This window comes from Diabrotica undecimpunctata, chromosome 3, assembly GCF_040954645.1.
Source record: "Diabrotica undecimpunctata isolate CICGRU chromosome 3, icDiaUnde3, whole genome shotgun sequence".
Classification (NCBI taxonomy): Eukaryota; Metazoa; Arthropoda; class Insecta; order Coleoptera; family Chrysomelidae; genus Diabrotica; species Diabrotica undecimpunctata.
The window spans coordinates 60,639,071-60,760,966 of NC_092805.1; the positions used below are offsets into that span (position 1 = coordinate 60,639,071).

A 121,896-nucleotide genomic window follows, 5' to 3' on the forward strand; every position below is an offset into this window, starting at 1 on the left:
TGCGCACCCAGAACTTGAGTCTCTTCACTATCTTGGGTTAGTGGAATTAAAATGATTTTGTATATCCTTGTATATCCTGTTACTTTAAAAAATGTTCTAGGCAACAAGTATTGTAACTGTAAGTAATGTTCTACTAATTATTTTACATACTTTAAAATTTAAAATTTAAAATTTAAAATTTAAAATTTAAAATTTAAAATTTAAAATTTAAAATTTAAAATTTAAAATTTAAAATTTAAAATTTAAAATTTAAAATTTAAAATTTAAAATTTAAAATTTAAAATTTAAAATTTAAAATTTAAAATTTAAAATTTAAAATTTAAAATTTAAAATTTAAAATTTAAAATTTAAAATTTAAAATTTAAAATTTAAAATTTAAAATTTAAAATTTAAAATTTAAAATTTAAAATTTAAAATTTAAAATTTAAAATTTAAAATTTAAAATTTAAAATTTAAAATTTAAAATTTAAAATTTAAAATTTAAAATTTAAAATTTAAAATTTAAAATTTAAAATTTAAAATTTAAAATTTAAAATTTAAAATTTAAAATTTAAATTTAAAATTTAAAATTTAAAATTTAAAATTTAAAATTTAAAATTTAAAATTTAAAATTTTAAATTTAAAATTTTAAATTTTAAATTTTAAATTTAAAATTTAAAATTTAAAATTTAAAATTTAAAATTTAAAATTTAAAATTTAAAATTTAAAATTTAAAATTTAAAATTTAAAATTTAAAATTTAAAATTTTAAATTTTAAATTTTAAATTTTAAATTTTAAATTTTAAATTTTAAATTTTAAATTTTAAATTTTAAATTTTAAATTTTAAATTTTAAATTTTAAATTTTAAATTTTAAATTTTAAATTTTAAATAAACTTGATCTAGTTATCGTAGATTTTAAATTTAATATGGAAGTATACAAAAGAACTTATAGTTAATAGAAATAGGCTATGATAATATAAAAATAAAAAAAAGCAGAATAATTCTTATTCTTAGGGTGCCTGTCAGTTCCGAACGTTGGCGATCATTCTGACTATGATGACTTTGTTAGTTGCTATATGGAATAGCTGTGTTGAGGTCTTTCTATATCATGCTCTCAGGTTAGAAAGCCAGGATATTCTTCTTCGTCCTGGGGCCCTTTTTCGTTCAATTTTACCTTGCAAAATGCATTGGAGTAGCTCGTATCTGCCTTGATTTCTCATTATATGTCCCAAGTACTGCAGTTTACGGCCCTTCACGATGTTGACTAAATCCGCGGATTTGTTCATCCTTCGCAGTACTTCTTCATTGGTGACTTTGTCTGTCCATGGTATCTTCAGGATCCTTCTGTATATCCATACCTCAAAAGCCTGAAGGTTTTATAGAGTTTCCGCCTTTAATGTCCACGTTTCTACTCCTTACAGAAGCATTGAGTATACGTAACATTTAAGGAGCCTTATTTTTGTTTCTAAGGTGAGGTCATGGCTCTTAAACATAGAGCTTATAGTCAATAATGCACTTTTTGCCTTTCTGATGCGACCTTTAATCTCTTATGCGTGGGTATTGTCCCACGACTCGATGATTATAGTTCCCAAGTAGTTGTTCTGTGAAAAATGTTCAATTCTCATTTGGTTCACATACATATTTGCTCCAGTTATGTTTTTCTTGCTAATGATCATTAGCTTGGTTTTGCTGGTATTTATATCCAGTCCATATGTTCTACTTGTTTCCGTTATTTTGTTCATTAAGTTTTGCAGTCCTTCTATGGTATTGGAAAACACTATTGTATCATCTGCATACCGCAAGTTATTGAGCTTGACTCCATTTATTGAGATACCTTCATCAATATCTTTTAGAGCCTCTCCAAAAATGTGCTCCAAGTACAGATTGAATATCAGTGGTGAAATTATGCAGCCTTATCTCACTCCCCTTAAGAATTTGACCTTATCTGTATATTCTCACAACATTACAGTTGACATCTCTATATTTCTGAAGCAATACCTCTACGCTAAATAAAGCTTCCCTTGTACCAACGGCAGTAACAAATCCAAACGTATTGGGCGCAATTTGTTCCTCGCATTTCCGGTAAATTCTTTTCTGGATGACTTTTAAAAACAGCTTCAGCTGATGGCTAATCAAGCTTATGGTCCTATAGTCTTCACAAACTTTTGCTCCTGGTTTTTGGGCAATGGTACGAACTTCGATTTGAGCCACTCTAATGGTATTTTTCCTGCCTGGTATATTTCATTAAATATTTTTATTTGTTCTGCATCTAATAGCTTCAGCTGTTCTGCAGAAATTTCATCAAGTCCCGATGCCTTTCCATTCTTCATTTGTCTGACGGCTGCCGTTATTTCTTCTGGTCGGATTTCGGGACCTGAATTTTCTTCAATGGTGGGCGCTTGTATTGTTCTAAGGTCATGGAAAAGTTTGTCCAAGTATTCTTCCCATACTTTCTTTCTATCTTCTTTGGTTATGACATCATCTGTTATTTTTGCGCTGTTGCGTTTTCGAAACTTTCCAGCTATTGCCTTCACCTTTCGATGAACATTGAAGTTATCATATCGACTCTGATACTCCTCTATTTCTTGACATTGTTCTGTTTTTTGTTTCTCTTTGGCTTCTCTTATTTTTCCTATAACGATGGTATGTATTCTCTTATATTCTCAAAGATTTTTTTTATTATCTGATCCATAAGTTCAAGTATTTTATCGGTCATCCACGATTTCCGTTTCTCTGTATCTTTCTTCGGGTGTTGTTCTTTAATCTCTCACTATTTCTTGTATAATGGTCAGACTTTCCTCTATAGTTCCTGCATTTCTGAATTTTAGCACCTTTGTATTGGGGTTTTCACTCACCTTCAGTCGAACATTGGGATCTTTCAGTTTTCTAACATCATACTTCTTCATCGACTTACTTGTAACCTTCTTCATTCTGACTTTAAAATTACCTACAATTGGTACATGATCAAAATAATTAATAAACTTTTAATAATACAATAACCAGCTGATTTTTATATCATTCTCTTATCCGATTGGTATCAATGTATGTAAAATAAAAATTGAAATTTACAAAATACGGATCTGCTGATCTGTTGGTCGAAGCATGAACAAGAGTAATCTACAGATTGAAAACAAATTAATAATAGAATCCAGATATCCTTCTGTGAAAATAACACGAAAATACATACATCTAGTTGAAATATTATTGCTAGCTGAATCTCTGTGATTTATGAACATCTTTTGTTGGATATATTAGAAGATAAAGTTCTGTATATAGTTAGAAAATACCTGTGAGGTGGTTTCTAATCCAAAAGCTTAATGTCTAGTCTAATTCAATATGAGTTAAGCTAAAATGTTTTTATTAAAAAGTTTTCTAGGTTGTTTTTCAAGAGGAGCGTACACCATGTTTATATTATGTTCAGTATACTATACAGTGCGCGTCTAAAGCATACATATTTTCTGAACGATAAAACTTAAGGCCCATCCTCTAAAATCCTAACGGTGAATATCAGTGGGCTATCTAACGGTGAATTTCAGTGGGGTATCTCTATTTTACAAATTTATCTGTTTCTCGAAGTAATATTCTAAGCGTCGTTCAGATATCTCTCTCAAGCCTGGGTCAAAAATGCTTTCATCTCTTACTGGAGCCGATTATAATTAAAATTGATAAAATGAAATTAAATAAATATAGAATTATGTGTAACGTTTCTTTAGAAGGTGCTTTAAAAAAAAATTAATAAAAATCTTACAATTTTGGTAGCATATTGTCCCACAGCTCTATATCTGTATCAATCTTTTCGAATAAAATACCCTTTGGGATCCACAGCGCAAACTAAAAATATCGTCTATTCGATATAAATAACTGTCCTTACAGTTGAGAGAAATAGGAATCAGTTACTTTCAAATGCAATTGACCGTCCATTAGTTGGCAAAACTTATTATTTTTTTTTTTTGCTCAAGAGCTTCTTTAGGCGTAAGTTCTCTTGCATTATATGGACATTTAATTTCGGCTACTCCTTAGTCACCTATTAAACAATTAGGACTAGCACCAATAAGGGGATATTATTTATCATATACAAAAAGTCCTGATAGTTTAATATTAATATTTAAAATTGTTTCTATGATTTTTTTGCTTTGGGTTCGTTCACAATTCCAGATTCTATAAATCTATTTCCACAAAATGTTTTTCTCGTAATTTACATATTTTACCTAAATTGCTGGACGTTGATCGTTGTTTATGTTCTATATACCAAGCAGTACTGTATTTTGAGCCATTGTATCATTAAAAATCTTTTCTTTCTGAGACATTTTTTTGTAGATTTTTTAAAAATTCCTGTTTTTTGCTTCGAAGTTTTATCCCACAACTGAACTAACCCTTCTGCATTTAAGTTATCTTGTTATGTCTTCATTAGGTTTATTATTACTTGTTTGTTTTTTAATATATTTGTTTTGTCTTTTTGTTTCTTGTACCCATTTTTACATTTTTTTGAGCAAATAATTTGTGGTAATAACTAGTTGTAATTTTATAGCCACCTCTTTTAAGGCCGTATGACACTAGGCATTTTCTTGTATCATTTCTTATATCGTTTCTGATATAACAAAAAAATGGATAGTGTCATACAAGCGTGTAGTTCTTATATCAGAAACGATACAAGAATTTGTGTCCGCCGTTTCTTGTACAGGAAATGCGCCAATTTGTGCGCAAAAACCATCAACGTAAAACTTCTGTCATAATGGCGGCTGGAGGAGAACTTTTAATGTATTGTGGATATACAATTAGACCAAGCAGACATCAGAGAAGTGCCCACCAACAATAACCAAGATTAGAACAGCAGTAGCCAAATTGAAAAACAATAAATCACAGGGATTGGATCAAATAGCAACGGAACTACTGAAAGTAGGAGAAGATGTATTACTAAAAACAATACATAACCGCTTTAACAATTCGTGATGAGTTTAAAGATTATTTTATATCTCCAAATAAGAGAGTAGAATTTCAAGAGCATGCCATTCAAACACATAATTTGTATAAAAAAACAAATAAATTATTACAACCAAATTATTTATTATTTCTGTCTTCCATTACAGCCTGTTGAATATCTTCAAACATTGTGGTTTCCAATTTAGTTTTAATTATGGGACATTTTATTTCTTTCATTTTTGAACCACAGTATTATAAAAAATAATCAGTAGCATCTGGCTTGGGGTCGTAAGGTACTGCAATTCTATTTTTATATGTGTCAAAATTTCGACCAATTATGTGCCGAATCACATACAATTTCCGATAAAAGAACTTGTATAGTATCATAGAGAGCACAAAAATGTACGTGCAAGGAACGATACAAGAAAACATAAATAACTTTCTATATCAGAAACGATATAAGAAATGATACAAGAAAATGCATAGTGTCATACGGCCTTTAGTGTAATTTACACGTTTACCTCCAAAAAATTTTTTGGAGTATTGAAGCTTTCGGTGTTATTATTGGTGGCGCTTTTTATTAAACTTATTGCATGATATTAAGGCCTATTGTTGAATAATGTAATATCGGAAAACAAACCACACTCCTGTATTTTAGGAATATAATTAATTTGCTGCTCCAAATTTTGTTTTTTACCAAAATAAGCAGCACAATATTTGTGATCCCGAACACGTGCTACGCATTGTTTTCAATATTTTATTTTAAACCAAGTATGTATATTTATATTGTCACTGGAATTGTTTTCGCGGCGATATTTGACTGCAAAGGATTTGACATCTTAATTGCAAGTACCGTTATAATTTTTGTAACGTATACGTATTAAGTAATAACATTTTTACGCACACGCATAACAATACTTGTTTTTTACGCCTAAGTACAAATCTTACCAGTTTTTTCCCTATACTACAAGCCACGCCCAAATTGGCCGAAAACTTTACCCCATTCTCATGCTAGACGTTCTGTTTCAACAGCTTAGATTAATTCCATACCTGTATTATAAAAATTGTCCATGAGCTTCTCTTCTATTTACTGCAAAAGATTTGAGTGCTACACTGAGCTCATATAAAGAAGAAATGAGAAGAATTCTGATTAAAATACAAAAAAAATATACTGACTGATGGGACGAAATTCTACGCTATTTCTACATAATACATTATTGTTATATATAGTTCTTCAAAGAATTTTAGATAAGGTTGTTACAGCGAGTGAAGAATTTGGTCTGTCACTCAACATAAAGAAAACAAAATTAAAGGTTATATCAAAGAAAAATATTAGATACATCAATCTACACGTAAATAATAAGACGATAGAACGAGTTCAGAATATTTAGGGGCAAACATTAGCGAAACAAACGATTATACCAAAGAAATTAGAGTTAGAATAGAAAAGGCTAGAAGTGCATTTAATAATATGAAACAAATATTATGTTGTAGAGACCTCAGCCTAAATCTTAGAAAACGAGTACTAAAATGTTATGTATTTTCTGTTGTTTTGTATGGTGTGGAGACATCGACTTTAAATAAATAATGTCTCAATAAATTGGAAGCATTTGAAATGTGGACATATCGAAGAATGCTGAGAATCTCCTGGACAGACAGAATAACCAATGAAGAAGTACTAAGGAGAATAAAGAACAGCAGGGAGATAGTGAATTATATCAAAATAAGAAAACTACAATATCTGGGTCATATAACACGTGGTGACAGATATAAATTCCTAAAACTAATAATGCAGGTAAAGATTCAAGGAAAGCTCAGCATAGGTAGACGAAGAATGTCCTGGCTGAGAAACCTCAGAGACGGTTTGGATGCAGCTCAACTTAACTCTTTCGGGGTGTAGTGTCAAAAGTTAGTTAGTTAGGCAATCTTCGTCGCGAAGATGGCACATAAATAAGAAGTATTGTTTTAAAAGCAGTAATAAAAATTTAGAAGGAAAATGCTACAAATCAACAAAAAATATTTCTGTTTAAACAAAAAATTAAATTAAATTAAATAATAGATTCTTACCACGGGATCTACATACAATTTTGCCAATTGTCGTCAACTTTTTCGTGGGGCACATAAACGTCTTCTTGAACTACACATCGAAAAAACTATAAACATTCTGGTTTGTCAATAGTCTGAATATGAATAAACTTTGTCCATTGAATAAGCACGAAATTTTCGTTCTCGTTTCAACATTATTTATAACCCTACCAAGAGAGTGTGAGGTATATACCTTGTAGCTAGATATCGACAAAAAGAAAAGCCTGTGTTGACCGAGAGTGATAACTATTAGCAGAGCTTCGAGCTTTTCTTAAAAAAGTTTAAACAAAATAGCTACTTTGTATTACACTTTATGTTAAAGGTAAAAACAGATTCGGAAAGTAGGAAAAATTCTATAATGGCTGAACTTTTTAATTTTATTTAACGTTAATTTTAAACAAACAAAAAATAGAGAAAAAATTGTTTAAACAATTTATTAATTTATAAAAAGTTAGTGTACTAGAATTTCTTAACACCTATCATATAAAAAAATAATTATACCAATATCTGCCACAGTTTGTGCGTTACTTTATTTAAACTTTTACATTGGAAATAAGCTATGCCCAGAATAGAGAGGAACGACCTTAAATTAATAATATTTTTGGTAACTAAACTAAGGCTCCCATTTATATTTTATATTTTTTAGGAAATTTTAATAACGTAATTATTTAAAATAGACGACGTAAACTTTTTTAAGTAATTTATATAGATATCGGCAAGTAGTACCTCATTTGAAAGCCCGTTTCAAGTGCCTTTAACGATACTTACACAATAAGTTTCGGCCAAAAAATATATATTTCAATTATTATAAACAATAATTGCCCCATATTATTTTCCGAACAATAACAATCAAATTAATAATTTTTGCCTAAACTAAGGAACCTGTTTATTATTTTTGAAGGGAGTCAGTACGGCAATCATTAAAAATGGCCGACAGGCATTATTTAGTATGATAATTTAAAAGGAAATCAAACATTTATAACTAGACTTCAGCAAATATGCATATTGCATATTTTGCATATTGTGCATATTTTATGCAAATATTTCATATTTTGGCATATTTGTATAAAAGTTTGCATAAAGTGCATAAAAGTTCAGATTTTTATACTGTATTTGAAAATTTTTAAACATACCAATTTATTTCAATTCTTGTATAAAATTTTGTAGTCATTTTAATCAAGAAATGATCTAAGTACGTAATCTCTACAGGTACAAAACATTTACAATTTCAAAGAAGATCAATTTAAGTAACCCTCAACATTCTTAGAAAGTCTCGGTCACTGAGGCATTCAGTTATTGGATAATCGCTAAGGGTTCGCTCATTTGCATTTTATAATCTAATCCCCAAATCTATCTACAAGTTATTGTATCTTAACAGCAGGTAAACGGCTAATAGTTTTGTTCCTAATTTAGGGATTTTCCAAAATCTCCCAGTTTATTGAATTAGGTACCTAAACATTTCTAATTTGATGCTCAGATTTGTAAATCATTTTTGTTTTGATATTCAAAGCGTAAACACTCGTTGTGCGTAACAAAAAGGAAGATTGTGATTTTATAATGCCTAAAACAACCAGTGCTTCAACTTGGATTAAACCTTATAAAGACCTGTCTATGGATATGGGAAAAATCTACTGTTCAGTCTGTGGCAAAATTGTAAGTATCTAATATTTTCTATTAAATATCTAATATTTCATACATACAGGGTGTTTCCAAATGACACTTACAACGTTTGACTGTAGATACTTCTCGAAAAATTGAACAAAACGATATAGTTAATGAGGGGTCAAACTTATTTACTTTTCGAGATACAGGGTGTTAAAATTAAAAAAAATTAAATTCTTTTAGTTAATAACAACAATAACTTTAAAACCAATAAACGTATTTACTTGAAATTTAGTACTCGTAGGTTGTTTTTAAATGAAAAATAGCTTCCTTTAGTGAGAAAAAATTGTCCATGGTACAATACAATGGTGTGTATTTAGAAAAATTTTTCACCTTTACTTTTTTTTTTGAAGTCAGCTATTCTAAAAAACAATTATTTTTATTGTAATTGAATTAATAAAAAAAAAAACTTTTGTTGAATTTTAAAATAAGTTATATGATGTACTAATGGTTAGTAACAAAAACTAATTCGTGGATTAATACTGCATTTAAAACACTTAGCGAGTGTTTTTTTTTTTCAAACCAGTTATTTGATTAACCAAAAACACCTTGTATATTTTTATATTTTAAAGGTTGGGTTAAAATAAAGGTTTTTATTTTTATTTATAGATAGCATGTGAGAAGAAATTTCAGATAGACCAACATGTGAGAACTGCTTCACACATTGCAAAAAAAGGAAAAATAGGAGGAAAACATCAAACTTCAATGGCTAAATGTTTCCAATCTACTTCAAAAAAATTAGATGAGCAAGAAACTTTTAATGAAGACTTGTGTCGCGCATTAGTGTCTGCAAACATACCGGTTTCAAAATTAGCAAATGTAAATTTTAGTTCGTTTCTAAAAAAATATTGCAAACTTAATGTTCCAAGTGATCGGTCTCTAAGAAGAAATAATGTGAACGGGCTATACTCGTCGGTGTTAATTAATATTAAGGAAGAAATTGCAGATAATTATTTTTACATATCTGTAGACGAAACCACTGATTCCTCAGGAAAGTATATTGCTCATTTATTGATTGGTGTTCTTAAAGAAGATACCTTACCAAAATCTCATCTTATTTCATGCCAGCAACTTGAGAAAACAAATGCTTTAACAATTTCGCGTTTTATACAAGAAACATTAGCAACTTTTTTTCTTCCGACAACTATTCCTTCTGATAAATTACTGCTTATTTTATCGGATGCTGCTCCTTATATGGTAAAAGCAGGACAAAATTTAAAAATATTTTTCCCAGATTTAATACATGTTACTTGTGTAGCGCATGGATTAAACAGAGTTGCAGAGGAAATACGAAAAAAGTTTCCTCTTGTAAATACCATGATATCCAGTGTCAAAAAAGTATTTCTTAAATCTCCTATAAGAATTCAACTTTATAAAGAAATGCTACCTAACATTCCTCTTCCACCACAACCTATTTTAACGCGATGGGGAACATGGTTAGAAGCAGCTAATTTTTATGCAGATCATTTTGTTAAAATAAAGAACATAATTGATACGTTAACAGATGAAAGTTCCCAATCTCTTTTGGATTCTTTTCAGAGTAACTTGCTTCAACAAGAACTTTCATTTATAAAATCAAATTTTAGTTTTGTTCAAAAAACAATTACTCAGTTAGAATCACCAAAACTGTCATTGTTCGAAAGTACAGCATTAATAAAAGAATTTGCGTCATGTTGTCGGAACGTTAGAGGTAATATTGGAAAAGATATTTTAAAAAAATTTGAAGCTACTATGGAAAAAAATAAAGGTTACCATATTCTTTCTGAAGTAGTCAGTCTTCTAGCTGGAAATATTTCGGAAACAATTAATTTAGAAACAAATGTTTTGGTTAGTTTGAAAAATGCTCCCGTTACATCAGTTGATGTTGAACGAAGTTTTTCCATATATATATATATGTACTCAGACAGAAGCCACAAGTTTTTGTTAGAAAATTTTGAACACCACTTGGTCATTTATTGTTACCATAATTCTAAATAAGTTTATTCATACTTAAAAATGATGTAGTTACTTAAAATAAATGTAAATCTTAATGAATAGTAGGAAATATTTAGTTATGTACACTTTTTTTTTAAATAAAATTGTTACTATTTTACGATTTTTTTATTTATCTGTATGCATATTTTGTAAAATATTTGCATATTTTCGGGTAAACACGTGCATATTTATGCGCATATTTTCTAAATTTTTATTTGCATATTTGCCGAAGTCTATTTATAACCATGTAGGTATCATTAAAAAGAACAAAATTTACTTTCAAATGGGGTATTACTTGCCATATAAGTCTGTTTATTTAAAATTATTTGGAGTCTATAAAAAACTTTGAACAGGTTCAGATACATTCAACTTCAGATACATTAGTTAAGTTATTTAAAAATTATGAATTTAAGTTTTAGTTTCAAAAATTTAAGGTGCAGCAATTGTTTAAATATGTAATGATAATAATAGACGTATTCAATAATTTTGGTGTTTTGAACTATAATTAATAATTATGTAAATATCGTTGAAAATACTGGACAGGACATTTCTTCTTCTTTTCGTTCCAACAGTCTCACTTTATCTTTATTTGTATTATCTTTATTTAATTACATTTATTAAAAATTGCATTTAATAAAGTTATGTGTCTTAAGATTTTCAACTTTCTTGTAACTTTTATCTCAAATTGGAGACCTCGGTGCAAGAACCGGGCAACTCCATTTTTAACCGAAATTGAGTTGTTATTGCTGAATTTTATTAAGTTAGCAAAAGATCTATCTGATCAATTATTACGCTGCAAGAAACAGGCAAGTTCAGGATTATCAGATTTTAGCACCGAAATGGCCGTGTGAAGTGGGAGAAGTTGGAGTACGAACAATGCTGACTGGTCCGGTGGTAGAGTGGTACTGGTGTTTAGCTATTTTGTTTTCATTTTGAGATTTTGTTAATAGAAACACGTTGTAATTTATGTTTAATATTACACGTTTTAGAATGTCGTCGACATCGGAAGTCGAGAGAGATCCTTTTCAATATACGGGTAGTGAATATGCTCGGAGTGATTTCGATCAACCTAGTTGCACGATATGTACGACTTGTACTTGGACCAAAGACAAGTCGTGCATCGAATAGAAGGAAAAATTAAAACAAAAAATGCGAGTTCGCCGACATTTGGATCGGACAAGATTAACAGAGAAGAGAGGTAGAAAACAAGTAAGAAACGAAAGTGAATGGCAAAGAAATGTAAGGAAATTGTTAAAAGCCTGTAGAGAGGAGCATCTTAATTCGGTTAAAAAGGTTATACTGAAAAAACCAGTGGGAATATGATGCACTGAAACACAAGGAATATCTATTTTCTCCTCTTCTCACGAATTAGCAAATAAAGAGAAGCAAGACTTATATTTGGGCGAATTTATTTCTTCTAAGCTAGTGCAAAGAAACAGCCAACATCAGAACAAATATATCCAAAAGAAGTTTCATTTTTAAACAGGGTATGTTTTTGTAGTTGTTTTTTTTGCGACGCCGGTGGGAGGGCCGAGTAACTGGTCTTGGTCACTAATATTGTGAGGGGAGCACGACCGGTGAAACCAAGAACAGTCCAGCGTCCGATGTCGTCGCACCGGGTGGTCGCCGGACTTCGCCACCGGATGCTAAAAGGCGCCGCAACTACTCCCAAATTGCGACGCCTCCCACACCTCTTTTTTTTGCAGCAACTGCGCGAAAATTCCAGGTAGCCATATCAACTACCAATATCAAGAAACGTCAAACGGTCAACGCCAACCTTCATTTTAAACTTTTTTAGATTTATTTTTATTTAGTACAGTTGATGCAATGTATTATTATTTGACATAAAATTTTATTCATTTACAATCAACAAAATCTAACACATACAAGAGGTTTGACTTTTTAATCAATTTAATTTATTATTTATCGAAAATAATGCCCCAATACGATCTATGAGTAAAAATTTAAAATAGAAAAACAATTGATTCTATCGTAGAGATAATACAAAGTGACAGTAAAGATGTTAATTTTCTACGTATTAGATTATGTTGTAGGAACTCATTTTAATTAAAATGTTTGAAATTTATAACATTTGTTTAAATTAATTGCCTTATAATTTGATACTTCATTATGGTTGTTCTATTTTTGGTAAGATTTGATTGTTCACTAAAAATTTAATAAAAGTGCGACAACATTGTCGCATATGTCGTTTTCATTGGCTATTTATGTAGTTTGAAAATCACTTATTGCATTTTAAAAAATATATATATACAGGGTGTAATATTTAATACGATTCCCTAAATTAATTTTTCCAAAGCCAGTCCTGGAATTTTTTAGTTTAGCTAATACCAGTCGAATGCTTGATAGTAGTGTACTGTATCATGCAAAAATTGAAAAAATCAAATGAGCCGTATAAACACTACAGTAAAATGAAATAAATGGTCAATTACACAAATCACCCTGTTAATTAATAAAGAAGAGGAGTTGACATTTTTTAGTGGCCACATGATATGCTCCCTGAGGGACTCTACATATGGTAGAAGTATGTAAAGTTCCTCATGGCTCACCCTGTATACAGTGCCATACTGGTGGAATGATGAGATCCAGAGCAAGAGAGCCGAATGTTTTAGACTCAGGCGTACGGCACAAAGGTATAGGACTCCACAAAACACTGAAAATTACAAGCGAGCTAAAAAAGAATTCGGTAGAGAAATTAAACGGGCGAAGCACTCTTGTAAGACTAATACCCTATTTCCTGCTAAGCCCCCACAGCAGTTCACTCAAAATAATGTCAACGTTCGACGTGTTGATTTTTCGGCTGAAGAAATAGCAATAGCGACAAAAAGTATTAAATTAGGAAAAGCAGCTGGTCCTGATGGTGTGCCTCCTGAGGCGATAAAGATCATCATAGAGAAAAATCCTGAGATGGTTCGGAGGATCTTCAATAAACTCCTCCAGAAGCAAATGTTTCCCATAATGATTAAACAGGCAAGACTGACGTTAATACTTAAACCGGACAGGGATCCCGAGATTGCCAACTCATACAGGCCGATCTGCCTTCTAGACAGCCTGGGGAAACTTGAAAATCTTATTAAAAATCGCCTAGAAGACGAATTACAGATAAATGGAAGTATATCTGACAAACAGTACTGATTCAGGAAATCTAGATCATCCATCGATGCGGTAAAAGAAATAGTTGACACTGTAAAAAGGACGAGGAAGAAATGGGCCGCCCTCGTGATGTTTGATGTGAGAAAGGCTTTTAACTCAGCCAACTGGGGTCACATTATCACCTTACTGGAAAAAGCAAATGTGTCAGATTATTTGATTAATATAATTAAGGACTACCTCAATGAAAGGTATGTCCAAGTGGCAAAACCTAAAGACCTGAAAACATCAGCAGGTGTACCGCAAGGGTCCGTACTAGGACCAATGCTTTGGAACATTTTATATAATGAAATCCTAGAAATCGACTATGCAGCAGAGACCAAAGCTCTTGCATACGCAGACGATTTAACTCTACTCATTCAGTGTAACAATAACTTGGAGTTAGAAATGTTAGTCAACAGAAGCTGTAGAAAAGTCAAAAGATGGATGGTGAAACGAGATCTAGAGTTGGCAACAGAAAAAACAGAGATTCTGATCTTGAAAGGCCCTAGAGCCCGCACAAACCTGGCTTTTGTAGTAGGTAGTACAAGTATAGAGCCTACGTACTGTGCTAAATATCTGGGCATCCAACTAGACACAGGTCTAAGATTTACAAAGCACCTGATGAAAGTAGTCCAAAGAGCAGAAGAGAGAACCGCGGCATTAATAAAAATTATGCCAAATATCGGCGGTCCAAGTGCCCTCAAAAGAAGAATGTACCTTTAGATTGTGCATTCTACCCTCTTATACGGCGCGCCCGTATGGTACGAAGCCTTGAGAATGGCTAAGTATAAAGAACTACTTGCAAAGGCACAAAGGAAGCCTCTACTAAAGGTAGCAAGCGCATACCGGACTACTTCTACGATTGCCGTACAGGTCATAACAGGTACGCTCCCCATTCACCTCCTAGCTAAAGAAAGAGACACTTTATATAACAGAAAAAACGGTCATTTACCGGAAATAAAATCCGAAGTAAGATCACATATGCTCTAAATATGGCAAAATGAATGGGAGGCACAAACGGAGAAGGCACAATGGACCAAAATGTTAATCCCTGATGTGGTAACTTGGTCTAAATGTAGGTTCAGAAGGTTAAATTATTTTTTTACACAATTTCTCACCGGCCATGGCTCCTCTAGGTCGTACACGTATAGAATAAAGAAGACAACAAATGATTTGTGCATAGATTGTGGTGTCAGAGACGACGCAGAACACTGCATTTTTGCTTGCACTACTTTCCAAAGAGAACGGAATAATCTAATATCAAGGCTAGGAGCGATAACGCCCAACAATCTGATACAGAAAGCGACGCAAAACAAAGAATCCTACGATGTTACTGTCGACATAATTACGCAAATTATAAAGAAAAACAGGAACAGGGTGGTTGAGGTAACAAATTGCATAATACGCTGTCATGAGTTCTTTACAGCTCGGCTGCACGACGGAATAGACGGCACCTTTACAGCCAGATCTGTAATTATATTACGTACGTAGTTTTCACGACATCATGCCTCTTTTAATTCACATTCCTTCCTTGTCAGGCTGAACACACCTGCACTTTTATGAACCCATATTTTGTTTCCCCACAATACCGTCTCTGCATATCATTTTAAGTGGTTCTTATCGTTTTTAGGCAAGAACCCTTTTACAATTTTCTCCCAAATTTTCAGACTGCACAAGGCATCTCAATGTTTCGTTCACCGATTGAACTCGTCCGAAGAAGGGGTGGTTTTTAGTTGGTAGGCGACTGGTCAGGGGTGCATGTGGCGCATATAATCCATACTTTGGATGCTATGTCCTAGCATGTGCTCCTTTCCGGATCGAATCCAACAGTACTAGGGACATCTTCCCTAGTCGGTTTAGAACCTTTCCACCTCAGTCCAAAAAAAAAAAAGTTGTTTTTTTTTACTCTGCTTTATTTTAATTAGCGTTTTTTAATCATTTCAATAAGAATTTTATTACATCAGGACATAATAAGTTTATTGTAACATTTTTTTGTGATTAAAATATTAAATTATTGTTAATTCTTTTACCCCCGTGCTGATACGCTGATGGTCGGTTTAACAGAGGCAAAATTTTTATTGAAACTATCGACTACCTCAAAATACGGAATAACAGACTTATTAAAAACGACGGTTTAGGTAATCCTCGGTTAATTCCTTCCGGCTTCAAGGCCGGGTTTCTTTATGATAAATTTGATAAATATCGTCGGGGCACGTTGTAATGTTTTCTTTCTATAAAAACCTAATCCAAAGGATTTTAATTTTCTCATGTCCAATTGCTGGTACCGTTGTTTAACTAGAAACTTTCGGAATTTTTACCTTCTTAGAAATGGATACTATCGTATCATTTTTAAGTAGGAGATACCCTCACCTTTTTTTGTGTAGTTTGGTAAAATTTTAGAGGAACCAACCACTTCTGAGTGGGCACTCGTTGAGAAGACTTACTTTTGGTCGTGCGATCTATGAGTAAAGACGTTCGCTCATATTATCGTCTCTATGTTACCTTGTCTGTGCATTTTCTTTCTAAGTGTGTATACACTTGTATATTTGAGTTTTTTGATCTAATATCATATTAGACTAAATATTGGTATAAAGTACCTTAATTTTAATTAACTTCGGGGCTGGATACAAGTGAAGTATTATAGAAAAGTAAATTAACTTCAGTGAATTAGTGCAGCAGTCATCAGGAATTACTGTAAGTTACCATAATCTTAGTATCTCCACTTATCTGGGCAAATAATATGGTATGGTATCATGTTTTTTTAATCATCTGGACGAATCTAAGTTCATCCATGTCTTCACCTGTAGTTGAGAGTAACTACTGATTTTTGCATTCAATTTAAAGAACATTTAATATTTTCTTACGAACTTTCCATCAGCTACTAAGAACTTTTAATAAATAATAATTACGAACATTTAGTTTTCAATCATTAAATAACAGCGCGAGATAGATAATCAACTTAACCAAGTGCGGTTTGGTTAAATTTTTATTTCGGTAACCTTTTTGTATTCTTATAAATTTAGATTTGATTAATTTTTGTTATTTGCTATAATTGTTATACATTTTTAACCCAGTGTCTCGAGATATGCCCATTAAACAGCAAAGAGAGCTTCTTTAATCAACTTTGGTTGAATTTTTTTCTTACTCACTATCAGGCTCTCTTCGCTGATAATTGAACCTGTGCATTATTATATTGTTGTATTCGTAAAGATACTTATTATTCATATTACTGTTTATTTTTATGTGTACACCACCATTTCATAATTGATGGTGTATTTTTATTACTTGTATGCACATTCAGCTACCGACATCATTGTGTTGTTGAATATATTGTTTTTGTTTTATGTATGTATTTTATTTGTCGACTCCTAATAAGTTTCCTGATATAATAATAACTGAATATTTGCTTATTATATTAAATTAATATTATACATCTTTGGTAATTTTACCCATCTATCTTTTTGTTTATTTCTGTATCTTTTCTAATATCTCTTATCCTATCTTTACTTATTTCCTCCGTAGGACCCATTCCCGGTTCCAAAAGCTAGTTTCGAACCCACGACTCGCTCTCCACCAACCATCTGGCTGCCGTCCGCAGTGTCTCCATTGGTGACCTTTCTAGCACCATCCAAAAAAGGTTTCCGATGTTACATTATATTAGTACTAGTTTACAACTAAACAATTAGTCAACTTTTACAGCTTTATTACACGGTTAATAGTTTTTTTGTGATAAACATAAATTTGATTCGAGTAAATACAATCCACCATTAATGTAATATTATGTTACGAATGTATTACAGTATACTTTTATACTAATAATATACAGTTTGGTTACAGTGTTTACCAGATAAAAAGGAGTTTTATGGTATTCATGACGTGACCAAACATCGGGTTGATCGTCTTGCTTTATCCCTGAATACTTGTATATTCGCGCCACCTGATGTGAGAGAAAAACACGCGAATCGACCTAACAGGCTGCCAGAGGAAATATTACTAACGATAAAAAATCATATAAACAGCTTTCCAATGCGGAGTTTTCATTATAACCGGAAAGCATAAGCTGTATTTAGAGAAATATAAAAATAAAGTTTTCTAGGTATTGAAAAGGGGAAAAGAAGCCCATTCAAAAGTTACCAACGACTTCTACAATCGCAGTTTTGTATTAAATAGTAATATTATTTTCGAAATTTCAAAGTCTGAAACTTGCGACAGATTACAAAATCTTATACTCTCCGAGATTCGTATATCTGAGATCTTCCTCTTATTCCTTCTCTTTATAAGCAATTCTGCTTGTCTATTGGCGGATTAATACCTCTATTAAAGGTTCACTCCATTTTTTGCGCGGTCGTCCGATATTTTTTCTGCTGATTGGTAAATTATCTCTTGCTATTTCAACGACAGGGGTCTCTTCCACTCTGCTTATGTGGTTATTCTATTCTTTTTTTCTATTTTGCATTCATTCATTTATACATTGTACGTTACACTATACGTTAAAACTGAGATGTTTTACAAAAAATTAAAAGAAGTCACCATTCTCAGTAAAGAAGAGTCCATCGAAGTATTATGTCTCGACTTTCAGCAGAACTTGCCTTTACCCTATGTTCCAGCAGAAGATGTGTTTTACAAAAGGTAACTTTGGAAATATAATTTTTGTAGTCATTCGGGAAAATTAGGCACGTCAACTTTTTACATATATGATGAGCAGACCGCTAAGAAAGGAAGTAACGAAGTCATATCATGTCTTGAGAATTATATACTTACATATTTGCCTGGTTCGGTAAATAAGCTATACATTTTTTCGGACAATGCATTCACGAAGAATAAAAATCAAACATGTGAAATATTTTTTTTTGGTAAATGAAAACGAAAAAAATAGTCAAATACGTCACCAATACCCCGAACCAGGACACACTTTTCTACCATATGATGGTTCAGACAAAAAGAAAAGGAAGAAGGAAAGAATATATCTACCGTCAGAATGGATAAAGTTAGTTCAACAAACTTCGAAAATAAGGTTGTTCCTGTAGAACAAGAGATGATCCTAAAGTTTTCGAACCATCTTAAACAACTTTTTAAATGAACCCCCAAAGGAACAAAAGAAAAGTTTGCTATATCAACTTATAGATTAATGAGGTATACAAAAAATTATCAGTTTATTACATGCTCTGTAAGTTCGGGATTTGTTGTTTCCACAAAGTTTTTTATGAACCAAAAAGAGGATAGAGCAATCTCAATGCCTAATAATAAGGCATACTCACAGCATTTAAATATAAACCCTAAAAAAATTAGGAATTTAATCGACTTACAAAAATATGTACTTTTAAATGACCAAGGTTATTACAACCGCATGTTTGAAAATATTAGTGATAATGCGGAATGACCCAAATTCTGAAGATGTAAACGAAAATCACGATAAAGGTAGTGATAGTGACTCTTCTTATGTTGAAAATAATTATTTAATTTTTATATTTTTACTGGCGTATTTCATTTGCAATAAAAAATCCAAAAACAGTGCATTATTTCATTTTTTTTTTAACATGTGGGATTTTTGGAACAAAAAAGAGACAACTCCATTTTTTCAAAACAAAATTTTTGCGTCTACAATATGAATGGTAAGTAATGGTTGAATAAACAACACTTGTCTAATGTTGCTCTAGAAGGATTAATTTCATTGAGCATAATTTATTCACATTCTCTAAAAATGTTATTTTTTTCTATTTCCCAACACTGCAGAAAAGTGGAGTTTCTTGGTTCTTGCACCAAGATCTTCAACTGTTCTTAACGCTGTATTTATCTGTAAATAATTGCTATGACTTGTGTTGATAAACCTTTTATACAGAACTTGTCATTAAAAAAATATTATTTCTTCCCTAAATTTATTAATAAATTAATACAAAAGTATCCTACAAATGTCCGTCGTTTTTTTTTTCAAAAATGTGAAAAGCTGTTGTGACATATATTCTTATAGAAGTCATTACAATTTCCTGAATCTTTAAATCAGCCGTTTTTTATTGAAAGCGATTTTTTCTTAAGAAACGGACATCTTAAAAAATATTATTGACTTCGTCCTCTTTCTATCGTTCCTTTATTTCTTTAAACCTAACTCCAAGTAATCCAGTGACATCCACTGCATGAAGCTGTCAAAAGAAAATAAATATCACAAGTTTTATTTTATTCAGAAGGAAAATATAGGAGGGACATTTGGGCACTTCATTCAGAAATATCCAATTTCAGTTCTGCTTGACGCTTTAGAAAGTGTGCATGTTGGCTGATAGCGTATTCAGAATATCGACATGTGTGCTTGACATCGCTATGTCCTTGCTTCATGTCCCTTAACAGAGGCGGAGAATGTCTTAAAGATATTTGTTGACTTAAAACAAATTTAAGATTCACTTTCTAGGTATTAAGTAACATTAACAATTTTAATTATATAACAAATGTTTCCTAAATTTATCCTAAATTTGTTATATAATTAACTTAACAAACTATAAGTAGAAAACAATAATAGAATAATACTTTGATATATACTCTAAAAAGGTCAACGCTACCTCTAATCCATTCTTATATATAGTTGAGTCCATGGTTCTTTAGCCGGGCGTCATTAATACCTAGCGAGATAAAACACATACTTTTTATCTAGCAGCATTGTCTTCCACGCATGAAACTAAAGACAAACAACTGCCGCCTGTTATTAAGTAAAGACACATGTTATTTTTATAAACGCTCTAGACCCAGTAGACCAGGGAAATAAGAAAAAAAAATTCCCTGTTTGTGACACTCGTCCGGCCAGGCAACCGACAGTTGTTTTGAATAGTATGGACCTCTATAACAAGAACACATATATGTTTCTTGCAGTCGATTTTTTGGACTGAATTAATGATTAACCAATTAAGGTTAAAAAATGCTAAATGTTTGCTTGTTTCGTCAATCAGCAAAAAGTAAAGCGTTTAAAACAAATTTGAAAACAGAAGAAACTTATAAGTCATTTAACATGGCGTTTTCTAAACGTTCCTATCCTTATTAATTGCTTAGAAAGTTGCAAAATAAGTCCAAAATTTCGGTTTTTTATAAATGTTAATAACTTTGTTAATTTTAATAACTTTATATTACACATAATATTGGATCTTATGGTGCTTAAAATATAGTATTATATATATATATATATATATATATATATATATATATATATATATATATATATATATATATATAGAGTTTAATAGTTATTTATTGTACAAGACGATAAAATTGTACTTTATCTTCGAGAGCGTTTTTTAGCGTCGAGACGTCAGTCGAGACGCTAATTATGCTCGAGAAGATAATGCGATTTTATCGTCGTATGCAATACAACATTTTTTTCTATAGCAAGACTTCAAGTTCAGGTGAAAAATAGAATTTCAAAGAAAATTGTAATTTTTAGCACAAAAATCGCAATTGTGTTGCTTTGTTGCTAGGGATATGAATTACTCTGTCAACAAATGTCAAACAAATGTTACGTTTTGGTTTTTACGGAGAATATTGTTGCGTTTTGTGTACAAAGTACACAAAACGGAACAAGCGGAAAAGAATTGACACAAGAAAAGGAAAACCTGCCATCAGATGTAGAAAATGCAGCGTTGGAAGCAGAAAGTTTATTGTTGCCACAAAAATCTAGGATGATGTATGAGAAAGAATACCAGTCTTTTAAAAAGTGGAAAAGCATTAAGAATATCAATGGCGTAAGTGAAAAAATAGTTCTGGCGTAATTTTCTGAAAAGTCGAAGAAAGCGATGCCATCGTCATTATGGTCGTATTATTCGATGCTGAAGCGTACGTTGTTTGTGAATGAAAATTGTGACATTTCTAAATTCAGCAAGTTAACCACCTTACTAAAAAACCTATGTAGATGATACAAAGCTAAAAAGTCCAAAATCCTGGAGTCAGTTGACATTATTAAATTTCTGACAGAAGCTCCTGATGACGTCTATTTGTTGATGAAGGTTATTGCTATTTTTGGTGTGCATGGAGCGACTAGGTCCGATGAATTATACAAGTTAGAAGTGTTTAACGTGGACGACAGAAAATCGGTGATAATCGTTTCATTATCTGATACTAAAACCAAGCAGTAAAGGTCGTTTTGTAGTACTGACAAGAAAATTGGACTGAGTTTCTTGGAAATTGTGAGAAAGTATATTGCCTTGCGCCCCAAAAACGTGCCTCACAGTAAGTTTTTTTGTAAATTACCGACAGCAAAAGTGTACTACTCAACCGGTGGGAATTAACACTATATATTATATGCCCAAGAGGATTGCAGATTTTTTGAAACTTGCAAATTCAGAAATGTACACGGGGCATTGTTTCCGTCGTTCTTCAGCTACTATGTTCGCAAATTCTGGAGCTGATCTAGTAAAAGTTAAACGTTTAGATGGATAGAAATCGTCATCTGTTGCAGAATCTTACATTGAAGAGTCAATAAGCAATAAGATTGCTGTATCCAAGTGTATACTTGGCGGACCAGAAAATCAATCCAGTACCTCGAATCAAGTGTTTAAGCAAACGAGTACAAGTTGTGATACTCCAAAATAGATATTTCTAATAATGTTAATTGTAAAATTTCAGTTGTTTTTAATCCTTAATGTGTTTGAATTTGTAAATTTTATTGAAAAAAAAAAGTTAAAACATTTTATCTACTCTTGCTGTTAAAGTGTCACTTTATCTTCCCTTGCGGTTAAAGTGATACTTTATCTACTCAAAACAGTTGTTATAGCAACACTTTAACATTAGCTATGGAAAAAAAGTTATTTAATTGGTTTATCCCAAATTAATTTTTTTTGCAACAATATAAGTCAGAAAATTAAATAGGTATATTAGATATACGGATAGATTCTAAAAGAATTATTAATTATTATTATTAATAATATTATTAAAAAAAATGAGGATAAATAATTTTAAATATTGCAAAATAAGTTGGCAAAAACATGTCAATTTTTTGCTTATAAACAATTAGAATAGCTTCTTGTTACCCATTAACTGCAAAAAAAATGATCTAATTTGTTTAATCAATTTTTTTTTCAATTTTTTTTTTAGGAATATTGGAGGTAATTTTTATTGTCAATAATAAATATTTATGATGTAGCATTTCGATTTTCCTTCGTATGAATTAAAACACCGAAAAATATTTTCAATCCCTTTGCGTCGCTGGGATTGATAATATAAACTTTTTTGGACTGTATATAATAATTTTAATTGCATTCTTTTGATCATTATTTCGCTTAATATTGCGCGTCAAATAAATATCCACGTAGGGTGGTGGGAAAGTGATGCGGGGAGATTATGATGTCACTCTACGATGGAACGCCAAAGTGTTTGGTTTCATTGTTTAGTCCGGATTTTCTTCAAATTCGTTATTGTTTTTCGATATTCGTTTTTTGTTATCGGGAATTCAGTAATATAAAGTGTAGTAATTTGAAAGACATAGCTTTCGGCGTGTAGTCTTCAAAGCCGGCAATTTTTTTAAGTTGAGATGTGAATTTGAGTTCAAAATGCTATTTGGCAGTTTTTGTTGAGTTAATCACCGATTGTTTATGCTCTACCCTGTCTGAGGAATTTGTAACACGGCGTTTCCAACCATTTGAGAGGTCCACATGGTTTTAAGAAGGAATTGAGTGGTCAAATTTTGAAGATTGCAGTTTATTGTCATCCAGGATAATCCGAAGCCCGAATCAGTGTCTAACTTCCAAAGATCTGTCCATTTTTATGTTTCATGGTCTACCCAGACTATTTGCAGTTTGTGTGAGGACACACTTATCTGTTGTTTGCAGTGTTTTTGATTAAATTCCAATCCCAAAAACTATCTTAAAGGAAATACACCAGCCAGTGATACCAAGTACTTTGTATTAAAATTATTCAAAGTAACAATAAACAATTTTTCATTATTAAAAAAAAATTTGCTTTCATGACTAACTAAAAAATTATACATAAATAAAATTATAAGTTTTATGGATTAGCTAATTGTCCTATTAGTCTTCTTTTAAATAAAGTTAACAATAATACATAATTTTAAACTGTTGTGTTTAAAGGTTAACCTCAATGTAAGCTCCGTTGAGAAATTTAGATATTTTTCATTTTTCATTTTCATTTCATTTTTAATAATTTAGATTCCTATAAGTGTCCCAACGTCTGAAGCTTGTTGTAAATAGTTACAAATGTCGCATAACCTGTAAGGTTTGTTGATAAATTTAGTTAATATTATTTGTAATAACTGATGATGTGAAGTAATAATAAATATGTAATGTTTCTCTCTAAACCAGGAGTAGCAAAATTATTTCCTTTAAAAATATTTTCACCCTTTAATATTTTTTTAGAAAACAAAAGCCTTTCTTTTCATCCAGCAAGAGGATTCTTTTGAACGGCGTGCATTTCAAATAGTTTAGGAATCTTCTTGTGTTTGTTGCCCAGAAAATCTATGTATGTATTTTTTCAAACATTTCGATTTGTTTACTTACCCTATCTCTAGCCAAGTCCCCACTTTCAACCTCCTATAAGTGATAACCATCGTAGGCAAATTAAGTCGTTAAAATGATTAATATATCTACTTCTTTAATAAACTTCGTAAATATTTTATTTATAATAGATTTTATGAAAAAAACAAATTATCCTTTCTTTCAATTATTTATAATAATCAATATACAATTATTTCTAAAAATATTGGTTTATATAATGCTTGTAAAATAAATAATCCCAGATAAACTAGGTTTTATTTCTTGCTAAGCATGCTCGGCGTGTAACTTTTGTCAAAAAAGTTCGATTTCATATCCACATGCTGAAATTTGTTTTAATCGATGCCAATATGCTATGCTCAAAAGTTTTCCGAAAATTTTCTATGACAACCTACTTATGTATAACAATTTTTTTTAATAATGTGAGAGTTATTTCAAAATGAAAATAATTCTTATGATTTTTATGTAAAACGCTTACTTTAAACGTAAAGTGCAAATAAACTAGTAAAATAGCCGAAAAAACAATTTTAGCGTTTTTCAAAGACATTTTTAAATACTTTGAACATCAGATGTAAAAAAAATACAAGATGAAAGCTTAAGTCAATTCGTTTAAAAATACTCAATATAATTTTGATGTTATAATGCAAAAGTCATTTTAAAATATAGGTACATAAACAAATTGATATACCGTTGCGTTTTGGAATATGTATATAGACCTGATGAATTTTAACGTTTGAAACAGATGGTTTATTTCTTACACAATCTTAATCTTATTTTAATCGGAAGAATATGATGCTGCAATATTACAGTAAAAAGTTTACTTAAAGTATACCACGGGTACTTGCTTAATATATAAAAAAAAAAGAATAAATAGTTCAAACACAAATGAAATTTTTTATTTGTTGAAAAATTGTTATAAATAAACAGCTTTCCGTGGTAAACTTTGGGTTAACTTTGTACTGTAATGTTGTAACATAATATTTATTCTTTCGATTAAAATAAGATTTAGCTTATGGATAAAAAATAAACAATGTGTTTTGAACATTAAAGTTTAGATGTTTGTCAAGTCTATATATCCCGAAACGCAACGGTATATTAATTTGTTCATGAATATTTTAAACTGACTTATGCTATATCAATTCAAAATGGACTTAAGTGTTTTGAACCTATTTTGTAAACTTTTACCTCATATTTTTTGGTTTTTAAATTCGATGTATAACCTATAAAAATGGCCTCGAAAACGTTAAAATCGGCATTTTTCGGCATTTTTAATACAAGTAAAAAGAATACAAGTAAAATACGCCTAAAGGGTAAATTTCATAATATTACAATAATGCTCCAACAGAAACAGCGGATGAACTAGAGTAGTTAGTACGTGTTTCCCCCACAAAAATATAGTATTAATATCTAAGCGGAAGCGAATTTTCAGAAGAAATAATTGGGGAATACCAGGGTGGTTTCAGATCACAGAGGTCCACTATAGACCAAATACATATGTTAAGACGTATACATGAAAAATGTTCTGAATATAAAATACCAATTTACAACGTGTACATTAATTTCAAACAGGTGCTTGATGGAGTAGACGGACAAATCATGTTTAAACAACTATCCATGTTAGGAGTGGCGAAAAAGTTAGTCAAACTTAAAGAAATTATTTTGGAAGATTCTAATGCCCTCTAAAAAAAGGCATTTAATATTTAAAATGGAGTTGGGTAGTTAGGAGATGAATGGGCAAGGTGATGTCTTATCAACAAAACTTTTTAATCTAACTTTGGAAGCTATTATCGGAAAACTAGATATTAACGGCTGTATTAATACAAAATCTACTCAAATATGCGCATATGCGGATGATGTTGCCATAATAAGCTGCAATAGAAGGGTATTAAGCGAAAAAGCTGTAGTGATTTGAAAGAAGAAGTCGGTGCATTTGGTATAAATATAAATGACAGCAAAATATATGGAGTGTACAAAGTCGAATCGACATGAGAATCTGAAGTGGACAACCCTACCCACGAATTTGTCTCCAACTGTCCCTACCTGGACTCAATAATAAATGACAGCAACAATGTCATTCAAGAAATACAAGCACGGATTCTTAGCGATAATAAGTGCTTTTATGCATACAAAGAATAAAGTTTAGAATCTGCAAAACAGTAATTCGAGCAGTGGTCACATATGGGTGTGAAACGTAAAATCTTTTAAGTACTGATGAAAATAAATGAAAAATATTTCAGCGCAAAACATTAAGGAAGATATTTGAGCCAATCCATTGTAGCAATGGTTCGTGGAGAATAAAAATGAACTATGAGCTGGGTTAATTATTGCAGAGCGCAGATAAAGTTAGATTTGTAAAGTCACAAAGACTAAACTGGCTTAGCCACTTAGAAAGAATGCCAGATAATCGAGATGCAAAATTAATCCAGAGATGGAAACCTCAAATAAATAAAACAATAAGAAGGCCTTGTAAAAGGTGGATAGACGATATAGAAAAAGATCTTAAAATTATGAACATCAGGTAGTGGCGAAGGAAAGTCTCCGAGAGGACAGAATGGAAGAAGGTTGTTAAGCAGGCCAAGACCCGCAAAGGGTTGTAGTGTGATTAGAAGAAGAAGAAAAGATATCATCTAAAAATAAAAATAGAAAGTTTAGTAATCAGTGAGACAAAAATTAATGATAATTAAATGATAAGGATCTACCTATATAAAAGGCAATGATAACAGGTCACACTGTAATTCCAGCCACCTAACGGCGCCATCTAAGAAAGAAATATGAACTACCATATTTATATCATATTTTGTTCTTGAAACGGTACGTTTAATAAATAATAGTGAATTAATTATATATTAATATATTTAATAATTAATTTTAATAATGTTTTTAAGGTAAAATTTATTATAAAATATTTTAAACCTTTACGTTATTTTAGATTTAAAACCTATCGACATCTAGAAAAGAAAATCTGAACTACTCACTATTTTGTTCTTGAAATGATACGTTCAATTAAGAATACTAACAATATTCATTACATATATTAATACATATTAATTACACAGATAATAATACGAATATTTATTATGAATTTTTTCGAAAATTGCTAAAAATATAGGTTATTGTAATTGTAAGGTAAGATCAATGACGTATAATATATATCTATTATATGTCTCTGGGTAAGATAAACACATTTACTATAAAAATAAAATGACTTTTAACCAACTTCACCGCTTTACCAAAATAACAAAATAAAAACGTAAAAAAGATTAAATAAAATTAAATAAAGATGTGTGAAATCACCTAAGATGGGCCTTTAGTATTTCTTAAAAAGAAATATAATATTAAGTACACCTATTCATAGATATGAGAAATATGGAAATACGTGCTTGGCGGAGGAAGGCGATGGATAGGGACGACTGGAGAAAAATTCTTGGGGAGGCTAGGACCCACACAGGGTTGTAAAGCCAAAATGATGATGATGACACCTATTCATAGGGTTTTTTCTTTCTGTTCTCTATGTATCAGAGTTAAAACACATCAGCAAAAGATGCCATAAACAAAGTTTTATTATCTTTACCTAAATTTTAAAAATTTTAGAATGTATTTTATCCGTTATTTTATATTTTATATGTGTGTTATTAATGTTGAGTGTCAATGCTTTTATAAATAATCTCAACGACTAGTAAGTTGCACTGAAGAATTGTGATATTTTATAAATATTTACATATTTTTCTTATTACAGTGTCTTGAAAAAGGAATAAAACCATTCCGAAAGCTAGACAAAAAGTTAAAAGAGTGTTTCATTAACATCCCAGCCAATTTTCTGAGTGTAACCCTAATAAACTGTGTTGTTTGTTTATATTGACAGTCACTAATATCCAGTATTTCTTGTATATATATATATATATATATATATATATATACATATATATATATATATATATATATATATATATATATATATATATATATATATATATATAGGGTATAGTAAAAAACCATGATATCAGATGTCAGGTCAGAAGTGCACTAGATCATAATTTATATTTACTTGGATTATATGCAAAAAGTTTATTATTTTAAAAATTTAATGACTGACTTTAGATGACAATTGATTGGATCCCCCGTCGCATGCAACGGGCAAATTTACTAGTATTTAAATATTTTTGTTCGAGTGCTTTCTTCTGTCGAAGATGGGCAACAGTTGTGGCCATTTTTTTTTCTGTCTTGGGTCTTCGTCAGCAAATCATTTGAGCTTAAGCCTATGCAGTCTCATATGTTCTGTCAGGAGTACTGTCTAATCCTGGTTTGTATCTACCTTCGATCTTACCTGTATCTATCATATTTTATTACATTCAGTTTATCGCTTTTTAATGATTTCGATCAGCTGACATTCCCTGCCTATTCGAGGCACAATTTTCAAGTTGAAACTATGGGCAATTGAAGGTATTCGTATCCAATATATCCATATTTTAAATTTTAAGTCTATGCAAGCTGTTACCTTTTTTACGAATAAAATAATACAAATAAAGTTGTAGAAAATTTCATTTCCTACAAGTTATTTTATATAAAGTTTTATGTAGGGATGCTAATTTACGAGATACCTACAGCGCGAAAACCCTTTGCCCCCCTTTTTCCAAGATGGGGAAGGGGAAAGGGTGACGACCCCACAAACTTGAACTTAAGCTTATACTAACTATCCCCACACATCAAAAAATAAAATTCCGTTCTCTCAAAAATTTAACTTTTCAATAGACTATTAGCATAGTATAGTATAGTACACAGAATGATTACTACACTGAACGGCAAAAAAGTGGCCACCTTATAAATTTCCAAAAATAAAAAGTCATTGGAAGATTTATGCACTATTTCATATTGTATCTTAATTTAAATATATATATATATATATATATATATATATATATATATATATATATATATATATATATATATATATATATATATATATATATATATCAGAGATTGGACCCACACAAAAGGAAATTCACCATACAGCAGAAGAACTAATTGAGCAACCAACATTGGAAGAAACGATAAACGTCATAAAACATCTAAAAAATAATAAAGCACCTGGCACAGATGGAATAACTGCAGAACTGATAAAGAATAGTGGACATGCGCTATAGAGGCGTATCCATAAACTAATCGACCGCATATGGACACTAGAAGTCATCTCATAAAATTGGAAAGTAGGAATCATACTTCATATGTACAAATGGAGAGACAACCGACTCTGCAAAAATTATAGCGGCATAACAGTTTTAAATATCGTCTACAAGATATATATATATACATCGGTTTAGAACGTCTTTCGACGTTGTCCGATACCTAAACACCATCTCTTCCTATCTACGCAGTCGTTTGTTGTAATCTGGGTCTTCCTCTTTTCCGTCGATCTATCGGTCTACAAGATATTATCAGGAATTATATACAGCCGCCTGGAATCGTTTTCGGAGGAGATGATTGGTGAATACCAATGTGGCTTTAGACCAAAGAGGTCAACTATAGACCAAATACATATGTTAAGAGGTACACATGAAAAATGTGTTGAATATAACATACCTATTTACAACTTGTATATCGATTTCAAACAGGCGTTTGATGGAGTAGATCGACAAAAGATGTTTAAGCAACTATATATCTTAGAGATACCCAATAAGTTGGTTAAACTTATACGAATGACTCTGGAGGGTTCCAAAGCTATGGTGAGAATAGATGAGTTAGACAAGGTGATGCCTTATCAACAACACTTTTTAATCTAACTTTAGAAGTTGTTGTTAGAAAACTGGATATAAACTGCTGTCTTAATACACGATCAATGCAAATATGCGTATATGCGAATAATGTTGCCATAATAAACCGCAACAAAAGGGTATTAAGCGAAAAAGTTATAGAACTGAAACGAGAAACTCTTATGTTTGGTCTGTATATAAATGAAGGCAAAACAAAATATATGGAGTGCACAAAATCGAATCAACATGAGAATCTGAAGGTATTTTCACTTTCACTTTCACTTTCACTTTTCCCTACCTAGGCTCAATAATAAATGACAACAACATCAGTCAAGAAATACAAGCACCGATTCTTAGCGGTAATAGGTGCTTTTATGCATACAGAGACTTAATAAAAAGTAGGTAAGTTACTGAATCGTGAGTCTAAACTTAGAATCTACAGAACAGTAATTAGAACAGTGGTCACATATGGATGTGAAACGTGGGCCCTCTCAACCACTGATGAAAATCAACTGAGAATATTTGAGCGCAAAATACTAAGGAAAATATTTGGACCAACCCAATGTAGCGATGGTTCGTGGAGAATTAAAATGAACTACGAGCTGGAAATGAATGCAGAGCGCAGATATTGTTAGGTTTGTAAAGTCACAAAGAATAAACTGGCTTGGTCACCTAGAAAGAATGCCAGATAATAGAGCTGTAAAAGTATTCCAGAGATGGAAGCCACAAGGAAACAGAACAAGAGGAAGGCTTCGTAAAAGATGGATAGACGACGTAGAGAGGGATCTTAAAACCTTAAACATCAGGCAGTGGCAAAAAAAAGTATCCGACAGGGCAGGATCGAAGAACACTGTTAAGCAGGTCAAGACTCACAAAGGGTTGTAGTTAGAAGAAGAAGAACAGATGACGAATAATTAAGGAATGGTGTTATATACAATACATGTTGCTCTAATTATTGGTCGTATAAGAGTTACCTCGTAAGAGATGATCATTTTATTTTGATAAAACATTTTGACGAAATCGCCATTCCACTGCAATTGCTGCAAGAAATCGTCGTGAAGAAGGTTCGAAATGTGAATATAAGTGAGAGAACGGTTAAAAAACGCCGCAATGTAAGAGGACTAATGGCAATAAGGCCGGCTATTGTTCTCGAATTACAACCTAGACACTGTAAGAATCGATTTTTTGCTCGCTTGATGGATAGCGGTTCTGTTTGAAGTCTGGCGACGGCCGATAGAAGGTTTAGACACGGAGAAATGAAAGATATGCCCAATCTTGTATGTCCCAGAGAAGAAAGTTTAGCGGTGGTGGTGTCATAGTTTGGGCTGGAATCTCATTTGAAGCTCGAACTGAACTTATTTTCATCAATGGCCCCCTGAATGCTCGCCGTTATATAGAGGATGTTTTGACAGAAGCAGTAGTTCAATTTGGTCAGATTATTGGTGACAATTTCATGTTTATGCATTATAATGCACAGCCGCATATTGCAAGAATCGTGACAAATTACTTGGGAAAGTAGAAATTAATACTCTAGAACGGCCAGCCTACAGCCCTGGGTTATAGAACATTTTTGGGATGAACTTCATCGTAAGGTTAGAAGTCAACCTGGCCAGCCAGAAAGTCTTGCAGAACTTCAGAAGATGCTTTGTGAAGAATATGAATGGATTCCTCAAGTTTTTATTAAACATGTGTTCCGTTTTTATTAAAACAGTTGTTGATGTTTTAGGGCATAATACCCGGTATTAGACAATTTTGTTTAAGTTCACTCGTAATTTTTATTGTTTGTAATTCGTTTCGAAATAACCTATTTTCTTTTGCAGCCTTCTAATTAAATAATTTATGCTAAGGAATTCAGCCATTTTTTGTTTTAAAAATAAAAGATGTCGAGAATACAATATAAAACAGTGCATAAAACTTCCAATGAATTTTTATTTTCGGAAATTTATGGGGTGGCCACTTTTTTTGCCGGTCGGTGTATATTTAAAATGTCACTAATAAAATAAATTTTATTGTGTGTAATAAATTATATATAAATATTATATTCAGTTAATTTGCCTTTAATAGAACATTTTTAATGAACATAAAATTAAATCATTTACTTTTCAAGTGATTGGAATTATGAAATTTTAAAGTCACTGTTTGAGGCCCACTTAGTTATCGGTCTTCATAGGCCTATAGGAGAATCCATAGGATTTTAGTTTATCTGATCCAACCCTAATGGATTATACTTGACGCAATACACGATGTTCAATATAATTTCTTATGGCGTATATTGTAACGTATTGGTCCAATTATAGAAATCAAAATACTAATTTATTATATTTAAATGTGACCTTATTTTTTTAAGTCCTTAGACTCAGCAATAAGCTAATTTGGTTTAATTATGTTTTATATAACCAAGCACCGATGAAAATGATCCCCAAACATTAAACTTGGGAACAATAAACTCAAACCCTCGTACCAATCACGGCTTTCGACGATCAGCCACTAGTACAAAGAATCATAATTGAAAATCTAAGTCTGGTATTAAGATAAAATTTAGCCGAAAAGTAAAAAAAGGAAAATAGTCTAAAAGAAATACGTTTTCTGCTGCTAGAAAGACACTTTTGTTAAAAGTATCTGCACTCTGTCGATAAGTTTGAGCATTATAGGTAGATTTAGATAGATTAAAGGAGAAAAAGACTTAGTCGTAGTTCTTGAGAGGATTGTTCTATTTTTCCTAGTTTCAAAAAATAATCAGTTTAAAAATAACAATTGGTTGTTTTATCTTATTAAATAAAATATGTTTACTATTTACTATGTACTTAGTTACTTCAATAATACCACGGAAAATAATACATAGTAGGTAGTAGAACAGATAAACATATTTTCTCTTTTATTTATATTTTTTTAAGATATCGATTTATTAGTTCCGCTTCCGGCTTTGTATCTGCTTTTCTATATCTGACTAAAATGTTTATTTGATTTTTGATTAAAAAATTTAATAAAATGATAATCGCTCTTCGTGATAAACAAATTAAATAACTTATAAACTATTTGGTCGATGCATTTGAAATTTAGCACATTTTAATTGCTTATAACTGCCACAATTTTAAGTAGTTATATTACATGTCATTATGAAAAAAACAAAGTTAAGGGTCTCTTGCAACTATCTTTGTGTATTCTTTATGTATTTAGATTGTATTTAGATTCGATACACGCAGTTATCAAAAGGTTTATCAAAAATAGAATTATATGGTCTTTTTCAGAATGAAGCAGTATTATAGGAAATTGCAGAGTCAACTCAAGGCTATATACCTACAGTTATAAAGCTTGAATTCTTGAAGTTCAAAAATTTGAACAAGCTAGGGCTTACAAAATCACGTTAAAAATAAATACAATAAGAGTGGTAACTTGGTCCATTAAAGACTTTATTAAATATAGTTTTTTTACAGTGTATACATAGATTTAGTGTCGGTAAGGTAGGTATAAATGACAAAAAAATTCCAATTACATTTTGATATTCTTGGAATCGCTCCTACTTGGTTTGAAACTGAGATTTTGAAAACATTACGCAAATTATTTATTGAAGTTAGGTGGTTTAGAATGATTCGATCCTGAGTTTTAACCTTGTTTAAGCTTATGCTTTTTCAAGGAAGGGGTACTCCTCTTTTTTTTTAGGAGTAGTGGTAGAGATAAAACGTGTTGAATGATGTTCGAGTGGAGAAGTAGCGGACTACTAAGGAGCTGGGGGTCAGAAGATGGGGTGTTTGTGTAGGCGATGTTTCTCAAGCGCACAAGAAAAATTTGGTTGAACTTTGCCAAACATGCCAAGGAGGTACTTTCAGGGGTTACCAGCCATACAATGGAACGGCTCTCGATCAGCGTTTTTGGTGTGCAGTGTTAACTGCGATAATTGATAGGGGCTGATTCTAAAATTTCAAAATACTCATCAGGGACTTCCTGTCCAGTGTTGTGAAGAAGTTTGGCTGGAGGCAACGGAACTTTTCTTTGAGGAAGTCTGGTGAGTATTTGCCCTCGGCGATTGCATGAAGTCTTTAATATTCCTTTGGCTCTGTTGTTCCAGTCGGCAATGGTTCTAAGGACATACCGCCTGCTGAGGGATAGGATTCCTTTCGTGATTGGTGTTATATTAGCTAGTGTATGTATGTGCGCTGATGGGTAATGCCTGCTCACCCTCATACATAATCTAAGGATTTTTCGTCGGTAGCTATGATGGTGTTGATTTCATATGGTTTGAGAGAGGCGTAGATGCATGCCCTGTATTCGATGATGGGATTTATAAATGTCTTGTAGTTGTGCAATAGTGTTTTAGGTGCCGTCCTGCTCCATTTGCCGGATAGCACTGCCAAGAGATTAAACCTCTTTCTTATCCTGTTAAGGCTATTTTGAATGTTAGTTTTCCAGTTGACAGTCCTAGTAAAATGAACTCCCAAGTAGGAAACCACTACAGTAGAATAAGGTCCTCTCCTGACAGAGTTATTCGGCCAAGGACATCGCGGCAATTTGAGGATTTAAAGAGAATTATTTGAGTTTTGAAGTGATTTATAGTCACTCTCCATTTATTGCACCACCTAATAACTCTGTCTAAGAAATTTTGGCCTCTTAGAATACGGACAATTGACCACGCTCTATGTATGGTCCCGATATGAAGAGAGCAGTGTCATCAGCGTACAGGAGTATTGTCTCCGATCTATGCTGTGTGCGGGGGATGTCACTGTTGTAGACTGTGCATAATACTGGTGCAATTTTTGAGTCCTGGAGTACTCCAGCTTGTTGAGTAAAGGGGGTGGATAGATGGTTAGCTACTTCGATCCTTATCGTCCGATTAGAGAGATAGGAATTAATTAGTTTAACGAGGGAGTGAGCAGTCCAGCAAGGTGGAGTTTTTCAATCAGACCTGTGTGCCAGATCTGATCGAATTCCTTCTGGACGTCTAGGAATATGCCTATGACGTGGTTCATAGGCATGTGCACAGGCACGTGGATTTAATAAAAATTATTCAAAGTAAAGTGTATTTATTATAGAAGATATCAGAAAAGTTTATTAAGAAAAGATGTTAAGAATTGAATTGTATTTATCATTTATACCTTACCGACATTCGATCAGTGGACACACTGAAGATATTTTTAAGCGAAACTACTGTGTATGAACTACAAAAAAATATAATTTGCAAATTATCCCAAAGTGTTTCTTTCTTTGTGAAGCTGAAAAAATTTATAAGCAACTGTTTCCAATATCCGAGTTGAAAAAAGTCATACCTTTCAGGTTTTACGCTGAATTTTTTAAATTAAAATGTAAGTCTTCTCTTTAAGATAAGTTAGCAGAGACTGATGCAGAGGACGACACTAATGATGAAAACTCCAAAACTTATTAAAAAATATTACTTATGTATTTTTTACGAGTAATAATTGAATTTTCTTTCATTTTTAAAACTAAAAATTTGTATTTTAAAACAGTTTTAAATTGGTATTGGCATTAAAAATATAAACAAAAAATACAAATAATTTTTAGTTTATTAATTATGCATTTTTTTAAACAGTATTTAATAATTTTGGGTCTAAAATTTGACCGGTAGACGTAAAAAAATATATTGACGCCACCTCTGGCCTTAAGTTATTGGAGGGAATTTTCTTTTCTCCTTCTGTCCAGATATAATCTTCACTAGTCTTAATTAAGCCTTTTACTGAGTAGCTAGTAGACTTTTGTCTTTCAGTGTATTTCCTTATTCTTCACTAATTTAAATTTATTACATGGAAAACGTCTGGTTTCTTCTAATTAAAAATAAATTAAAATCAAGTACTGATGTATTACCGCTAGATAAGGAACTGAAAGAAATATATCTCGTAAGATTGAGGCGGACTTTGTAATGCAGATGTTCAATAAACAAAAATCACATTCTAAACTTAATGATATAGTATTTTTACTAAACCAATAAATAAAGAAGAACTAAGAATTTTACAAACCAATGCAGCATTTTTCTTTATACAATTACCCTAACCTCAAAACCCGAAACTTAACACGATAAGTGCCATAATTTATGATGCAAGCTTGTCACTTCATTTGGATCTTTAGGCTCTGTGTCACACATATTAGTCTGTTCTGTTAGACGGTTTATCAACAGTATGTATGGCGCATAATTATGTTTTTTGATGTTGGTATTATTTTTTTACCTTCTTTTGGAGGTTTGGTATAAGATATGCAAATACTAAAATCCGATAAATTAAGAATTCTCACTTAAATAATTATTAACCAAATTATGTTCAGTCAATTAAAATAGAACAGCAACAACGCATTACGTGAACAAATATTAATGTTACTTAGAACATTTATCAGAAATGTAGTAAGTTTAAACTCGACCATGCTAGTTTTGTAATCGACCATAGCTCGATCTTGTAATAATACGATTTGTCATTGAATGGATCTATCAAAAGTAGGGCAGACATGCGAAAGGGGTCAATCATTGTAAATCATGATTAATCATCGTTCATCGTCGTTTATCTTAGTTAAGCACAGTTAATACAATTACCAAATAAGTATTTCATCGTTCGATTACAATGTATCTCTGATTATAGTGAATTGTAGAAAAATAAATTATGTAATTCAGTTTACTATATATTTCCGAACCCCCGCACAACCCAGATAAGATCAACAGAGATGTAACCACGTGTTTATATTAGAAGAACATTTTTACTTTGTTATAAAGGCAACTCTTTTAGAATATTGAATGCACTAGGACCAAAATAAAACATACTCCAGCATTAAATCAAAATTAGGTATAGCACAATAAGAACCAGAATGCAATCTGTATAACAGAGTGCAATCTGTATAACAGAGTGCATTCTACGTCATCACTGGTGAAAGCTACCTCCAAAGCTCAATGTCATAAATAATTTTATTTTAATAAAATGGTATACAGGCTTATCTTGAAAAAAACGGGTGTGGAAGTCCAGTGGGACTGCCAGTAGAAGTTACACTTCTATACGCGCATTCGCCGTTACAAATTTATTTGGGAGTCAATCTGCACAATCATTACATATGTAATGCTATAGGTAAGACATAGCATAAAGAGAAAAAGAATTAATAACAACTTACTAACAATTAATAAACAACATTTGACCTGTAATAGGAGTATAGTAAATGAAGGATTGAATCAATATTTTGATGAAAATGTATATTTTTATTTTCATATATGTATGAAAGGAGTTGAATGCAAAAATTTTTTTACACATACTCTGGAGTAAAATTCATTGTTTATTTTGTTATTAATATAAAAATACAATACAATACACTGCAACATAATTCAATATAATAATGAAATACAAATTAAAATGCAATATTTATAATTTATAATTATTTAAAAATGACAATAATATACATAAAAAAATACACTACAATACAGTGCAACATAATTCAATATAATAATACAATACAAATTAAAATGCAATATTCATAAGTATTTAAAAATCACAATAATATACATAACTTTTCTACTTACGCATAATATTTTTAATTTACCATGTAATAATATTAATAAAAAGTCCTCCCCGACTGGGAATCGAACCTCGGTCTCCCGCGTGACAGGCGGGGATACTGACTACTATACTACCGAGGACATGACACAAACGTATTTCAAAATTGACAATTCTGGGTCATACAGTGATTTATTGAGATTATTATTTTGAAATACAAAAGACTAATATAATTATGAACATTTAATGAATAATACAAAACATATCACATAAATAATAATATTAATAAATATTTTATTGTATATATAATATTGTATGTATATATATAATATATATAATATATAATATTATATGTATATATATATAATATAAAATATTATATGTATATATATAATATATGTAATATTAAATATATATACAAATGGAACATTTTTATATTCGAGAAAGGAAGAGAGAGAAAATATATCTTCTGTCTCTCTCTTACTCATTATCTTACATATGTAATGGTTTCACAGATTCACTCCCATACAAATTTCCAACGTGGAGCGCGCGTATAGAAGTATAACTTCAATAACTTCAAAAACAATAAATGATTAGAATTTCAGCCGTGCTGGTTTTAGTTTTCGTTTTTTATTCATTTTTTTAATTTGCTATCTCCGCATACTGACAAACTCGCTAAACTGAACGAGTTTGTCAGTATGCGGATAGTTGGCTTAAGAGAAGAAAGACTTTTTTTTCGTAAAATTACGAACAGGAGTCACAGAAATTTAGCTACTGTTTTAAGATGTTATCGGGCATGGCGTCAAGAAGGGATCAACACGAAGATCAAAGGGCACAGGGTAACGCCGAAAAACATCAAAGCGTCAAGATCGTCGCCTGAGGTTGTGGGTTCTAAGAGACCGCTTCTCCACTACCAGTTCTATTGCAAATCTTTATTTTGCAGAACATGGAAGACCATAGAATGCGCACAATTTATCGTCGAACTCGCAGTTTTGGCTTTTTTTGGCATAATATCTGAGCCAAAGGAAGACAACGTCATGAAAGACGAAATCCATAGTTTTTTGTCGAAGAGCACGTGCACCGCACTGTTATCGTTATAGCGTGGGGTGCCATCATTTGTAGTTTTATATTATCATCTTTTGACGAGGGAACTTGGCAGCTCAGCAATACGTAGAATAAATTCTGGAACCTCATCTACTCTACCTTCTGACGCTCCAACATCAAATTTTTTAACAGGGTAATGCAAGGTCACACAGAGCAAGAGTCACTATGGACTTCTTTGAGTGGATCATTTTCCCTGGCCTTAGAGATCCCTTGATTTCCCCAAAATTATCTTCTTCTTTTTTGTTTTCTAAGGAACAATTTAGTATTTTCCTATTTATTGGTTGGTACAAAATAATTACTGTTTAGTTTTTTTTTTTTTTTCTATATCATATAAGAATTGTTTCATAGGTTTTTAGCTATTGTAAAGAGTACTCTAGTGCTTAAACCTTTCAATGTTAATTTTTTATATATTTTTTATATCTATTTAACTTTGTGTAAAACTACCTTATCGTTTATAAGGAATTAAAATTTAATAATTATGTACCATATTGATTCAATATCCCATTCTTAGGTGAGGTGGATTATTCCTCTATGTTATTTATAGCTTGCTGTGTCTTTTCTGTTGTCGTAACTCTTTTCTATTTCCAGTCGCTCTATTACGTTGGGGCCCAGTATCGTTCTCATTATTTTTTTTTTTTTAATTCAGAAGGATATCTTCCTCTTTCTTATTAATCATCGTTGTTTCCATCAGTCGCAGATTTCTATTCATTCCATATGTCGTTTGGCCTTTCAGAATTCTTTACTCTTTTCTGGTTTTCCCTATTGTTATTCCCAATTAGCTAATAGTTAATACATTTTCAAATTTTTTCTTCTTCTTTTCTTCTCTTCTTCAAAGGTTCTCTGTTACTATTTATTTCTGAGATGTTGTGTCATTATTTCCTATGCTCATGTATTTAGTTAATCGTAATATTGTGTTGGTTTATCTTTAGCCCTATTCTCTTTGCTTTATTATGTAATTTTTTAATTGCTCTTATAAGTGTCATCTTCGTCTTTGCTATGATGACTAGATCGTCTGCATATGCTATTACTTAAAGTCGCTCTGTAATAATGTTTTTGTTTACGAAGTTTATCCTTCTTATTATTGTTTTTAATATCAGGTTAAACAGTTTCGGGGAAATAGAGTCACCTAATTTATTTAACTACTCAATAATACATAATTTATTTTATACGAACGCTACAATTAAAATCGCGGGCGCGAGTCTTCAGATTTAACTGTCCCCTCCAAATAAAATGTCCTGTTAATATATGCCAGTGCCGTTAGCTAGAACCATCGACAGCCTTCTCGACTAGCGGCGAAATTATAACGGTAAAGGCAAACGGGTATTTTCACATCGGTTTGACCGTTTTCTGGAAGGTCCCTTCAGGTAAATAGAAGCCTCTCGTAAAATCTAAAACATAAACAAGTGAATAAAAACATGTTTACAGGTTAAAACTATGACTCATATTTTTACGTAACATTGCCCCCCTCTCAAAAGATGGTTCCTCCTGGAACCTTGTCGGGACTAGAACTGGAACGGTATGCTGGTATCGGCAACTGGACCCTCTTTTACAACTTCCAGTTGTATAAAAATGGCAAGGGACGGTTTTCTCTCCGCACCAGTAACTATGCGGATTGCAACAGACTAACACCTGGACTTGTCTTTAAAGATTTCCTCGACCATACTTCGGATAACTCTCCAATCTAATTGGCGCCACTCCAACTTTGGCATGGCTAACTTTTGCACGTCGGACTCTAGTACGTGCTCTCTCAATTGAAGTAAGGCTTCCCATACATCTCGGTAGGTAGGTTGGTCACGGGCAGTGTCTTTTGTTACCAGGTAGAAAATGTAACGTGATGCATCTTGGAGTTTCAAGGTTTTACCGGGAGCTGGCACCTGGCATTGAAGTTCTGCAATTCGACCAAACTTCCTTCGAAAGACGGATGCCAACCCTGGTGCGTCTTTAATACTGGCCGGGATGGTAAGCGCCAGCGAGTAGTCATCGGGGAGCGCGAGTAGATCTTGCTTTTCTTCAGTGGTAACACCATGTCTCGCTTTACCGGTACCTCCATAGGCACCCATGAATTCCTCAAACGTGACGTCAGACACATCTTGGACTTGGTTTACTTCCACTTCTTCATCTACGTCGTGGTCACCTTCGAAAGACGCCAGCCGGTTATGGTGTACTATCATCGGCTTTCCCCTCGGAATCTTGCTTATTCGGTAGATGACATCGTTGATCTTCTCCATGATGAGGTATGGACCTTCCCAAAACTGCTGCAATTTGGGAGAACAACCTTTTCGCTGCTTGGGATTATACAGCCAGACTTTGTCGTTCTTCTTAAAGCAACCCTTTTCGGCTTGTGTATCGTACCGTTTCTTCATTCGGTCGCTAGCGATCTGAAGGTGGGAACGGACCAACTCATGTACATCGTCCATTCTTCTTCGTAATTCGATAACATAATCTTCACCTGCTACATCTTCTCCAGGTCGACACCCAAACTCTAGATCACAAGGTAGTCGCATTTCGCGTCCGAATAGGACTTTGACTGGTGTCTGGCCTGTTGATTTGTTAACAGCAGATCTGTAGGCCATTGTGAAGAACGGAAGGTATTGGTCCCAGTCTCACTGATGATCGGACACCATATTTGTCAAATACTTGCCAACTGTCCTATTCATTCGTTCTACCATACCATCCGATTGCGGATGATACGCGGTAGTTCTTGTTTTCTTCATGCCTAGTCTATCACATATTCCTTGAAATAGATCACTTTCGAAGTTCCTGCCTTGGTCACTATGGATCTCCAAAGGCACTCCAAATCGGCTGATATATTCTTGGATCAACTTATCTGCAACGGTGGCGGCCTTCTGGTCTGGAAGTGCGTAAATCTAGACCCACTTAGTGAAGTAATCCATTACTACCAGCATGTACTTGCCTCCATTTTCACTTTCTCGAAATGGCCCAGCGATGTCCAAAGCTATTCTTTCAAACGGGCTTCCAACATTATATTGTCTCATAGGAGCTCTCCTTTTTCGGTAAGGCCCGTTACTCGTGGCACAAATAGTACATTTCTTACACCAGTCTTTTAAATCGTCGGAACTGTTCATCCAATAAAACCGTTCCCGAATTCGCTGAAGGGTTTTCCTTACACCAAAATGCCCTCCCGATGGACTGTCGTGTAACTGACGAAGTACTTCGGCTATTCTGCTCTTTGGGATCACCAACTGTCTTCTCTTCTCTGAACCGTCATCATTTTCCAGGACTCGTTTGAGCAAGCCATCTTCGATGATAAATGAGTCCCACTGGGCCCAATACGTCTTAACTACTGAGCATAGGTTTGATATTTCCTGCCAAGGTGGTCGACGGTTTTCCTCTTTCCATTTTCGGATTTTCTGTATAACTGGATCTCTCTCTTGTTCTTCCCTTATCTTAGTAGGCGTCCAGTCGTCGTTGACAATCGTCGTTCTTAGCACTGCTGCTTCCTTGGATTCCGTTTTGTTGCAGTAGGAACACTCTGCTGGGCATGGCCTTCTGGGAAGAGAATCAGCGTTTCTGTGGCTAACTCCGGCCCGGTGCTCAATCTTAAAATCGTATTCTTGGAGTCGTTCGATCCACCTGGCTATCTGACCCTCTGGATTCTTAAACTGCATCAACCACTTAAGGGCGGCATGGTCGGTTCGGATTAGAAACTTTCTGCCATAGAGGTATTGATAGAAGTGCTCTACTGATTTAACTACTGCTAGAAGTTCTCTTCTCGTGACGCAATAATTCCGCTCAGGTTTTGAAAGAACTTTACTAAAATATCCGAGGACTCGTTCCTGTCCTCCTTGAATCTGAGACAGCACTCCTCCAATTCCCACATTACTTGCATCCATATCTAAGATGAACTCTCCTTCTGGAAGTGGATACCCTAAAATTGGTGCTGTTATTAGATGTTTTTTTAAGGTCTCAAAGGCATTTTGGCAGTCTGTATCCCAGCGGTATTCTCTTGCTTCCTCTGTAAGTCGCGTTAATGGCTTAGCGATATCTGCAAACTTCTTAATAAACCTCCGGTAGTAAGTACATAGTCCAAGAAAACTTCTCACTTGATGTTTGTCAGTTGGTTTTGGCCATTCCTTAATGGAATCGATTTTTCCCTTATCCACGGCCACTCCTTCTTTACTGACTATATGACCCAGATAATTGACTTTACCTTAAAATAGCTGGCACTTCTTGGGGTTTAGCATCAATTGGGCAGCTTTAAGTCGAATAAAAACGTTTTCTAAATTCCTCAAATGATCTTCGAATGGTTCTCCCAAGACGATTATGTCATCTAAATAAACCAGGCATGTTTTCCAAGATAACCCTCTCAACACATTTTCCATAAGCCTCTCAAATGTCGCAGGAGCATTACAAAGTCCAAATGGCATAACGTTGAATTGCCACAATCCAGATCCTGTGGTGAAGGCTGTCTTTTCTTTATCTACTGGGTCCATTTCTACCTGCCAGTATCCAGACTTCAAATCTAAAGTAGAAAACAATTTACTTCCAGCCAATGTGTCCAATGTGTCATCGATCCGAGGCAGAGGATAACTATCTTTCTTGGTAACGTTGTTCAGCAAACGGTAATCCACACAGAACCTCGTCGTTCCGTCTTTCTTCTTAACCAGGACCACCGGAGAGACCCATGGGCTCGTAGAAGGTTCTATCACCTTGTCTTTCTTCATTTCCTGAACAATCGTGTCAGCTTCCTCTCTCTTCGCCTGTGGTAATCGTCGAGCTGTTTGACGAATTGGCTTAGCATTACCAGTATCAATTTTATGCTTAACAGCGGTAGTTCTTCCCGTCTTTCCTCCTTTCGGTACGAAAATATCACGATACTGCCGAAGAAATTCCCTTAATTTCCTTTTCTCCATCTGATTTAGAGACTGTCCTGCAACTGCAACCATTTGGTCGAATTTGTCGTTGGAATTATCAGATGTTGTCGCCTGACAGATTATGGATGTCACAGGTACACAAGTTCCTACTTTTGTCTCTTTCTTGATGGTCACTGGGTAGTCGTTGACATTGATAAGTCTCACAGGAATTTCTTTGGCCGAAGTCACCAATTCCTTTCCAATTATGATTCCACGGCCAACCTCATCGTCGTGGTTCCAAGGCTCCATCATAACAGGTGTCCCTTCGTCTACAATTCCCTGTAGTCGCGCTACTATGATCGTTTCGCTTCTCGCAGGCACGACTGTATCTTCTGTAATGGCTGCTTGCACAGTGTTGTCATTATGTGGATGAAGAAATACCTCCTCGTTGCCAACTTTGATTACCTTATTCTTAAAATCCAATTGGAATCCATGCATATTCATTACGTCCATTCCTAATATAACATCCTTTTCGATGTCAGCAACTATAACAGTATGGACGAACTTTTGTGCTCCAATTCCCAATTGTACCTGGATTTCTCCATGAATGTTGGCATTTTCACCTGTAGCGGTCCGAAGTCGCAACCTCGTTGGTAACAGTTTTTTACGGCTGTTTATAACTGTTGGGCGTATAATGGTTCTGGTCGCTCCGGTATCCACCAACAACGTATGTCTTTTACCATTTATTTCTCCATCTACATATACACTATCTTCACGACATTTCAAAGAAGCTATTAGTATGAGAGGGTCTTTGGAATAGTTCCGGGTCAAAGCTGCCCCCCTAAGGCTGACCTGTTCTAGTTTTCCTGGTGGTGAGTTTCTTGATTTGCGTCGTACCTAGGGTGCTTACAGGAGCTTCGTACGTGTCCTATTTCGCCACAATTCCAGCATCTGATGGTCTTCGTTTTCTTGTATGTCATACTCTTAATCATATTAACGAGCTGGTCAAGTTTATCTTTATCTCCTTCCTCTTTTACAGTCCTAACTTTACTGTACCTTGCAGAGGCCTGCGTAGCTGACTCGTATTCGAGGGCGGCGGATAAGACATCAACTAGCGTCTTGTGACGAGGTAATCGTAGTGTTCTCTGCATTTTATGATCACGAAGACCATCAATAAACGTTTGAACGGCCAATTTTTCCATCATGTCTTCGGGAGCTGTTGGATAAGCATATCGTACTAATCTGGCAATATCTACCTCATATTCTTGAAGAGCCTTCTCTTTCTTCTGTCTACGATTTTTAAGCTGCGACTGATATACATGCTCCAAATGTTCGTGGCCATATCGCATATTTAACCTCTTCTTGAGTTGTTCGAAATCATCGGTCTCCTCTACGGCTATGGTCTGAAGCACATCTAAGGCATCTCCTCGAAGAGCTATAGTCAGGTTTACAGCCTTTTCTTTTTCAGACCATCCATTCGCTCTTGCGGCTGATTCGAACTGTTTCATGTAGTTGTGCCATGACGATTTTCCATCGAAAGTTGGGACTTTCACATGGACAGAACCTCCACTTCCTTCAAATTTTGGCCGTGTTTCCAACTTACATTTCGTCTCTTCTTCTTTTGTCTCTACTGTAATTGGATTGTTTCCTCTCTCTGCTGTCCCTGTTTCCTCCATCTTCCTTTCCATCTCCTTAATCTTTTCTTCGAAGGCCGACATATCGGCAGCAACTTGGTTTTTTAACGAAGACATTCTATCGTCGAGGGCAGACATCTCAGAAGTTACTTTAGAGATTTCAAAAGAGATATTAGCAGAGACTTTGCTTTCCAGCGAAGAAATCTCGTTAGAAACTTTGTCTTCCAAAGAAGCGATGTCGCCGAAAACTTTGTTCTCTAATGATGCGATATCACCAGAAACTTTCGAAATATCGCCAGAAACTTTGTTCTCTAATGATGCGATGTCACCAGAAACTTTCGAAATCGACGAGAGGAGAGCATCTTCAAATATATAAGTCTCTGGATCTAGTCCTTCTTCTAGCAAAGCGTTCTTTAGTCGTTGGACTAACTCAGCCTTTTTTCCGGTAGAAGCTAATTCTCTGTCTTCGAGATGTCTTCTTAAATTCGTCACTGTGAGCTCATAAATCGTCGTCATTTTCACAATTTATTTTATATTCACTTGTATTATTATTATAAGTCTAATTTATGTTCGATCCCACTTCTAACACCATTGAAATGATATTTATTTAACTGTTGTCTTTATTCAATTTATAATGTCTTTATTAAAAGGTTCTTATTTTATTTTATTAAAAAGCACGATAACTTATATTAATTTATTTAACTACTCAATAATACATAATTTATTTTATACGAACGCTACAATTAAAATCGCGGGCGCGAGTCTTCAGATTTAACTGTCCCCTCCAAATAAAATGTCCTGTTAATATATGCCAGTGCCGTTAGCTAGAACCATCGACAGCCTTCTCGACTAGCGGCGAAATTATAACGGTAAAGGCAAACGGGTATTTTCACATCGGTTCGACCGTTTTCTGGAAGGTCCCTTCAGGTAAATAGAAGCCTCTCGTAAAATCTAAAACATAAACATGTGAATAAAAACATGTTTACAGGTTAAAACTATGACTCATATTTTTACGTAACAATATCCATATGTAATGATCGATGTATCCATAGTAATGAATGAATTTTTCATTTCCTTCGTAATGAATAATATTTTTTTGTAATATTCTTCCCCTATTCTGCTGTATTTATCTTTAAATAAGGTTTCTTCTGTTTGGTTTTTTAGTCCTTTTGTTTTACTGTTGGGTGTATTTTTTGTTCCTTTGACTTATTGTAATTTTTTTTTATTGAATGATTGTTTCTGTTTTTTTTTTATATATACACTCTAGATTTTCATTCAACCAGTCATTATTCTTTTATTTATTTGTTGCGTTGGCTTTGTTTCTCACTATTTTTTTATTCTTCCCTGTTTTGTTCTGACGGGTTGTTGATCCATGTCATTCTAGCGGAGTTTTTAGTGTTCTCCCCGCTTCGCACTCTTGATCGTACCAGTGTTTATGTATTTATGTTATTTTTTCTTTCCTATTACTTTATTTGTTGTTTCATTTGTTTTGCTTTTTAATTATTTCCATCTCTCGTTTACGTTTATGGGTTCACTCATAAGGTTATAATTCCTCCATATATATATATATATATATATATATATATATATATATATATATATATATATATATATATATATATATATATATATATATATATATCCTCCAAGAAATATTAGAACACGTTCAGAAAATTGAATTACACATTTGACAGGTGACAAAGAAGTTACCCATAATTTAAAAGGTGAACTAGACATTTAGAAATAGTTTTTAACGACGCCATGATAAGTGTCGAGTAACTATTTAATATGTTTATTATAAAAATTCCCTAATCAGCGCATCACGCCCCTAGCCGAGGGCAGGTAAGGCAATTAAATTGTATGACTTTTTTTTCTGGGAATGTATCGTAATATTGAATATCGTAATATTATTATTTGGGTTAATATGGTCAGTCGAATTGTAGCACCGAAGCAAACTGAATTAAATAAATCTTTAAAGTCACATTTGTGTATCTTAATACAGAAGTAATTTTTTGTAATAGAAATTTAATTTTGTATTTTTTCGAACCAGAAGTCTCTTGCGAAAATTAACTGTATGACATTCCTAACGTAACATTTGGCGACCATGACAGGACTTATATACGGGTGTGCTTAAAAATTAGTTATTTTCGCTTATTTTAGTGCAAACTTTTTTAAGGCGAATAATTTTGTTGTTGTCGTGAGGCTCGGCCAAAGTTAACCTTTTTAAGCGAAAAATGTAATGGGATGGAAAAAAACGCAAAAAGGTACTTCGTAGTGCATTTACGAAAATTGCTACTGTTCTGGACAGTTCGTTAGCTGAATCGGTGGACACTCGACCAGGGCAGAAAATTAGCGTTCGGTGGAAATTTTAACAAGTAAAGTACAATGAGCTTTATAAAGTGGAAAGTGCGGTACTTGAAAGTATATTGAAAGAAGCTTCCGAAGAAGAGTTAATCAGTGAGATGGAGGCAAAAGATAAATATAGTGCAAGCTACTTTGAACTTAAGTATAAACATGATGACAGACCAGGTTTAGTAAGTTCAGAGTCATCAAGTATAAAAGGTAAGCGCAAATTTAAATTACCTCCAATCGAGTTCAAGAAATCTAATGGAGACTTGTAAGATCGGCTTTCTTTTTGGTCACAGTTCAAAGTAGTGCATGAAGATCCATCAATTGATTTGACTGATAAGATAGCTTATTTGAGACAATCTACTGTAAAGGCTAGTAAGGCCAGACGACTAGTGGAGAGTTTTCGTGCAGTAGCCGACAATTACTCAAAAATTATGCAGACTTTGCAGTCTAGGTCTGACAGGATCTCCAGATTGTAGTTTACATTAGAGAGCTCGTAAAATTAATTTTGAGTCGAGTTTCTAGTAGTTCCTGTAATATTTCTGTTCTTTATGATATGATTGAGAGTCAACTTTGTTCACTTGAGACCTTAGGCTTAACTGCTGACAAGTATGCGGCGATATTATATCCTTTTATTGAGTCAGTGCAGTGAGTCAATGCAGCATGTTTGCCAGAAGATATGATTCGACTATGGCATAGATCTTCACAGTTTTTAAGGCCTTATGTTTCCGTGTCCATGGAAAATATCGGAGAAACTGCAGAAGTTACAACTTTAGAAACAAGATTGAGTGGGTTAATGAGCTTTTTACAGAGTGAAGTTCAAAATGGACAAAAAATTGATTTAGCAACGGAAGGTTTTGGTTTACCGACTGAAAATAAATATAAATTCAATAGCATCGTTGCCAAGAAAATGTAAAATTACCTAAGCAAGGAACTGATCAGCCCTTAGTGACCGCTGCTGGATTAGTAAATTATGAGGTTTACAGGTATGTATTTTGTGAAGGGCAGCATGACAGTACAAATTATTTTAAAGCACAAAAATTTACTATGGAGCAGTAACGTCGAACATTGTCAGAAAAGAAAGCCTGTTTTCGATGTCTGAACGTAGGACATTCTTCAGGTGAAGAGGACGTTTGAACTGTATATTATGTTGTAAATCACATGCTGTTTTGATGTGCCCTAATTTGCCTGTTAATAAAATTGATACATCGACCTCATGTACTACCCGTTTGGAAGAAAATATAACTGAGGATCAGACGCTTGCTAATTTGAATAATACACGGGTTGTTTACAAACTCTGCGAATAAACATAAGAAGTGCACATGGTACTAAACAAGTAAGGGCACTTATTGACACTGGATCGCAGAGGACATATATTTTAGAAAGTACCGCGCAAGAAATGGGTTTTTCTGCTAAGGGAACGGAAAATATTGTACATGCATTATTTGGCGGTAGAAGCACTTCTAAAAACGACATTAATTGTACGAGTTCACTGCGTGTGAAGGAACCTACGCTTGTTTATTTGATGCCTTAGATCAACCAAAAATTTGTGCAGATGTCTTTTCTATTTATGACGGCCCTTGGATTGAGGAACTCAGTGACATGAATATTTCACTCAGCGATGTTGGAAAGACAGCATCAATTGAGATTTTGTTTAAAGCTGATATTGTAGGCAAATTGTACAGGGAGGAAATATCAGCTACAGTGTAGTCTTGTAGTAGTTTAAACTTTGTTAGGTTTTACTCTTATGGGCAAGGTGCCGGCAGTTGCTTCTAATTTTAGTACAAGTATGATTACATTTTCGTTGTTTGTTGATAATTCTTCTGTAGCGAAACTCTGGGAGCTTGATGTTATTGGGATAACCGACCCTGTAGAAAAAATGACACGAGAGATGGCGGCCAAAGAGGCTAAGAATTTTTTCTATGAGTGATATGAAAGTTAGATAATACTTTAAATAAGTTGAAAAGGTCTAATTTGTTTGAATCGTATAACTTTATATTCAATGAGTGGTTGAACGAGGGTGTGATTAAAATAGTGAATAATCCCGAAGAGAATAATTGCGTGCATTATTTACCTCACAGGCCCATTATTAAAAATAATAGTGAAACCACAAAAATTAGGCCAGTCTTTGACGCATCATCTCATGAACAGGGTTGTCCTTCTTTAAATCAGTGTTTAGAGGTAGGTCCTAATCTTATTGAACTTATTCCTTTTGTTCTATTGCGATTCAGACAACAAAAGGTAGGAGTTGTGTTGGATATTCGAAAGGCTTTTCTTCAAAGTTCCATACATTCAAAGGACAGATATTTTTTAAGGTTCCTATGGGGGTACGATGAAGGAAAGGAATTTGTATTTCGACAGAAGAGGGTTGTTTTTGGAGTAAATTGTAGTCCATTTCTTCTGGATGTCACTATAGAGATACATTTAACAAAGGCGTTGGAGAAATGTTGTAAGGATAATCCGTATTCTAAAAACACACTTAAAACGCGTATGACTGGGTTTTATGTAGATAATTGCGTGACCAGTATTACTGATGAAAATGAGTTGAGAGTGTTTGTATCAGAAGCAACCGCCCTTATGGAGGAATAGATGAACTTAAGAGGGTGGGAGGTCTATGGTAATGTAAAGTCTAAAACAGTTGTCCCTGTTCTTAGTCTTCTCTGGAACTCTTCAAGACACTGTGAAAATCAATAGTGAAACTTTTCAAGGAATGGAATTGAAACGTCCCATAACTAAGAGACTGATCTAGTATCCCTATTCCCCAAACTTTAGCTACAGAAACTGTGGGAGAAGCGCCATGTATGGGATGCTCCAGTCGAGAATGATATGGCGAAGAATTTTGTAATTGTGTTACTCATCTTCCTGAACTGTCGAGTCTTAAGATTCCACGCTGGATTCAGGCTGGATTCATGGAAACTAATCATTGGAGCTTGCACATATTTTCAGATGCAAGTAAGAAAGCTTATGCGGCTGTAATATTTTTAAGAGTTGTTAGGAATGATGTTGTCTCAATTTTCCTTGTAGCAGCTAAGAGTCGTGTGGCCCCTTTGAAAAAAATTTCTATACCCAGATTGGAACTGTTGGCAGCCACTATTGGTGTTAGACTTTATCAGTCAGTAAAAAGACAATTTTCTCAATATGTTGAGTCTTATTTTTAGAGTGATTCCACTACTGTTCTTTCTTGGATTTAACGTAAGGATGACTGGTCTGTTTTTGTTTTTAATAGAGTTCAGGAGATTAGAAATTTAGCCAATCCTGAGTGTTGGAAATATGTACCTGGTTCTCTCAATCCTGCCAATCTTCCATCAAGAGGCTGTGGTGTTCGGCAATTGTTCGACTCTCGATGGTGGGAGGGCCCGGAATGGCTATACAAAAACTAAAATGATTCCCCAACAAAAATTAGAAGTTGATGAAGAAGTTTGTACCGAGAAAAAGAAAAAAAGCCGATTCGTCACTATTGAATATGACATCTGACGATTGGCATCTGCATTACTTTTCTCAGTACATAAAACTTTTAAGAATGATAGCTTGGGCGCTACGATTTTGTTATAATGCAAGAAATTCAAACGAAAAACGTACAGGTGAATTGGTGGCTGAGGAAATCGATAAAACCAAAATATTTGTATTGAAGCTAGTGCAGAACGAAGCATTCGGTTCAGATACGAAACGAATTTCCCCGCTAAACACGTTCGTCGATGAATTTGGACTTATACGTTTAAAAACTCGCGTTACTGAAAGACACGGAAGATTTTCTTCTGCCTATCTTACTTCCGAGTGAACATTTTATAGTGCGTAAGTTAATTTTAAGCCTACACAAAAGCTCTTGTCATGTCTTGTCATATAGGCACACAATGACTACTTAGTTTGCTTCGCGAAAAATATTGGACTTTAGGGGGTAGACGGATTATGAGGTCCATTTTAAAAAAATATGGTGTGTGCAAGAGACAAGAAGGGAAATCGTTCGAAGTACAAAGGCCTTCGTTTGTACTTCGAAGGTTCTTTTGTTTTTAGTAATTATCCATCAGAATATGTAAAGAGATTATGTTGGCCTTTAAGAGGATAAGAGGAACAAACCGGAACATTACTCCTACAATAAAATTGGTTTTCAAGCATAGCATTAATCCAAACCTTGCTTCATGATTACAAACTTACATTTCTAGGAACGTGTAGCAAAAATAAGAACGAATCACTCCATGAATTTGGAAAACCAAAAGAAATGATTCTTGACTACAATTCTACAAAGGAGCAGTTAATACTCTAGATAAGTTAGGTTGCGCTAGGAATACTCGACGATGGCCAATGGTAATTTTTTATTCGATGCTAAATGTAGCTGGTATAAACTATATGGTCTTTTTCTATTATAATAATAACGAGATTCGTTTACCTCGAAGACAGTTTTTTCACAATTTAGTATTTGTTCTGATCGAACCGCAGCTTAATATTCGTGCTTGTCAAGGAAATATACCACGTATCATGAAAGCGAGAATGGAAGAAATCACTAAGGTAGATCCTGTAGATTACCCTTGACATATTACAGAAGGTAGTAGAGGTAGATGTGGCTTTTGCGACAGAATAAAAAACAGGTCCACCAGTCGCAAATCCGAAAAATGTGGAAAATTTATGTGTGGTGAACACACTGTCTATGCTTACCCAGATTGTTTTAAGGATATTTTTTAAATAGATTTAAAAGATGTACATATATGTATTTTCTTAGTAAATATTAAAACTTTTATATTCTAATTAGTTGTTTTGATTTTCAATAAATTTTTTCTCGATGTATTTCTGATATTATCTATTTTGAGATTTTATAACATTTTACCCAGAATAAATGCTATATTTTATCATTTTTAAATAGTTGGTTTCAAACATCTACTTAAATTATTTCCGAAGTTAGTAAATACAATAAATTTAAGCCAGCAGACAAAAATATACGCGGACAAATACTCCGCGCGCCAGCCGCAGTGACCAGAATATAACGGCCAGCCGCGGACGATTAACAATAACCTGACAATAAGATTCGTCAAACATTACATCTTCTTAAAATTATTGTATGGAGTTGAAATCTGGACGCTCACCAATTCGCCACTAAATAAACTTCAAGATTTCGAAATGTGCGTATATCGAAGGCTGCTATGCATACGCTGAGTTGAAAAAGTGACAAATGAAGGCGTACCTATTACAACGATTAAAAAACAACCTGAAGTAGTAAAAATGCGAAACTTTGAATATTTTGTCCATATCATTCGACACCCAGAACGTTATGGAGTCCTCGACTTTATTATTAAGGGCAAAATATATTGAAAGAGGGGTTCCGGTCGAAGAAGAACATCATGATTTCGTATCCTACGTGAGTGGTTTAATCAGTCTTCATCGTCCCTCTTCAGAGCTGCGGTAAATAAAATTATGATAACCAACGTTCAGTAATGGAAATGGTACGGAAAGAAGAAGAAATGATATATTTCTGACTTTCTATTAATCCATTAATGTTGATGACTTCGTCTTCAAATACCTACTGGATACCAGAGCTTGCTATATTCTGCTGATGGGTTTGCTAGATACAATTTTTTCTTTATTAAGTAAGATGAGAGCTGCTTCTTTGGTTTTTCTCTTTTTCATGCTGTTTCTTTTATGACTTTTTAAGCATCTTTCCCTAGTACTGTTTTTATCTTCCCAGGTAGATTAGATTCCCAGGAAGGTTCAAAGTCCCTGTTTTTGATGTTTTCAAGAGATCCCAGGTATGCAAACATGCCTGTGGCAATGACTACAGAGTACAATACAATTTATATAACAACAGCGTGTAACAACCTACTTATTTTAATTTAAAATTCTTTCTTTTTTAAAAACCGTTTCCGGAGTGGAAGTCGGAACGTCAAAACCAAAATGAAATTTTCTTAACCCCTACTTAGAAATGGCACGAGAAACACTTTTAGATGAAAAACCCACAGATCATTTTTGTTACTATCTGTAATAAGTATTGTCAAACACAATTCGATTCGATATCTCGATTATATAATCTCGATGTTACCTGAGAATCTAATCGATTAGAAAAATTTAATTGAACCATAGTGGAATGGATCAAATAATGTAAGGTTAGATAGGAGGTCAACAATTTAAGGATATTTTATTACTATCAAGGTCAAAGGTGTATCTTAGTTATCTTTTAATCTTTTACCAACAAATTCCTTCTTTTATAAACAAACCGAATAGGGTGTGTACTTGTAGTTTAAAGTAAGAAAAGATTTTAGTTCATATTTTCTAATTTTTGATTAGTTACTTTAAGTTCTTAATAAACTATTCTTTTAGCTGAACAGTCTCGGTAAAAATGGCTCACTGCAAAATATGGTTAGATAACTACCACACTGGTCAATATTATCCTGGCAGCCAAATTCAAGGGAAAGTTGTCTTGAATTTCAGTAGTGAAACCACATTCAGGAGTAAGATACCTACTTGACTACCTACTACTAGATACCTAATGAATTAAACCAAATTTATTAATAATAATACAACATTACTTATTTACAATTTTGTGGTGCAAAATAGACAAGAAATCGCTGGTGTATGATTTAAACTGCTCTCAATAAGTTACCTCATAAACTATACATCTTTCTTTCTGGTTTAAAGAAAAACTATATTGTTCCAGAAAAAGGTAGAGAATAAAACAAATGAATGAATAAAAGAACTTTAAGCTTAAATTATTTAGCAGTCAACATAGCTCACTCAAAGATCTTTATAGAGCACCTTATCCTGGATGTACCAGGGACTGCATTCATCCTTAGTGAAATTTAAATATTCTAAATATTTATTTATTTAAGCTCCTAATATGTACTTAAGATGTAGGCTGTTATTAGGAGAAAAAGATTAATTTTTGATTTGTAATGGCAAAGTAAGAATTTATGTAATATACCTACTTAATAATGTACTAAAAAACATATAAGACTATCTTTCGTTGGTTTGCATTCCATATGCATGATGTTATGTGTGATCTTAATTGATGGGATATGAAAGTAAATTTAATTACAAAGTTGAGACCTATGGCATATGGGCTTAGTAAAACTAACTTAGACTTACAGAATTACAATAGTGAAATACCAAAAATAATGAACAATAATAGAAAACTATTCAATAACAAAGACTATGTACTCTACTAGTAGTTATATTATTACGAGTTTGAGTGAATCATACGAAATTATTTATATTTATTTTTAGCAGAGAAAACAAAATCAGTAATAGACCATAAAAGTCAATGAATAGTAGTCAGTATCTAGAAAACACAAATTAATAATATTTTTTCTAGTGTTATCATTAATTGCTATTGAAAGTGTTATAGAGTATTGATAGGTTATTCCTAGATATACAGATGGTAGATAGTTGATTTGTGCTATACTAGGTTTACTGATTCCAATCTCAACTGTCTAGTTTTAGTAACTATTGTTTGGTAAGTTGGATACATTTTTACATACTGGCAGTAGTTTGACATTACTATACAACCAAGCACACATTACCAATATACACTTCCATTATTTATGATTATTCTTGTTTCTCAATTAAAAAAGTCTGCAACAGTTAGTTTATTTGGGCTATTAATAGTGAGAAGTAGCATAAGAATGTTTGTGTTGTATGTTTCTGACAATGAATCTGTCGAAATATTCCCAAGCTGAGCAAATGGACTATATTATACAAATCATATACTGACAATGCTTAAATATAACAAATAAATCATTTTACATTAAAACTTGTCAGTCTGTGTATATGATAGCTTAAATGTAAGTACTAAAAAACATATAATGCAAAAACTAATAACAATGAACAATAGGCAAGATTAATGTTTAGTTTTAAAATTTCATCTGCACTATACATACACTAGATTTTTCACCAAAATCTATTTAAGTAATATTTTTTTAAAACTTAAAATGGTAAATCTGTGATTGTATGTGGTATCCTGATATAGAAAGCAATTCCCATTTATCCAGTACCATTTCTCCATATGTCTAATCAGGTATAACCAGGAACTAAACTATTTTTTCCACAAGTATTATATGGATGGACGTCATCAAACTCTGCATTTTGTTTTATATATTTTAAGTTTTTGCAGCTCGTATAGTTAAATACCAAATCTGGAAAAGTTCTTTGGTAGTCCTCTCTATAACTCTGAACTTCTTAAAGATTTCCTTAGCAGAACAAATATTCTGATTATCTGAGATACATGGTCCCAAATAACAATGCATGTCATAACAGTGTAAAAGAGGGCAAAATATGCTGTTCTTAATGTTCCTAAAGAGACAGATTCTTATATAGTTGTGTAACATTTATTTTGTCAAATTTTATGTCATATACCATCATCATTGTCCAACCTTCTGCATCCTAAATTAAACATAGGCCTCCCCTAATTTCTTCCACTACTGTTGGTCTTGAGCTTCCTGCAGCCAATTCCCATCAATTTTTTTGACATTGTCTGTGTGTCCATCTGTAGGTGGTCTACCTCTGCTTCTTTTGTCTGCTCATGGTCTCCACACTGTAATTTTTTCTTTTCGCCACCCATCATTCATTCTGATCACATGGCCTGCCCAGTTCCGGTTCTGCCAAGCTTTGCTCTCTATGACATCTGTGACACATGTCCTTATTTCCTTGTTTCTAACCCCATCCCTGAGAGTTAGTCCAAGTAATGACGATGGTTAGGGTTAGATACATAGGAGATGGCTTTCAAAGAAAAAGAAAAATAGCTTCATTAATCAATCTTTAAATAATTTACAATATAGTGTGGAGAAAGGGCATAATATACAACTTCTCCTGGAAGTCCCCTACAGAACAACAGCATACCTGATATATAGCATGCTCAATGGTGAGATGTGTTATGTAGTTATCTTCTTCTTCAAGTGCCACTTCTGCAACAGACTGGCGATGATTATAACTAGACAACTGCTCTGAAATGTTCATTTGATGTACATCTGTACCAATTCTCTCAGGTTTCACAGCGATCATATTCTATGTCTCCCTATGCTTATATTTCCTTGGTGCATAATCAGTTGTAGCAAGTTGTATCTCTCTTAACATGTAATATGTCTGAGATATTCCAATTTTTTTTGTCCAATTTGTCTGCAATTTCATGTCTTCTTATTCCAGTATGTCTTGGAATTCAGGCAACTGAATTATAAGTGCTTAGTTGATTTAATTTCTTTATGAGTTCACATACCACTTCATAGTTGATCACATGTGATTTCAGTGATTTGATGCTTAACTATTGGACATCATTACAATCTTTTTTATGATATTTTTTGTTCCAAGTTCGACTTGGCGCATTTTTTAATAGCGTGAGTTTCTGCTTGCAAGATATTTGGCATTTTGCTCAAGCTTTCTGAAGGTTTAGTTCTAGGTCCATATACCCACATACCAGTTCTTTCTCGTGTTTTAGCGTCGTCTGTGTACTACTTGCTGGCATTCTTGAAGAAACAGTGTCTTTCTCCATTTGTTTTGCAACTTAAGTTTGATACAAAGTTTTTCTTTGACGTTTCATCTTGGGGAGATACTGACTTTTATTGAAGTTAAATTGAAAGTTGGGTCTAATAGTTTTCTTGTTGGCCATCCTATATTATGGTCTTTATTTTCACACTCTCGACTAGGATGTTATGAGATCAAGGATTACTTTCATAGCAGTTGTTGGACATGTTTTCATTGCTCCTGTAATACATTCTCAAACTAGTCTTTGAATTTCCGCAAGGATGTTTCTCCTGTTGCTTGGACGGGCTCTACCTTCCCCTGATACTGTCACGTAAGTGATGATTGTCTCACTATTACATTCACCTCAAGATTTTTGGGTAAAATCCTTGGTTTTTCCCTGCAAAGCTTTTGTGGCCTTGCTGATCATTCCTTTTTGTGATCTATTCTGATAACTTAACCTTAAAACTATGAGTCTTATTTGTAAAGATAGTGCAAACACACTGACCATGGAGCTGCGCAAAGGCGGAGTCAAAATTCATCGAAAGGCAGAAAGGTTCTATTGTAAGTGGAATTATACAGTGCATAGTAGAGTGCGTTTCGAATGGAAGTGGGGACTAAACCAAATGTCGTCTACTGCGCCAGGGTCAGGAGTGCTTGCACTATCTCTAAATGATATTGAGGTGGTTTTAGTGGCGTTTATCTTAGATCCCCATCTTTTTGCACTATATTTTTGTATAGTTCAGTCCTCTAGATTATGTCGCAGTGGATATTTTCAAACTATCCATTCACATTTAAGACAATGTATCCTTGGGAGGATAGCCCGAGGTTTGTCAAATTGCAATGAAGTTGGTCTAGTACTAGGCTTTACATAAATGGGGATGCTACTCCTCCTTGTGAATATAAGATGTAGGATACTAAAAATAATTGAAAACAGTCTAATGGTAGACTGTTGTTAAAAATTGTGTTTCAGTCTATCTAAATAGTTTATATGTAAAAACGAGGTGACATCTTTATACGCGAATACAAAAAGATTAAGGACAACACAAAACTGTCAATAAAAACAGAAAATATCAGGTTTTGATCTTCCATGCAAGACATGGTCCAAAATTAATAGGTTTTGAACTTGATATGGCAGATGTGTGTGCATGTTGTACAAGTGACGCAAGTGCTCCTCTCCTCAATGTGACTATGAAGAGGATCAAATCATTGACAGTATTGAAAGGTCTCCCTATCTTCTTCTGGTGCACTCCATTACTAGAAGTTTGCAATCACTACACTCTTACTGATATTGCGAAGCCATGACATTGTTCTTCTGCCTGCTCCTCTTCAGCCCCCTATCTTCTCTTTAATTATTATTCGTAGCAGGTTATATTTGTCACTTCTCATTATGTTATAATCATTCTTATAAGTTCTAACTCTTTATTTATGGTGTTTAATACTATTTGATTCATAATGTGTTCATGATATTCTGAGCATTCTATGATAAAGACACATTTCAAAGGCTTCTAGCTGTCTCATGGTATTTAATTTTAATCTCCAGGCTTCAACTCTATATAGAAGGACTAACCAAACGTAACATTGAATAACTCTAATTTGGATTTCTAAGCTTAGTTTTCGGTTATAAATAATTTGCTTCCATTTATTGTACCTATTTCTAGCCTGTTTTATTTGTGTTGTTATTTCTATACCTGGAACCCACTTAACATTTAATACTACTCCTAAGTATCTGAGTTTGTGAACTTATTCTAATTTAGTGTTATTTAGTTCAATGCGACAATTTTCATCAGTTTTGCTAATCAACATTACTTATTTATTTATTTATATACGGCATCCATTTACTTACAATTTTTACAAAGTTACATCTTACAATCAATAAATTATTAAAATAATCACAAGTTTTACAAAGTTACACCTTAACAACAATAACTTATTAAAATAACAAACACCTCAGAATAATACAAACATATAAGAATAATATAGATGTACAACAAACTTATTGTAAGATACTTTTTAGTTGTTTTTTAAACAAACTAATTTTTGAGTCAAAAATATCCATTTGTCTTGGTAGGCTATTAGCACTCCGGACCAATCGTGTAGTTGGTTCATTGATACCATAATTAGTGTGGTGAAATGGCACTGAAAAGATTTCTGATTGTCTGTTGCTTCTACTAGGAACTTTAAGACTAACAAGCGATAAGAGTTGAGGACAATCTATAAAAGCATTGATAACTTTGTGTAAGAAACATAAATCTAACAATGTCCTCCTTGACTCAAGTGTTGGTAAGTTAAGACTATCTCTTACCCACTGATAGTTGTATTCCTCTCTCCTGTATCCACTCTTATAGGCTGCTACCCTCAGAAATTTATTCTGGACTCTTTCAATCTGTTGAATGTAACAGTGGTATGATGGGGACCATACAACTGATCCAAACTCCAGAATGGGTCTAACGAGACCACAATAAAGTTTTCTAAATGTAAACAAAGACAGGTCCACTGATGTGCGTTGGATAAATCCCAGCACTTTCATCGCTCTATTTGTTACTTGGTTGATGTGGCTTGAGAATGACAGTTTGGTGTCTAACCAGATTCCCAAATCTAATACTTCATTTTTCGAGGCTAATGGCAAGTTATTTATGTAGTAAACAAATTCAATTGGATTTCTTTGCCTTGAGAATGTCATTTTATGACATTTGTTTATATTGAGTGACATTTTGTTTAAAGTGTACCAATCATAAAACGATTTAAGATCTTCCTGTAATATAGCAGCATCATTCCAGGATTGAATTTTTCTAAACAGTTTTACATCGTCAGCAAACATAAGAACACTACAATTTTTGATTTGTTGTACTAAATCAACCAGAAACAAACAAAACAAAACAGGGCCACAATGGGAGCCTTGTGGCACGCCCGATGGAACTATTATTTCAATTGAAGTGTCACTTCCCAAGTTAACTGCCTGCGTACGGCCACTAACAAATTCTGTAATCCACTGAAGAAGGGGATCCAAAATACCCAAAGCTCTTAGTTTTTGTAAGAGAACCCCATGGTTTACCCGATCAAATGCTTTGGAAAAGTCAGTATAGATTGAGTCAACCTGGACTCCCTCTTCAAAGCTGTTGTATATATGATTCACATACAAAACTAGGTTGGCATCTGTTGACCTCCCTCTCATAAAGCCAAATTGTTCAGGATTAAAAATGCTTCTAAAACTCCATGTCAGTTTCTTACTAACCAAACAATCAAGCGACTTGGGCAGCTCTAACTGATTACAGACAGCTCGATAGTTTGATATATCGTTCCTTGCACCCGATTTAAAAATCGGCTTTAAAAAACTTTTCTTCCAGAGACTGGGAAAGCTACCAGTACCAAGTGATCTGTTAAAAATAAACAAAATTGGTTTTGTAAGTACACATATACATTTTTTCAGAAAATAGGCTGGGATTCCATCCGGCCCTGCACATTATCGGTTTTTACAATTTGCAATAGTATCATAGACCTCAGTTGCTGTAAGTATTATAGAACTCAAACAAATCGAACTGTCAAAATTAAAAAAGGTAAAGTATCTTTTTGTTCATCTGAGTAGACAGATGAGAAATATTCTGCGAACATATTGGCAGAGTCCTTGATATTTAAGCTAACCCTATCATTATAGACCATTCTGGATGGTATATTATACCCATTTCTTTTGCTTTTAATATAAGACCAAAAATATTTTGGATTATCAGAAATGTTATTTTGTATCCCATCTAAATACTGTTTCTGACAGTCTGCTCTTAAAATTTCACACTGGTTTCTTAAAGCCACAAAACGGTCATAATCATCTTGCCTACCACTAATTTTAAATTGTTTGTGGGCCTGTTTTTTACATATAATTAGATTACGCAGCTCTGACGAGAACCAAGAGGGAAAGGTAGAGGTTTTATATTTCTTTAGTGGAACAAAGTGTTCTATCAGTGAGTAAATTATATCATAAAAAATGACCACCATACTATCAACTGTACCATTAAGAAACACTCCCTCCCAATTTATACTTGCTAAATAATTATTTATTGAAAAGTAGTCACCATTTTTGAAATCATAAAAGTATTCCTCGTAATTCATAACATCAAAATTTTCTTCACACACTAGTTCAAAACTGATAGCTGTGTGATTTAAACTATTCTCAAAAATTTTATCTACTGCTGGAGTAACATTAATAGATTCCAAATTACTAAAAACCAGGTCCAATGGGACTCCTTTGCTGTTCAAAATATCATTCTTTTGAAAAAAGTTATAGAAACTAAAGCAATTTGCTACAATACTTACAGAGTCATTTCCAGTGCCTGTCACTGTCAATCCCAACTCATCATTCCCCATTTAGCTTGTGGCAGGTTGTAATCACCTGCCAAGACAAACAGACTATCTGAAAAATTAGTGTAAACATATTCAACAGTTTCACAATGTCTTAAATAAGACTGAGAAAGTGATGGAGAAGGTATATATACACAGCCAATAACAAAATTTTGAGTTTTGATTTTAAATGTTAGGTATAACTGATATATGTCAGAGTCAACAAGAGGAACTATGATTTTTTGAGTAGAAAGGCTCTTTTTAGCTGCGATTAATATACCACCTCCACGTGTCTTTAGAGTGTTTAACCCCACTTCACGATCACATCTATAAATTTCATACTCTGGAACTCCCAATTCAGCATCAGAATAATCTGAATTCAACCAAGTCTCTGCAATCATTACTATATTGTTACGTAAAAATATGAGTCATAGTTTTAACCTTTAAAACATGTTTTTAATCTAATATGTTGTAGAGTTTACGAGAGGCCTCGATTTACCTGAGCGACCTTCCAGAACCGATATGAGGGAAATCCAGTTTGCCTTTACCGTTTCGCCATCGAAGGTTTTAGACTATTCGAGATAACGGCACTGGTATATAATAACGGAACTTTATTTGGAAGGGACAGTTAATAAAGAAGATTCGCGCTCGCGATATTATTATTGTTACGCTCGCCTACTAAATTATTGTATATTTAGTGATAAATAAACTTATATAAATTATCGTGCCTTTTAATAAATTAAAGTAGGAACAATATAATAAATTAGTAAAGACATTATAAATTAAAGACATAACAATTAATAAATTCCTAACAGTGGTGCAGAAGTGTGATATAAAATAAATTGTGAAAATGGCTACGATTTATGAGCTGACAGTGACTAATTTAAGAAGACATCTTGAAGACAGAGAATTAGCTTCTACCGGAAAAAAGGCTGAGTTAGTCCAACGACTAAAGAACGCTTTGCTAGAAGAAGGACTAGATCCAGAGACTTATATATTTGAAGATGCTGTCCTCTCGTCGATTTCGAAAGTTTCTGGTGACATCGCATCATTAGAGAACAAAGTTTCTGACGATATTTCGAAAGTTTCTTCTGATGTAGCCAAAGTTTCTGGTGACATCGCGTCATTAGAAAACAAAGTTTCTAACGAGATTTCGTCCCTGGAAAGCAAAGTTTCTGCTAACATCTCTTCGGAAATCTCTAAAGTCACTTCTGAGATGTCTGCCCTCGACGATAGAATATCTTCGTTAAAAAACCAAGTTGCTGCCGATATGTCGGCCTTCGAAGAAAAGATGAAAGAGATGGAAAAGAAGCTGGAGGAAACAGGGACAGCAGAGAGAGGAAACAATCCAATTACAGCAGAGATAAAAGAAGACGAGACGAAATGTAAGTTGGAAACACGGCCGAAATTTGAAGGAAGTGGAAGTTCTGTGCATGTCAAAGTCCCAACTTTCGACGGAAAATCGTCATGGAACAACTACATGAAACAGTTCGAATCAGCTGCAAGAGCGAATGGATGGTCTGAAAAAGAAAAGGCTGTAAACCTGACTATCGCTCTTCGAGGAGATGCCTTAGATGTGCTTCAGACCATAGCCGTAGAGGAGACCGATGATTTCGAACAACTGAAGAAGAGGTTAAATATGCGATATGGCCACGAACATTTGGAGCATGTATATCAGTCGCAGCTTAAAAATCGTAGACAGAAGAAAGATGAGGCTCTTCAAGAATATGAAGTAGATATTGCCAGATTAGTACGATATGCTTATCCAACAGCTCCCGAAGACATGATGGAAAAGTTGGCCGTTCAAACGTTTATTGATGGTCTTCGTGATCATGAAATGCAGAGAACACTACGATTAGCTCGTCACAAGACGCTGGTTGATGTCTTATCCGCCGCACTCGAATATGAGTCAGCTACGCAGGCCTCTGGCGGTTACAGTAAAGTTAGGACTGTAAAAGAGGAAGAAGATGAAGATAAACTTGACCAGCTCGTTAATATGATAAAAAGCATGACATACAAGAAAACGAAGACCATCAGATGCTGGAATTGTGGCGAAATAGGACACGTACGAAGCTCCTGTAAGCACCCTAGGTACGACGCAAATCAAGAAACTCACCATCAGGAAAACTAGAACGGGTCAGCCTTAGGGGGGCAGCTTCGACCCAGAACTTTTCCAAAGACCCTCTCATACTAATAGCTTCTTTGAAATGTCGTGAAGATAGTGTATATGTAGATGGAGACATAAATGGTAAAAAGCATACGTTGTTGGTGGATACCGGAGCGACCAGAACCATTATACGCCCGACAGTTATAAACAGCCGAAAGAAACTGTTACCAACGAGGTTACGACTTCGGACCGCTACAGGTGAAAATGCCAACATTCATGGAGAAATCCAGGTACAATTGGGAATTGGGGCAGAAAAGTTTGTCCATACTGTTATAGTTGCTGACATCGAAGAGGATGTTATATTAGGAATGGACGTAATGAATATGCATGGATTCCAATTGGATTTTAAGAATAAGGTAATCAAAGTTGGCAACGAGGAGGTATTTCTCCATCCACATAATGACAACACTGTGCAAGCAGCCATTACAGAAGATACAGTCGTGCCTGCGAGAAGCGAAACGATCATAGTAGCGCGACTACAGGGAATTGTAGACGAAGGGAGACCTGTTATGATGGAGCCTTGGAACCACGACGATGAGGTTGGCCGTGGAATCATAATTGGAAAGGAATTGGTGATTTCGGCTAAAGAAATTCCTGTGAGACTTATCAATGTCAACGACTACCCAGTGACCATAAAGAAAGAGACAAAAGTAGGAACTTGTGTACCTGTGACATCCATAATTCGTCAGGCGACAACATCTGATAATTCCAACGACAAATTCGACCAAATGGTTGCAGTTGCAGGACAGTCTCTAAATCAGATGGAGAAAAGGAAATTAAGGGAATTTCTTCGGCAGTATCGTGATATTTTCGTACCGAAAGGAGGAAAGACGGGAAGAACTACCGTTGTTAAGCATAAAATTGATACTGGTAATGCTAAGCCAATTCGTCAAACAGCTCGACGATTACCACAGGCGAAGAGAGAGGAAGCTGAAACGATTGTTCAGGAAATGAAGAAAGACGGGGTGATAGAACCTTCTACGAGTCCATGGGTCTCTCCGGTGGTCCTGGTTAAGAAGAAAGACGGAACGACGAGGTTCTGTGTGGATTACCGTTTGTTGAACAACGTTACCAAGAAAGATAGTTATCCTCTGCCTCGGATCGATGACACATTGGACACATTGGCTGGAAGTAAATTGTTTTCTACTTTGGATTTGAAGTCTGGATACTGGCAGGTAGAAATGGACCCAGTAGATAAAGAAAAGACAGCCTTCACCACAGGATCTGGATTGTGGCAATTCAACGTTATGCCATTTGGACTCTGTAATGCTCCTGCGACATTTGAGAGGCTTATGGAAAATGTGTTGAGAGGGTTATCTTGGAAAACATGCCTGGTTTATTTAGATGACATAATCGTCTTGGGGGAGACATTCGAAGATCATTTGAGGAATTTAGAAAACGTTTTTAATCGACTTAAAGCTGCCCAATTGATGCTAAACCCCAAGAAGTGCCAGCTATTTCAAGGTAAAGTCAATTATCTGGGTCATATAGTCAGTAAAGAAGGAGTGGCCGTGGATAAGGGAAAAATCGATTCCATTAAGGAATGGCCAAAACCAACTGACAAACATCAAGTGAGAAGTTTTCTTGGACTATGTACTTACTACCGGAGGTTTATTAAGAAGTTTGCAGATATCGCTAAGCCATTAACGCGACTTACAGAGGAAGCAAGAGAATACCGCTGGGATATAGACTGCCAAAATGCCTTTGAAACGTTGAAAAAGCATTTAATAACAGCACCAATTTTAGGGTATCCACTGCCAGAAGGAGAGTTCATCTTAGATACGGATGCAAGTAATGTGGGAATTGGAGGAGTGCTGTCTCAGATTCAAGGAGGACAGGAACGAGTCCTCGGATATTTTAGTAAAGTTCTTTCAAAACCTGAGCGGAATTATTGCGTCACGAGAAGAGAACTTCTAGCAGTAGTTAAATCAGTAGAGCACTTCTATCAATACCTCTATGGCAGAAAGTTTCTAATCCGAACCGACCATGCCGCTCTTAAGTGGTTGATGCAGTTCAAGAATCCAGAGGGTCAGATAGCCAGGTGGATCGAACGACTCCAAGAATACGATTTTAAGATTGAGCACCGGGCCGGAGTTAGCCACAGAAACGCTGATTCTCTTTCCAGAAGGCCATGCCCAGCAGAGTGTTCCCACTGCAACAAGACGGAATCCAAGGAAGCAGCAGTGCTAAGAACGACGATTGTCAACGACGACTGGACGCCTACTAAAATCAGGGAGGAACAAGAGAGAGATCCAGTTATACAGAAAATCCGAAAATGGAAAGAGGAAAACCGTCGACCACCTTGGCAGGAAATATCAAACCTATGCTCAGTAGTTAAGACGTATTGGGCCCAGTGGGACTCATTTATCATCGAAGATGGCTTGCTCAAACGAGTCCTGGAAAATGATGACGGTTCAGAGAAGAGAAGACAGTTGGTGATCCCAAAGAGCAGAATAGCCGAAGTACTTCGTCAGTTACACGACAGTCCATCGGGAGGGCATTTTGGTGTAAGAAAAACCCTTCAGCGAATTCGGGAACGGTTTTATTGGATGAACAGTTCCGACGACGTAAAAGACTGGTGTAAGAAATGTACTATTTGTGCTACGAGTAACGGGCCTCACCGAAAAAGGAGAGCTCCTATGAGACAATATAATGTTGGAAGCCCGTTTGAAAGAATAGCTTTGGACATCGCTGGGCCATTTCCAGAAAGTGAAAATGGAGGCAAGTACATGCTGGTAGTAATGGATTACTTTACTAAGTGGGTCGAGATTTACGCACTTCCCGACCAGAAGGCCGCCACCGTTGCAGATAAGTTGATCCAAGAATATATCAGCCGATTTGGAGTGCCTTTGGAGATACATAGTGACCAAGGCAGGAACTTCGAAAGCGATCTATTCCAAGGAATATGTGATAGACTAGGCATGAAGAAAACAAGAACTACCGCGTATCATCCGCAATCGGATGGTATGGTAGAACGAATGAATAGGACAGTTGGCAAGTATTTGACAAAGATGGTGTCCGATCATCAGCGAGACTGGGACCAATACCTTCCGTTCTTCACAATGGCCTACAGATCTGCTGTTAATGAATCAACAGGCCAGACACCAGCCAGAGTCCTATTCGGACGCGAAATGCGACTACCTTGTGATCTCGAGTTTGGATGTAAACCTGGAGAAGATGTAGCAGGTGAAGATTATGTGATCGAATTACGAAGAAGAATGGACGATGTACATGAGTTGGTCCGTTCCCACCTTCAGATCGCTAGCGACAGAATGAAGAAACGGTACGATACACAAGCCGAAAAGGGTTGCTTTAAGAAGAACGACAAAGTATGGCTGTATAATCCCAAGAAGCGAAAAGGTTGTTCTCCCAAATTGCAGCAGTTTTGGGAAGGTCCATACCTCATTATGGAGAAGATCAACGATGTCATCTACCGAATAAGCAAGATTCCGAGGGGAAAGCCGATGATAGTACACCATAACCGGTTGGCGTCTTTCGAAGGTGACCACAACGTAGATGAAGAAGTGGAAGTAAACCAAATCCACGATGTGTCTGACCTCACGTTTGAGGAATTCATGGGTGCCTATGGAGGTACCGGTAAAGCGAGACATGGTGTTACCACTGAAGAAAAGCAAGATCTACTCGAGCTCCCCGATGACTACTCGCTGGCCCTTACCATCCCGGCCAGTATCAAAGACGCACCAGGGTTGGCATCCGTCTTTCGAAGGAAGTTTGGTCGAGTTGCAGAACTTCAATGCCAAGTGCCAGCTCCCGGTAAAACCTTGAAACTCCAAGATGCATCACGTTACCTTTTCTACCTGGTAACAAAAGACACTGCCCGTGACCAACCTACCTACCGAGATGTATGGGAAGCCTTACTTCAATTGAGAGGGCACGTACTAGAGTCCGACGTGCAAAAGTTAGCCATGCCAAAGTTGGAGTGCCGCCAATTAGATTGGAGGGTTATCCGAAATATGGTGGAGGAGATCTTTAAAGACACCGAAGTCCAGGTGTTAGTCTGTTGCAATCCGCATAGTTACTGGTGCGGAGAGAAAACCGTCCCTTGTCATTTTTATACAACTGGAAGTTGTAAAAGAGGGTCCAGTTGCCGATACCAGCATACCGTTCCAGTTCTAGTCCCAACAAGGTTCCAGGAGGAACCATCTTTTGAGAGGGGGGCAATGTTACGTAAAAATATGAGTCATAGTTTTAACCTTTAAAACATGTTTTTAATCTAATATGTTGTAGAGTTTACGAGAGGCCTCGATTTACCTGAGCGACCTTCCAGAACCGATATGAGGGAAATCCAGTTTGCCTTTACCGTTTCGCCATCGAAGGTTTTAGACTATTCGAGATAACGGCACTGGTATATAATAACGGAACTTTATTTGGAAGGGACAGTTAATAAAGAAGATTCGCGCTCGCGATATTATTATTGTTACGCTCGCCTACTAATAAATTATTGTATATTTAGTGATAAATAAACTTATATAAATTATCGTGCCTTTTAATAAATTAAAGTAGGAACAATATAATAAATTAGTAAAGACATTATAAATTAAAGACATAACAATTAATAAATTCCTAACAATATCATAGCAGGAACAACTCAAAGCTTGCTGGAAACTCTGTATTTTTGTTCGCATGCCCCCAGTGTTGAGATAGTAAACACATACATTTGATTTTAATTTCAAGGAGTCATTTTTACTTATATCACGGTCTGATCTCCTCGATCTTGCTGAAAATTTTCAGACTGGCGTTTATTGCTAATCCAAAACTTTCTTAAAATGATGCCTTTAGGCCAAATATCCGGCCTCGAAAAATCTTCCTTGTCATCTGGATGGATGCTTATTTTGAAAGAAATATTTTCACCTTTAACTGGTAACGGTTCAACCTTAAAATCCCTAATATTTGGACAATGCTTCTTAACATGTTGTTCAATAAAGGTGGGCGTAATACCCATTTTTACGCGACCAAGATAAAAATAAACTTTATGAAAAGAACTAGCAAAATTTTCATCTCCTTGGAAATTCGCTTTACCCAAAACAAAGTTTTGGTCATTTCCCCTGGCCTTTCTTCTCTGTACCAGGGTAAATTCTTGGTCATTATCAGCAGAATGTTTATTTCCAAAGTTGTTTATTTTGTTTTTGTTTACAATTTCTTCTTTTTCTCGATGTTTGCTTTGGCCTGAGGTTACATTTTCTTCTTTTTCTAGATGTTCGCTGTGGACCAAGGTCTTCTGGTCTTTTGGCAAGTGGGAATTAGAAGAAGAAGAGCTAGCAACGTTGACTTTCTCTGCTTGGCCACCTGATTTCGATCTGTCATTGTCCTCTGTCATTGAAGGACGGGAGGTTGGAGTTGCCACGTTTACCCGGCTTTCTGAAGAGCTCTGATTTAGTTTCGAAGTATCACTCAAAAGTTTCACTTGATTTAGTTTCGAAGTATCACTCAAAAGTTTCACTAACTCCTTGTTGCTGTCGATCACCATTTTAGATGTTATTACAAGCTTTTCCTGAAGATTCTGTTCCAAAATCTTCATACCCTCACTAAGTTCACATTTTACCATTTCTTTTATGGCATCTGATAATTGTGGAATGGTTAGTTCAGAATTTCCTAGGTTCCTAATCGGACCATCAATATTAGATAATTGACTTATGCAATCTTTGCTCCATATTATAATGGTTCTGGTTTTAGCAATTGCACATCTTATTTCTTGAGAGGAAATCTTGCTACACTCCTTACATGATACTTTCTCGCAGTTATCACAAGCACATCCAAACAACAGAGTTTTACTCTCTTTAAAATAACAGGTCTGATCACAAAATCCACACTTTAGCTCCTCCATAACTATAAAGAAACAACGGAGCGAATAACTGGCAACGCTGTAGATTATTGGATCCTTAATAAACTCAAATATCAGGGCGAATTTTACTATTTTCACTGGTATTTCACTAAAATTAATAGCACAAAACTATGTTAACAACAATTAACATTTAGTTAGTTATTAATTGTAAGTATACATGTCTCAAATACACATTTTTATAGGCGATCTTTACCGCGTGCTTTTTGACATAAACTTTTGAAGATTTGTTGTCAGTCCAATTTAGCCCAGGGAAATAAGCTTTTTTTCGTGATACTCGTCCGGCCAGACAAACGACAGTTGTTTTGAGTAGTATGGACCTCTATAACATGTATATGTTTCCTGCAATCGATTTTTTGGACTTAATTAGTTATTAACAAATTAAGGTCAAAAAACGGTAATTTTTCGCTTTTTTCGTCGATCTGCAAAAAGTTAAGCATTTGAAAGAATTTTGAGGGTGACCTTTTTTAAATGTTCCTATCCTTATTTGTTGCTTAGAAAATTGCAAAATGAGTCAAAAATTTGTGTTTTTTATAAATATTATTAACTTTTTTAAAAATAAACTTATAACCATTATATTACATATACAATGTTGGGTCTTGTAGTGCTTAAAATGTGATCAAAATTTCAAGTCGATTGGTCTAATAGTTTAAAAATTATTTAATTTGTTTATCCCAAATTTAATTTTTTGCCACAATATAAGTCAGAAAATTATGTAGTTATAGTAATTATACGGCTAACTTTTAAAAGAAGAAGATTTATTCTTTAATTATTATTTTAAAAAAATTAGGAAAAATAATTTTAAATATTGCAAATTAATTTTGCAAAAACGTGTCGATTTTTTGCTTATAAACAATTTGAATAACTTTTTAACCATTGCCTGTAAAAAAAATTTTTTCATATTTAGAAAGTTTGCATTTCTTTAGAAATTTAAAAAAAAATTAATCTAGGTGACTTTGGGACGAAGTTAGTGCCTTTTTTTAAATTGATGGCAGCTTTGTTTATAATAATTAGAGATCTTAGTAGTCATCTGAAAGAACATACTTTAGAGTTTTAATGTGCGAAATTCGAAAAAGATTGCATTTTATTGGTATCGTTCAAAAAGCTTCAAGAATGTTGTCCCCAAAATCGGCTGGCTTTGAAACTCTGTGAAAACCGAAACAGAGCGGTGGAGAGGGAAGGAGCTGTTAACTGTATCTCTTGTTCTGGTTTATGGATCGCGACTTTATTTTTTTGAATTTGTATGTACTTTTTGTGTATATTACGATTAAGTATTACTTAAATAATTATACTGTTAAATAAACCATCTTATTTTGTTTAAACAATTTTTCACCTTTTAATTTTTTTTATTATTTGAGGTAATTTTTGTGTTGTAAAACATAAATATTTATGATTAATATATAATTCGTCAATAAACTTCGTAAATAATTTATTTTTAATAGATTTTATGAAAAAAACAAATTATCCTATTCAATTCTTTCTACTTTCAACTACTTACTAATATTTCTTTAAAAATTAAACATCTCAAATTAAAATTTAAGATTTTGCTCAATGGAAAAATTATCGCAATAAAAAATTTTTCATATCCACATATTTATTTATTTAACACTTTTAACAAATTATAAAAATTTTTTTTTGTTCAAAATTATTCTCTTTTATTAATTTGAGTTATTCTAAGACGAAAGTTATTCTTGTATTTTTTCATAAAATACTTACTTTAAACGTAAAATGCAAATAAATGATTTAAAATGACGATTTTATCGTTTTTGAGGTCGTTTTTCGATAGGTTGGACGTCGAATTTAAAAAACAAAAAATATGATGTGAAAGTTTACAAAATGGGTTTAAAATGCGCAAGTCCATTTTGGTTGTATACCTATAGCATAAGGCAGTTTAAAATATCCATAAACAAATTGATATACCGTTGAGTTTCGGGATTATAGACTTGACAAACATCTAAACTTTAACGTTCAAAACACATTGTTTATTTTTTGTATATACAAATTAAAAAAGAAACGTCGAAATCCATAAACAAGAAACAGATACGGTTCACAGCTCCTTCTCTCTCCATGTCGTACGGCCGTAGCGTCCTCCTGGTTTTCAGGGGTTTCTGGACGATCTACGACCGCCGCTCTCGAAGAGAATCTCAAGTTTCGAGATTCCATCTTCGTATTTAAGGAGTTGATTGAGATACCGGTCGCTACGGCCAAGAAGTTCCGCCGAGCCTTTGTGGTAGGTGAGGAGACACCGGCAATTAGAATTCTCTAACAGTTCGAGCTTTCTTACAATGACTTAATATGTGTTAGAATTCTGATGCGTGGTGTATACCTCAAGTCCCGCAGAGATGTCGGCCTTCTCCCTTCGTGTAGCCGCGTTCCCTCTCCTTGAGAGAGGTACAAGAATGCCGGCAATGTCGACTCTTCCTGTTGCCAGTCGCTTCATATAGCTACCTTTTTGTTAACAGTAATTCTTATAGTTACTATTTACATGAGGTTTTGGAGACGAAGTGTTATTGCAGCTCAACCTGATCGGAAAAGCAATTACAAGTCCCCGTCGGAGCTTTCATTCGCTCTTTACCGTGACAGACCCAAATAACGCTGTGGTCAGTTCGACACGGTTTGAAATAGTTCTAAGACCAATGTCTTTTCGATCTCAGAAAGTCGTGTTCTACTGTCAGGAAGTGTTTTGTAGTCGACACGCCGGTTCTTGTACACTGGATGATTTAGCTTCTAAATTGGATAACCATTATAGGATAACTATTCTTCAATTTTAACGTCTTCGACGATAGCAGGATATTGGTTAATTAATAAAACTCAAAGGTAGCTTGGTAGCACACCGAACCAACAAGGTCTTACGGGGCTAGTAGTGTATGACGACTGTATCCCGATCGGAAAATGTGCTGCTCTTTTATACACATCGTGTTTAAGCATTTGCAGCACATTTCCGCCGTGAGGCCAATGACGGCGCAGTTAATAACATGCGCTGTGGTTGGCCGGCCAAAGTAACAATCTTTGTCGTGATTGGTTACCTTGGCGACATCCACCACTCTCACTAGTTTTAAAGCCGACCGAATTTTGGACCATATTTTTGAATCTTTGTGAACGAGTCTATTAAAATACAAATCTTTTTAGAATTTTTCACATTAAAACTTTAAAGTATGTTCTTTCAGATGACCCTAATAAGATCTCTTATTTGTTATAAACAAAGCAAAGCAAACAAAGGCAATGTTTAAAAGGTTATTCTAATTGTTTATAAGCAAAACAAAAAATCGACATGTTTTTGCAAAATTAATTTGCAATATTTAAAATTATTTTTCCTCATTTTTTTAATAATATTAACAGAATAAATCTTTTTCTTTCAAAAGCTACCTGTATAATTACTATAACTACATAATTTTCTTACTTGTTGCCAAAAAAACTTAATTTGGAACAAACAAATTAAATAGCTTTTAAACTATTTGACCGATCGACTTGAAATTTTAAGCACCATAAGAGACAACATGTAATATAAAGGTAATAAGTTTATTTAAAATAATTTTATTAACATTTATAAAAAACCGAAATTTTTGACTTATTTTTAACTTTCTAAGCAACAAGTAAGGATAGGAACATTTAGAAAACGCCATTTTAACGGTTTTTATATGACTTATAAGTTTCTTATTCCCAAATTTGTTTCAAATGTTTTACTTTAGGCTGATAGACGAAAAAAGCGAATATTTACAGTTTTTGACCTTACTTTGTTAATAATTAATTAAGTCAAAAAAATCGACTGCAGAAAACATAGATTTTTGTTACAGATGTCCATACTACTCAAAACAACTGTCCTTTGCCTGGCCGATTCAGTGTCACACACAGGGTACTTTTTTTTTGGTTATTTACCTGGTCTAATTGCTTCACTTGCGTTATTAACTCTGTCTAGTATGTTTTGTAAGTCTTCCATTTTTTCTGCTATCAGAACGGTATCGTCTGCATACTTAATATTGTTAATATCTTCTTCCTTTGCCCTATCCGTTTCGGACGTTGGCTATTAACAAGGCTATTTTGACTTTGTTTACGGCACCTCTGAACAGTTCGGTCGATGTTAGTCCGAACCATTGTCGCAGGTTATGCATCCATGAGTGTCGTCTTCTTCCCGGCCCCCTCCTACTGTCGATTCTTCCTTGGACTATTAACTGTAGCAGCCGGTACTTAATATGCCTCATGACATGTCCGAAGTACTCAAGCTTCCGTTTCTTTACGGTGAAGATTATTTCTTTGCTTTTGCCTATTCTCTGCATTACTTCCTTCGTTAGTGATGTGGTATGTCCAGGATATCCGAAGAATACGGCGATATATCCACAGCTCAAAGGATTCTAGTTTCTTCAGGGTGGCTTCCGTTGTGGTCCATGCCTCTGCTCCCTAGAACAAGACCGGGAAGACATAACCCTTGACCAGTCTTAATTTTAGTTCCATTGAAATTTTGCTTGTGAACCACTTTTTCATATTGTTGAACGCGTTTCGCGCTTTTTCAATTAGTGATCTTATTTCTGTTGACTGGTCCCATTTTGTGTTGACTGTGGTTCCAAGGTATGTGTATGTCTCCACTTGTTCTATTTTTCGGTTGTTTAATGTCAATTGCATCGGAGGTTGTTGTGTTCTGCTGATGAGCATGCATTTAGTTTTGGTTGTATTGAGTTCTAAACCATATTCTTGACTTGCTGTGTGTATGCTTTGCATGAGTCTTTGAAGCTCGTTGCAGTCATTTGCGATAATAACTGTGTCGTCAGCATATCTAATATTATTGATTACCTCTCCGTTTACTTTGATACCCTCCGAAACTTCTCCCAGTGCTTCTCTGAAGATTTGTTCAGAGTATATATTGAACAGAAGCGGCGAGAGGACGCATCCTTGTCGTGCACCCTTTTTAATATCTATCTTCCCACTGTGTAAGTTGCCCATCTTTATCTCAGCACTTTGGTTCCAATAGAGACTGGTTATTATTGTTAATATATTTACCGTTTATTTTTATACCAAGTTTGGCACCCTCTAGTTCATTTATGCATTCAAAGTACAAGTTAAAGAGCAATGCAGACATGACAGCCTTGTCAGACAGCTCTTTGTATACTGACGCTTTTAGTAGTGTGGTTGGAACATTTTAAGGTTGCTCCTTGGTTCCAATAAGGTTTTGAATTATGCGGAAATTTTTCTAGTTTCATTTTCTGTAGTTCATACATTTTTTCTGGTAATATACGGAGATATACGTTTTTCTGGTAATCAAGGCATTTTTGAATGTGTGTTTGAGTCGCAAACAGCGCCTCTCTTGCTCCCAAGACTTTTCTAAATCAGAACTGATAGTCACTTATGTCTATTTAACATTTTTTATAAATTCAGTTCTGTATGATACTTAAGAATATTTGTTGAAAGTGACTCATTAAGCTAATGAGCCTAAGTTCGTCGCAGTTGCGGGAACTAGATCTCTATGGTATAGAAAATGCTAAGTTAAGCCATTCCTTTAAAATTACGCCACATATCGAGCACAGTTCTTTTATTAAATCTTGTCGCCTTCAGGGCCATTTCGTCAAAATTTTGCTATCCAGCACATCATCGAATCTCATAAACATTTAAATACATTTACACAAAAACTAATAATAGACAAAGGACAAAAAGTTTTTGAATGCTACATTATTGGCAATGGCAGGAGACAGAATGATTCTGATTACTATTATTACATATATTTCTATTTCGTCTGGTCCACAAGCTTTCTAATTATTTGCACATTGTGTCGCATGTTTACATCTACGTCTAGGATTGACGCTCCTTCCATCTCCCACATCAACGTCTGTTGCAATTATTCAGGTCTCATCCGCAAGAAATTTTTCGATAAATACCTCCCATACTTGAATTTGATATCAGCTAGAGTGGGTATATTAGGTTTCTTGTTATTATTGGAGGCTTCTTTTAATTTTTTGTAGAGGTTGAATGTATCATGTTGGTTGTCTAGGTTTTCTATTTAGTGACATATTTTATTTATCCACTTTTCTTTTGCTTGTTTGATTTTTGAATCTATGGTTCTTTGGATTTGTTTATATAAATTTGGGTTGTTTTTGTGTTTTCTTCTCTCTTCCATGAGATACAAAATAACTTCCGTCATCCATTTTTTCCATTTCATACTTTTCGTATTCTTAAGTTCGTCTCTATGTACACCTTGTATGGTTTGCCATGTATTTTCTATTTCTTCGTTTTCTGTTATAATTTTTTTTCAGGTCTTCAAGTTTGGTTGTTACTTTTTCTTTATTAGCTTCGCTTCGTTGTATTTCAATATTGCACTTATTTGGTTTGTTTCGGCGTATTGATTTTAGTTTTTGTCTGAGATTTATAACGACTGAATTGTGGTCTGATCCTACGTCCATACGTTCGTAGTTTTTTGCTCTCTGGATTTTTATTCTATTCTTGGCTTAAACCCTTTATTCATTTTGTTTACATTTCTGTAGAACTTTCGAGTTTCGTTTTGATTTCTTAACCAGTCTATGTTGTCTAACTGTTTTTCGTCAAATTGACTTTTTTCTTCTATGTAATCTTTTTTTTTCCTCTTGAATTAAGTACCATATTGTAAATAAAAAAATAATCAGTCAAACTGTTAATATAAGTATGAAAAAGGAAAAGACTGATATGTTTTTGTACACACTTATGACAAATTAAAGAATGCAAAAGAAAAGTATTTTTGAAGTGAAAAGTATTTTCTTATCTATTTCTTAGCTGATCGCTTTCGGCTTACAAAGCGATCTTCAGAGTTATGGTCAAGTTTTAAAAGTATCGCTACTAGGAGTGATCTTATTTGGTAGAAGCAGCTTTAAAAAGAAAATTTCTATCTATCTCTATCTATACAAGGATTTTTACAGCTGTCGCCACCTTCCTTCTTTCAGCCAACGTCTTCAGTCCTTTCTGTTCTGCCATTATCCATCTCTAAGGTCTCGTCTTTCCTTGGCCTCGTCCACTTCATCCCTCCATGATCTTCGGGGTCTACCTCTTTTCCTCCTTCCTATTGGGCTCCAATCCGAAATCTTTGCTATCCACCTTGTATGATCTGTTCTTCTCACATGTCCATACCAAATTAAACGTTTTTCTTCGATGTATCTAAGTATGTCTTGTTCTACTGCCATTCTTCGTTTTATCTCCTCATTTCTGATGCGATCCATTTATGTCACTCTCATGGAGTTCATGAGAAGAAGCTACAGAGTGACAAGAAAATTTCTGTATTTTTTTTTTACCAAATGAGATCTCTCCTAGTAGTGATACTTTAAAAACTTGACCATATATCTGAAGATGGCTTTGTAAGCTGAAAGCGCTGAACTAAAACTAAATGTTTACACACTTTAAAAATACTTTTCTTTTCCATTCTTTGATTTCTAATATAAATATGGGTTGAGTTTACCGAAAGTACAAGCTGAATATAGCTGCAAATGTCAACCATGAAATAAAATATTTTGTTTTGGCAGTGTTGGGATGTTTTGTAATGAATATGTTGTATGCTTCAAATATAAAAAGAGAAAGCTTTTAAAAAGTACATTTTGATTATACCATTTTATGAATTCTGCAATTCTTATTTTATATGAAACAATAACGAGTAAATATTTGTCTCTTTCGAGATTAATTGCAAACTTCTGTTGCAATCTGCTAAGCACTGCTAAACCGAAGTTTTTTGTTTCATGGTTGACATGTGCGGCTATAATCAGCTTCTACTTACGGTAAACAACCTAAATAATATGTTAATAATGAAACAGTACCAATAAGTAAATACATTAATTAATGAAATTAAATTAATCAGTATGTTAAAAAGGAACACTATCTGATTAAAAAATATAATCATCAATTTTATGTATTATGACAGTACGAATGGCAATATAATATATTTGTAAATAAGTCTGATTAAATAAGTGACAATTGTTGCAAAAATGTATTTTTCAAGCATATGTATCGCTCTTATACACCACTTGTGTACAAACACAAATTTACGAGGTTTATTTGTTATTAGATGTCAAAGTGCGCATGATTGGTCATGAGCACACAGAATGGACAACTACAGAAAGTTATACAGAACCTGGCAGTAATGAATCAAAAACAAGAGATGTAACAGTACAATCAGATAATTATGTTGTCTCTACGGAAGTAATTTTGCATGGAGGACGTAAGTTGAAATTTTATGGCTGTATATTAATTTGTTCTTAACATGTTTAAAATATTTGCAGATTCTGGAACAACTAAACTGCCGACTGGTCAGCACATGTATCCATTTAGTTTGATACTACCCAATAATATTCCTTCTACATATAATTGTCCATATGGAAGCATCACTTACAAAGTTATTGCTCTTGTTGATCGACCAATGGCTTTTGACTATGAAGATACATTCATTTTCATTGTTGTCTCGTTAGTAGATCTGAATTACCTTCAAAAACCTGACTTGCTGGTAATGTGTATTTTAAATATTTTTATTTAATAAACGTTATTGTTGATAAAATAAATTTAAATTTAATGTTTTTGTAAAAGTTGCCTTATACAAATCGTTTGCTTTCTTAGTATCTTCTTAAAAAATAGAAAAATAGTGGCAAATAAAAAAAATATATAATATATATATATATATATATATATATATATATATATATAATACATAACTTAAAATAGTATACTACGATCTGATTTTAAAGACTAATAGGGCTCAAAGATGATACGATCTGTCGTCCGACTGGTTGTTCAACCCGAGCAGTGTTGGCAACAATGGATAGTGAAATTATTGCGGCCAGAGCCGCAAAATCATCATCATCATTCAATCTTCGCTTATCCACTGCTGGACATAGATCTCCCTCATAATTTTCCATCTATTTCGATCTTGTGCCTCTTGCATCCAATTCCTATGACAACGTTTTAGATCGTCAGTCCAACGTGTTGGTGGACGACCTCTGCTTCGGTAGGCATCATCTCTTGGTCTCCATTCCAGTATCCGCTTTGTCCATCTATTATCTGTCGCAAAATCATAGTAAATTAGAAAAAGTAGATGAGAAAAGTAATCTTTAAACTCAATTTTATCGCAATAAATAATGTATTGTAAATAAATAATATCCAACATTCGCTAATTGTGAATCGTCGGTTGTACTATCAACATCCAAATTGCCACGGTGTTTTGCTCCATCATGAGCATCATCGGACTCATCTGCTATTATTGCTTCTAAATCTTCTTCGCTTCTAATTTCAGTTAAAGTACCAGCAGGTAAGAATGTTTTTAATCCTACTTTAGCCTTACAACCGAATAGTACTTCGTATGGACTACAGCTAATGCTGGAATGGTAAGCTTTGTTTTTCATAAATTGGATGAACTTTATGCCCTCCGACCACTGACTCGTTTTGTTTGTTTCCAGCCATGTGGCCAACATTTTTTCGATATCTTGGTTCGCTCTCTCCACCGAACCTTGCGACTGGCTGTGTCTGGGTTTTCCGTGGACAATTTTCAGTTCGTCCCACATACTGCAGACTTCTTCAATAATCTTATTTGCAAATTCTCGACCATTATCACTGTGTAAAATGTGTGAAGCTCCAAATATGGTAAACACTTCCAACAAATGGTACGCAACTTCTTCGTCACGCTTGGTTTTTAATGCTCTGAGCTGGACAAATTTGGTAGGATGGTCTTAATAGACCATAATAAATTTATAGTCACGGTCCGCTTGTGACTGCATGTCAATAAGATCGACTTGATATCTCGAATTAAATGCACTACTTAAAATTTAACTTATTTAAATTTTCTTTTGACACGGTACACAAAGATTTAAGTAAACCTTGACAAACTCCACAGTGATGTTCTTATATTTCGTCTTAAGTTCTTTCACCATTCTGTTGCGGCCCCCATGTCCATTTGAAATATGAGTCTCGTGAATGATATCAAAAGTTTCCTCCATAAATACATAATATTCAATAGGATCTCTGTCGTTTTTTACTGACACAACGAGTTTTGTTGTGCCAACAATTCGTACTTCAGACGTTTTATCATTATATAACAACGGTGGATACTGCATAAGTATAGTTAATGTCTACTTTTATTTCTTGTTATAGTTTGTGGTTCCGCCTACTTACACTGCCTATAAAAGACCACATTTTTCTTCTAGATACGTGGTATGGTAGCCCCTTAAACGTAACATTTTGTGGGTGTTAAAGCTGAACATAGGGATATTGCAGTTCGAATCATGATACACTAAAAAAATAATCGGTAAACAACTTTATATTCTGATTTTTTCGCAATTCTCTATTGTTTCCGATTTCCTATTATCCAGATAGAGACTCCTCGACCATTTTTTTTTGTTTTAAAATTATTACTGTCATATTTACAAAATAGCATAGATCATTACTCTGTCTCAGGTTTATCATAATTTACCTCCCACTTCTGGTTTAACTGTGTTTCGCTTTGTACGTTATACACCTTCCATAACGTTAAATAAAGTCCATTTGTATATTTAGATTTACAACCAATGTTCTAAGTGATGAAAGTTTATCTAAATAGTTATTTTCTGAAACTTAGTCTAAGAAAAATACACAAATTAAAGAAAAAAATTTTAAATACAAATTGAAATGTTTTTAGCAACCCACAAACTACTCAGATGAAAAAACAATATGCTGCTTTTGTTGTGCAGAGGGTCCAATCAGCATGGATGTTTCTATTCCAAAAAGGACACTTGTACTGGGTGAGGTTATAAATATTGCAGTTAGAATTTCTAATATGTCCAATACTAATGTAGAAGGCTTGGAATTGAAATTAAAACAGGTAATTACGTTCTTTAAAAGGTGTTTTGTATGTTAGTATTTTTGTTTTTCGATAACTATTTTATATGCGATTTTTGAGTAACAGTATAAACCAAAAATACGAAGCTAAAACCCGTGTAATTTATATCTTTAATCGTGTGTATATGATTGATAGTTACTATATTGTCCAATCACTAACATACTGCCAGTATTTTTGCAATGAAAACGTAAGAGTTAAATTGGTAGTTAATACAATAGTTCCAGTTTTGGTTGTTGGCATCCATATCAGCATTTATCGGTTTGCACCTATTGCTTTTTGAAGATATATTTCAGGTAATTTTTGGTTTTTCCTGAATGGCAAGTAGAAAAATCTGTTTCGAGAAACATCTTTCAAGGTGTGTCAAGTTGGACACTATTGTTGAGTCTTCCTGAAGTTCATTCGGATGAGCTCATTTGGTGCCGTCAATTTACTAACCAAACGATGAAATCAGACATTGCTGAAAACGTTTAATTCTTTTCAGTGTTTTCAGAATCTTCTGTTTGCGGGTGCAGTTTTAAAAAGAAAATATCTTATGAACAGCGACCGGTATCTAATAATTTTTCGTCTAAAATCCTTACTACAGCATTACTGACAATATAAAACCACAGAAGTATCTGCACTTTAAAGTGTTGACCAGATTTGCAGAATCATCTGGCGTCTACAGGTTTCTTTTAGACCATTTAAAGTTATAATTGCAAATATTGAATGTGGAATTCGTGAATTACCGCAGTATATGCCAGACGAAATCCGGATAATAAAATTGCCACTATAGTACTAAAACTGAGGACAGTAATAATAAAATTAAATAAGTACTGGACACAACATTTAAAAAAAAGTGAAACGCAAATCTGTTGATTAACTTGTCCAGTAGTGTTGTGTCAATCGTTCGTTTTACAAGGATCGAATCAATCAGTGACCGACTTGGAATACGATCGAATCATTTCAATCATTCGTTCGTTTCAATACTTTTCGTTGCCGTTTAAAAGAAATCCGATTGATTGAGCTGAATCGACTGAAAACCGAGAGCATTGCTTACGGTATTTCATATGTGTATTCACCTTCGCCTAAATTATTGGAATATTACGTTTATTTTTATCACCTAAATATACGAGGCGTGTTTTTTAAGTAAGTACCGTTTTGGAATTAAAAAAAGACTTGCAAAGATATGGCAATAATTTTATTTTTACATGAAAGCCTGTACCTTAATCTACTTTGCTACATAATTTCCGTGAATATTGAGGCACTTGTCATAACGTGGCACCAGTTTTTGAATACCCTCCTGATAAAATTCTGCCGCCTGACTTGTTAACCACTGCATCACAAATGTTTTGACTTCGTTATCGTCTTGAAGACGCTGACCGCCCAGGTGTTTCTTCAAGTGCTGGAACAAATGGTAGTCGCTGGGCGCCAGATCAGGGCTGTATGGAGGATGATCTAGAGTTTCCCATTTAAATGATTTGATGAGATCTTTGGTCTGATTAGCCACATGTGGACGGGCATTGTCATGCAGCAAAACGATACCCTTACTCAACTTGTCACGTCTTTTGTTCTGGATTGCACGACGCAGATTTTTCAATGTCTCACAATGCATTGATGCATTGATTGTCTCATTACGAGGCAGAAACTCCACTAGCAATACTCCTTTTCTTTCCCAAAAAACTGTGCACATGATTTTCCGGGCAGAAATTGTTTGCTTAAACTTCACTCTTTTTGGTGATGATGAATGTCGCCATTCCATGGATTGTTGTTTCGATTCTGGTGTGACGTAGGCCACCCACGTTTCTTCACCAGTAACAATTTGGTCTAAAAAATCTTCACCTTCACTATGGTACCGCTCAAGGAAAGTCAATGCACTGCCTAAACGTTGGGTTTTGTGCAAATCCGTCAACATTTTTGGAACCCAACGTGAACACAATTTCCGGTAATTCAAGTTCTCGGTAACAATGCAATACAAAACACTACGAGAATACTGAGGAAAGCAGTCGGACAATGATGAAATTGTAAAGCGTCTGTTTTCTCTCACCTTTTCGACCACTTTCTGCACCAAATTTTCATTAACGACCGAAGGACGCCCACTCCGTTCTTCATCATGCGCATTTGTGCGGCCATCTTTAAATGCTCTCACCCATTTCCTTACCATTCCATCACTCATAATGTTTTGTCCGTAAACTTCAACGATCTCAACAGCCCGTACTTCACAATCAGCGTGACTCACGATTGTTGGAGGCATCTTAAACACTGGAGTAAACAAGTATACAATGAAGAATCAGACTGTAATGGCGTCAGTGCGTAGACAAGAGATGTAGGTAACCAGCGCTCATGCGCGGAACGCCGACCGTAGCGCTGCGGCGGCGGAATCGCAAAACGGTACTTACTTAAAAAACATGCCTCGTATATTTTTTAACATTTAAGTTCGTACAGATTCTCAACAGATTATTCGAGAAGCTAGAATTTATTATGTTTTTAAACTTTTGGTCTCGCTCTAGCTTTGTTTAAAAGGCGTGCAAATAGATATTTTATGATTTTAACCACCTACTAACTATTAACAACATAAGCGAAAGCAATCACTGGGACCCGAAAGAATATTTTCCAATTCGAATACTCCCAAGTTCCTGCCTTGCACGCAATTCTTAACTCAATATTTAGTATTTTAATGTTTCAATCATTCAAACGAACGCATTCAGCTGATTGTCGTATCGGAACTAGTAACTCAGTGGAATTTATATAGTTACCAGTTGTTATCTAACATTGCACAATATTACGCAATATAGCGCAATTTTAGTCCGAACGCTCTTTGTTTGGATCTCGTCTTGAAAAAGACGAGATCTGTTGTATATTCTTATAGGATGAAGAAATAAAATAACAAACTGTGGTAAAAAAAAAACTCAGCTACAGAGTCTTAAGAAAATATCGCAGAGCCCTTAGAGCAAAGTGCTCTAGGGGCGCCCGTGAGGGGCTGACCTCGACTAGGCAACTACTGACCCGAGTTCCGAAAATGTCCCATATTTAAAGGTGTTTTAACTTTTATATGAGATTTTTGGATCTCTCGTCCAATCGAATTTAATAAAAGTTCCAGAAGGAAGGGCAATGCTCATCAGGGTGCGTACATGTTGCACCAGGATGACATGATCGGTCTTCGTCACAAGTGAGGAACGACCGAGAACCGAAAGTATAAAAGTAATAAGGGTATTGGCTGTGGGATTTTGTTTTGGTTCGGTCGGTGCCGTCGGCTGTCGATCAATCGATTTTTGTTACCGCACGATCGGATCGTTATGAGCTAAAGAGATTCGGTAGTTCAATACTTTAAAGTGATTGATTCAAAACGAACGAATCAATCGAGATTGATACAACACTATTGTCCAAGCTTATTCTAGTAACAACAAATTAAGAAAATTGTACGGAAAACAGAAACGCGAATGTACAACCTTATAATTTACAAAAAAAATGATACATAATCACAAAAATTTCTCAAACCACCCATTGGCCAGTCTGAAATTTGTTATTTTGCACACTATTGTCGAGAAAATAAAAAAAATTATATGAAGACCGAATGATATATTAGTGATTTTCGACCTAGTTTCATTGTTTACTATGGTGCCGGGTGGTGAGACATTAGAATACATTAGTCAGTAGTTCCCAGAAGACATTATTAACATTTTTCATAACTGCTTTGCCACAACATATTTTCAGCGGTATGGGGCATTTTAAAAACATACTAATGAAATAGAGAAGAACCACCAAATTGCATTTTTAGATGTTTTAATCGAACGAACAGCGAACGGAAAACTTCGGCGCAGGTATAACGAAAACCAACAAAGCGGACAGTTATTGGAACAACGACATACCCGAATATGTGAATCTGAATATTTAGGAGAAAAAGCGTTGAGACAGAACGGTTATACTCTAAAGAGACATCAAGCGATCTATATGTCCAAGTAGTGTCAACTACAATAGGCGAGTGGTTTACCCCAATAAGCAGAGCGTAAACCGACTAATTTTTGTTGCATTTCTACCGCACAAATCCTTTTTTATTCGATTTTATATTTTTTTCGAGTTCAAATGTATTTTAATTTTTTTTAATGGGCCGGAAATTGTTAACAAATAACTTATAACAAAAAAACAATTTCCCTAATCGCTTCGAGCAAAATTTTTTTAAGCGTATTTCATTGAAATAAATACTTTTTCTATCTTGATAATTTTTCGAAAAATGCTTCGTTTTCGAGTTATTTGCTAGTTTTTGTTGAAAAAAGGCCTTAATTAGCGATTGTTGGTATTTTTTTTTTCTAAACAACTACTAAATGAATTACAATTTTATAAAGAGATTTATAATCTTTAAACCTTCAAGTACAAGTAAGAATATTTTGACAAAGATAAATGGATTCTATTTTGCTGAAAACATGGAACCAAATATTTCGAATATGCATTTCAAGCAATCTATTGCTGTATACGATAATAAGCGTGTACGGTTACGGCGATACCGTACCGTAACCACTTATCCTTGTCAAAATATTCTTACTTGTACGTGAAGCTTTAAAAATTATAAAGCTGTAGAATTTTAATTCATTTAGTATTTTTTAGAAAAAAAATCCCAAAAATCACTAATTAAGGCATTTTTTTAATAAAAAAATTACAAATAACTCGAAAATGAAGTATTTTTCGAAAAATTACCAAGAGAGAAAAAGTATTTACTTTAATGAGATACGCTTAAAAAAAATTTACTCGAAGTGATTCGGAAAATTGTTTTTTTGCTGTAAGTTATTTGTTAATGGAAATTGTTTCCATCAGACTGGTTATAACCATTGCCACTGATGTCTCGATATATTTTATATTGTACCAATTCTCTTATAAATGAAATTTACATTTACATAGTCATTCTTCATTTCTGCCCACGATTCACGATTGTCTAAAATTCGCTCTTCTGCGTGATGTTGTATTGGCTTGTTTCCTTATGTCCCATCTTAAATTTGGACGCCTTCTTGGTCTCTTCACGTCTCTTGGATACCACAGTGTCATTCTAGTAGACCACCTATTGTCTCAGTTCTTTTCGCTATATGTTCCGCCCACATTATACTATATATATATATATATATATATATATATATATATATATATATATATATATATATATATATATATATATATATATATATATATATATATATATATATATATATATATATATATATATATATATATATATATATATATATATATATATATATATATATATATATATATATATATATATATATATATATATATATATATATATATATATATATATATATATATATATATATATATATATATATATATATATATATATATATATATATATATATATATATATATATATATATATATATATATATATATATATATATATATATATATATATATATATATATATATATATATATATATATATATATATATATATATATATATATATATATATATATATATATATATATATATATATATATATATATATATATATATATATATATATATATATATATATATATATATATATATATATATATATATATATATATATATATATATATATATATATATATATATATATATATATATATATATATATATATATATATATATATATATATATATATATATATATATATATATATATATATATATATATATATATATATATATATATATATATATATATATATATCTACGGCATAAAGTGGACTCCGCCCATGTTAAAATTCAGGTTCAAGTGAGCTCCGTGGTCAAGTCGACACCGATATACGGAGCTCACTTGACCATTCCATAATATTGGCTCTGTCGATTCGTCAACATGTATAGTTTCATAATTTTTAAAAATTTTGTGGAGCCCTTAAGTACCCCTGTATCATGAATGTATATTGCTTAGTTCACGTGTATATCTTATAGGGGTCGTTCAGATCTTTTTCATTGTATATTGGAACCATAGGTATATCGGTTTAAGTAAGCTCTGATAGTTTGGCAACTCTGCCATTAAGCTGTATACTTCTCGCGTATAGTCTGAACGGTTTATATGGACTCCTTATTTTTGATATCATTCAAACGCATTACATTGTGTAACAGATATGAATACTATTAACTACCTGTTTTTGGTAGGTACGTGCTTTTCTAAAAATAGCTTTATAGATACAAAAGGATTTTGTTACCAAATTGGATTTTTTTCACATGCGGAAATTTCCTAATGTATTTTGTTAACGTGAGTATGTCTTCATACGTTTTATTTAAGAATTCGATAGATAAGAACTTCTTTTATTTTATCCATTGTTTTATGATATCTTTTATACAGATTTTTTATTATTTTATTTCTTGTTTTATCTGTGTACTACAGATAGTAGTGCACAAAAAAAGAAGAATGCTAAATTTATCTAACAACAATTATACCACTTCACCCATATTACATACTTACACCCATATTACATACTGAATGTTTTATCTCCTATTTAGGGGTAATATGTAGTCAATATAAGTGTAGTTAGTGTCAAATTTGCAATGATCAATATAAGTAATAGCTTACTGACTGTACTTTACATGTTTAGTTCAAATAAATAAACCTTGTCCCTTCAGAAAAGAGCGATTGGAATGGCAAAGTCAACTAAGAAAGTGTAATGAATCTTGTATCACCCCAGATTCACACAGGTTAACCGGTGTTTGAAGGCAAGAGTCCTCATTGCAGATTTAAGGAAGATAACTCCCATAAGGAAGTTCCTTTCAAGAGTTCAGATGGCGAGAAGCAGCTTATTTTTTTTTGTATGTCTTGCAGATGTGTTGGTCTAGCTAGTTATTCCTCGATTCTAGTCATAAAATGGGTTGTTATTCGTGGAGTGGATGTTACGAATCTAGACTTTGTTTCTTTTGTTCTCTAGCTACTTATCTTCGGATATTATGTGGATTGATAACTACGATATTGTAGAGCTTATGTATGGATGTGAGTCTTAATATCCGCTGAATTTGGCTGACTAATTTATAGCTAAATCTACGTGTTAAGTATGTATTGATATCACCCATACAAGCAAGGTATATTCGGCAGCAGAAGCATAGAGTTCAAGCGTCTACGTTTTAAGAGTGGAAGGATGTGCTTCCCATTTTTAGCTGACAAGTTCGCGAAGAATATTATTTTTCTGGTTCTAGTTTTCCATTTAGTTTTAAACAAAGTTCTGTGAATTACAAAGTGTGTTTAAGGATTTCATGACACTATTGGTTCAGGTATATGTTCAAATTTGTGAAAGCGTCTCTGTTAGGGACATTGAAGGAGCCCGCCTGACTTTTTCCAGGGTTTGGCTTAAAATTAATTTATAATCTATTTTTATTGTGTTTAAGATATGATATTTAGATTTTTCTCCACTTCAGCAACAAAATTTTTTGGTTGTGCAACAATAGATGTATCGTCTACAAAATAAAAGTCCTAGTATTTACTGTTATGGGTTGTGTAAATATTATACAGTGTAGGTGCCATTACGGTACCCCAAAGGAGACCGTTCTACTACGTTCTCCATCTTCATCTTCTATTCTTATCATTGAGTGATACGGAAAATCTTCTGTTGTGTAGGCATACGCGGATAATACAAGTGAGTTTATTACCTAAGGGGATATCACATAGATTTTGGAGAAATGTGCTTTAATTTAAGGTGTCGTAAGCAGAATTTAGATTGACAAATACCACTCCTCATGTCTGATATTTTTCATATGCGTCTTTGCTGTGTTGGGCAAGATTTAGTATGTGTAACGAACATGATCTATCCTGTCATATATAGCCACTTTTATCTTTTAATTGAAGTTTTTCTTCTAATATCGGTTTATATTAAGGATCATATGCAGAAGTATTTTGTATAGCTGAAAAAATAAATAGATATATTGGCCGATAGCTTTTGTGGTCGTTGGGGTTTTTGTCAGGTTTAAGCAAGGCCACAACTTTGTCTTTGCTTTGCTTGTCTACACACTTTGTATATTAGCCATTGTTGTATTTTTTTGTCCAAATTTTATAATTAGTTTTGTGCTTAGATCCTCAGTCAGGAGCCGTAATATTGTTCATAATATACGTGGATAGTGGATCCAAATTCAACATCGTTGAAAGGTTTCCTCAGCTGACTTGTTTGTCCTCTCTCATTTTATGTTTTTCTTTGCCGGCATTTATTATGTTTATTTCGTTATTTTCAGCGATCAGCTTAATACCAAATACCCTAGGTTTAGCCCTCTATTTGCTTCCTGCAGTGTAGAAATACGTCACATTTGTGTTAAGCACATATGTCTCATAAGCTTAAGTAAAGTAGAGTGTCTTTATCTGTAGATATGTCCTTAATATTTATAGACATAATTAGAATAGTTGGTCCTAAAAAGGACCGAATTGATAAAAATCATATTGAACGGGTGATTGAAGAATTACCGATTTAACAATTATTCATTACCCAGAGTACGCTCGATTGCGGTGGTCTTATTGTTACTTCAAATTTCGTGAAGGCTTCCACGATGAACTTCATAAAATGACTAATCTTTTACTTTTCAATAAAAATTTAAATTTTACATACTGTTACTTTTAGACGATATTTCGAGTCAGATTTGTTTAGTAATAACTGTACTTAATATATAGTCTCTTTGTGAAATGAGCTTGTAATATCGGTTTACAACACATATATGGATAATAAGAAAATAAACAGGTTAAAATGTGACAACAAACTGCTATATAACAGTACGAGACAATATTCATAAGCTATCAGCTGTAAAAGTCATTGCCTTTTTTCCTGTCGTATCATATTTTAGCATATCATATTTTGAGTGAAATTGATCCTAAATTCGTCTAATAATATTAAGTTTTTAAAACAGTTGTGTTTTTATGCTCATTCGTTCACCTTTTGTAAAGCAGTCTGTGTAAATATAAGGGATTTATATAATCTTTTCATTTCGTACTCTTTTCGTTTCATAATTATAGTTTTCTTGCTTTTATTTTCTATGGTAATACATATACATACCCAATTCAAAAGGGTGAAAATCAGCGAGTTCTAAATTGAACATAAACATTATTCTCTCTTTCTCCCTATACCTTATATAAAGATCATCGTCATCGTATAGTCCGAACGCAACAAGATTCTATTGCCTTTTCTTGTTTTTTTTTCTCCTCATTCCTATTGAAAATAAAGCCACGTAAATTCCGTTTATAAAAGTTATGTCAATATTTCTGAAGTGCCTTTCCTTGGATAATTTTTTTTAAGCCCAGTTCGTTTGATTACATGTAATTGATTTGATATTCCACAATAGATAAGTATTGATTGTAGGTAGGATAGCAGGTGTTGATAAATATAATGGGTCGGTAGGTAGTCTCATTATTCCTAAATCTGACCATATGTTACCTCCTCCTTCATTTGTGAAAGTCTTAAAGGCATTTTTTCTCTTGGGGCATCCTCCCAATTTAACTTGGCAATGCTTATTATAGAGTCTTTGGATAAAGCCAGCGCAACTTTAGCACTGAGATTTAGTTTCTTGTACGACGTTGCTATCTTTATATATGTGTTTGACCTTGTAACTAGGAAAATACCTCTGCTGGCTTTTCCAGCAATCCTGGTCTAATTAATACGTTCTCGTCACGTATCCACACATTAGCACTGGTTTGATCACTATTTTATATAAAATATCCTGATTTTGGAGATTCGAATTATACTTCTGGATTTAAATTGCCAAACTTAAATGGAGCTTCGCGGGATCAGACTGCTAGACAAAAAGACCAACGTTGGAATACTACAATACAACTTTGGAGACCTTACGAAAGTAAACGACCAAGAGGAAGACCACAGATGAGATGGGTTGATGATATTAAAAGAATAGCTGGAACAAATTGGAAATATGTTGCTCAGGATAGAGACCGATGGAAGGAGTTAAGAGAGGCCTATGTCCAAACGTGAACGACACAAGGCTAAGAAGAAGAAGAAGATGCTTTTTAGCAAGTTGGTACTTGCTCTTACTTCTAAATTGACAGATCAGCTGTTTAACTGCCTGTACTGAACTTTCTTCTTTATTTTGCAAATATATATATGAAAACTAATAAAACTCTGGCATGCCGTTGATTAAAATATTGGATACCCTATACTATTGAATCAACGGAAATACTAAGATCACACGGGGAGAATATTATGGGTTATTTCTGGTTTCGTAATAATTTACACTGAAATTACTAACAAGAGAGTGCTCTCACTTCCACATGTCCAAATTGATATATAGTACCAACCAGAGCTGAAAGTATCTTTAGTAAAAAGATAAAAAAAGTATCTAAGATACTAAAAGTATCTTAGATACTTTTATTTAAGATACTTTTTGGTTCATTTAAAAGTTACTTTTACTTTAGATACTTCTTAAAAGTATCTAGTATCTTTTATCTTTAAAAGTATCTTTAGATACTAAAAGTATCTTAGATACAAAAAAGTATCTTAGATACAAAAAAGTATCTTAGATACTTACTCAGGACCTGAGAAATAGATACTTTTTATGATCCGACAAGCTTCGACCTGTCGCGCCGGCCGTAGCGGGAGAGACGATGTGTATTGTTCTTTGCATCCCGCCCGCCGGCCCGCAGCATTATCCGTTTATCTCGTTGGGCGTGACTCGTTGGAATTCCATGTTCGATGCTCTGAACCAGATTCTTAAGTCTAAAGAAAAACTGGAATCTCTATACGAAAAATTAAATTTTGCAAAACAAGATCGGCTCAGAGATACTGATCTAAATTATTTAGCAGAATTATGCCAAATACTAAAACCGTTTGCTTTGGCACTTGACATTCTTCAAGGCGAACAAAATATGTACTACGGTTTCCTTCTACCATCAATCGTAAGCTTGTTTGTTAAAATTGAAAAGCTTAAAACCAATAAGTTTAAATATGTGGAACCTATTTTGAACGCTCTGACAGTATCTTTAAACTCCAGATTTGAAAAACTTCTTAAGTTGACTAACCAATCTGCAATAATTGCTGCAGTTATTAATCCTTTATTTAAAACACGTTAGCTTACTGCATTTCGAGGAATCAGGAATATCGAAAATGACCTTAGTGAAATTAAGGATTTGGTAATTACAGAAGCTATAAAAATTATGAAGGAATATGAGGAACAATTAAAACAATTTGATGTAAGTACAAATAACATTACTACTGTAATGAAAAGTAACAAAATGCAAAACGACTTCTTTGAATTTGATATTAACTCCGAAGACTCCGATCTTCAAACGCAAAACGAAAACACTGGCTATACTGATTTAGATTATAAACGACAAGCTGAGCTGCAACTATTACAATATTTGGCCGATTCTGAAACCAACATACAAATGTTAAAAAAATATAATATTATAGAACAATTATTTAAAAAGTTCAATACGCCATTACCTTCTTCTGCAGCTGTTGAAAGAATGTTTTCTTTTGCAACTTTTATTAATTCACCCCGACGTCATGCCTTGTCTGATCATACTTTTGAAAATTTAGTTTTACTAAAAGCTAGTGGTTATACTAACTAGTTATTAGCTACCAAAATGTTACTATTTTTTATATCCTATCCTATTTTGTTTAAAAATTTAATTATGTTGAATGTTCTGTTTTTAATGCATAATGCATCTTATGCTGTTTTTAACACACGAATTTATGTTTATTTTATATTGTTTTGAAAATTTAATGTTGGATTTTTATTTTCAATACATAGTTATTAGTTTGTAATAACTTAACATCTTTTATTTCTTATCTACCCCAAAGCCCAAAGTATACCATTTCAAAGTACCTGCTGGCTTAAACTAAAATTGTATGATAATTTAAAGGGTTAAAATGATGTTTTTAAAACAAAAGTATCGACAATCTACTGTAGAGTAGTAGAGTACCGAGTATAGTTCATCCCAAACCCTTCTTTCAGTGCGTCACAGTTTATCGAATTCTCTCTAACGCATTAAGCTAGAAGTGACAGAAAAAAACGCGAGTCTGTGATTATTATACATAGAACTTAGAAAATTATATTTCGTTCACGGGTATTTGTATATTAAAGCGAATTCTACTTACGGATATATAATTGGTCGGAGTTTAGAATACGCTAAATAGATATTCAATCAATGATGCGCATAAATATAATTTGACGCAGATGGTCTCGATAGTGACAGTACTTTGACAATGTCAACTGATAAAATGATAATTGTCATTCCAGGATAGTATTTTTAGACATTTTACAGTAAAAATTTAATTTTGTACTTATTGTCATAAAAATATTTTAAATATGCCGAGATATACCGAGAATGAACAAAGACTAATATTAAAATTATTAACTTTATTACCCATTATTTAACTTTATTACCAGTTTCTGCCGTTCGTGAAGTAAGTTTTAAATTATTCTAAAAAATATTCACATTAGTAGTTTAAATACTATACATTTTAGCCATAGTGTTTGTAATAAATAATAATAAATACATAAATAAATCTTAGCTAATTAAGCACTTTCCTTGGAGTGTATAGAATAGGAATTATGACAAACTGCCGTTCCAATATAATGCACAATTAAAATTTTTATACAGGACGGGTCCTCTAATATGTAAATTAAAAAAAAATTGAATTCTTAAAGTTTTTACTCCACATTTTCAAAAAATAACATTTTTACATTTAGCCGATTACGATCCTTCAACTGTCAGATTTAACTAAAATGCCATGCAATAATTCTCGACATTCTTAAAATCCTATATGACGTCAAAATTAGTGACGCACTGAAAGAAGGGTTTGGGACATACTGTACCTTTATATTATACCCTAAAAGTATCTTAGTTACTATAATACAAAAGTATCTTACATACTTAAAAGTATCTTAGATACTTAAAAGTATCTTAGATACTCAAAAGTATCTTAGATACTTGAAAGTATCTAAGATATTTTTACTCTAAATACTTTTCCGGTATTTTGTATCTTTTTGATACTTTCACAAAAAAGTATCTTAGATACTTAGTATCTTAAGATACTTTTTGCCTCAAGTATCTTAAAAGTATCTAGATACTTTTAAAAAGTATCTTTTACAGCTCTGGTACCAACAGATGCTAGTTATATACCATCAGTACTAATAAAATAGAAACTATCAAATTAATGTCAATTTCTTTGAATAATCAAAATAATCGAAAATATATACCAAAACAACACAATAAAAGTAAAAGTAGAAGAAGAACTAACCGACCCTATTGAAGCTAGCAATATTTAGCTTCAACTAGCAATTTAAATTAAAGGACCAATTTGACAAAAATCATATTAAAGGGGTGACTGAAGAATTAGCCGATTAATTAATTCATCATTACCCTGGATATGCCCGATTGTGGTGGTCTTCTTAGTACTTAAATTTTCGTAAAGGCTCGTTCTTTCAACCCCATAAGTAATGCCTAATGTTTTACTTTTTATTCAAAATTTAAATTTTATTCATTATTTTCTCTAAACACTCTGTCCTCTGCTATTCTACAATAATATGACTGATTCATTTTCTCTTTCTTGCAGCTATTTTAATATATATCCTGTGTATCTTTTTCTTCTTCTTCTTCTTCTTCTTTTTATATAGACATGACTCTGTCTGTTTTTCAATGTGCCTCCAGTAAGTTGCCGTTCCATGGTTTTCGTGGTCTTCCTACTGATCGTCTTCCTATTGGGTAACCTTCTCTTGCCATCTCTAATACTCTATTTGTTGTCATTCGACTTATATGATCGTTTCATTCTACTCTTCTATTTCTTAACCAGTTCTTGATGTTCTCCACCTTGCATCTACGTCGTATATCTGTACTTCTAGCTCTGTCCCATGGTGTCTTACCATCAATTTTTCTAAGTGTTTTATCTCTGCTGCTTCTATGTGTTCTATGACCTGTGTCAGGTCTTGTTTCTGCTGCGTATGTCATTATTGGTCTGATAACTGTTTTGTAAATTCTGCCTTTGGTTTCTTTCCCGATATTTTTATTTCTTCATATTTTTCATTTAGGCAGCCCGCGTCTCTGTTTGCTCTATTCAGTGGATCTTCCACATCAGTTTCGAGCTTTCCGTAGCTAGATAATGTGATACCTAGATATTTAAACTCCATCACTTGTTCTATTAGCTGACCTTCCAGCTCCAATTAAGATCTTAGTAAACTTGCTGTTATAACCATGCATGTTGTCTCTTTTGGAGAAATTAACATGTTAAATTTTCTGGCGGTTATATGAAATTGGTGTAGCATACGTTGTAAATCATCTTCACTTTGAAAGAATAGTATTGCGTCGTCTGCATAGCAGATTATTTTAATTTGTTTTTCTCCCATTTGGTATCCTCTTTTATTTCTTACTTTTTTATTATTTCATCCATAATTTGGTTGAACAATAGCGGACTCAGGGAATCTCCCTGTCTTATCTCATTGCCAGCTTCAATAGGGTCGGTTAGTTCTTCTTCTTCTTTTACTTTTATTGTGTTGTTTTGGTATATATTTTCGATTGTTTTGATTATTCAATAAAATTGACATTAATTTGATAGTTTCCATTTTATTAGTACTGATGGTATATAACTAGCATATGTTGGTACTATATATCAATTTGAACATGTGGAAGTGAGAGCACTCTCTTGTTAGTAATTTCAGTGTAAATTATTACGAAACCAGAAATAACCCATAATATTCTCCCCGTGTGATCTTAGTATTTCCGTTGATTCAATAGTATAGGGTATCCAATATTTTAATCAACGGTAAGCCAGAGTTTTATTAGTTTTCATATATATATATTTGCAAAATGAAGAAGAAAGTTCAGTACAGGCAGTTAAACAGCTGCTCTGTCAATTTAGAAGTAAGAGCAAGTACCAACTTGCTGAAAAGCATCTTCTTCTTCTTAGCCTTGTGTCGTCCACGTTTGGACATAGGCCTCTCCCAACTCCTTCCATCGGTCTCTATCCTGAGCAACATATTTCCAATTTGTTCCGGCTATTCTTTTAATATCATCAACCCATCTCATCTGTGGTCTTCCTCTTGGTCGTTTACTTTCGTAAGGTCTCCAATGCTGTATTGTAGTATTCCAACGTTGTTCTTTTTGTCTAGCAGTCTGGCCCGCGAAGCTCCATTTAAGTTTGGCAATTTTTGTCGCTATGTTCTCGACTTTTGTTTTTGATCTTACCCAGTCGCTCCTCTTTTTATTTGACAGTCGTATACCTAACATTGCTCTTTCCATTGTTCTTTCTGTTGTGGCTAGTTTATTCATGTTTGCCTTGGTTAGGGTCTAGGTTTGCATTCCATATGTCATGATAGGAAGGATGTATTGGTTGAGCACTTTGCTCCTCAAGTATTGGGGTATTTTGCGGTTCTTAAGCATCCAACTAAGTTTTCCAAATCCTGCCCATGCTAGTCTTGCTCTTCTAGTAATTTCCGCACTTTGGTTCTCTTTGTCAAGTCTCAGGATTTGGCCTAGGTAGATTTACCTTTTGGCCTGAAAAGCATACCAAACACAAAAGGGATAATAAAATGTACTGCACAAACTATTGCGATATAAGATATATATATATATATAAGCTATATATCTGTTAATTATTAGGATATACAGTATTTTTTCTAATACACCTGGAACGATTGAGTGAATAGGTGAACTATCAAATAGGAGGCTATTAGTGTAGAATTAGAAAAACTAATAAATCGTTGATCAATTATTTACTATTAGGCAGTTAATGAGAATTGTTGGGAATACAAAAAAAACATTAAACTAGTTATTTATAGATTTTAAACAAACACATGATATAATCATAAGAATAAAACTATGAAATACCATTGTAGAACTAGGCTTACCTAAGAAACTAATTAATTTAACAAGGAGTAATCTCAGAGATTTCAAGGAAAACTGTCGACTTATTTTCAAATGTACTGCAAAGTGCTTTAAAAAATTTAAACGAATTAGCGTAACATCTGTTTTGAAAACTAAATATTATGAGACGAATTGGGGATATTATATTACACAAACTAAACCGCTTGCCTACAAAAAATATCAGGAAAATATGATACGGCGAAAACGACTAATGACTTTACAGCTAATTGCCACATAAGTATCAATGTAACTATAGCTCACAAAATGGGTTCAATTACATTGCAATTTTTAAATTTTTCGTAATAAAATGAAGTGATTGATTGTTGTTTTGAAAAGGTAAGTTGTTTTTTATTTTTGTATTCCTATCATCCGATATTGTAATATCAACAACATTTTTCATAATATATTCTGAAATGCGCTTTCTATTACTGATAACGAACAAAAGTTTTTTTAACTTCTCGTTAATATAATTATGTACGAATTTAGATTTTTATCTTGTTCTTACTATAGTGCTAAAGCACAAATGAATTTATAGTCTACCGTATTTTTTCCTAGTGGTCATAGTTTTTAATTGTAGTATAGCTTATGTGTTTATAATAACTAGCACATAGAAAATAATAAAATTTTGTAGCCTGTGCTTTATGTTTATTATCCTTTATTGTATTGGAACATCTAGAAGTATAGTAATACATTTTAATTGTTGAACAAAAGAGAAAATAAAAACACTTTTTGTGGTGTGCCACTTAACCATACACAAAATCGTACACAAATAGTCAAATGGTAGTAAAAGTTTCCGATATAGGCCGCCAGACGGCAAAGGCATCGCCGCGCTCGATGTCTATACTATGAAATGTTTTTCATATAGTCTTCGGATCAGATTTTTTCAAAACATTAAATTACATCTTTTTGTCTTTCTTTATTTAGGCTAACCGCTACTGTTTTTTTCTTCAGCGTTTCTTCTTAATCTACATTAATGTTATATTTACAATTCTTTCTGGAACGAGCTATAATTTTTCTCAAATAACCATTTTGTGTGGTTTAGTCGCCTTACGGTTTAGCGTGCTTTGGCTCTTTAAAGTCCCTTTTAATATTAATATCGTTTGAGAAATTTTTCCCAGATGACTAAATAAATTTCTTTAACATACAAGAGAGAGGACGTAGAGTAGGGCATAACGTAACTTAGATGTTGAATGAAAACTGCAAATTGCTGCTTATATTGATAAATACCACTCCTCATACCTAATATCTTTTGTACCCATCTTTGCTGTGTTGGGCAAGATTTAGTATTGGTGACGTACATGATCTTTCCTGTCTATAGCAACTTTTGTCTTTTAATTTGAGTTTTTCTTCTGTTTTACCTCTTGAGCAGTATTTTGTAAAGCTGACAAAATAAATATATTGACCGATAGCTTTTGTGGTCGTTGGAGTTTTTGCCAGGTTTAAGCAAGGCAACAACTTTGTCTTTGCTTTGTTTGTCTGAAGACTTTGGATATCAGTAACTGTTGTATTTTTGGTCCAAATTTTATAATAAGCTTTGTGCTCAGATCTTCAGTCAGTGCCGTACTATTCTTCATTATATACGTAGATAGTGGATCCAAGCTCAACATCGTTAAACGGTTCCTTCAGCTGACTGGTTTTGTCCTCTCTCATTTTAAGTTTTTCTTTGCTTTAGCACTTTTACATTTATTATGTGATTTTCAGCGATCAGCTTAATACCAAATACACTATTTTTTGCTCTCTATGTATTTTCTGCACTAGAAATACGTCACATTTGTGCTAAGCGCATATGTCTGATAAGGTTAAGTAAAGTAAAGTGTCTTTATCTCTAGATATGCCCTTAATATTTATAGACATTATTAGAATAATTGATCCTAAAAAGGACCGATTTGACAAAAATCATATTGACCGGGTGATTCTGATTAGCCGATTAATTAATTATTCATTACCCAGGGTACAACTGATTACGGTGGTCTTATTTGTACTCAAATTTTCGTAAAGGCTTTTCTTTTGAACCCCATAAGAAATGGCTAATTAACTTTTCATTAAAAATAATTTTACACACTGTTACTTTTAGACGATATTTCGAATCAGATTTGTATAGTAATAAGTATAGTTAATATGGAGTCTCTTTGTGAAAAGTAAATGAGTTTGTAATATCGGTCACAACTCATAGGTATATGAATGATAAGGACATAAACGGTTAAAATAAGTGCACAGAATTTTAACTAAATATATCGGCGCCATTGTTTAGGAGATGGATTTATCCCAGAGATTAAAGGTTAAATGTATATTCCAGGTTCTATCTACGTATTTTCATTACTAAAAAAGTATATTTAAAATAAAGGCCTTAAGATATATTTAGATTCTATGGAAATTAGAATCTATGGAAATTAGCAAATTAAAAAATACATACATAATTATTCTGAATGACAAAATTGAGACAAACAGTTGCCCCAAGTATTGTTTATATTGTAAAGGTTATCGTCATAGTATAGTCAGAACGCAACAAGGTTCTATTGGATTTTCTGCTTTTTGTCTCCTCATTCCTATTGAAAACTTAGCCACGTAAATAACGTTTTAAAAATATATATCAATATTTCTGTAGTGCCTTTCCTAAGATAACTTTTTTTAAGCCTACTTCGTTTGACTACATGTAATGGATTTGATAGTTCCCAACAGATAAGTATTGCTTGTAGGTTGGATAGCAGTTGGTTGTACAGGCATGTGTTGATAAATATGATGGGGCGGTAGGTAGTCCCATTATTCCTAAATCTGACCATATGTTACCTCCCCTGTTGATTCGTGGACGTCCTAAGGGCATTTTTTCTCTCGGGGCATTCTCCCAGTTTAACTTGGCAATGCAGTTATTAGAAAGCCTTTGGATGTAGCCAGCGTAACTTTGGCGTTGAGATTTAGTCTCTTGTATGACGTTGCTATCTTTATATATCTGTTAGACCTTGGCATTAGTTCCGGTTCGGTATTGGTTAGTATTCGGACCTTTGTAAGTTGGAAAATAGATCTGATGGCTTTTCTAGTAATCCTGATCTAATTAATACCTAAGTTTTACTTACATTGTTTTGTCAGCGTTCTCGTCACATTTTCAGTCAATAGCACTGGTTTAATCCCTGTTTTATATATCCTGATTTTAGGGATTTGTATTAGACTTCTGGATTTAAAAGTGTTATGTGGGTTATATTTACATCAGTTAGCTACCTGAATATATACCCTAATTTAATAATAAATATCTGGGAGCTTACATCAACAAAGAATTAGATTCAGACTAAGACTAAATGGCAAGGACAGCGTTCTTAAAATTCAAGCAATTGTTCTGTGACAAAAATCTTAATACTGCGCTGAGACTGAGGTTTGTTGAATGTTACGTCTGGTCTCAACTATTGTACGGAGTAGAAATATGGACAGTAAAAGCGCAAATAGTTAGGAAGCTTCAAGCCTTTGAATTTTAGATATACCTGGAACACATACTAAGGAATATAAAGTCTTCTGCAGGCCATCATGCAGGGTAGAGTCGATGGCAAAAAGGGAATAGGTAGAAAGAGGAAGTCATGGCTGCGAAATATTCGTGACTGGACAAACATGACTGTAGACGAATTATTCCACGTTGCAAAAGACAGAGATACTTTTAGAAATGTGGTCGCCAACCTCCGTTAATGGGGACGGCATAGGAAGAAAAATAATGATACGCTAAAAAAAAAACAGAGATGAAGATAGGCGCCAAGAAACTCTGTGTTATAAAACAGTTGAATAAAATACAGATTCTCGATTCAAATATTCAAAAATTTAATGAACAGCTTACTAAAATAGAAATAACGTCTATTTAAAATGCAATTCATTAATGGCTCAAGGTACAAAGCAGTCCTAGCATCTGCTAATGATATTGATCTTATAAGAAACTCTCTCCGCAAACGACATCTTCAACAAAGTGAAGAGAGCACGAAAAATGTTTTACTTAAAATCAACAAAATAAAAACCAAATACAAGCGAATCAACAGAAGAAAGCAATTCAATACAGAGCATAATTCACTTAAGACCTATTTTAATACATGAATGCGAATCATGGACAATGACTAAAACAAATAAGGAAGAACTCCGAATATTTGAAAGAAAAATAATAAGAAAACTTTTTAACCTCATTATCATATTGCTACAAATCCGTATAGAATAAGAACACATACTAAATAAAGAAAGCTCTTATAAATATATTGTTTAGGAAAATAAATCGCTTAAGGTAGATCAGACACATGCATAGACGCCAAGATGTCAAACTTGGTTAAAAAACGTAAACTAATTTTTGAAACCAAATTCAGTATTTTGCTTTAATCTGTGCCTTCTAAGAATTGCAAAGAAAAACAGACGTTGATAAAACTGTTTGTTATTAGAGACATGGGGAATCTAAAAATTGCATTCCACAACATATCTCCTCAACTAAGCAAAAATCCTTAACGAATTGGTTTCTAGTACTCGTACAGAGTATATCGGAATAAAAGGAAAAAGACAGTTAAGCAAGAAGAAAAGTGCAAGCATTTACGTTTTAAGGGTGAAAGGATGTGCGTCCCATTTTTAGCTGACAAGCTTGCGGAGCATACTATTTCTGGTCCTTAGTTTGCCTTTTAGTTTTAAACAAGATTCTGTGATTGACAACGTGCGATATAAACTATCTACAAGGTATTTATAGGAAATTCAGAGTTCAAGGATTTCATCACACTATTGGATCAGTTTTGTGAAAGCGCCTGTGTTGGGAAAATTGAAGGAGCGTTCCTAAGATTTTCGGGGTTTGGCTTAAAATTAAATCGTAGTTCATTTTTATTATATTTAAGGCATCTACTAGATTTTTTTCCACTCCAGCAACAAAAGTTTTTGGTTGTGCAATGTATGGTCTACATGAAAATCCTAGTATCTACTGGTATCTGTTGATCATTTGTGTAAATATAATACAGTGTAGGTGCCATTACGCTACCCCAAGCGAGACCGTTTGTCTGCGTTCTCCATATTACCATTGAATGATACGAAAAATCTTCTGTTCTGTAGATATACGCGAATAAAACGATGTTTACAGTTTGTCATACAGTTTTTGGAGAAATGTCCTCTAATTTAATGTGTCGTAGGCGGCATTTAGATTGACAAATACCACCCCTGATACCTGATATCTTTCGTACCCGTTGTTGCTTTTTGCAACAACGGATACGTTATTACGTACGTTATAAGTATTACGAATAAAAATAAATAAGCAAGAAGAATATAAGTGAACCATATTTAAAATAAGTGACAGAAAAAAGAATATTATATATACATTTACTTCTAAATTAAAAATAAAATACTCGTATGCCTGATAACGAAAGATACAAAATTTACAAGCGACAAGGTATTTTTTAAAACAACCGAACATATTATATGTAATAATTGTAATAGATATGTTGGCTATAATCAAATTACCATAAAGTCACCGAAATATTTTATCTGAGTAATGACTCACTACTGATTGCTACGTTACGTTATACGATACATTTATAGTTAAAAGCGAAATTAGGTGTTATGCCTCCTTATTATTTTAGTATCTGTTACAAGTTACATACTAAAGTATTATAGTAAGATATTGAATTCCCTACATTTAAAAATTGAAATATTGAAATTAGACAGTAAAAAATTATAATTTTAAGATTGATTTACAAATTATTATAATTTAAATTTTACTACTTTATGAAACAAATATTGTACATTATAAAACGTAGCAATCGAAACATCGGAACGTACATTTATATAATAAATTTTTCAGTGTCAATGCATTAAAAAAATACTAATACATAAAAATTGCCTTTTCCAATCTTATAACAGACACTAACTTAAGTTTAAAAAAATTAAAGCAAGTAATATAAATTACCACCATAAAATATTTAACTACATTAACCAAGTATTTGTGAAATTTCGGGATGACTAAATTGATTGATATTTAAATAAATTTTAAGTTCCAAAACGTACCTGCTGTAAAATTTAAAAATCTACGACTAATCAAATTATTGGCAACATCGGAGGAGTTTAGTTGTGTACGGGGAAGAATACATACGGATCCCAAAAGTGTTTTACCCTATTACGGAGTTCATTTAATCCTACGTGATGGTCGGAGTCTATATAAAGCGCTACCCAGATAATAATATACACGGTGTATATTCTCCTGGAGTTAGTATAATACCGTTTTAGTACGGGGCCCACATTAACCGCTAGATCTATATATATATATATATATATATATATATATATATATATATATATATATATATATATATATATATAGCAGGTTGAATAGCAGAGATTTTATCGGTCAATAATTGGCAAATGAAAGTCGTCAACTACTGTATTGATTTTTCGAATACGTTTCGCTGTTATTTTTAAAAGCATCATCAGTTCACTACAAATAAAAAAGATTTTAGAATATAAGTAAACAACCAAAAGGGTTCATACTTACAAAAACAATTTGTAGGTTTTTTTTATTAAAGATGTTATGAAAACTCTACGATAACTTAACATTAAAGCTTAACAACTAAACAAGTGAAACGAAACAAAAAAATACAAGAAAAACTGTAAGAACACTATTGTTCATTTAATTTTAACCGATGGCTTCATTGGTTAACTGATTTGAACTTCAGTCAAATCCAAATCTAGTAATTCTTCCCGTCGATAAAGGCAATGCCACCGTCATCCTAAACACTTCTTATATTAATAACTCTTAAATCTTATTAATACTCCAGACTACAGACCAATTTCTAATAATCCAATCTGGAGAAAACGACAAAAGCCATTATCAATAAAACCTCTCTTTCAGTTGGCATAAAACAATCTCTATTTCCTCGTGAAAAGTCTTCCAGAATACCTCAAATATATGGTCTACCCAAAATTCATCTGAAACCCGATATTCCTCTACGTCCCATTGTCAGTGCATACAACTGCCAATCGTAACCATCGGCCAAGTACTTGTCAAACCAACATTGCAGTCAAACATTCCAAAACGAATGTGAAATATTCCAGGAAACAAGAAAAAAACAGAGACAATAATAAACAACGTTATAGAGTTTTTAAAGGCTATAGGCATAAAAATATTTAAATTAAAATGTATCTCAAATTATGTCAGTCCTCCTTTTATGTTAGCATGTAGGTAATATTGTAACTTTTTTAACCTTATTATGTATTTTTCCATTGTTGTCGTGTAACCCAGTGGTTCGGAAGACATTATAAAATAAAAAAAATTCTTGGTTATCCAGTTAGGTCATTTAACAGTATGTGCAAAAATATCAAAAAACTAATTGTGGCCGAGTTCTGGCTGTACTACAGCTAAAGAATAATTTGTATTTTATGCTATACATGTAGCAATATATACCTTAACTGTGTTATGATATTTTTCTTTCAGTTAATTACCTGTAGGCAGACGGCATCTGCCGAAGTGAAAACAGTTGAGAACTTAGCGGCAGACATAAATGAAGTTGGAGTAGGAGCCCATGGAGAACATACGTTTACATTACCAGTGCAGTTACCGAGTAGTTTTTCAATTCCAAACTTTACGCAGTGTAAATTGTTTAAAGTAAACTATACATACAAGGTAGGTCGGCCTTCGTTAACATACAAAACGTGGCAATAATTTGCCTTTTAAGTATAATATATTGAATACATAAAGATAAATAATAAAGCCTCTTATAGTCCTAATAAGAGTGAACAAAAATCTTATTTATGATAATCTGTGATATAGCCCAGGGAAATAAGCTTTTTTCGTGACACTCGTCCGGCCAGGCAACCGACAGTTATTTTGAATAGTATGGACCTCTATAACAAGAGCCTATATGTTTCCTGCAGTCGATTTTTTGTACTTAATTAATTATTAACAAATTAAGATCAAAAAACGAATAAATTTTCGATTTTTTCGTCTATCAGCAAAAAGTAAAGCGTTTTCTAAACGTTCCTATCCTTATTTGTTGCTTGGAAAGTTGCAAAATAAGTCAAAAATTTCGTTTTTTTATCAATTTTAATAACTTTTTTTTAAATAAACTTATAACCTTTATATTACACACAATGTTGGGTCTTGTGGTGCTTAAAATAAGGTTAAGATTCCAAGTCGATCGGTCAAAGAGTTTAAAAGTTATTTAATTTGTTTATCCCAAAATAAATTTTTTTACAAGAATATAAGTTAGTAAATTAAATAGGTATATTAAATATACGGATAGATTCTAAAAGAAGAATATTTATTCTATGAATATTATTTAAAAAAAAATGAGGAAAAAAAATCGGTTGCCTGTAAAGTCGGTTTTACGGGCAAAGATTTTACGTGACAACGTCTTTTTCTCGGTAGAATATTTATTGATATGAATATTATTAAATTGCACAATAGTTGTTTGCAGTTGAAACGCGCTGTTTCTTCTCAATCGACTGAATTACGATTGATTGCAGAGTGATTTAAACTAATAATTTACTTAACACTATCAACATTTGTCAATAGTATTACATAACCTATAAACTCAGTTTCTCAACTTTTGTGTCAATCTAACAATTAATCAATCAATCATAGTTTACGATAATGAAATATTAGTGTACAATTATTTACCTTTATTGTTGTAGTTGTTGTAAATGACGAATCTAAGCACTCCACATTTTCACTACAGACACAGCTGACGATACTTTAACCACACTTGTGAACTTGTATTATGACGCTTTCTCGGTTTTCCAACGCCAAGAACGCTCGAGAAAGACAGAGACACAAGCACGCACCGATTCAACGCGCCTAATTCTCTAGTGCGGCGCGCGCAGCGGACCGATCATGTTTGAGTGGGAGAGAGACGCAAGGCATTCGCCGGTCCGGCGGGCCTCTCTCTCGTTCGGTGACTCATCGTAACAGACGTGAGCGGGCGTTACACTTTTTCATGAGTGACTCCGAGCCACAACCTAATTTAAGACGTTGTCACGTCAATAATTTTAAATATTGCAAAATAATTTGGCAAAAACATGTCAATTCTTTACCTATAAACAATTAGAATTAACTATTGACTACAATAAACTGATTTTTTCATATTTTGACGGCCTGAATTTTTTTACAAATTTAAAAGAAAAAAAAGTTGACCTAGGACACTTTGGGACTAAGTTGGTGCCTTTTTTTATAAATTGATAGTAGCTTCGTTTATAACAATTAAAATATCTAATTAGAGTCATCTGAAAGAACATACTTTAAGGTTTTAACGTGAAAAATTCGAAAAAGATTGCATTTTAATGGAATCATTCACAAAGCTTCAAAATTGTGGTCCTCAAAATTGGTCGGCTTTGAAACGCAGGAGGGGGAAGGAGCTGTTAACTGTATCTCTGTTTCTTGTTTATAGATTTCAATGTTTCTTTTTTAATTTGTATGTAATTTTTGCGTACATTACGAATATGTATTATTTTAATAATTGGGTTGTTAAATAAACCATCCAATTTGTTTAAACAATTTTTTTTTTAGTTTTTATTTTTTTAGGAATATTTGAGGTAATTTTTATTGTAAAAAATAAATATTTATGATAATTATGTAAACAAATTGATATACCGTTGCGTTTTACGCGTGGGTACTTGCAATAAATAGTTAAATAGTTCAAACACAGATGAAATTTTTTATTTGTTGAAAAATTGTTATAAATAAACAGCTTCCCGTGGTAAACTTTGGGTTAACTTTTTTCTGTAATGTTGATTTTATAGCATAATATTCTTTGGATTAAAATAAGATTCATCTTATGGGTAAAAAGTAAGCAATGTGTTTTGAACGTTAAAGTTTAGATGTTTGACAAGTCTATATATCCCGAAACGCAACGGTTTAAATTTGTTCATGAATATTTTAAACTGACCTATGCTATATCAAATCAAAATGTTCTTGTGCATTTTGAACCTATTTTGAAAACTTTCACCTCATATTTTTTGTTTTTTAAATTTGATGTATATCCTATTGAAAACTGAAAAACCTATCCTATTGAAAAACAATTAAAGAATAACGTCTTCGAATAATTCAAATTATTAAAAGAAAGTAATTTTCAAGCAAAACATATTATATATTTTTTTATAATTTGTTAAAAAGTGTTAAATAAATAAATAAAAATAAATAAATAAATAGGTTGACATGAAAATGTTTTCATTAAGATGATTTTTCCATTGATGAAAATCTTTAATTTTTCTTTGAGATTTTTTAGAAGAAATATTAGTAATCACATTATATTAATCATAAATATTTATTTTTTACATTAAAAATTATCTCAAATATTCATAAAAAAAATAAAAACTGAAATAAAAATTGTTTAAACAAATTAGATGGTTTATTTAACAACCTAATTATTTAAATAATTCATATTCGTAATGTACGCAAAAAGTACATACAAATTAAAAAGAAACGTCAAAATCTATAAACAAGAAACAGAGATACAGTTAACAGCGCGTTTCCGCTCCTGCGCTCTCACTAGTTTCAAAGCGGACCACAATTTTGAAGCTTTGTGAACGATTCCATTAAAATGCAATCTTTGAGGTTTTAGGGTTTGACCTTATTAGGGTCATCTTTCAGATGACAGTAATAAGGTCTCTTAATTGTCACTAACTTCGTCCCAAAATGTCCAAGGTAAACTTTTTTTTTTTTTAAAAAAACGTCAGGCTGCCAAAATATGAAAAAATCAATAATTGCAGTCTATGGTTAAAAAGTTATATGTAATTTTTTATAAGCAAAAAATTGACATGTTTTTGCCAAATTATTTTGCAATATTTAAAATTATTTTTCCTCATTTTTTTTTAAATAATATTAATAAAATAAATCTTTTTCTTCTAGAATCTATCCGTATATTTAATATACCTATTTAATTTTCTGACTTATATTGTTGCAAAAAAATTTTATTTGGGATAAACAAATTAAATAACTTTTAAACTCTTTGACGGATCAACGTAAAATTTTGATCTTATTTTAAGCACCACAAGACCCAACATTGTGTGTAATATGAAGGTTATAAGTTTATTTTAAAAAAACTTATTAATATTTATGAAAACCTGAAATTTTTGACTTATTTTGCAATTTTCCAAGCAACAAATAAGGATAGGAACGTTTAGAAAACGCCATTTTGAAGGTTTTTATATGACTTATAAGTTTCTTCTCTTCTCAAATTTGTTTCACACGCTATACTTTTGGCTGATATACGAAAATAGCGAAAATTATTTGTTAATACTTAATTAAGTCCAAAAAATCGAGTGCAGGAAACATATAGGTTCTTGTTGTAGAGGTCCATACTACTCAAAACAACTGTCAGTTGCTTGGCCGGACGAGTTTCACAAACAGGGTACTTTTTTTGCTTATTTCCCTGGTCTAATAGTGTAATATCTTATTCTACTTAGTTGACGCACCAGTCATAAAAATAAGATTAGGGTTAGTTATTTACGGTGTTTTAAAGACAAATTTGGATTTAATTATTTTTTAGGTTACAGGATGTTCTTAAAAAATAATGTTGCGTTTTCGTATCAATGGCGGAATATGTTAAGAAATTATTGAAATACACTTTTATGGATTATGAGATTTATTTCAAAATTAAAAGTATAAAAGAAGTAAAACTAAATAAAATATTTGTAAAAAACTATAAAACTTAATATTACAATTTATGGAAACTGCCAAAACATGCAGAGTGTAAATAAATGTACATTACACTTTTGACACATATATGGTTTGGCTTTTACATTGTCTGCATCTTTTTCTTGACTTTCCAGAGTGCCGTATTACGATGTGTTTCACTTTGTCAGTTCTCATTTCTTTCGGTAATTCTGAATTTTTTGGCGTTGTTCGTCCTTTGTATTTAGGAGCTAATGTTTCCTAATCTTCGCTGGCTGAGAATAAATTACCTTCTCATTTTATTAGCGCCATAACAATATAAGAGCGAAACTGTAATTGCAATATTGTAGAGTCATTTGCGAATTTATAAATTTTCCATGCGTGGACGATTGTACTGTCTATAGTATTTATAAAAAGAGACCACCACCCTTTCTTTCCTCTTACTCTTACATGATGATTCCGTATAACGTTATCATGTAGATCAACACCTATATTCTTGTTCTATTCTTTTACTAGAAATGGCTGGTCTACACTTACTTCTTTTCGTTGTTTTCTATCATACCGTTTAACCTGGTGAATTGGATTTAGTAGTATATTTTTGGACATCATAATAGCGATTGAATTGTCATTCCATTTGACGACACCAATTTTGGATTTTATCTTATCAAATATCGAAAGCACATCTGCCCCCTTTTTTTAAATCATTTGAACTATCTAAAGGACACTTTTGGATTCTATTTTCCCGCACTGTTCCTGTGACGTGAATATTATTTTCTGTAAGATATTGAAATAATTTAAAAGGCGAAAAAAATGTCAAAAACTTCTGTGTTGAGAAGGTAATTCAATAACTCTTAATAGATCTATTACAACATCTTCTCCCAGTCACATATCATTTTTGTGTTCTCGTGCCCCAGCATATGGATTAAACTGAAATAAATATCCATCTTGAGAACAAACACCACATTTTAAAATAGAAGCGAACAGGCTTCCCTTTGATGAACAGTTTTTCGAGGTGTCTACCAAAATAAGGAACCATTTCCTCGTTTCTTTTACCAAATAATGGGCGCAATTTATCAAGCTTATATTGCTTGTCAAGTTGACCACTATCAGATACATGTATATTTTTTTTATATTGCGAAACCTATTTTGACTCATACAATTTTTAATCAATGGTACTCCCTTGTCCTCATCTCAACTCAATACATCTCCATTTGTGGCAACGTGTGATATCCAGACAAGATCATAATAGCAATAAATTTCTTTAAATCAGTTACTGTCATTGTAAAATCATGGCGATTGTTGTCCTTGGCATATTTTAAAATAATGTCTAACAATTCCTCGTCAAAAAAATTATATAATATTTCAATGGGTGATTTACCTAAACATGTTCTTTATACGTTATTTTTGAATATGCTGTTGCGACTTCGTTATATTACTTTATACAGGGTCTCTTTTGCTTCAGTTTGTATTTTGCTGGAACACATTTTGCCCTCCTTGAAGTATACTGGCTTATAGAAGGTTCATTATAATTTTTTTCAAAGTCATTTGTGTTGTTCCGAACCAACAATTTGAATGTCCCCGGGATGTCTTGAGACTTAGCATGCCCTATAAGTAATAAAAAAATAAAAGTTACACAATAGTATTTTATATAATAATACCTATATAATACCTTCCAACAAATCGTCATCTATTTTTTCCTCAGTGGTAAGCTTAACGACGTCTGGTGGTATTATTACTGAATCAATTTCGGTTCCATTTTTAATTTCTTCGATAGCAGCTTCCAATTCTTGAATAGTAAGAGGTCTATTCCGATCATAATTATCTTTTCACTTATTTTTGCCATAACTCATATTATTTTGTCCGCAACAACACAGGAAAACACAATTATTGCTGTATATGCTACAACGCTCTAGATAAGACTGAACTATTCAAATATGGTTATGTTCAATTTGTCACATAGGCGGTAATGCATTTACCTAGATATAGCACATTCCGGCATATTGCGGCGGAAACGCAACAATACGTTTGAATACATGTAACTTCTTCTTGATCAAGTTATTTAATTTATTTGGTTGATTATCGCTAAATATATAGTTTATACTTTATAAAAATCATGTAAACCATTATATTACAATCAAAGTAAAAATTTTACAAGATACGGTCATGACGAGATTGACGAGTCTTGTAAAAAATTGCTGAAGTAAATCATTTATAATATATAAACAATTAAATATATTTGTTCTATAAAATATATTTCAATATCAATAAACCTTTAAGAATTAAAACACCTGAAGAATTTTCTAAAAAAAATTCCTTTCAAAATGTTGCGTTCCTTTCGCATCAATGGCGCTTAATGGGTTAAAGCCTTCCCTAATTTTGATACAATTTTTTTTATTAGTTTTTTTCCTTATTATTATTATTATTTTTTCTTTTAATAAAACACCTCTTAGAGGTGTGTTTTACACTGCAATCTCATCAGGAGTTTGAGAGCCTCGATATTCACATGTTGATGCAATCTTTGCTCATGATTGTTGGAACAATTCCTTAGGTGTTATCTCTTCAGCAGTCTACATCTTCAAAGTCTCGGTGAATGTAGCTGTTTTCAACTAACAAAGGGGCATCGACGCTGTATCTTGAAAATATTGTTCTTGCTGGCACAACCCCAGAGCTGAGCACCGTATGACCATACCGGTCTAAGTATTTGTTTATAGATCAAAAGTTTATTATCTATGGAGAGCTGAGTTTCTACCACGCAATCAGTATAATTTTTTGTATTTCAGTGTAAGTTCCTTTGCAAAGGTATCTGGGTGTCATTTATTTCAATTGACACATATTGCCTTTTCTTATTAGTGAAATTCACATGCACTGATTTTGTCTCATTCAATGTTATCCTTCAGTTTTTGGTCCAATCATCGATCTGGTTCACTGAAGATTGTAGATTTCTTGCAGCTTCTTCATGATTATTTCCCACTAACAGCTTTGTCGTCCGCAAATGTTGCGATTGTTCCATTTTCGAGTTCAGGGATATCGCTGGTGTATAACAAATTTGCCATTTGCCTAACTAAGAAAATTAACAGATATATTTTTTCATGAACACTTGGAATTAGTATTTTCAACATTTTGTTAGATTAATTTTCGAATCATGTAATAAATGTATAATATAAAGGTGTGCTATATATATATATATATATATATATATATATATATATATATATATAGAGAGAGAGAGAGAGAGAGAGAGAAAAGGAGTACGACCGTCAATCCAAAATAAACTAAGGTACACTCGAAGAGTGGTGGGTTTTTCTGTCAAAGAGGAGAAATTCAGTTAATGTAATATATCATATACCTTGTGCTGAGTGTGACTCATGTTACATCGGTCAGACAGGGAGATCACTGAGAGGGCGTCTTACGACACACCGCAGTGATATCAATTTATCTAAGCATACTTGTGCTCTTGCCCAACATGCTATTAACACTAAGCACGAAGTAAACTTTAATGAATAAAATTCTTGGCATTGAACGCAATCTCTTTAAAAGACAGTTTTTAGAAATGTGTTCAATATTAAAACATGCTAATACCCTTAATAAGAGAACCGACATTAGTAATTTGAGTCAAATTTATCATGCATTAATTTTACAGAATTTGGCTTGATATGTTGTTTACTTAAATTTTGTCCCACATTGGGGTTTCGTTATTACATTTTCATATAATAAATTTAAATAAAAATAAAATAAAATAAATTATTCCTTCCTTAACTAAGATTTATCAACTTATATTTTATTAATATTTGTCAATATCACTTTTACATAATTAAGTAATTGTTCTTTTTGATGAACTTATTTGATAAAATTTAAACTGAAATTGATTCATAGAATCTTTTTCATTACGGTCCTAAATGTTTGAACCTTTGGACTGTGGAAGTTGTATTAATCTTCACCTGTTAGCTGGCTAACTAGTGACGTCATAATATTATAATATATGATATTTTGGATTGACTTCGCATTCTTTGTTCTTTGTTGACAGATCAATCACTGTGGGGTAAATGGTGATCGTAACCACCTTTTCCTTTCATTGTTTGGTTTTTTAACGACAAGCTGTCAACCAAATTTATCACATTCTTTGAATATACCGCCTTATTATATAGAGGTTGGTAGGTTGCCTTGCTGTTTATGTCATTTTGACCTCAAGGCCACTTCTCTTCACGTTGTTTGCGTGGGTGTTAAACCTGTAAATTCATTTATCGGCGAGACTCAGTAAGCTAAAGACTGGTAACTTCATTTTATCTTATTACTATTAATCTTAAATAACTTATAATGTTACCTAAAGTTAAAATTAAAATCTAATTTATTAAATAAATTTGTTGGAAGTGCATTCTTATGATCTTTCTAGTTCTTTACACTTTAAAATAAACCTTAATGTTTTTTACTTAAGTTTTTATAATAACTTTTTTATACATGTATGTTTATCACATGTTCTTTTGCTGTGCTAATTTTGGTAAATTGCAAACTATACCTAGTTTCAATTAATTGTTTTATACAACGTTAACTCTGAATGTCCAGTTTCGTAAGCTTTTTCATATTTTTAACATCATTGACTGCTACATGTCTTTGTAAGGTAACACACTTTTGTTGTAACTTTATGTTGTAACTCTATGGATGTTTGGTTTCATATTGTTCTTTTTAGATGAACTGATGATGCTTTCTGAGCAGAAAGCGAAACGTCTTCAATAAATAGATGAAGTAGCCACCTTCTTTGTCTTATTTCTCCACTTTGACCGAAAAACCCACCACTCTTCGAGTGTACCTTAGTTTATATATATATATATATATATATATATATATATATATATATATATATAGCAAAAAATCAGTTGTTATATTCAAGTTATCAACGAAGATGAAAACAAACCTAGTATTTACTGGTAGTGTATGGCTTAATCTCTACATTGCAGAGCCATATAAATATCTAAAAGTATTAAGAAAATCCAGAAAAAGAACCTCCTTTGTTTATATCGATACTATTTTGTCTGATGTCTGCTGTTATTAAAAAAATTTAAATTCACAAGCTACGTTATATCCTTTATGGGGATAATATTAAGTTGCGTAAGGACGCAAATAGTATGGTAAATGCTAGTCGATTTAATTCTTCTGTTAACCTGTCTATAGACAATCTACAGAGCAAATTTCAGATTTATTTCATAGTTCATTAAGAATTTTGTTGGATAGGAGAAAATATTTTATGGTATATATTGAGTGATAATTCTATTTGACAAAAATTTGTTCAATTTTTTATCTTAATCATTTTACATGACTACTTTATTTTAGACTATCTAATTAAGTAAGCTATAAAACCGTTTTGAAATGTAAAAATCTAAAAACTGTTCTTTAATCAAAAAAATATATATAAAACTGTAGTAGTGTTTGTTGAATTAGTTATGTTTGTAAATTATTGGCATATAAGAAAGATTAATTTTTAGATAATTGCCAAACTTCCGAACGTTCACAGTAACCTAGTCATCGAAAGTTCTATAGAAGTAGGAAATATCGACATAAACCAGCAAGCACCAATCGGAGGCTTTGGTAGTCCTAATCCTACTCCATATCCAATCGGTCCCTCTTATCCCATTAATCAACCTCCACCAGCGAACGGTGCCGGTTGGAACGGTGGTCCACAATATCCTCCTGCTGGTCAATTTCCTCCTGGCGCTTATCCTCCAGCCCCAACACAACCATTCCCACAATCTTCTGGAGCTTATCCACCACAGGGTTATCCATCAGGTGCCTATGGGGCCCCTCCTACAATAGGTGAGAATATTTATATAATTCTACACGCATTATAATACAGTTAACCGATAGTAAGTTAAACAAAATTAAAGGTTTTTTTTTTTTTTCGAAAAACAACATATAAATTTAAATTATGTATGGTAGATCCAATTGTGTACTTATACCTGAAGATCGTGAAAAAAATGTAGATTCATCCGGAAAGGGACATTCGACATGTTAAAATTGCTTGAATTTAAATACCAGTATACAGTATTCGAATGTTTCAAACTTTGAATCTGCACCAATCCAGGAAACTTTCACTATTGTAGACTAAACAATATGTCGTAATTATTAGTTCAAAAGTGATATTTCGTGACAATTATATTTAATACTGTTTTAGTTGGATATAAATACCAAATATGTCGTTTTTCTGTGTCTCGATGTATTTTGTAAGACTTAGGAGTCAAAAATATTAAATTTAATATCATAATTATATTGTAGAATACTCTGGAAAAGCACAAGAAGCAGCTGGGTTTCCTTCGGCACCTTCAGCTCCACAAACGGAACAACGTAAGTAAATATTAGTTTCAGTAGCTTTTTTTTCGTTAATAGTCTAGTATAATTCAGATGCAAGATTAGGAATACATTTTATATACAAGCATACACCGAAATGGTAGGTAATCTGCGTATAGAAAGTGAAATTGACAACAAATAAAATTGAGTGTAGCAACATGGGTGTATGAAGTCTAGTGGCCTCGTAAGATGAGATAACGTGAAGATATATATCTTGATCAGCTTTATTTAAAAAGGATGACACCTGTTCTAAAACTAATTTAGATAATTAATAATAAATTTTCTTTAACTTGTTTAATATACAATACATTTGTTAAAATTAAAAAAAATAATTAAGTTTTTTATAGATAAAAAAAAATAAAAAATTTATGATGTACAAAAATTTTCGACATTGAAAAAAATTAACTTTAATATAAAGTATGAACTCCAAGTTTGTTTATTACACCTCTACATCTATCGGCTTTACTCAAAACGATATAGCCCAGTCTGGTTATGCAAAAATCATCGATTTCACGGCAAAATTTTTCGCACATATCTGAAGCTTTTAAGACATATGAGGGGGTTACTAGATGACGAATAGATGAAAAAGTACTCGTATTTTTACCTTGCGTTTTTTTTTTTAAACAATAATTTATGGTCACCATTTGATTTTTTGTCTATAAGTTTTTCCCTTATATTTTACATTATGCAATATTTATATCATTTTTTTATATCATGAATATCTTTATTTACCCATTTTTTAAATTAAAATTGATAAATTTAGATTAAGATTGATAAATAATTTACGGAGATATTTGCAAAAAAACAGGTTTTTTTGCACTAATTTATAAATTTTATTAATTTTTTTATTAACAAAAAAAAATGTACTTAATACATTTGAACATCGAGAAATTAACATCTTTTAAATTTGTGCAAAATTTCTCCCCGATCGGTCTAATAGTTTAAAAGGTGTTTAATTTATTTATCCCTGATGCTAAATATTTAAACTATTTAACTTGCTCTATTAATGATGCTAGTTATTAGTGATGTTTATAAGTAGAAAACATACCCCTTTTTCAAACGTTTAATTTGTAAATAATTTCGATGAAAACGCAATATGCATTTAATTTCTGAGAAAGTAAGTCTTAAAGAATCCCATGAAATTTACTAAATGTGTCTAGCATCATTAATAGAGCAAGTTCAATGGTTTAAATATTTAGCCTCGGGGATAAATAAATGAAATAACTTTTAAACTATTTGACCAATCGGGGGAAATTTCGCATAAATTTAAAAGATGGTAATTCCTCGATGTTCAAAATTACATTTTATTTTGTTAATAAAAAAGTTAATAAAATTTATAAATTAGTGCAAAAAACCTGCTTTTTTGCAAGTTATTTATCAATTGTAATTTAAAAAACGGGAAAATAAAGATATTCTGGATATAAAAAAATTATATAAATATTGTTTATGTAAAATATAAGGGAAAAAACTTATAGACAAAAAATCAAACTGTGACCATAAATTATTGTTTAAAAAAAAGCAAGGTAAAAATACGAGTACTTTTTTAACTATTCGTCATCTAGTAACCCCCACCTACCTCTTAAAAGCTTCAGATATCTGCGAATAATTTTTCGACCTTTTTTAACCAGATTGGGCTAATAGTGCTCATGTGCGCTTGAGGTAAATTTGTCCATTTTGTTATAAGCAACTTTCAAAAGCTAATAAATACATTGTGAATGTTATATGTGGAGTAATTCGTTGTTGAACATGCATATTCAATAGGATTGAGATATTGGAATTGTACTGGACATGCAATACACTCGTTGGTCAACCAGTTTGACAAAGTACGTGCGAAATACGGACGAGCATTAGTATACATAAGCTAATAGTTTTTGCCAATAACATCTACAAATATAAGAACAATAGCTTGAATAATGGTATCGAAGTACTGCAGAACTTTCAGAGCACAAGATCTCAATCTATAGTTACTTGATGCCCCCGCTGAAAGTTGGTAACCAATTCAGATTATGTAATTGTATATTATCTTCTAATGATTAAAACTAAATATCAATATTGGGCCGTCCTGGATGTTGCTGAAATGGACTCTCGGTATCTTTAAAAAACCGCCATAATCAACTATAACACTTTGGGTACTCCCATGAGTCCAGCTACGTGATTTTGTCGCATGCCAGCTTGAAGGAGGCTTAATAGAATAGAGAATAGAAATAGAAGAGAATATTTTCTCTCCTGATGTCATTCAATATGCAGCTTCTTCGAATTTATAATAATTTTTAAACTGTTTTTCCTTTGTCTCGTGTTGTGTAAATGTACAGTTAATGTTTATGACATTCACCATATATTGTTGGATAGCTTAATTTTGACGAAATGCCTCTGAAGATGCTCTAGGAGCGAAAGTACTTGGAAAAGATTTAATAAAAACTGTGCTCGATATCTGCCTTTTATTTTATTAAAAAAATAATTAATAGCATAACAATAGTTTGATACAATTGCAATTTATAATACATTTTATGTTGGCTACAGGGGAAACACTCCGCTCACTCGCATTTGCTTTTCGGATCTCACCGAGCTATATTTCCATTATTGTTCGAGAAACAATAGAAGTAATGTGCCAGTAGCTTACTCTCATATTTCTACCATCACAAAAGGAAATAAACTTAAAAGAGAAATGAGTCTTATGAAGTGGATAACTGTTTTTTATGCTTGCATTGATAGAGGCGAATTGTAAATTTTTGTTTGTGGATACTGACTGGTGCATACTATATGAAAACTGGCCGCTTGACATTCGCGTCCCGACTTGTTTCTGAGCAATCGAGACGCAGACGTTGACGGTTGTCAGTCTTTAATAGTTATTTATGTACCAAGGGTATTAAATAGATGTTTATGCCAGAGGACGACGATGTTACAGATGTCGTAAGTTGTTGTAAGTCGCCCGAGGGCATATACATCTATTAATACCCGCGGTGCATACAAACCTTTATGTCATACTAGTTCGTTATTGCTTCTACAAATAAATATGTTCTAAAAAATCCGAAAATTCGATTTCATTTTGACAATATGTTTACTAGTAGACATTCTATCGTCCTTGTTATGTTGCTACGCTACGGAATTGCTGTCAAACGTGTCAAACTGAAACCGTGAAAATGGAAGATATTTTTGATATCCCTAACCAAATTTTAAAAAAGCGGAAAAAGCAACGCAAAAGTTACTACCACATAAGTCGAGAGATGACTACGACAAGGAATATGAAAAATGACAGCACTGGATTACAGAAAACAGAACACATTATTGAAACTGTGCTACTTGTATAATTTGCCGATATCGCTGAAACATTTTCTCTGAGTTCTCTGTGGTCCAAATATTCAATGGTAAAGAAGACTTTAATCGTAAATAAGAATATTAACATATTACCATAAATTGATCGAATATTTGAAGCAAGGCTCGAAAAGCTACCAGCCAAAAAAGTCTAGAGTATTGTCTAGAGAAAATGTTTTAAAATTTATTCACGAAGCACCGAACGAAATATTTTTAATGAACAAAGTAGCATTAATATTTTTTTTATATTTGGTGGGTTTCGAGACAAGAAGATAGAAAATCAGTTTTCGTCGTAAACGTACCAGCGACAAAAAACGTAGTACGGGATTACATGTCTTTACGACTTCGTGGTTCTTCAGAAAAAAGGCTTTTTTTGCAACTCTTCTGGCAGAAGCTGGAGCCAGTATGACCACGTTGAAGCGCGACGGTGGATGGAAGAGTACGTCGGTTGCTGAAAGATATTTAGAGGACAGGATATCTTCAAAGAGTGGGGTTTCAAGAATGCTAGCAGGCATACCTTCTGGATCCGGCGTATCCTTACAGAAACTTGACACCCAAGCTATGAAACGTTTGCCGCGGGTAATCTAAATATCACGGGATCCTTTCAGAATTGTCAGTTTTATGTTAGTTCTAAATAATGTTTTGAAATGTTGTTAAATAAAGATGTTTCTAAGAAGTTATCTTTTTGTTTGTATGGGCATAAAGTACACTATTACGTAGTTGGTAACTAAGCAATATAAACACAATAATAAACTAGTATGACATAAAAAAATAAACAAATTCTTTTTTTTTGTTTTTAAAAAATGACAGATTGTGTTTTGATCTCTAGTTACATAACTTCAGGATCTGTTATATTTCGAATTTTAATTTGTTTAATTATTACAGTTCCTCCCTCGTACGATAGCATCAACCCGCAAAAGTAAGATTTGAGCTGCCGAGACTGTTGTGAAGACTCAGGTACACAAAATTGCCTTATATTTTTAGTTATTTTAAATGTTCGATGACATACTCATAGGATTTAAGATGTAAAATTCTCTGTTCAATATTTTTGTAATCGATATTAGTTTTTAGACTGTTTTTATTTAAAAAACTGAATCCTGATTTACAGATAACCAAAGAAATTAAAAAGAAAATAGATTTCTGGTTGTATTCAGCTAAGATGTAAAAATCGACACCATTGCAGCCATTTTGTTAACGTTTATATTCCGAGAAGGTACATGTATGTTTAGATAGCTAAAATCAAATCTATTCTGGCCTATAATCTTTAAATTTTTCAGTAACTTCACGTCTTTTTTACAACTTCCGGGAACTTTTGCGTTTTAATGAGACTTTTTAAACCAACTGCTCCTGGAAATATATTTCAATATATTTTTTAAACGTTAATAGTTGTCTTCATTGTTTTAGATCATTCAGAAAAATACGCGTTTAACTCAATATTGTACACTCGCAAGTTTTAAAGCCTGGTTTATCAATCTGATCGTGCTGTATTCTTTACATTTCATTGCATTGGGTTTTTTGGATATTGGGATGAACACAAATATTAGCCAGTCTTTAGGAATTTTCCGAGTATCGTAGATTTCGTTGAATAATTCTACTAGTTTTTCAATGTGGTTCTGTGTCAGTAGTCTTAATATGTCTGTATGTATTTTATACGGTCCCCTGGCTTTACCATTTTTTATACGTTTTAGTGCTTCTTAATTTTTCCTTGCTAATTGCAGGTCCATTTCTTCCTGTTGGTTTTTTTGTGTCATTTTTTCTTTCCCTTCAAATAGCTCTTTTATATATTCTTCCCATCTATTTATTTTCTCTGCACTTTCAATTATTTGACTGTATGTTGGGCTGCTTCTCTTTTTCGTGTTTCCAGTGGTTCCAAAAATACTGAAGGCGGGCTTATGGAAAACCGTATAATTATTTTGTTATTTTTGTCCATTATGTTTCTAATACATCTGTTCTTGTATATGGCAGCTGCTTTTGTAATTTTCCTGTATATGTTGTAGCTGCCATGTTGTTTTTCTATTCTTTCTATTTTTACGCATTGTTCTGATAGGCACAATTCCTTCGCTTATTTGATTTTCTGTTTAAAGATTTTATTTGAATTTTTGAATTGTTGTTCGTTATTATTCTTATACTTATTTCTTGTGTTGTTTGCTTTTAAGGGATATATTGCCCTCCAGAAATTGTTGTATGGTGTTCATCACAATCTTCTTTAACTCTCCATTTTTCTGTTACGTTAAGTTGACGCTATTAATAAATAGCTATTTATATAGGTACCAAATATGAAATAGGATATTTTATACTGTTTAGGATCCAGGTTGCCTCAGTGCACTAGATGAAACACGTTTATTGGCAAAAAACGTAAATTGCTTATCCGGAAATAATATGTAAAACATCAAATTTTCTAGTACCGTCTTGAAGTAACTTTGAATTGTTTTTTTATTGTCAATTTTTGATAACTGTTAACTGTAAAAAGGATTCATTGTTTTTTCCCTTATTTTAAGTTAAAAAGAATTATTGATGTTGCGAATATTTGTAAGCGAATTTTTATTTATATTAGTTATTGTATTGCCAAAAGCATATATTTAAAAAAAAAACATTAAAATTAAATTACCATTTTACTATTAAACTTGTGTGTTCACGCAATTATGGAATACTGTAGTTTCAGCTCAATATTTTTTATATAACTTAAATTATATGTATATGGTAGTAAAATATTTACATTGTGTTTTTGTATTATTCTCAAAGTATTACGTTTGTTTAATAATAAAGACTTGATCTAATGTATTTGTTTTATTAACCTATCTTTACAATACTGGTAATGCTGGCAGAAAACCAGAGAAAGGTTAAAGAATTTTCCATAAATATCTGATATTCTTTTTAAGTGTTTTATATGCTTCCTTATATTTTTCATGTATGAATACACAATGCAATTTGGTTTACAATACCATCTATTTTGATTATATAGAATTATTATTAGTTTAGAAAAGAAATACGTGTGAGTTTTGGAAAAAGGCGAATTAAATTTTTAATAACTCCAATATTCCACTGGTTTGTCGACTTCTCTTTTGTTTTTTAGAAGCGTATAAATATTTTTCTATTTACTACTATATTTTATGGAAATAAACCACAATATACACCCCTGACGGGTGTCCGTCAGGGGTGTATATTATCCCCACTCCTATTCAATATTTATTCCGAAGAAATATTTAACAAATGTATGGAAAATGCAAATGAGGCATAAAAATAAACGGCTAGTTAACGAACAATATAAGATATGCCGACGACACGGTGATCCTTGCCAGTACCATAGACGAATTACAGCAGGTAATGGAAAGAGTTTATTCAGTTAGTGAGGAATACGGCCTGAGCCTCAACTTCAAGAAGACAAAGTGGATGCTGATAAGCAGGAAGCAACAGCCTGCTCGACAGTTACGGATAAATAACATACTAATTGACCATGTAGAATCTTATGTGTACCTTGGCACCAACGTAAATGCAAAATGGGAACAGGCCACAGAAATTAAGGCGAGAATAGAACGAGCTAGAGCAGCATTTAGCAATATGAAAAAGCTCCTCATAAGCAGGGATTTGTCTCTTCCCCTAAAACTACGTCTAGTTAAATGCTACATTTTTCCGATCTTACTGTATGGTGTGGAAGCCTGGACGCTGACGGAGACGCTCACGAGAAAACTAGAAGCATTCGAAATGTGGGTGTACCGACGCATTCTTCGTATATCCTGGACCGAACATGTCACCAACATAGAGGTAATCCAAAAAATCGGAATGGAGAAAGAAATCGTGAATACAATTAAACAAAGAAAGCTTGAATATCTAGACCACATATTGAGACACGATAAGTACCGTCTACTGCAATTGATTGTCCAGGGAAAAATAGACAGTAAGCGAGGGCCAGGCAGTAGAAGGCACTCGTGGCTCCAAAATCTGAGGAAGTGGTTCGGGCTCACATCGGTCGAACTATTCAGAAGCGCCACAAACAAGATCAGAATTGCCATGTTAATAGTCAACGTTCGCAACGGACAGGGCACTTGAAGAAGAAGAAGAAACCACAATAATATACGTTAGAAAAATTAACCATATATTTCACTAAAAAAGTTCATTCATAAATAAGGAATTTTACAGAATTGAGAAAATGAAACAAAAATTGCGCATTAAGAGAGGGGTAGTATTTGTTTTCAATATTTTTAAGATTTTTTTTTAATTGTTTATAATAAATTTATTTATAACATTAGTATATTATCGTACAACATTTCAAGAGTATTATCTGAATTTTGTTACAAAAATATTAAAAATTAAGAAAATGACAGCTAATTTTCCAACACGAAAAAAAATTACTTTACACCGTAACTTATAACTGGATAATCTGTTGATAAAAAACCCATTATGAGAACTTAGCAATGTACCTATCACAATTTCTATGTGAGTACTTACTCACCTCACTCACTCATCGTACTCGCCAAGGTCCCTCCCCTCACTCACTTACCTTAATCACTCACCTCACTCACTCACGCATCTTACTCACTCCTAAATGCCTAATAACTCCATCAATTTGAGAACAAAATACTATGCGTAAAAGATTATCAGAAAAACTTAAACACTACATTTAAAACGACAGAATCCAATGAGATATATGTTATTATGTCTGAATTATCATTATGAGTGAGGCAGATAAAATTAAACTATTAGAAAAGTTTTTCTTCTTTAAGTAACAAAACAGAATCATTTTTATTTTGATATGGATTTCTTAGATGGAAATCGAATGAAATGAATGAACTAAACCATATTCATTTTACAAATTCCCAATCGTCAATAGAACCACGTGTAAGCAAAACAGGGTCGTACTGATGTACGACCTATGTAT

General features: G+C 33.1%; 1 protein-coding gene across 2 annotated transcripts; it reads left to right on the forward strand.

Annotated features, from left to right (window-relative positions):
- Nucleotides 1-53,429: 53,429 nt before the first annotated feature.
- On the forward strand, nt 53,430-119,740 carry LOC140436846 (arrestin domain-containing protein 3-like). 2 transcript variants are annotated; one of them, XM_072525983.1, is made up of 9 exons: nt 53,430-53,578; nt 53,674-53,804; nt 77,170-77,322; nt 77,384-77,604; nt 79,765-79,947; nt 103,197-103,385; nt 112,850-113,177; nt 113,637-113,705; nt 117,906-119,740. In XM_072525983.1, the coding sequence occupies exons 2-9, from the start codon at nt 53,693-53,695 to the stop codon at nt 117,941-117,943; spliced, it is 1,293 nt and encodes a 430-aa protein (XP_072382084.1). In that variant the 5' UTR covers nt 53,430-53,578; nt 53,674-53,692; the 3' UTR covers nt 117,944-119,740. The 2 variants fall into 2 exon arrangements, with proteins under 2 accessions (XP_072382084.1, XP_072382083.1); XM_072525982.1 differs by having other exon boundaries at nt 53,440-53,598.
- The last annotated feature ends 2,156 nt before the right edge of the window (nt 119,741-121,896 follow it).

Excerpts from the sequence above, each read along its gene's own strand:
- LOC140436846 (XM_072525983.1), top strand. The coding sequence starts at position 53,693 with ATGGCTCACTGCAAAATATGGTTAGATAACTACCACACTGGTCAATAT. Across the intron at positions 77,605-79,764 it reads TTCAAAAACCTGACTTGCTG|CAACCCACAAACTACTCAGA; the intron begins GTAATGTGTATT and ends AAATGTTTTTAG. Across the intron at positions 113,706-117,905 it reads AGCTCCACAAACGGAACAAC|TTCCTCCCTCGTACGATAGC; the intron begins GTAAGTAAATAT and ends TAATTATTACAG.